The 111,019-nt window shown below is 36.2% G+C and overlaps 2 protein-coding genes across 3 annotated transcripts; both read left to right on the plus strand.

Moving 5' to 3' along the window:
- The first annotated feature begins 879 nt into the window (after nt 1-879).
- On the plus strand, nt 880-49,896 carry MS3_00001285 (uncharacterized protein). Its single transcript, XM_051208746.1, has 9 exons — nt 880-1,035; nt 10,742-11,419; nt 20,563-22,091; nt 34,405-35,050; nt 36,080-36,247; nt 38,785-39,395; nt 41,348-41,453; nt 44,625-45,176; nt 46,606-49,896. The coding sequence occupies exons 2-9, from the start codon at nt 10,834-10,836 to the stop codon at nt 46,959-46,961; spliced, it is 4,554 nt and encodes a 1,517-aa protein (XP_051072638.1). The 5' UTR covers nt 880-1,035; nt 10,742-10,833; the 3' UTR covers nt 46,962-49,896.
- Nucleotides 49,897-59,505: 9,609 nt separating this feature from the next.
- ACT1_1 (actin) lies at nt 59,506-63,724 on the plus strand (the record flags this gene model as incomplete). Of its 2 annotated transcripts, none has more annotated exons than XM_051212453.1 (2): nt 59,506-59,589; nt 62,324-63,724. In XM_051212453.1, one exon carries the CDS (start codon nt 62,330-62,332, stop codon nt 63,326-63,328), a length of 999 nt encoding a protein of 332 aa, XP_051072639.1. In that variant the 3' UTR covers nt 63,329-63,724. The 2 variants fall into 2 exon arrangements, with proteins under 2 accessions (XP_051072639.1, XP_035588447.1); XM_035732191.2 differs by lacking the exon at nt 59,506-59,589 and adding an exon at nt 61,851-61,976.
- Between the last annotated feature and the right edge of the window lie 47,295 nt (nt 63,725-111,019).

Consider the following 111,019-nt stretch of genomic DNA (forward strand, 5'->3'; position numbering starts at 1 on the left):
AATGATTTTGGACCTAACATATTCTCTCTTTTTCTTCTCACTAGACAGGGACATTTCAGTGGACATAGCAGGCAACTAGAAAAGCCAAGAACGGACAAAATACCCGTGGTATACAGGTTTTCATACCGAGTCATCAATACTTGTAACCTGTTTCCCGAAGCAGTGATGTCCGCATCTTCAATTGACTCATTCAGTAGAAGACTAGACACGCAAAGAAGCATACCGGAAAAGGAATAGCACAGACCGTGGGCCTTCTGTTCTTACTACACAAATCTGAAATCTGATTTCGCCGCGATAGATTGTATTCAATCAGCATTGATAGGTGTTTGATTAATTGGCTACATGACTATCTCATAGTTCGCTGTTATCAGACTTATCCAAATAAAGAGCCAGAATGTTCCATCCCTGAGCCACATCAACTTTGGCTGTTTACTGGTGATAATTCGAGAAATAATTGTTATCAGATTTTACTACACTAAGAACTTAAAATTTAGAATGAGATAAAACGTTTCGGAAATCTCTACGCTTCAAGAGAGCCTGAATACGATAAATAATCAACCCATCACTTCATTTTTGGGTAGTAATATAATAAGAAAAGAACCATATCTATGGAAATCCGGAAATTCCCCTGTTTCTCTAATAAAACATATCTCAAAGAACAGAACAGTTCCCCACATCCTCCCGACAGTGTAATATTTGGAAAGACGAAAACTTTGAATGCCCGCAGATGATGCTACAGATATAGATGTAACAAGCATTAGAAAGCCAAAATCCGAAGGTCAACCCTTCGCTTATCCATTATCTAGCCGTGTGAACCTATATGACAAATTTGTTTTATAGCACCAAGTTGTGAATCCAAGCTTACATTGCAAGCGGGCTCTTTGTTTTGGTGTGTAGTTTGGCGTTCGGTCTTGATTTATGCCGAATAATCGAGTTTTCGGAAATCAATCTGCTTCTAATACGACGTGGAATTATTCCGTGTTTCAGTTGGGGGTTCTCACGTAAAATGGTTTTGCAGATCGTATAGTAATACTCGTAAGCTGACTTTTATTACGTTGTGATTTATGCTCCCAAACTTTTAAGCCACATACAATTTTGTAGCAATTACTCATTGTGAGTCTAACCAAATTTATATATTCTTTCGGGGCTTACGATGTCCTCATGAGTATTTCTTGTTTCAAAACCAATGTGTAAGAGGTGATATATATATCATGCGTAGGTATACCTACACCTGTTAGCGAACATATGTGGCTAGTAGAGTATTTAAGCAGATTTTTCACTTTTTCAAGCAGTCTGAGTTAGAATCCCACTGTGCACCAGCTGAAAATTTAGGAACGTCATTGGCTCTGTCTCTAAGATACTGCTCTAGGACGAATATATTAATTGATTTCACCCACTTTAATAAAAAAAACCTGGTTAAGATCATCTGGGCTAATGGCAAAGGTTAGCAGTCTGAACGCCGTTATTTTCGTTCCTATGAAATTTCTTGATCAACAAATTGAAAACAACTATAGCACACATCAAAGATGTAGCTAGTAATACCATTTTATAGTGAGCTGGTCAGATGTAAAGTGTAAATACTACATATGACTTTCTACTTGTTAATTTCAAGGGGTTAAGCTTGTTGTTTCAGATTGTTTAGTGGGGAAATATATCAATGTGATAAGATCCAGTGTTTCAATCTATGTAGTGTGCTGTTTTGTAATAGTTTAAAATTCAAGTCATCTTTAGGTCCTCAGGTATTTGATTCGTTGTAGATTAGTACGTGTTTGTGCTTACAAGGATGAGGAAAAACTTTGAGGTGAACCTGTCGAAAGCGAAGTCTACTTATGTATTTGTACTCTCAAGAGTCTGAAGAACGTTGGGATCGCCAACATATGTACATTTTTTCATTCTGCCTTCTCAAATACACATTCTTTTTGTGAAACCAACCCAAACACAGCTAAGTTAGTCACATCTTACCTACTTCCTATTTAAACACATTTGGTAAGACTGGGTAGCAAGACTAAAATGTGTTACACAAATACAAGGATGATATCGCGAAAAAGGGATGGAAAGGGAATACGATCGAAGAGAAGAGACAAGCAGCGTGAGTATCATGTAATGAGAAAAGCGGTTCAGTTAACAATTCAACTGAGGGAGGCTTCTCTCAGGTAAGGAAGTTCCTCTCATCATATATGTTAAAGAAAACTACAGAATAACGGTTTTATGTTCTAAGCTATTTATGATAACGTATCATGTCACTAAGTGAGAAAATATTCAGGATCTTAACCAGAGTGATGAAACGAGATCCCAGTCTTACACAACTATCTTTCATACTACGGTTCCATGTCATAAGCTCGTTATCTCTCATCTTTTCCCACCCAGTCCCAACGCTGGCAGTTGACGTACAATGTTAAAGTTGCTAAAATGACATTTGTAGAACTTCCAAACCACTGGAATCGGTGTTTGAAAATGGTAGGATAAATCAAATTATCGTCACTATAACCAGTCAGTCAGTCAGTCAGTCATTAACAACGTAGAACTTCGTACATACGTACATCAGTTCGAGTTGCCACACCACATTAGCACAGAGATGCAGTTGTCGATTCAAATCTCGTAGTGGTAGAGGTAATAAGAGTATAAGCAGTAATCGGGAAGATTAGGGTTTGGAGATGTTATTTAAAGAATATAATCCAGTGAAATAAATTTGGAGAGAGGGAAAAAGGGACATGAAGAATTCAGAAGATTAGAATTTGGGAGAACACAGAGAGTGGATGCACCTGCGCCATTGCAAACGATTTTGAGCCATGTCATTCAGGGTCTTTAACCATCGGTTGCTATCATCTCGTGGTCCCCAGCCAGGTAGTCTACACCTACCAACATGACTCAGTCCACTTGTCAGTGACTTCATGGACTTGTGCCATGTTTTGGTTTGGCCGCCCCTAGCTTTCTTCCAACCTACTCCTATACCACTGAACATAGCACGTCGAGGTAGTCGGTCGTTGGGTATACGTAACACGTGTCCCAGCCATCTCAATTGATGAAGTTTCACTACTTCATCAATTGATTTGCCATCCTTACCTAGTACCCGTTTCCTAACAACTGTGTTACTTACTCGATGGTCCCATGATATACGAGCAATGTTTCGAAGACACCTATGATCGAATACTAGTAACCTACGAATATCCTCTACTCTTACCGGCCATGTTTCACTGCCATAAAGTAGGACGGAACGAACTGCTGAGCAGTAAACACGTCCTTTGGTTGATAGACGGATATCTCGCCTACGCTATAAATGACGCAAGTTGGCAAAAGCTAGTCGAGCCTTCTGTATCCGTGCTGAGATTTCGTCACACACCAAACCACAAGGGCTGATGAGACTTCCAAGATAAGTGAAGCGGTCGACACACTCAACTACTTCACTCCCTATCACTAGTTCGGGTGTCGATGTAACCCAATCCTGAAGCAACATTTTGCATTTCGAGGGAGAGAATCGCATCCCGAACATGTTTGCATTGTTGCTTACAGTGGCCAGAAGACTCTGCATTTTGTCAGCGTCTTCACCAAATAAAACTATGTCATCTGCATATTCTAAGTCAACAAGTGAACCTCCCGGTAGAAGTTTAACCCTTGGAAATTTAGACGAGGAAAGTGTTATCCCTAAAAGTACGTCGACCACAAAGTTGAACAAGAATGGGGAGAGTGGACAGCCCTGACGAACACCACTTGACGTAATCGATTCTGATGACAGTTCGCCATAAGCTCTCACTCTACCAGTTGTGTTCGAGTAGAGAGCCTTTATAAGGTTAATGTACTTCTTTGGTACTCCTTTCAGTGACAAACACTGCCATAGAACCTCACGATCAACAGAGTCGAATGCCGCCTTAAGGTCGAGAAATACTACGATTGTGGGGCGTCTGAATGTGTGTCTGTGTTCTAGAACCTGACGTAGTGTGAATATCTGATCTATACAACCACGTCCAGGTCGAAAACCGGCCTGGTTTTCTCTAATCTGCTCTTCACGAGCTTTGATTAGGCGTCGAAGTATTATTGAAGCTAATATTTTAGACACTATATTTGTCAAACTGATTCCTCTGTGATTGTCACAAGAGGACTTTTGTCCTTTCTTATAGACTGGCACAATCAGTGATTGAGACCAGTCAGATGGGATTACGTCCAGTTCCCAAATTCTACCTAAGACCTCGGTTAATCTCATTGTTAATACTGGACTACCATCCTTAAAAATCTCAGGAGTAAACCTGTCAGGGCCTGCTGCTCTCCCTCGTTTCAGATTTCTTATGGCTTTTTCAACTTCGTAAAGGGATGGAGGACCTACATTAACTTGCCATTCAGGTTGACTAGAGATCGTGGGAAACCGAAGTGTGGCTGAAGGCCAGTTGAACTGACCCTAAAGTGTTCTGCCCATCGATCCAATCTCCTGGATTGAGAATGAATAATATGTCCATCTTTCTCTGAGATTGTTTCGCTAACGGTCGGGTTCCTAATTACGGTTTCCTTAACGAGTCTGGACAATTGTCTGCTATTACCTATTACCGCTGCCTTTTCCATCTCTCTTGCTTTCGCTACCCACCACTGTTCGCGATCATTGCGTAGACTTCTTGTCAGCTTGCGCTTAAGCTGACTCCGCTCTTCGTTATGTTCAGAGCCAGGTGGAATGAGTTTCCGAGCATCTATCAGTGCGATAGATGCTGCTGAGATCCAGTGTTCTCCCTAACCTTCTGGTTTACCTTACTAGCAGATATCACTGCTGTTTCCACAGCTTTTCGGATATCATTCCATGCTGCATCGGGGTGGGCATCACATACATGGTTGCCTAACTGTTTTCCTAGTTGTTCCTGAAATATACTCTTAGCTTGACTATCATTAAGTAGGCCCCTAAGAGGTTTCCTTGCAGCGTCTTTATTTATTTATTTATTTGAACACATGAATATTGGTACAAGAGAGCGCCAATATATATGCGCCACACAAGACAATGAGAATTCGAAGAGAAATAGAAAAAAAACTAAGGAGCGCAAAAGAAAGAGAACAATAACGAAGAGATTGGTGTAAGGTAGTGTGGTAGTAACGAGGGAACGCAAAGTTACAATCGGAAGAAATCTTTCAGGTAAGGGAGACACAACCACTTTTTATGAAGAAAGTAAAAGAAGGTTACAGCAGGATCGCCACTGGCTTCTATTCTGAGCCATATCTGATAACGTCTCTAGCCACTGTGCAGCACCATCTCTCAGACCCCAACCAGGGAGTCGTGAACGACCGACAGAAGCCAGTCCTTTGCAGCTTTCTTTCATACCACGACACCATGTCATACACTGACCACCTCTCCGCTTCTTCCAACCAGTCCCAGAGTCGGCAAATAATGCACGACGTGGAATTCTCTGGGACGACATTCGTAGAACATGTCCAAGCCACCGAAGTCGGTGTTTCAAGATGTTGACACCAATTGAATTATCATCTCTGTGCCCGAACACACGATGCCGAACCTCTGCATTACTGACATGTTGTTGCCACTGAATGTCAGCAATCCTTCGGAGACAGCGATGATCGAACACAGAGAGTCGTCTAACGTCCTCAACTCGTAGAGGCCAGGTTTTACAAGCGTAGAGCAAAACTGCTCTCACCGACGCGTTGTAGATCCGACCTTTTACAGCCAGACTAACATCACGAAGGCGCCAAAGGTGGCCCAGATTGGCATAAGCCGCTCTGGCTTTCACTATTCGTGCATTGATCTCATCACTCACACCCCCACCAGCATTTATGCAGGTACCCAGATACACGAACTTCTCGACTACGTCTATCTGCTCACCATCCAGGGTGAGTACAGGATTGGAATCCTGCCAGTCTTGTCGAAGTACTTTGCACTTGGAAGGTGCAAAGCACATACCATACCTACAGACACTGATTGTCAACTGATTAAGTGCGGATTGCATGCCTTGGGCATTATCGCACAGTAAGACAATATCGTCCGCATACTCAAGGTCGAGAAGTCTTTCTCCAGGCAACAGATCCACACCACCATTACTTACATTCATCAGAGCTGTTTCCAGAATGTCATCGATGGCAAAGTTGAAGAGGAATGGTGAGATTGGGCAACCCTGTCTAACCCCACTGCTCGAATGGAACAATGGAGAGAGGTGGTTGTATGCCCTCACTCTGCCTGAAGTGTTTTTATATAGGGCTTTCAGGATGTTAATAAACTTCTCAGGCACACCCTTCCTCAATAGACAATCCCAGAGAACAGTCCTATCCAACGAATCGAAGCCAGCCCTGATGTCAAGAAACACTACGATTGTTGGCCTTTGATAAGTATGGCGATGTTCTAACATTTGGCGGAGGGTGAAGATATGATCAATACATCCTCGACCGGAACGAAACCCAGCCTGCTCCTCGCGAGTCAATCTTTCTGGGATTTTGAACAACCTACGAAGTATGACGGAAGCCAATAGCTTGGACGCAATCGGAAGTAGACTTATCCCTCGATAGTTGTTACAGGAACGGGGTGAACCCTTTTTAAAGATAGGGACAACTATCGACTCATTCCACGACGTTGGTACACTCTCTAGTTCCCAAACCTTTGTAAACAACGTCGTCAGTTGCCTAGTCAGAAAGTCACCACCATCTTTATAAAGAGCCGGAGGTAAGTCATCTGGGCCAGGTGATTTGTAACGCTTCAAGAGTTGGCGTTCCTTGCGGACTTCCGCCTCATTTGGTGGATCAGTCGTCACCGGCCATGGAGGGCAGGACAGTCTGACCGATGTTGCCGGAGCAGCAGGCCAGTTGAACTGTCCTTCGAAAAATTCTGCCCATCGTCCAAGACGTCAATGGATGTTAGTGATTGGCATCCCATCATCCTCGTAGATTGTTTCACTCACACTAGACTTCTTGCTGCCAGTGGCTCGGATGAGCTGGAAGAGCTTCCGGTAGTTACCAGATGCAGCTGCTGCTTCCAGCTCATTAGCACGCTCCGACCACCAGGCTTCTCGGTCCTTACGCAAGCTTTGCCCAATTTCCTTACGTAACATCCTTCGTTTGCGGTCAAACTCACGGTCACCCGGAGTAGACCGACGGGCTTCAATGAATTGTAAGGAACCAGAAGAAACCCAGTGCTTATAAGCGGGACGTTTCGCAAACCCACAACTGACTGTACCCGCCATTTTCATGGCGTCATGCAATTGCAACCAATGCTCATCTATACTTTTCGGTGGAGTGGTAGCTAGCCTAGAAGTTAGCTCGGTTCGATACTTACTTGCAACAGAAGTTGCAACCAGCTTGCTGATATCAATCCGTTGATGGCGGTCACTTCGTTGGCCACTGAAAAGTAAGGTAAGATTGGCGCAGACCAAGGCATGGTCAGAGTCCAGATAGGTACTCCAAAAGGAGCGGCAGTCTTGTACACAACCACGCCAGCGGTAGCTGATCGCGATGTGATCAATCTGAGTTCAGGCTTGAGATGCAGAGGGAGGACGCCAGGTGGCACATCGGCGATGACTGTGCCGAAAGTTAGTGCTAGCCAGAAACAGGTTGTGGTCTGTGCGCAGTTACAGTAGACGGTCCCCGTTATCTGACCTGCGACCAACGAGTCCCCATCGGCCACCTAAACGACTCTCTTCTGTGCCTAGACGCCCGACCTGAGCATTCAAGTCTCCGGCTAGTACTACAATATCTGTCGAACGCACTTTCTGGAGAAGAACAGATAACTGGTGGTAAAACTCATCCTTGATTGCATCCGGGCTGCAATCTGTCGGGGCATAGGCGGAGATGACGAAAAGACATCGTTTCTCACGCCGATTTCTTCTCACTTTGATGGAACTTTCCAATCCAACAGCACATAACCGACTGTTAATGGGGATCCAATCGATTAGTGCCGCCTCAGCTCTAGCGGTTAGTGCGACACCAACGCCAGCAAGACCAGTCGAAGATGCCACAGGGTCCCCGGATAAACGCACGTAAAACAAGCTTTTCGAAGCGACAGATGGAGATCGAATTTGTAGTACTTCACCAGAGTCTTGAATACGGGTCTCGGATAGACAACAAACATCAATATTAAGACTTTCCAAAGACATAGCCAGCCCTATCTGTTGTCCGACCTGCATAAATGTGCGAACGTTGAAAGCAGCCAGTTTGAATGGTGCACGTGGTTTCAGAAAAACTGCCTCAGTCCTCGTATTCGGTGGTAACATACAATTTTCAACCGGACAGTGACTCGAGAACGTTTAGATACAGTCGAATTTCCACCAAAGACGAGCCGCTGTATAAGTATAAAAGAGGGTGAGTAATGTGGAAAATAATAATAATAATAATAATAATAATAATAATAATAATAATAATAATGACAATAATTGCAGTGATAATAATTTGAATCAATTGATTGTTTTTCGAAGCGAGAAAAGTAATTTCCATAGACATAAAGAGTTCATCATTTGTGTGTGGGCTGTGATATTGCCCGGGTGCCCAAACCGAAGCAGGTGGTTATCTTAGGGGGCCACACCCCGAGCCTTTGACCTAAAGGTCTAACCCACAAGGCAGTGGAGCATCGTAAGGAGATGCAATCCCATGGTAGCCGGTGACCAACGATTGGTTCATACGCCATTTGTTCCCGCAGGATACTGGAGCCCATGTGCACCATTGGCTTGGAATCCGGTTAAAGCGCCGGATATTCGCCCCCGAATGCCCTGGTACGACCGAGAGTGGGGAGAGTCCGCTCTCCCTCTCGAAATACTCTCACACGGCCACGCGTATACAGCCTCTGCCAGGGAAGTCCTACTCATTGCCTTCTCGTGGCGGGGGTGTTGTTTACGAAAATGAGAGGACGAAAAGCGAAGCGAATGTCCAGCGTCTTTCCTACGTCCAGTAAGACGCAAGCAAATACGCGCTCGCACTAGAGCATGATCTGAATCTAGGCATGTGCTCCAGAATGAGCGACAGTCTTCTATCAAGCCCCTCCATCGGTGGCTAATAGCGATGTGATCTATTTGGGTCCAACGTTGGGACGAATTAGGGGGTCGCCATGTTAAAAGATGTTTTTCCTTATGCTTAAAGTTAGTATTTGCAAGGAACAGGCGGTTATCTGAGCATAGCTGCAGAATCAGGGCTTCCAGATACACGAAGCGTAGATCGAGTCGGTTCTTTATTTTGGCATGGTGAGGTCAAATGAATGACGCTACTTGGATCCTGTATGCGCGTTTCGGAGACGCAGCACACATCGATGGCGCGAGATTCTAAAGTTTTAGCTAAGGAAGCCTGCTGTCCTATTTGGCAAAGTGTTCGTACGTTAAAAGCTCCTACGTGTAGTTTAGAGCGTGGTTTCAGGAGACCAGGAATGGCGTTCCACGTACTCGAATCGTTTGCCCTAGCGGTGCGAGGTGATAAAGAGACGTGAGGAGGGTTAGTCATGGAGATAAGAGAGGTATTAGGAGGTGTAGGAAGGATTTGAATGTGACCACCTTGGTCTCTTGTGCTGTCACGGGTATGAGGGCTGATGTCACTTCCCGGCTGCCCACACCGTGGAAGGGTATTTCTTGAGGAACCTGAAAAGGAAATTGGATTAGTGTTGGTCTTGACGACCTGGGAGCGTGACCGCAGAGCCCAAGGGACAACTGCTTGAGGCCGGTCGCGCACGGCCTTTTTGTGGAAGGTTTTTGACGTGTTAGCTCCGTTCTTGAAAGGGCCTTACCTCGGGAGACGGAAATCCGTGAGGTAAGGTGAGGTGTGACATTTTTAGGGTCGACCTTTTCTAACCCCACCCCTCCTTGTGGGAAGGCAGCATCGCTGCAGATGCTGGTTGTCTGAGGGAAACACCTCACTGCTGTCATAGCCCTCTACAGTCAGCAGTACGACTTCGCCCTCAGACCTTGAGTTGCTGCTTTTAGTCTTACCGTTCACCAATCGATCTGCCTGGCATGGTAGAACCTACAGGAACATATGTTCCAGCCAATATAGCTCGGTTGGGTGATCACGATAGGCAAGCCCGACCACCGCGTCAAGGTAGCAGCTTCGGTCGGGCGGCACTATAACCAAACGCACATTGAAGAATCTCACCATTACTACATAGTGTTCTCACCGGTTGTGAGCAGTCATTTGGTGACGGCCATGGTGGAACACCGATAGTCGTCTGATATCCTCGTTTCAGAGAGGCCAGGTTCAGTAAGCATAGGACAAAACTGCTCTCACCGATGCGCCGTAAAACTGGCCTTTTACATCTAGACTGATATCACTATGGCGACAATAATGACTCGGATTGTCATAAGCCACTCTAGGGTCTGGCAGCTTGAATTGATGTACACATGTACCGGGTTTTATGTTGCGTATAGTTGACCCACTTTTACTTGACGTAGACTGACCTCATCGGTCATCCCTTCAGTACTATCCAAACACACGAACTTTTTGACTGCTACTAACGGTTTGCCACCAAGAGTAAGCTCATGCACAGGTTCCTGCTAGTTTTGCAGTTTTCTGTGTTTAGAAGGTGCCATACATACGGACACTGATCGCCGACTGATTCAATACGATTAGCATAATTTATTTATCATTGCGCTGTAAAACTATGCCCTCCTCATACTCAAGTTAACAAATCTTGAAGGAAAGCTGTTAGTCACGTCAATAAACATTAGGTATCTTAACTTATTTCAAGTAATCTGAATATCTCACTCCGCTGGTTTTTTTTATACACGTTTTACTCTTGGTATTTTTCGTTTTATTATGCCAGGTTTGTGTTTTTTTTTATTCTTATTCTTATCCCTAGGTAATATCAATTCAGAATGTTTATAAAATAATCCTGTTTTTTCTTACCATATTGCGTGCTACCCTAAAAATATAAGGCTTACGAAATACCATATGATACCGGTGAGTATTGTTACACCGCAGTCTGTGGGTTCAGTTGAGCAAATTGGTGAACATTCCTCGTCTCTGTCTCTACAAAATATTCCTGTTCAACAAGATTCCGTTTCTTACCTAAACTCTCACGCTACTGTACATATGAATGATGGCCAGAATGAGTCTAGTAGTATTTATCTTACAGACCAAGAGTTACATCTAGATTCATTCCTTCCTAACTCTCCACTGGGCATCACTAGAGATCCTCATTGTGACGATAATGGTGAAGAACAAAATCGTATATCTAGTTTCGAACTAATTAGCCGCTTAATCGATGCTGAGGGTCTAATTGAGTTGGGTTACATACCGTCAAGTTGTAATTCAGCTCCAGCGATTGATGTAGCCAGTTTATCAGATCTGGAAGAAGTGACGTCAAAGACATTGTTGTGGTCTTCAAATGGTGATGATGTCGATTCTTTCAATTTCGATGACCTAAGTAATAAAATCAATGAGAGTAACACCAACAATGCTGATACTAAATTAAGAAGTTGTGACAGCAAGACTTTGGACCACCGGCCAACTTTGACGTCTGAATATATATCTGTTGGTAAGTTATAGTTTTTATCCCAAATTCTAAAAAATTATATTTCATAAATTTTGGACTCATTTTCCAATCGACCGAGGCCTGAAAGTTAGGCTTAATTTTTGAACATTATAACACAATCAAACGTTTCATAGGCTGACTTCCTACCCGGAGACTCATTTTCCAATCACAGATTTCTTCGAAGCATTGATCGTAGAGTGCTCTGTAAAGACAAATAAATTGGTCGATGGAGTTGTGAATTTTCGCTGAATTAAGTAGTTGAGATGTATTTTTTATGTATCGAACCATCGACTACCTCGATACATTGTTGTAGCTAGCATGGAAGTAGATCACATGATGTGACTAACCCTATCGAGAAATCCAGTTAGTTAATGAAATCAGTAACTACCAATCAACGTTCTGTTATGAAATGTAGTCTTAATAACTGAGTTCCGTAAATTAACTGCAATCTATTATAAGATACTTGAGGTGTCATGGCTCAAAATCAGTTGCAGTTGTGCAGTTGCGTTCCTTTATTTTCCACCTAAGTCTTAAGCCAATTATTATGTCATGCTTCCTATCCATACATTTTCGAACTATTAATTTCTGTTCGTTTTTCTCATAATATTAGTATCGTTACTTTAACTCCTTCGCTTTTTATATTGCTAATTCACTCCGACTGTGTTAATGTAAATTATGATTACTTTGGTCGATCCATATTAGTGCAGTGTCCTATGCTGTTTCTGACTGATTGAATGAATGGGTTTCGGTGATTTTAAATTCATATCACATGACGTTCACAATTCATCTTCGATTGCTCAGCTGATCTCAATCAGAAAGCAAACATTTTGTTAACGGTCTAAATAACAGTCTCATCGACTGACTTTTCGGGCATTGATCTCCCATCAGGAGGTCCACTTATCGATTCAGAATACACAGATGATATAATCCTGTTTGGTGAAGACGCTGATTAAATACAGAGTCTTTTGATAGCACTGAGCAACAATGCCAGAATGTTTGGGATGCGCTTCTCCTCTAAATGCAAGTTGTTGCTTCAGGACTGGTCTGCGTCAACATCGGAACTAAGGATAGGGAGTGAAGTAGTCGAACGCGTTGACAACTCCACTTATCTTGGAAGTCTGATCAGCGCTAATGGGTTGGTATCGGACGAAATCTCAGCACGGATTCGAAAAGCTCGTTCGGCTTTTGCCAATTTACGTCACCTATGGCGAAGGCGAGACAGCTGTCTATCAATTAAGGGACGGGCATACTGCGCGGCAGTCCGTTCTGTTTTACTTTACGGCAGCGAAACATGGTCTTTAAGAGTAGAAGACACTCGTAAGCTACTAGTATTTGACCACAGATGCCTTAGAAATATTGCTGGCGTCTGCTGGGATCACCAGGTAAGTAATAGTGAGGTTAGACGCAGGGTATTAGGGAATGATGGTAAATCAGTTGATGAGATTGTGAATCTCCATCGACTGAGATGGTTGGGCCACGTGTTACGTATGCCTAAACACCGATTACCACGACGTGCAATGCTAACCGGTGTTAGAGATGGTTGGAAGAAAATAAGGGGCGGCCAAACCAAAACGTGGCATCAGTGCTTGAGGACACTAACTTCTAGTCTGAGCCATGTTGGTAGATGCAGACTACTTGGTTGGTGTCCGCGTGACTATCGTAACCAATGGTTAGAGACTCTTGGTGACATGACTCAGAATCGATCACAGTGGCGCCGATGTATACACTCTTTGTCTTCCCTTAAACTATGAGATTAAAGTCGCTTCATATCTTTCTTTCTACGAACTAATTCTTTCTTCCTGTACTATATCCTTATATGAAATCTTTCTTTTATATTTTACCACCACTGAATTAACCACTTCTATGAATCCGGTGTTCATCTTGTTGTGATAATGAGGTATGGCAACTTGGACCGATGCACATATGTGCCTGATCATGCGTTGTAGCTGACTGACTAACAAACAGTTTAAACTTACAGTCGACACCGTCACAGATTAGCTCCGGCCTAAATACCTTTTCATATTTCAAAACTACTTGCATACAATTCGGCATCTTTTGTTTAAACTAAATGGCAAACTAGCACACTTATCTCCTTTGGATAGAAAAGTGCCCATATCCAATTTCGGTGAATATGTTGTTCTGTCATATTCCTGTAGTAGTATGAAGCAAAGTAATCTAGACCTCTACATTTTTTTTCATGGTTTCATGTTAATAAATCTGTCTATTACTTCGAGGTACTTCATGGTAACTTAAGTTCTGGTGATACAGAAATAACATAGCCATCCTCATCTCAAGTAACATCCACTATAAACTTTTTTCATCATCTATTCCTCACTCTCCCCGATATGGATCCTTTCATGGAATTTCCAGTCCCTCGATCTTTTCAGCTACTACAAAGAATTTTAAGTTATAGAATATCATTCCTGTTGGTTGTTTGCTTTATTCGGTCTCATGGCAACTAGATTTTCAGGTGCATTATATAACAATAAATCCAAAGATGAGATAGTTATCTTTTTACTCTCTGCCTTGTGGGTCAGACCTTCAGGTCGAAGGCTCCGAATGTGGCCCCCTAAGAAAACCACCTGCTTCGGTTTGGGCACCCGGGCAGTATCACAGCCCTCACACATATCAAATGAAATCTGTGTGGCGCATATGTATTTGATGCCTCCTTGTACAAATATCTATGTGCTAAAATAAATAAACAAATAATAATTACTCTGTGTAACAGCCTGTTCATTGAAACAATCTAATTTTTATTTTTAAATTTGCTATTAAAAGTAGCTAGACTGTAGATTTCCTGCTTTTTCAAGCATATATTTAAATTCTGAACACGCGTTAAATCAAACACAGGTTTTTCTGCTCCCAAATGTTCTTGAAGACCTAAAATTTACCTGTAAGCTGGAAATTGAGGGTATATTTGGAAACTAGCTCAACACACATCATTCAATTATAAAAAACGACTTAGTAACAAATGAGAACCAGACCAGTATAACAGATTGATATAATGTCTAAAATGTTGGGCGAAATATATGAATTAGTCAGTAAAGTGATAAACATGTCACACAAGTTTGCTGTACATATTAAGTTACTGGTTACTTTAGTTTACTATGAAATGGAAACACGTTTATCCTCCTCTATAAATCCACTTTAGTGTTTGATTCCATAATACCAAAATTTATAGTTTAATAAACCCAAGAAAAGTATCCCTGTATATACAGCAAACCGTCTACAGCGATGGGCAGCTACACTGCTGGGCTATGATTTCAAGATAAAGTATCAACAGACAACGGATTTTGGACAGGCAGATGCCCTCTCAAGATTGATTGGTTCGCATGCAAAACAAGAAGTGGAAGTGCGTGTAGCTGCCATAGATGTTGAGGCTGAGGTTCACAAAGTATTGGCAGACGCAGTTTCCGGACTCCCGGTCACATTCGAAGCCATTAAAGAAGCTAGCAAGAAGGATAATGCATTGAAGATTGTTCGCCACTGCATACTCAACAAGTGGCCTTCATCTAGACTACATGGAGAAATCTTACAATATCTTCGTCGATGAGATCCCTTGACAGTTGTCGATTCGTGCATCATGTTTGGCCACCGTATCGTTATCCCCAGAAATCTTCGACACCAAGTCATTAAGCAGTTCCACAGCGGGCACCCGGGGATAAGTAAAACGAAATCGCTAGCTCGCAGCTGTGCATACTGGCCGTCGATGAACCATGATATAGAACAAAAATGTCGCAGTTGTTGGTCCTGTCTAGAAGCTGCGAAGAATTCAACGAAAGCTGAACCACAACCATGGCCAAAACCGGACGGGCCTTGGCAAAGAATACACGCTGATTTCGCCGGACCAATACAAGGCAGAAATTACTTAGTTGTTGTCGATGATTTCACAAAATGGCCAGAAGTATAGGACATGCCGAAAACGACATCAGAGTGTACAATAAGAAGATTGTCAGGATTGTTTGCTTGTTTCGGGGTTCCAGAGGTCTAAGTGATCGATAACGGTACTCAGTTTATGTCATCCGCTTTCAAACGCTTTTGCAGTGAAAATGGCATATCCCATCTACAATCTCCTTCGTACCATCCTCAGTCGAATGGCCAAGCAGAAAGATTCACGGGTACGATAAAAAGAGCTCTGGTCAAAGGGGGAGGTGAGGGTATCCCAGAACAAGTGATCAGTAAGTTCTTAATGTCTTACAGAGTTACCCCTAGTCAGGCAGTACCAGAAGAAAAGTCACCAGCCGAGTGTATGTTCGGAAGGAAAATCCAGACAGTCTTTAACAGTATGTTGCCACCCAGAAAGACAAATAACCCCACGAATGCGTATCGTACGGTCACTCGTAGCTTTCAGGTGGGTGAAAAGGTACTTGTCAAATCGTATCAAGGTAATAGGAAGTGGGGACCAGGTGTCATAGAACGTCAAATCGGAAATGTACTGTACCTAGTCCGGAAAGGTGTCGGAAAATGTATAACACACATAAATCGAATTCAAAGAGACGGCAGTACAGTGGTCCCAGAAAGCCGACTCCCATTTGAATTGCTCGTGGATTCATCTCAGGAAAGCCCTTAGGAGTGCAAACATAGAAGAGATAAACGACGCAAGGGCAAAGCAGTACAACCCTGGAGAGTGATGCACCGCAAGAGGAATGGAGCAACCAAGTTTCAGGTGGATCCGAGGAAAAAAGTCTTACACAACAGACTTTAAAGGAGGGAGGTGTGACGACGGACCACTGTTGAACTCGAGGAAGCTGTAGCAGGCTCAGAAGTAGCCGAAGATATTCCATCCAATTACCTTTTGGAAGAATATTCTAGAATTCCTACGTGTAGCTTCCCGACTGGACAATGCTAATAACCCCCTGTATGCGGATTGGTGGACTGTAATGATGATTTCGTTCTTACTAAAAACTATAAATACCTGACAATTTTGTATTATAATTGACACTGTCTGGAAGTAATATTCCTTTCATTAGTCTTCTGTCTTCTCATTGCGACTTGGAAGGGTTCTGGCGTTCTAGTGCTCACGTTATACGCAGTATATCAAGAAGAACCTTCTAGATATAACAAATAGGAAATGTTAAGGGTAAGGAGGTTATTTACGATGAATAAACTACAGTAAATTGATGAAAAAATAGATAAAGATCGTTAAGATAGATGTTATTTGTTAGTTGTCGTTTATTTCATATGACTCCGCTAATCGCCTTAAAAACATCTTCAAGCAGTATTTTTACTTCTAAAATTTGTTTATAATGAACCAAAACCCAATGGAATGAAGAGCTTTTGTTATAGTATAATTGTCACGAAATAAGAAAAAATAATACGGTTTCCCATTTATATTATCCTTAGCACAACTAACATGAAAGTAAGCATTTTGAAAAAGGAATTATTGCACAGTGGCATAGTTTTTATAAATCATCAGTTACCTTAGTACTGTTACATTACTTACTTACTTACGCCTGTTACTCCCAATGGAGCATAGGCCGCCGACCAGCATCCTCCAACCCACTCTGTCAGTTGCTTTGAGTTCCAGATGTTCCTCAGTTGTAAATATGCTGCTCTTGCTTTGTCGATCTGCGCCTTCACATCTGCATCAGATCCACTCTGTTCATCAATGATGCTGCCCAAATATGTAAAGGTTTTTACATCTTCCAAATCTCCGTCAATTGTGACTGGATTGGTGCATGCTGTGTTGTATCGGAGAATCTTGTTTTTCCCTTTGTGTATATTGAGACCTATTGCTGCTGAGGCTGCTGCCACACTCTTCGTCTTCTCCTGCATCTGTTGTTGCGTTTGAGATAGAAGGGCCAGATCATCTGCGAGGTCTAGATCATCCAACTGCATTTTAGATGTCCATTGTATCCCGCGCTTTCCTTCAGACGTTGACGTCTTCATGATCCAGTCAATCACCAGGAGAAAGAGAAAGGGTGAGAGTAAGCAACCTTGCCTAACACCGGTCTTCACTTCGAACGACTTTGTCAACTGTCCTCCATGCACGATTTTGCAGTGTAATCCATCATTTGAACACTATGATATTGACTATCTTCTGAGGCACGCCGTAGTGTCGAAGATGTTTCCATAGTGTTGTTCTGTCCACGTTATCAAATGCCTTTTCGTAGTCAATGAAGTTGATGTAGAGTGATGAATTCCATTCAATTGATTGTTCCACAATGATCCGTAGAGTTGCGATTTGGTCTGTACACGATCGATCCTTACGGAATCCCGCCTGTTGGTCTCGAAGTTGGTTAACTACGCAGTCCTTCATCCTGTTTAACAATACCCTGTTGAAGGCATTTCCCGGTATTGAGAGAAGAGTGATGCCCCTGTAGTTATCACAGTTGCTGAGATCGCCTTTCTTCGGTATTTTGATCAGGTGTCCTTCTTTCCAGTCTTTTGGTACTTGTTCCTCATCCCAAATCTTATTGAAGAGAATGTGGAGTATCCTTGCAGTTGCCGCTACGTCTGCTTTTAGTGCCTCTGCTGGAATGTTGTCTGGTCCTGCTGCTTTGCCACTCTTGGTTTGTCTGATGGCCATGCTGATTTCTTCAATTGTTGGTGGACCAACATTGATTGGGAGGTCCGTGGGTGCTTCTTCGATGTTGGGTGGGTTCAGTGGAGCTAGTCGATTCAAGAGTTCCTTGAAGTGTTCTACCCACCGGTGTCGTTGTTCTTCAATGTTGGTGATTATCTTGCCTTCCTTATTTTTCACTGGTCGTTCTGGTTTGCGGCGACTTCCAGAGAGTTTCTTTGTTATGTCATACAGTTGTCTCATGTTTCCTTCTCTTGCAGCCTTTTCCGCCGTCATTGCTAAATCTTCCACATACTTACGTTTGTCGGTTCTGATGCTCCTCTTCACTTGCTTGTTAACTTTTGTGTACTCAGCTTGTGCCTTGGTTTTTTCTGCTTTTGTTCAGTGGTATTGATTGCTGCCTTCTTGCTCCTCCTTTCCTGAATCTTATCCAGTGTATTAACAGTGATCCATCCCTTGTGATGATGCTTCTTGTGACCCAGAACCTCATGACATGTTGAAGTGATTGCCTATGTGATCCCCTTCCAGTTGCTCTCCACAGTAGTTCCTTCTCCATTGAGTAGATCATGAAAGGCCTGGAACTTGTTGCTGAGGGCTATCTTGAATTTGTTGAGTTTGTTAGTATCCTGGAGAAAGGCCGTATTGAACTTTTGTGATATTGTCCGCCCCATTGTCCAGTGCTTCTTGAATTTCAATTTCATCTTGGCGACCAGCAAGTGATGATCTGATGCTATATCAGCTCCTCTCTTGGTTCTCACGTCCTCTATAGTCCTCCTGAACGTTTTCTTGATGCAAATATGGTCGATTTGGTTTTGCGTTGTGTGATCCGGTGAAGTCCATGTGATTTTGTGAATGCGTTTATGTGGGAATATGGTGTCGCCTATGACCAGTTTATAGAAGGCACATAGGTTTGCAAATCTATCACCATTTTCGTTCCTTTCTCCCAGTCCGTGTCGTCCCACGATGTCTTCATATCCAGTGTTATCCGTTCCAACCTTGGCATTGAAATCTCCCATCGGAATGGTCAGGTGCTTTGTTGGGCACTTCTCGATGATTGACTGCAACCTATTGTAGAATTGGTCTTTAGCGTCTTCATTGTAATCGTTGGTAGGCGCATAGCATTGGATGATGTTCATTGAAATGCCCTCTTTCTTTGTTTTGAAGGAGGCTTTGATGATCCTTAGTCCATGAGATTCCTATCCTATAAGTGCCTTTTGTGTTTGTTTGGACAGCATCAATGCAACTCCTTGTGTATGTGGAGTATTTTCTTCTTCATGGCCGGAGTATAACAAAAGCTCCCCTGAAGCTAGTCGTTGTTTTCCAACTTGCGTCCAATGTGTTTCACTGATCCCAAGCACCTCTAGGTTGTATCTCCTCATTTATGCAGCGATTTAGAAGACTCTCCCGGTCTCCCATATTGTACGAGTATTCCATGTACCTAAACAAATGGTTGCTTCGGTTGTCAGAAGGGGCGTCGGCCTCGTAACTTCCGAAGGGATTCGGCTTTCATCATGAGGCGTCATAGTTCTTCTAAATGAAGACCTTCTGACTCCCAGGGCAGAGTTTAGAAGGTTTGAATAATTTTTTCTGGTTAGCGTTTTTTTAGCGAGTTAGTTTTCTACGGGATGGGGTCGCTAACCCCATGCCCAGCCCTCCTCCTTTATCCGGGCTTGGGACCGGCAGTAGCCTCCAGAGGGACTTCAGGCGGAGTTACTGTTACATAGTTTTGTTCAAAATAACTTATTTATCGTTAGACTTAATATTATGCCATTTCTGATCAATTTCCAGTATGATTAACGTCAACTTCGGAATAGGTATTGTTTACAAATTTACTTGAAATATGTATTGGATAGAATGTTATCTAACTGAGCTTATACTAGGATGATGATGCTGTGTTAACTGAGAAAATAGGGGGGAAATGTTAGCACACTGGTCAGTAAGTCTGCAATTATTAGCTTTTGCTAGTTAAAAAATGTCGTCTAGCACTCAGTACTGATTGGCAGTTTCGAAGTAAAATCTAGGAGTTACTTAATGGTTAGTTATCAAATATGTCATATCCAACGGAATCTCATGTTTTCATAAAAATGAAATATATTTGTACTGAATATTGCCCTACACTAATTTACCTATTAGTGAAAGCTTATTTTTTCATTAGTGAGTTTTTTCGTCTTCCAAAATTAGAAACCATAAACAAGTATTTTTTCTACTTGTGAAAGGAACTGAAAATCCCATCAAAGGATACGCCTCATTAGTCGTTTACTTATCTTGAGCAACAAATCTTGCTGGAACTTGCACTTCATCGAATTTTAGACAACTTGTGTTTAGATGAACGATGAATAGTGTGCTCGATAAATAATAAATTCTCATTTACTATATCTCAAGTAACAAGTAATTTGCCAGGTTTTGAGGTTATGAAGTATTGCTTCAAGCCGAGTACATAAAACCTGTACCTCATAATTGAGTTAGAATAATGGGGTTATGAAAAAGACAACTCTGACATTCACAAGAAACTAGAATTATATTCATTGATTTAATTAAATAGAGAGATGGATTTTAGTATTCAGAATAATGTTTTAATCTGTATTTCCTATTGCTTTTTTTTTTTCAAAAATCTTATTCACAGATTTCAACCCGCTAAACAGTACTAGCGCTTTAGTACCCATTATCTCATTACCATCCGATACAAATTTACAAACTGTACCGTCACTTGAATCAAGCGAATATGAAAATTTTCAAGCACACTATAAAACAAATACTCCTTTAGATAATGTTCAATCACTGCCTTCTAATATAGTACCTGATGATCTTGGACCACTTAACATTACTTCTTATTCAATGGGATTAGTTGGGGCAGATATACCTTCAATAACACGACCATCTATACATCAATCTCCTACTGATCATCATGCACCTCATCCAATAATAAAACCTAATCATATACCATATTCTTATTCGCCGTTAACTCCATTGTCTAGTGTACAAATTCGCAGAAGTATACATGAAAGTAGTTTTGTAATTGATAATCAGGTTTGTCCAATTGATAACATTTGTAATCAGCAATTACGGACTGACTCTTTCGTTAAAAATAAGTATTCATCAGATTATCAAGAATATCCAGGTGCTCCTAAGTGCTTTCCTACAGTTCAAACTCTAGAGTTATTCACTTCACATTCATCTGACTTACCCCATAGCTCACCATATTCTTTGAAGAATGTTGGGAAATCACCTAAACATATGTCAAATGACACAAAACCCATCAGATATCCTGAACTTCTACAAAAAGTTGGCGAAAATTGCAATTCTAACATTCCTGGTCCCAATCTTCCGTTCATTTCTCATTCTCCATATTCCAGTCGAACTCAGTCTTCATCTTGTTCGATTAGACAACAGTTTGCAACTGCTCCGAGTCATCCACAACTTCATGTAAGTATACCTCAGACTACTCAGTCCATATATTCTGTGTTCTCATGTTCACCAAATCAAAAGGTCGCAGTATCTAGTACTGTTAATTTGCCATCTAGTGATTCCGCTTCAACTACATTGATATTCAATGGAGATTTCCGATCACAGCCTGTTATAAACAGTACTGATAATTCATTTTGGTCCCATTCTTCAATCCCCAGTGGATCCGGAGTCAATACTCAAATGATTACAAATTGGGAACATTCAGTACCATATCCTGCCTATGTACCCAATTCTCAGATAACTGGTTTTCTTCCCGAGAATACTTCAGTCACTGATAAAGCAGCGATTTATGTTAAAGATGGAAATTCAACAGCGGTACAACCAGTCCTCGGAGGTGGATTGGTTGGCAGTTTCCAGTATTTGACACCAACTGCTGTTCTCTCAAAACCCAATTACACCATTCTAAACGATCAGTTAACATTTAATCATCCACAAGAAACACTAATCCAACCATTTCTATCACAGATGAGTGATCCCATAAAAACAACACAAAATCTTAGGATCCCATTTTGTCAGGGCACACAGTACCCCTTAACCCCAAGCATATCTATTCCTATTAATCCCGAACACTCGTTCGGTCGATTAGAAATGAATACTCATCGTTATTCCTCTGGATCGCCTAAAACAAATCCAGCCCCGACTTCTAGACTGTCATCGTCACGACCATTTAGTTCTCCCATGCGTCGTGTAAGTTAGTTTATAAAAGTTGTTATACTGTGATTCCTTTTTCTACCATAAAATTGCTTCCTGGTTTACGTTTTGATAACTAAACACAGGGTTTGTGTCGGTTTTTGAGGATGATAGGTGCCATACAAATTCAGTGTATTTTATTAATATGGAGTGATGGAAATCGTTGAGTTTTTTTATTGAGATCTCGAAATGGTTATTGTTAGACCACTTTTTAATACTGGAAACACTGAGTAGCCGTTTAGTGTTAGTATGGTACTCCTCAGCTGTGCGCATACACGATCCCATACGCGGGACTCAAATTTAGAACCTTCAGTCTCTCGCAAACGCCTAACCTCTATACCACTGAGCTGGAATCCGACGGTGTTTATGATCGCGCAGTATCGTGGATTGGTTGGAATCAATGCCTAACTTTAGTGTATTTTATTTATTGGGCGCAACGTGACCTCAAAACGATCAGCACTAAATATGCCATATATATATGTATATATACTAACTATTCAATCCTACTTTAAAATTTCAAAAGTACCTATCTATGACTTAAAAAGTCGAAAGTATCTTCTTGAATCACAGAGCTTAATTTATTATTATTTCTGACTCATTTGAGTATTTCTGTTGTCATTTATTCACCTAGTCAGCTTCTTCGGTTTGGGCACCCGGGCAGTATCATAGCCCATACACAAATCGAATGACTTGTATGGCGCATATATATTCGATGCCCCTTTGTACCAATATTTATGTGTTCAAATAAAATTAACCAGCTGTAAAAGCACTATATTTCGTTGTTGGGTAGTTGGATTTAGCCAACAGAAAATCTTGGGTCGAGGTTTCATACTAGTCGGCATTCACCAGCAAGGTACCTGCAATCCTCAATGAACCAGTGTTCTCAAATCGCTTTGAACTGTAATCACACAGTTTTACAGTAAGATGTCACTGAGTTATTCGGGTCGCAACTGACCTCCTTCAGGACTTAATCGATAGAAATCGATCAGAACTGTCTAATACTTTATGTCAGCTTGATCAGAAAGGAAACTAAAGATATGGACACCGAAAACAATCAACTTAACAATATCAACGTTACAGTTAAAAACTAAACAGGAATTACGATTGAAGAAAGCAATGCATAAAATTAGGAAGGGGAAAGTTTGGAATAAAACTGTTTAGTAGTCAAATAAATATATAGAAAAACACCTGTGTGATAGAATATGAACCTTGTCGCCTCAGGTCTCCAATTGTTTATTATTATCATTACATTCTCTCAAATCTATACCAGTGAAACAGGAAATCGTTCAATTTCCAAATCCCATTGTAACGGAATTCTTTACCAGTGAATGAAAAACACTCAATATTTTGGTAGATATCACCACATAGACCTCTACAAATTAGAAAACATATTGACAATTTCTTTCAGTAAAAAGGAGCAAGCATATAATTCAGTAAACCAGTTGGATTTATTGATTATAACTTTTATTCTCAGAACGTTAGTAGATTGGTGTAAAACACACTAATTTTATTGATTAATTAGTTAGTTGTAAGCTGACTAAATCACATAATTTATTCAAGTTCGAACTATTGTATTTGATGTATAATAAATCAATATGACAAATTAAGTGATGTATTTGAGATGTTATCGTTTAGTTTAGTTCCAGTTTATGAAGTTTTGTGAAATGTGTTTATCATCTGCCCATCATTGTTTCCGCTTTCTCTTTGCATTGTTCAGTTACATCAACAACACGATCAAAATGATTTATTATCAAATAGAGACCATATAGGAAAGTGTATACTTCCTAGTTGAAGATGTTAAATGATGATATAGATCGAAATCGATCTCAGTAACTTTAGTTGTGTCATTCAATTCTTTATCTTTCATTAAATAATTGAGCTTATGGTTGTTATTCCACACTTTTCATTCATTTCTTTATGAAATATAAATACTACTTTCGTTTTCCTGTAACATTTACATAGTTATTATTCCAATTTTTCACTATTCATCTTGTTAATTTTCTTTGTCTGTCGGTATGAAATATGGTAACTTGGATTGATTTATAGACATCCATACTGTGTAACCAATAAAAATGAATCAACTTATTAACCTTTCTTTAATAATGGAAGGATATTTTTGTATGTTGGCTCGAACACATTTCTTTAGATCTTACCATGAGTCAGGTCCGTTCGAGAACAGTAAGACTAAAACCAGGGACTTAAGATCCGGGGACTAGGTTGTACGACTAACTTTACTGAGTGTGATGTCAGTAAGGTGTTTCCCTCAGTCAATAGCATCTGTAGCGATGCTGCCTTCTCACAACAAAAAGAATTGTTTACAAAAGGTCGATACTCAAAATTTCAGATCTCACCTTACCTCGTGGGTTTCCGTTTTCGAAGGTAGGACCTCTTAAAATCGAAAGCTAGCACATTAAAAGTACTCAGAAAGATCCACGCCATTACTTCTTCATCATCTCTGCCCACACTCTCAGTGAGTGGAGTTCTGGTGAAGTTAAAGATAAATTTCATAGAAATGTTTTAGTCCTCAAAAGCTAAGCGCTCAGATTTAGTAATAGTGTGATGAACGAAACTCGCGCGGGGATAACCAATTTATTATTTAATAACAAGTTACGGAACCATACATTAAATACTTCATTTGCAGCTCTTTTAATAATTGTCCCTATCATTCTGTCTGATTCTTTCAGTTCACAATTCCTTTCTATTTTCCTTTCTGTTTTCTTTAATCCGATCTTCTTAACCTTTTGCTGCCAGCCATTCTTATTGGTGTTACATACTACTTATGTCTGTCGATATAAGTAGCACATACCACAATAGTATCAGGTGATTTTAATGCCCAAGTTGGTGGTATAAACGAAGCTATAAGGCATTTAAGTATCGCAGCTCAACAAACAGATAATGGCGACCAGCTACTGTAACTATGCTTAGATAATTTCTTATTTCTATCAAGCATAAACTTTAAGCATAATGAAAGACACTGTCTGTTATGGCGATCCTCGGGATTGACTGAACGATTGATGCAGATAAACCACATTGAAGTTAGTCGTCTTTGGAAGGTTCAACATAAGACTGTCACTCATTTTGAAGCACATGTTTAAACCCTAATCATGTTCTAGTGAGAGCACAATGCCATCTGTGTATACACTCTTTGTTTTCCCTTAAACCATGAGATTAAAATTACTTTATACCTTTCTAATTCTTTCTTCCTGTACTATATCCTTATACACAATTTTTCTTCTACATATTACCATCATTGAAGTAACTAGTTCTATGGATTCGGTGTTAATATTGTTGTGCTAACGAGGTGTGGCAGCTTTGACCGATGCATATGTGTGCCTGATCCTACGTTGTAGCTGACTGACTGACTGACTCTAATGAGAGCACGTGTTTGCCTGCGTCCTCCTGGGCACAGAAAAGTCATAGAAGGAAAACCCCTTACAGCTTATCTTGATGATGGAAAAGTCAAGAGTATATTTCAAGAACAACAAGAGATGCAACTAATCAACCATAAAAGTGACGTTTACCTTGACGTACCTTGCCGTGATATCCAAACAGCAGTGATATATACTAGTATCTTAAACCCACAGATTAAGAAACATCAGTGGATTTCAGTGGCGCATACTGAATTGATAGATGCTTAGCAACCTGTTTCGTCATGTTCAGAATACAATGAGGTGCAAAGGCAGTCTAAATTTAGACTAACAAAAAGCCTGCGTAGCGATCATGAGCAATGATGGTCAACAAAACCAGAAGAGATGGAAAGGGCAACAGCAACACGTAACAGTAGATAATTATTCCGATTCATCAAAGAAACCTGTATTAGAAATTCGGTTTTTAGTGAGATCATTTCGTAAAGAGACGGAACCACTATTCACTCTCATTCCAGGAGATTAGACCGATGGACAGTACATTATAGGAAACAGTTTAACTTGTCTCCAACTACCCCTTGATAACTTACTACTCCAAAACAAACGAAATTGGAGACTGAAGTAAACCTCTGAATGTTAATGAATTTGAAATATTATAGCTAACCTAAATTGAGGAATGGCAGCTGAACCTGATAGACTAATCCTGGAGATCTTTAGGGACGGTGATCTAGTATTAACAGTTAGATGGAATGAAATATTAAATAGAATCTAGAAACTCATCTGACTGGAACCAATCACTGATGATCCCAGTTTATTAGAAAGGACAAAAATTCTCTTATAGCAAACACAGAGGGATCAACTTAAACAATATAATATCAAAAATATTAGCTTCAGTAATCACCCGACTCTTAACTGGTGCTCGTGAAGAGCGAGCCCGAAAAACTAAGCTGGTTTTAGACCAGTTTGTGAATCACGTGTTCACTCTTCGTCAGGTGTTGGAACATAGATACATTTTCCGATGTCTTATTACAGCTGTATTCCTTGACCTTGGGGTAGTATCCAGCTTCATTGTTTGAGAGGTTTCATGGAAATGTTTTTTCTTTGAAAGACATACCGAACAAGTACATCAACCTCATTGTCTCCCTTCTTATTCAACCCCGCTATAGATATCCTTCTCGAAGTAACATTACATCCCTTAACTTTTCAGATGTTGCTCTACCAGAAGATTCACTTTTCCATTTAGAATACACTGGTGACACGGTTCTATTTGTTAAAGACGCTGACAAAATGTGGTCTTCTGATACCTCTCAGCGACAATCCAAGCATACTTGAAATGCGTTTGTCTCTCGAATGCGAAATCTTGCTTCGATGCTGGTCTTGGTCAATGCCTGGACCCATGATAAGAAGTTAATTAGTTGATCGGGTTGACCGATTCACTCATCTTAGAAGTCCCATTAGCCATGGAGGAGAAATGTTTGACAAAATCTGTTACTCATTCAAAATTCTCAGTTGGAGTTTGCCAACTTGTGTTATTCGTGACGTAGACAAGTTGTCTATCTGCCAACCAAAGAATGAGTTTATTATGCAGCGGCTGTCTCCGTTCTACTTTATGGATATGTAACACGACCATTGGGAATTATATTCGTAGGTTACTGGTATTTGATCACGCGTCTTCGAAGCATTGATCACTTATGGTGGGACTACCGAGTAAACAATCGTGAGGTTAGACAAAGGTAAATCAGCTGATGAGGTTGTAAATCTTCATCAACCGGTGGTTGGGACATGCATTATGTATGCTAAACCACAGCCTACCTCAACGGCATATTGTTATCTGGTGAAAGCTAAGAGCTCCCAAACCAAGATACGGCATCAGTTCATAAAGACACTGACTGTTAGTCTGAGGCTGCCTGGTTTAGGTCATCTCCATAACTTCAATCAGTGTTTAAAGATGTTGAGTGAATTGACTCAGAATCGTTCACAATGGTGTAGGTGCATTCATTGTTTGTCTACCCTTATGTTTTGATTATCAAAACCTTATACCTTTTTTAATCTATTATGCTGACACTGATATTGTTACTATCTCTGTTATCCCGAGATTTTTCTTGGTAATTTCAACTCGTACTAATGTGATACAGTATCGTTAACGAATATACATATATCCCATGTTCCTTGTCGCATATGACTGATTTTTTAACATAAAGATTATTGTACAAAATAAACTGTATTACATATGAACAGTTCATAGATTAAAATCACATCAAACGATATATCGGTTTAAATTTTTGACTATTATTTTATCATCATTCCAACCTTTCAACACTTTTGACACAACTTAGTTTTGTATACATTTGATTTTAAAATATTATTGTAACAAGATTTGTTCCTATTGTGCCGATTCTGTTAGTAATTAGCATGTGTAGCTGAAATTCATATACTCAAATCACATCATTATTAAGGGGATGATCACGCCCTACGCAAATGGGTCAGCATGTTTTCATCTTTCAGTTGTACCCTTTGTAACAAACTCATATGTTTCTCTCTAACATCACTGTCGTTATGTTGCCAGATGAGATTCATAATAAAGTAATGTACAATTTACTGGAATCAATTATCGCTTCATATTTTTGTCCCCACTCTCCCCCGTTTCTATGACTACCTAACCTCAAGAAACAGATATAGTGCTCCGTAAGTCTAAACTCATTTTATCTTATTGGACAAGTAGATACGATACCACATTGAATTCACGCTAATGATATTTCCCATTCACGATTGCTATTTCCAGCGACTTGAAGTGAATCTCTGTCACAATTAATCAATCTCATTTCACATCCGGGTTCCTGTTCATTGTGTATAAGAACTCAATCTCCAGGTCACTTGACGAAATACAGTCTTTAACTTTATTTAACATATAAAATATTTTCACACACAGTGAAATGCCTGGAGGCAGAAGGCTAAAAAAAAGAGGACGAGAACAGAGAATGATTGATGTGGAAACGAAAAAAAATGAAAAATCGTAACACAGATGACATTTTAATGTGAGGAAGTTCATCTCCTTACAATGAAACGCTTCTTTAATCCCTTGGTCACATCAACTGTTGATCTAACCTGCTTGTAGTAGGTCTTGATTCGTGAATTTGGTCCACAATATGGTGATGAAGCTAAACAACATGGTTAGAAATCGATCACCATTAAGCTAACACCTTTAAAATATATCTCACAGTAGTTTACAGATTCCAATTGTCACATTATACACCATACTATGTGGCATTTTTTCAACCTCCCTAGTATTCTATGGACGCAATATTTCACTCGATTGGTCAGAAATCGGAGTAAAAACTATGACTAAATAAAAAAGTATGCTCTAAAATCCAAACAGCAAAACTTATTATAGCAAAGACGTTAGCGTATGTATAGTATTTACACAGCAATATTCTAATATCTTCCCAATCTATCCACTAGAGCCGATTGGTTACAGAATGAGCCAGTCAGCTCTTCCTGACTCTGATCTTGATTCAATCACGCGCTAATTAAAATTCTATCCTATTAACAGCAGGGTCGTTAATTTTATTTGTATATTTGTCATATATCTATTTAAATCTGTTTTGTAGCTGTTCCCGGTAGCTTTACGTCAATTTTTTGTGGAGATATTTGTTATAGTCTTAACCGTTTCACCATAGCTCGAGTTAGTACATTCAGTATATCACACATACATCTGACAAATTCAGACTGGATTTACGATCAGTCTTCGCATAGCGAATGTAGTCCAAGTTTTGTATTTCAGTAACTTTTATTATTTCAGTCATTAACCCCGGTTATTCATTATTAATAATAAACCTATTAATTTTCGATCTTAAGTGTGTAAAGTAGTTCAGGCCTGGTGATTAGGATCCTATTTCATAGTAACAACGATCATGTGGAAAACCTGTGTTTAAAAGTGAGTACCACTAGATCATTCTGTCTACACTTTTGCTTAGTGTACTCACCAGTCAAACAATTATTCTAGTCTTTATTTTATGGCAATTTGTAATAATTTTCGTTATCATATAAACACAGTCTGTCTAATAAATATATGAAGTAAGCTACTGTTGTTAATTATCGACAGAACTAAGCCAATGACCAACTATATTGCAATTAAACGTTTACCACATTGAGTCGGTCTAACTTACAGTTTTAAAAGTAACATGTTTTCTGTGTAATTCGAAATCTTTAAAGTACTACTTATTATCAACTCATTTTTAGTCATTTTAATGCAAAAACTATTTAAACCATTACGGCTAAGTAATGTTCTTAAACAAATTCAACAATCATTTCCTGTAAGAAACTGTTTGCCCTATGACCCTAAACCAATGACACAACCAGTACTCGCAGCCCTCAGTCAACTCTGAATCCTTATTGGTCTCCGATATATTAGCTTCTCGTTTAGGTCAGTCCGTCCAGTCCAGAATACAAATATCAACATCCGCTATATGCATCATATACTTCAGACATTACTTACTTAGGCTTGTTACCTCTCGTGGAAGAGCATAGGCCTCCCACCAGCACTCCACCGAAATCTGTCCTGGGCAATCCTTTCCAATTGTGTTCGATTGTTATTCATTATTTTGATGTTTACCTCCAGTATGTTCTTTGGTCTGACTTCCTTTCACCTTGAGAATTCCAAGTTAGGGAGTGCCTTGTGATACAATGTGGTGATTTCTGCAGTGCGTGTCCTATCCACTTACAACGTCTTTTCCTAATTTTCTCTTCAACTGGAAGCTGAATTGTTCTCTGCCATAGTAAGTTGGTGTTGATAGTATCCGGCCAACAGATATTGGGTATCTTGCGTAGACAATTGTTTATAAATATTTGCACTTTTCGATGATAATTTTATTAGTTATCCACGTCCCAGCTCCATACAGTAGAATCGTCTTGGCGTTCGTATTGAAGATTCTGACTGTAGTGAGCGAGAACAGAAGTGGGGAAAATCGAATGTATTTGAACACAAAATTACAAAACTTTTTAGTAAAACCTGAGAATTATACAGTAAATACTTAATTTGTGAAATGTCAATTAACTGTCTCAAACCTCACTGTTCCTTCATTGGCACAACAATTACTCTCTGTTTCTGTTCTGTTCGATTCGATCATCTCAACCTTCTGCTGTCAGGTTTTCCACTTCCACTACTTATGCCGACAGACATAAGTAGCATACACTACACTCATCCCCCTTGTAAACACTCACTCTTGAGGTTGTTTTGTTCGCCATTCCATCTTCTTTGCTGCGATCTGTGCTACCCTCCATCGAAATGTCCAATCCACTGGCGCGCTGACCTTCTTATTTCTGCCTCTGGTAAAACTTGTCTTTATTGTCTTCGTTACTCTCGTTGGTGGGTGCCTAGCACTGGATAACATTCATTTTGACCCCTTCCTTCTTTGTTTGAAGGATGCTTTGATGATTGTGGATCCATGAAGAGTTACAGGCGTTGTTTTTCAGGTATACGTGATTTATATAGAAGCAGACCAGACCGCATCACACCATAAAATGAAAAAATAAAAATTATATAAGATCAAACCAAAAGTGGTTGTGAGTATAAGAGACCTTAACTAATAGACTAGAAATATATGTCGAAAACAGTAAATCGTATAACAGTAGTTCAGTCAGTAACAACGTAGAACTTCGTACGTACGTACATCAGTTCGAGTTGCCACACCACATTAGCACAGAGATGCAGTTGTCGATTCAAATCTCGTAGTGGTAGAGGTAATAAGAGTATAAGCAGTAATCGGGAAGATTAGGGTTTGGAGATGTTATTTAAAGAATATAATCCAGTGAAATAAATTTGGAGAGAGGGAAAAAGGGACATGAAGAATTCAGAAGATTAGAATTTGGGAGAACACAGAGAGTGGATGCACCTGCGCCATTGCAAACGATTTTGAGCCATGTCATTCAGGGTCTTTAACCATCGGTTGCTATCATCTCGTGGTCCCCAACCAGGTAGTCTACACCTACCAACATGACTCAGTCCACTTGTCAGTGACTTCATGGACTTGTGCCATGTTTTGGTTTGGCCGCCCCTAGCTTTCTTCCAACCTACTCCTATACCACTGAACATAGCACGTCGAGGTAGTCGGTCGTTGGGTATACGTAACACGTGTCCCAGCCATCTCAATTGATGAAGTTTCACTACTTCATCAATTGATTTGCCATCCTTACCTAGTACCCGTTTCCTAACAACTGTGTTACTTACTCGATGGTCCCATGATATACGAGCAATGTTTCGAAGACACCTATGATCGAATACTAGTAACCTACGAATATCCTCTACTCTTACCGGCCATGTTTCACTGCCATAAAGTAGGACGGAACGAACTGCTGAGCAGTAAACACGTCCTTTGGTTGATAGACGGATATCTCGCCTACGCCATAAATGACGCAAGTTGGCAAAAGCTAGTCGAGCCTTCTGTATCCGTGCTGAGATTTCGTCACACACCAAACCACAAGGGCTGATGAGACTTCCAAGATAAGTGAAGCGGTCGACACACTCAACTACTTCACTCCCTATCACTAGTTCGGGTGTCGATGTAACCCAATCCTGAAGCAACATTTTGCATTTCGAGGGAGAGAATCGCATCCCGAACATGTTTGCATTGTTGCTTACAGTGGTCAGAAGACTCTGCATTTTGTCAGCGTCTTCACCAAATAAAACTATGTCATCTGCATATTCTAAGTCAACAAGTGAACCTCCCGGTAGAAGTTTAACCCTTGGAAATTTAGACGAGGAAAGTGTTATCCCTAAAAGTACGTCGACGACAACGTTGAACAAGAATGGGGAGAGTGGACAGCCCTGACGAACACCACTTGACGTAATCGATTCCGATGACAGTTCGCCATAAGCTCTCACTCTACCAGTTGTGTTCGAGTAGAGAGCCTTTATAAGGTTAATGTACTTCTTTGGTACTCCTTTCAGTGACAAACACTGCCATAAAACCTCACGATCAACAGAGTCGAATGCCGCCTTAAGGTCGAGAAATACTACGATTGTGGGGCGTCTGAATGTGTGTCTGTGTTCTAGAACCTGACGTAGTGTGAATATCTGATCTATACAACCACGTCCAGGTCGAAAACCGGCCTGGTTTTCTCTAATCTGCTCTTCACGAGCTTTGATTAGGCGTCGAAGTATTATTGAAGCTAATATTTTAGACACTATATTTGTCAAACTGATTCCTCTGAATCCAAGCATGTGCTCCAGAATGAGCGACAGTCTTCTATCGAGCCCCTCCATCGGTGGCTGATAGCGATGTGATCTATTTGGGTCCAACGTTGGGACGAATTAGGGGGTCTCCATGTTCAAAGATGTTTTTCCTTATGCTTAAAGTTAGTATTTGCAAGGAACAGGCGGTTATCTGAGCATAGCTGCAACAGACGGTCGCCATTATCTGTTCTTTGAGCCACGACACCATAAGATCCACCTAGTTGTCTTTTCCTATCGCTTAGTTTACCTACTTGAGCATTAAAGTCACCGGCCACTATTACTACATCCGAGCGCTTTGCTTTTCGGAGAAGGTCCGAAAGCTTTCTGTAAAACTCATCTTTGACATCATCTGAGCTGCAGTCAGTGGGAGAATAGGCAGAGACGACGAAGAGGCAACGACGAGTGTCCCTATCTTTCCGGATTCTTACTGTTCCGTTTAGTCGGACAGCGCACAAACGACTGTCTACTGGGATCCACTCTAAGAGAGCTAGTTCTGCCCTAGGACTCAATGCTATACCTACGCCGGCGAGGCCACAGGAAGCAGAATCAGGGCTTCCAGATACACGAAGCGTAAATCGAGTCGGTTCTTTATTTTGGCATGGTGAGGTCAAATGAATGACGCTACTTGGATCCTGTATGCGCGTTTCGGAGACGCAGCACACATCGATGGCGCGAGATTCTAAAGTTTTAGCTAAGGAAGCCTGCTGTCCTATTTGGCACAGTGTTCGTACGTTAAAAGCTCCAACGTGTAGTTTAGAGCGTGGTTTCAGGAGACCAGGAATGGCGTTCCACGTACTCGAATCGTTTGCCCTAGCGGTGCGAGGTGATAAAGAGACGTGAGGAGGGTTAGTCATGGAGATAAGAGAGGTATTAGGAGGTGTAGGAAGGATTTGAATGTGACCACCTTGGTCTCTTGTGCTGTCACGGGTATGAGGGCTGATGTCACTTCCCGGCTGCCCACACCGTGGAAGGGTATTTCTTGAGGAACCTGAAAAGGAAATTGGATTAGTGTTGGTCTTGACGACCTGGGAGCGTGACCGCAGAGCCCAAGGGACAACTGCTTGAGGCCGGTCGCGCACGGCCTTTTTGTGGAAGGTTTTTGACGTGTTAGCTCCGTTCTTGAAAGGGCCTTACCTCGGGAGACGGAAATCCGTGAGGTAAGGTGAGGTGTGACATTTTTAGGGTCGACCTTTTCTAACCCCACCCCTCCTTGTGGGAAGGCAGCATCGCTGTCATGCTGGATGTCCGAGGGAATCACCTTACTGCTGTCACACCTCTCTACAGTCAGCAGTACGACTTCGCCCTCAGTTAGTGTCAAATGAAAGCTTTTGATTGGATACACATATATAAAAGATGTAAAGGACTTTTTAAAGCCAATAATTGTTTTGTTAGTAGCGCTTTAAAGTTAAATTATTAGTTTGATATTAATGTCTATTGAACCATTGATATTTGTTTTATACTTGTATCATTTGCTTAATTTTGGGTAGCTAACTGATAAGTGGTATCGTTAAATTCTATAATAGTCTATTCTAATAAAATAATCATTACAAAATGACTAAACGGAACAACATTTTTTGCTCTGCTACATCTATTATAATCACAATAATTAATAAGTTAATTTTCATGGTATACTAATGCATAATTCAAATTTTATTCTAAAAAAGAAAAAAAAACATTAGTTTATGTTTAACTCTTTTAAACTTATTTTCTACAGAATTCTGCTCCTTTTCAATCGACTTATCAGAATCGTATGAATTTTCCTGAAACAGCTGGTCATCAATCTGAATGTTCTATTGTTGTATCTCAATTGTCTACTAAGAAATTAACTACACCGGTTTTGTGTTGTATATCATCCAATTCAAATAATATCCCAATAATAAGTCAACGGTCACCCAATGGTAATAATAATGTTGTGTTCAAAACAGATAATACAAAGCAACATATTATTGATAAAAATATTCTATTAACTAAAACTACTACTGGTATTGTTCAACCATCAGAATTGTGTCATATTCAACCGATTTTAATTTCATCTCCGGTTAAAAATAATGATAGTAATACACATAATTTAGGTACTAGTTCTTATATTGATTCAAATTGTTTATCAAATCAATCAAATAATGATAGATCACACTCAGTAATATCCTCCTCTCCATTATTAACAAATTGTAATTCACCATCAACAACATTACAATCATCTACCATATGTTGTTTGTTACGGCCATCGGGACGTTCAACCAGTACAAGCAGTGGAAGTAGTTGTGGTAGTTCCTGTAGTGGTACTAGTGGTGGTGTGTCTGTTTCATCTGGACAGTATATTTGTTCAATATGTTCCGATCGTGCAAGTGGAAAACACTATGGTCAGTTTTTTTTCCTTGAAATTTTTATCCCTCTTAAATTGTTTTACCATTTTTTTTTTACTGCCTCTAGTTCATCCATACATGTTCTCTCTCTCTAATAGAAGCTTATAATACAAATTATTAGTTGTTTCAAAGTCAACTCATTCCATTTGAGTAAGTGGGGTTAATCAGTTGCATAATCTCACAGATGACATTCTAGAAATGGCTCTAAGGGATGCAGGTAACAGTAGGGTGTATCTGTTATCTGGAGAAATATTTTTCAATCTTAAGTGTGCTTATACTATTGTCTTATACTGTGCAATGATACTCGAGTCATGCAGTCCGCGCTTAATCAGTGGGCAGTTAGTGTCCGTAGATATGACATGTGCTTTGCACCTTTTAAGTGCGAAGTACTTTTACAAGACTGACAGGATTCAGTCAGTCGGCTACAACATAGGACCAGGCACATATATGCATCGGTCCAAGTTGCCATACCTCATTAGCACAGCAAGATGGACACTGGATTCATAGAAGTAGTTAATTCAATGCGGGCGATCTTTCTAAGACATCTGGGACCAAATACTAGTAACTTACGTGTATCCTTTACTCTTGATGACCTTGTTTTGCAGCCGTAAAGTAGAACAGAACGAACTGCTGCGCAGTATACACGTCATTTAATTGATAAACGGATATCTCACCTTCGCCATAGGTGACGTAAGTTGGCAAAAGCCAAATGAGCTTTCTGAATCCGTGCACAGATTTCACCAGACACCAACTCATTAGGGCTGATCAGACTTCCAAATGAAGTTGTCGACACGTTCGACTACTTTATTATGTGTTCATTTTGAACTCAAGATATGAATGCTATAAATATCTTTATATTTTGTTTTAATTTATAATATGAATTTCCTCTTTTGAGATCTTAATCAAAGAGGTATATTTTTAATTTATTAGTTAAATTAACAGATTAAAAGTTTTTACATTTGTGTAGGTGCGCGCACGCCAAATTAGCGTCAGTTTTATTGAAAATTTCTTGTCATGCTCTTATAGGTGTCTTTTCGTGTGAAGGGTGTAAAGGATTTTTCAAACGGACTGTACGTAAGGAACTCACTTATATTTGTCGAGATAATCAAGAATGTCAGATTGATAAGCGACTACGTAATCGTTGCCAATATTGCCGTTATCAAAAATGTTTACGGGCGGGAATGCGACGAGAAGGTCAGTTTATATATTAGTCCAAATTTTCTTTATTTATTTATATGCTAATTTTCATTCCCTGTCCAATATGAAATTGAATGTAATGATGATACATACATGCATACCTTGTAATTATTTTTACATTAGTCTTGTTTTTATCAGTTCCTTTTATCAAGAAGAATCTCGGGATAACAGAGGTAGTAACAATATCAGTGTCAGCATAATAAATTAAAAAAGGTATAAGGTTTTGATAATGCTTTTTCTTACCTGGTTCTTCTAATTGGCCACTGTGTTAGGAGCTGGAGAACCAATTAACTTTGATATGTTGAGTTGTTGTTTATTGATCCACGTGTCAGCGGTTATCTAGATCATATGTCGTACTAGTCATGTGGGTGGATTTATCGATAACCAGAATCCTGATTGGGCGGTATTAGACATGATATCGGCTGGTGATCTCAAGCCACCAAAAATCGTTTTAAAACGAATGTTTTGTCGTTATCCAACTGCTCTGCCTAGAATTATATTATCTAACTGAACAAGTTTTCCAGCCAATGTAACTTGATTGGGTCATCACGATGGGCAAGGTCAACCACCACGTCTGGGTATTTATGATTCAGTTGTTGTTTTCTGACTATCTATTTAAAGCTCATTATGTGAAGCTCATTGAGCAGCCTAAAGGCATCACAGTGTTCATGATGCTTAGCGTACCTTATCAACGGAGCGGAGTCGCTGAAAAGAATTGGTTGTCTTTAAGTCTCCTTATTTACGACCTAGTGTTCTCGGACTCTTCGCTTCACTCAACTGGTTCCCAAATCATGACACAATTCGGACTGAACATAAACATATTTTACTGACGAAAAGAGTATCAATATAGGTTTGTGGAGCTTCATTGAAACCATTAACCGATCAGTGTCATACTACCATTAAAAACCTGGAAGCACTAAAAGCCCGTTTTTCCCAAGTATGGGACTCCTCAGAAGTGCTCATCCATGACGCCACACGAGAGGAAATTCTTGATGTTCTAGTGAGAAAACGTGACCAGTAGAGTACAACCATGTCGGGTGAGAGGCAGTTACCGACCTAAAACAATAAAAGACGGTCGTGCGATACTATGGGTTGGTTAAAGTCAGACACTAACACCGTTAGATGCCGGGTTATGAGTCTAGAGCTTGAGCGTTCGCACGCGAGACCGAAGATCTTGTGTTCGATTCCCGCCTGTAATATCGTGAATGAGGACTGCTAAGAAGTCCCATACTTTGACGAAATGACCATCCATTGTTTTCAGATTTTCACTCGTGGTCTAACATTGGTTCACGATTCTATTGAAAAAAAATGAATATTGACATCTGTATTTATTGATAACAGAATTTTTGATACAATTGGGCATCGAAAAATGCTACACATAAGTGAGTTGGTAATCTTGCGAAGAACAGCTAATTAAGAGGGTCGTACAGTCTGAATAAATGAGCAGAAATTGTTTTTAATCAGCGAAGCAGTGACTTAGTCAGTGACAGGACTCATCGTTGATTCCATATGGGCTGCGATCCGTCGATATGTAGGCGAGGATTTCAAAAAACCTTATCACTCACCCAAGTTTCTTTTCATTTTTATGCAATCTCCTAATCGAACAGCTGATAAACGATTCCTAATGATAATTCAATCGATTAGTGCCACCTCATTGGCGCGTAGTACGACACCGACTTCACCGAATATGGAGGCCAATATTTCAGAGTCCCCCGAACAAGTGAACAAGGAAAAACTTTTCATATCGAGGGATTGAGGACTTCGCTAGAGCCCTGAATATAAATCACAAATACACAACTCACTTTTATGCTAAGACTGCAAAACCAAACTTATTTGCTGTCCGATCTAGATCAATGTGGAATGTTGAAGGAGACAAGTTTTAGCGGCAAACTTGGCTTCAGAAATGTCTTATCATATTCATAAAATCGTCCACTCGGCGACTTAATATTGTATAAACAATAGGGAACTTACAGCTTAGGCCAACTGCTACGTGAGTTACAGATTTATATTCTTGTGACAAAACGTATAAGTAACATCAAAATAAAGCGAAATAGGACGACAAAGTGAAGTAAAATAAATTTGACTATAATTAAATAATTAAGAAATCCATACCTGTTAAGCACTAGTGTACCAGATAAGGAAATCATAATCTCCCTCTTTCACGCCTATGTTCAAGGATCCTACTCTAGAACATCAGTCTGAAGCATATGCTTTTGCTAAGGGACCGCTCCCTATGCTTTAGACCTGAAGGTATTTTAAAATCAACATTTCCCTACTTTCCTAGGAAGACTATGAATGTCCACCTAAGCATTTTGATCACCGGACATCCGATTTTCATGGTCCATCTCTTTCATAAAACCATCATCTCCACTTAAAGACAGTAAGTAGAACTCTCTTGACAAAGGCTAAAATACTCTTGTCGTGTGAGAATGTTTCGAGAGCGTAAGTATACTCTCTTCACTTTCGACCATACCAGAGCAAACTATCCTGAACAGCTTTATCTTATTCGTTTTTTTCTTTATCTGCAATTCTAGCTGTTCAAGAAGAACGCCAACAACAACAGCTTCAGTCTGAAGTCCAAAGATCACCAACTCCACCTGGGCAAAATTGTGACTTATCAGTTAACTCGATGATTATGTCTGATACAAAAATAAGTCATACATTGAATCATTCTTGTTTAGTTGAAAACCAAGAAGCAATGTTAAAAACAACTAATTGTACATTATCATCATCATCTAGTCCTCACATACTTTCGAAATGCTCAGATAGTAGTATAAATTATTTGTACTCAGCATCAAACGAAAAATCTCAACAACTTCCAATAAATGATAATTTTAATCTCACTGTCAATGACGCTGCAACATATCCACCTCAAGAGTTGTCTTTAATCGTTAATAAAGATAGCAACAACGTAACATTACCTCTGGTAGACATTCATACATTGAAACTCCCAACAACAACACCCGCAGCCATTCCACCACCACCTGATGCCTTAGAATTTATCAGGACGGCTGAATCGACTATTTCAAATAGACGTAAACAATGGTTGAGTGCTTTCAATAAACAACAGTGTCATGCAGAGATTGCTAAATGTTTTCAAGACAGTATGGAAAATTTCAAGTGGTTAGAAAATAATTTTGAGAAGGTTAGTATTTTAGGCTTTTCTTGTCCCGAATATTCTTTGAGGTGTTGGTTTCTTTTTCAGCTAACTTGATATTTTGCCTTCTTTTTATCCTTCAATTTGCAAAGCATACCCTTTTTGTTTGTTATAAAATATGATCCCTGACTTTGTCCCATCCTATCCCAGTCACCTTTGTGTTATGGATTAGAATTTTGTGAAAGAAAATTCTGACCAACTGGAAATATCCAATCATTCCATGTGACTTAGTGATGGCTACTCATGAGACCACGCTATTGACTCAACGCCATGAATGATTTAAAATCAAATGCGAAACAACTATGCGGAAGGAAAGCGTTAAAGAAAGAATGACAAACTACTAACACAAAGTAACCATAATAAATTATCATGAGCGATTGGACGAGAATCAGCTCGTATTTTGCACACTCCTCTGTCCAATCAGTCAAGATATGATTTTTAAGCTTAATTCTTAGCGATCGTATCAAAACAATTATAAATTATTTCTTATTTGGTATGTTGGTTCACTTTTTGACGCACACTTTGACGCATTAAAATGTTTGAAAACTCAGCAACCAAGCATACATATGTGTGATGAATTTGTGCTATGGTGAAGAATATCACACATTTTGTTACTTTGCTTTGGTCAACTGTCTAAACCTTCATTGTTTACTTCGAGTATCTGAAGTTGATACAAACTCTCGTGAAGTACTAACAGATCTTCACAAGTCACTTAAGAGAATTGTAAAAAAAGAAATGATATTTCGCCATTATTTCTCAAAGCATCAGTTTACATTTTATTAAAATTTGAGTGATTTCGATTTACTGTTTTAATATTTTCAAATTCCCCATGAAAATCCGGGTTTGATTCTATCGGACTAGTAAACTGAATGGTATTGTTCATCGTGTTATACTCTGCAGTTTTGTTTTTCTTTTCTAAAAACAACAAGTTCATAAGAGTTACTAATCATTTTTTTGAATTTTTTGTTAGGTCAAACTGAAATGTTTAAATGATTATGTTTTTTTCAATCATTTCGTTTAGAATAATTGAGCTGTATTATTTTTCTAATAGGTTCTCATCAATATTCTTACTTTAGTCTTGATAGACTAACTGTCTATTTCTCCTATGATTAGTTATGATTTATCAAATGAAATGGTTGAAGACTCTGAGTAACATGGCTCAGAATCGATCACAATGGCGTAGATGTATATACTCTTTGTCTTCCCTTAAACTATGAGATTAAAATTATTTCATATCCTTCTTTCTACCAACTAATTTTTTTCTTTCTGTACTATATCCTTACATAAAATCTTTTCTTTGTATATTACCCCATTGAACTAACTGCTTCTATGAATCCGGTGTTCGTCTTGCTGTGGTAATGAGGTGTAGGAACTTGGACCGATGCATATGTGTGCCTGGTCCTACGTTGTAACTGACTGAATATTCAATTATTCTTATTTCTTCAAAATATATTAAAAGTAGTTAATATATGTAAACTGATTTGTTTTTAAACATTTTAGTTTATATTCTTTAACCATCTTTGACCTCTACTATCCTACTTGTTGTCAGTTGATGAAAGCTTACAACTTTCCATACAATTTGTATCAGTTAAAGATTTTGTGAACTAATTATACATAGAAATTTCTAGTCACTTTCAAATCTCTCGTTCGTGTACAAACCAACACATTTACAAGTGTAAGAGTAGCTACCTTGTCTGTGTTTGTTTAGCATTGTTATACTCGTTTATGGTTGTATTTTTCTTGTGTTATAAAACAGAAATTTTGTAAGAATAACATTCATAGAATATTAGAATCTCATCAGTATACTGATTTTATCTCGAATGTTAATTTGTTTTATCAACATTGTACATAGTTAAAGTATTATTTTCATTATTTGAAATTTTTTGATTATCAAACTATTTTCTTCATCAGTAATTCTATCTCTCTCTTCTCATTTACAGTGTACAACTAATCATTTACCACTGCTTGATTTAGTTATCTGGTCGTCAAAAATTCCATATATCTGTCAACTCTCTTGTGGTGTTCACTTAGACCTCCTTAAATCAGGTACGATTATGTCTACATACATTTTCATCTTTATTATATATATAACTAGTCTTTGCAGGCGGCCTACCCTGCGATCTATAATTGTTGCTAGATATTATCAGTGATACTCATCTTAACTACTTCTATCTAGTTTAATTTTTATTTAGAAATATTTCTCATCTTGGATTGACATCAGTTAAAAGAACCATTTAAAACTCGAACTAACACCAATTATCTTTTCATCGTAGTTCTGAGACAGTATCACTCACTAGCAATCCCATATAAATTATTAAGTTTCACAGTTTTCATCATAAACTGACCTTAAATTGTCATTGAGCACCAGGAATCACTGGACAATTGTTTTGTTTTAGCTTGTACCTGAACAATGCATCCACGACCTTAACGTCGGATAGAGCCTATGACCTTCAGTTCTTACAGAGAGAAATTAACCTTTAGACTACTGAGTAGACGTTCAATGATTTACATTTTTAACTTTAAGCTGTGATCAGTGGGGCTCAACCATGCGTCGTGTGTGAGAAAGTTATCCACCAAAATAATTTAGTCGCACAACAATGCGTATTGATGATTGAAGTTAAAAATATAGACCATTTTCTGTCTACTTAGTGGCCTAACATCTATGCGCTCTCCACGAAACCTGATGACCCTGGGTTCGATCCCCGTTGAGAGTATGAATGCTCACTGCCGAGTTCAATGCTGAAACCAAACAGCTGTGCAGTGTTTATTGGTTTTCACTAGTTATTTAACTATAATCGATCCGTGAAATAAACTATGAAATCCTATACCAAACCGAACCAAATATATTCCGTTCTGAAATTCAACTTATCACCAACTGAATGGTATCATTACTACCATGAAAGTTGAAGGTTCTAAATATTTCAGTTCGTGCGCCGTCGTTGTAAGTGGTTACCTTTAATTTATTCTAGGATAATTCAACTATTCAATTGTGCCCTTTAACCTTAAGGAATTCTCCAATAAATTTCATTCAGATGAAAATTATCTCCAATTTAACAAGTGCCCACAAACCCTAATTGGTCATTATTATTATTACAATCGTTTCTGAAATAAGTAATGTACATATTAATCGATACTCAAACTCTTTGTTAGGAATGTATTTTGAATATATATATGCTAGCCACTGCTGAGTTCCATTTATGAGATGAGATGAGAAAGCATTACCTCCGTTAATGTCATAGAAAAGTTAATTCATCATTGTAATTCCTGATAGTTTACAAAAATTTACATCAGAAATTCACAGCTACTAAGAAGAACAATGTTTGTTTGTTTTTTCTTAATGGGTTGAATTACTCGATTTTCAAACACTATTTCTTTTCCGGTGACTGAATGCTTACCTTCAAAACGATAAGTATATATGTTCAAGTTTGCTTGATAAGTTGTAATAAATTGATTAACTCGTTATCCGATTGATATTTGTTTATTTAACATGATTTTAATAACGGCTATCAGAATTACAACTAACCACTCAATTATAATTAACGTAAAGCCTGAGACAACTGTGTATATTGGTCCAAGTTCCCATACATAATTAGCACAACGTGATGAAATTAACCAAGTGAATGACAAAGAAATCGAAATGCTAAGTTGAAAAGACTAAGCGTTGACAATAACGATCAATTTAAAAAGAGGCCCTTTCAGCTAACTAACTGTCTGTCTATAGTTTCAAATCTTTACATCCATCTATCATAGTTTACAGTCAAGTTCAAATTCATGGTATTCATGATTGATTCAATTATTGTTGACCTAAAAATCAATTCACATCAACTATAATTTTAAATCAATGAGTTTATTATTTGTGTGTATCATCAATGCATTGTAATATCAAAATGTATGTTTATTCATTGAATTATATGGGTCAAATCTATACATCTCTCTATCATTGATTCATGCGTTCCACGTGTTGTAATTTATTCCAGATAATTTTGTTGTATACGCTATTTACTTGTTATTAATGATGGAATTGTTGAGAAAATGATCTTTAGGAAATTACGGGGTTCTTTTTACAACTTCGTGGATTGGTTGAAGTTAGACATTAACACCGTTGGATGCCGGCTCAGTGGTCTAGTGGTTAAGTGCTCGCGCGCGAAGCCAGTAGGTCCTGGGTTCGAGCCCCGCGTGGTGCGGGGTCGTGGATGCGCACTGCTGAGGAGTCCCATACTAGGACGAAACGGCCGTCCAGTGCTTCCAGGTTTTCAATGGTGGTCTAGCTTCAACTGACTCATGATTTCAATCTATGAAAATTTCTAAAATCTCCACAAACCCCTTCTGAAAATAATAAACTGTTTGTTTTTTTCGGTCGAGTTAAAAAAAACAGATCTCATTTTTATATCGGTTTGTAATCTCTTCATACATTAGTGTATGTTTGTTAATAAATATTTATAAGGATTTGTATTTACCGTCATTGATGTCAACGTCTTCACTTGATGATCAGTTTTTACTGACATTCGTGCATCCTGAAAGGAATGCCTTAATATTACTATTTCGTTATAAGTTGCGCATATACTATTAACGACTGATCAGTTGCAGTCTTTAACATCAGTAACGGGAAAATACCAACCCTTTCAAATAAAATTAACATTATATGACTGAATTATGATGAAATTCCACTGTACATTTACCGTGAATTCTTTATTTTAGTCCATGTCTTATGGAATTGTACTCAATTCAATTTATTATCCTACAATCGAAGTATCATATTAAGAACAGTTTATGTCACAGACTAACTTTAGCTAGACATCCACTTCGTTTCAGTATGTACACACCCAAAATCTCACGAACTATGGATCATCAAACATCGTAGCTGCCACGTTATCTTTTGTCACAATAGTCTGTCCTTCTCACTTCAGTCACTTAACGATATTGCATAACTATCATCCATTGCCTTCAGCGGTGCACCTTTCTCTAATCTTAGTGTTATTCAACTCTGCCAGTTATGTTAGTACCTGAACTTTTTATTTTTGGAAAGCATATTGGTCATTAGCATCATTCTGATCTTCAAAGTATTAGATTTGTGGATAATCCTATGTTGGTTATAACTGACTGTTTGTTAAACATCATGAGAAGCCTCCACAATATAAAGCCTCTCACCGTTTTTCTCAGTTACTATGTTCTTTGATATTCATAATAGTCCAATCGTCTTTTTCTCTTTTTCACCAGCATGCATGCAACTGATCATAGTGAATTTAGTTTATTGGTTAGCAAACGATCATAAACCTCGTTCATTACCAACATCAAACTCTACATCTAAACTTCCCGATACTACTACCACTATTACTACTGCTTCTACCGCTGCTGTTCCTCCTACTATTAATACTACTGATATTCCCAATATCACTAACGATCCCCCTGAAAATTCATTTTCATCAACAGTATCAGATATATCTAAAGACTGTACAGTACAAGTGAAAAAAATAAACAAATCTGTTCCATTGGATGAGAAAATGGATTATTATTATTCGAATTTCCCAGAATTTCATTTATTAAATAATTTAACAAAACCAATGGATAATAATAATAATAATAATAATAATAACGATTCAATTTCTTCAAAACCAACTAACATTAATGACGATAGTGTAGATGATATGATTCGAAAACGTAATACAAATGTTTACAAGCTAATTTATAATTTAGCTATAAAGCTCAGAATGTTAAACCTGGATCCAGTGGAACTGGGTTGTTTAAAATTGATTTTACTATTGAATCCAGGTAAGCTTTTTCATCGTATTTCGCTCCCGTTCTGTAATTTTTGGGGGAAGAGGACTGTTTATTTTGTTCAGAGTATTCTGGTAGCGGAGGGGGTGGGGTTCGTCAAACAAAATATAACTTGCTTGTTCAACATTGAGCATAAAAAATCGAATCCGAAGTAACGGTAAAAGTTATATGATACTAATAATTGCTTTATTCATATCATATGTTTAGCGCAATATAGGATCTTCAGCATGCGGTATTTAATCATGATTGCCAAGTACTGGAAGTTGGTTTGTTCTCTCATACAGTAGGCTGTTGCTGATGGTATCCGGCTAACAGACACTGTATATATATTCATTGCGTATTCCTAGCTGCGGACTGCCTTGATACTCGACGATGGCTGGTGTTGGAGTAGTTCGGAAAATATCTAGAGGCGGCCAAACCAAGACATAGCATCAGTCTATGAAGACACAAACCATTGGACTGATCCATGTAGTTAGATACCAGACTACCTAGTTAATTTGTTATCGCAACCAATTATTAGAGACATCGGGTCACAATCGTTTGTAATGACTCAGGTTTATTCACTTTTTTCCCTTAAACCTTAGGCTTCTAAATCTCTCGTAAAAATTTTTCATTTCACTAATTAAAATTTTCCCGAATCGTGTCTTCGATACCTAGTCTTTTCTATTAACATTAATACTGTTACTACATCTTCTACTCTTTGATTTCCACTAACAATTTCATCTCGCTGTACTTATAGGTTGTGGCAAAGGACCAATGTACAGATGTACCAGATTCCACGTTGTTTATGGCTGTAAAGCGAACTCCTCATTAACGAACTTTCGTATTGATTGATCCGATTAAGTGTAGATATAACAAGTTTAATTCATAAGGATTTGCTTATTTTTTTAGGTAGATGGTCCAAAATTTTAATCCGACTACCTATGCATTTATATATCGACGAAATATTGTTCGCATATTCATAAGAGATTACTGCATAGGTAATACCAGGTAAATTCATACTATTCACTTGTTGACAGTCAATGATTGGAAAGATGAACTCCTTTCTACTAATATAAAAATTACATTTTGCTTCTATATTGTCTCTGTGTGACTGAAATAACTTTCGATATGGGGTTGTGGAGATTGTTAAATTTCATTAAAATTATGGATCGATCTGAGTTAGGTTACTATTGACTACCTTCAAGCACTAGATGCTTTCATTCTTAAGTTGAACACTAACCATTAAACCATCACTCCAAATCTACATAAGTAATACTCTTGTTCAGACTATACCTCATTACATAATCATGCTTCATATAACATCGAAATTACTACTATGTCATTTTTTAGTAATAAATATACTTTTTATCATTCATAACATTTAAACATTATACTCTCACTTTTGTTTCTCTTTGTTTTATTCATTTACACTTGTATGCAGATTCTCTGACTTGTCTTAATAATATTCGTTCATCAATTGAATTGTTACGTGATCAAGTTTACGCTGGCCTAGAATATTATTGTAATCAAGTTTGGCCAAATGCTCCACATGGACGAATGGGACGTTTATTACTGAAATTATCCAATTTTCAATCAGTTGCTGCACATATTGAAAAGTTAACATGTTCTAATGAGTTAAATCATCTGTTAAATAATTTAGAATCTATATTTTCATATTTATCTGTGAAAAAAGTAGACTCTTCAAATTTTATCAGTACTACTACTACTACAACGACGATGACGACGTCGTCTACAACTACCAGTAGTAATAATAGTATTCATCTAGAATTTTCATAAAATAAATTTATATATAATAAAATAATCAAATCACCGAATTTTAACTGATTAGCCAATCTATCTGCCTATCTACCTTCACAGCTTGTATTCACGGAAAATTCTCTTCGTATGAATTATGTACAAAAGCATAAAACATGTGAAAACGACTGAATTAGCCTTGTTTATGAATTCATCATTGTTTTGTTCATTTTAATTTTTGCACATACACATATTCATATATATTTCAAGTGAATACTTAATTGGTCTTTATTATTATTATTATTATTATTATTATTATTATTATTTTAAAGAGTTTAGTTCCTGTTTGTTATTACCTGTGTTTTGTTTCTTCCTCTCTGTCTTGATTTTTTTTCTCTTCCCTGCTTAAATGTCATCATCTCACGCCTACCCTTGTGTATGATTATTTCTTAACTTCTCCTGCGAAAAGTAAACAAATTTTTAAGAAACAAAACTATTCCATTGTTTTTTTCCTGCATGACATAATTGAAATGAGTGAATGCTGTGTTTGTTTATGTATGCGTCTGTGTGTGTATGTGTACAGAATGATATTCCTTCAATTTTAAAGCTTCCTTGTATAACTTTATATCTTCAAAAAACAAAAGTTTTTAAGCGTTGGAACAAGAAAAATAAACATCTTTTGTGTATTTTGGCTGTGGTTTAACCTGTTTTTCTTTTATATGCGATTTTTACGCTTTTTTCTTATATGGGAAGGGGGCAGCAGCAAATTAGCTTATAATTCATTCAAGTATTCTAATATGTAGATTCAATTTTTTTCTATTATATATTTCAATAGTTATACCTTGCTATGATCATTCTCAGGTAATGATGAAACTTTCAATTGGGAAAATTTTTATAATTATTTACAGCTATTTTATTCCTTCATTGTTTGAATTTCTTTTTATTAATTATATTACTCTCTTAGGTATTTAACAATATTTGACAGATCAGGAGGGAAGGGGTTTGGTAGTTGTTTTTCTTATTGTATGTACTGTGTATATTGTTTTCCATGCCTTTACTTTGATGGCGAGGGGCATTATTACGCCACCACTTTTTCTCCCTCCACACTTTTAACTAATTCATATATATGTAACAATGTAGTGGTTTCCACTTACTTGCCTACCTCTTATAATTTACAGTATTTATTTTTCTTGCTATCCATATACCAATTATATGACTGGGATGTATGTGTACTAAATATTGTAAAGATTTGCGAAGAGGGGAGAGGCGGTATAAAAAATACCGGTGGTTTTGACAGTGATTCTTCAGTAAAAATGTTGTAAATTGTCGCTGCGTTAATGTTACATTGAAATCTGTCCCTATTTTTCTATACTAAATGTCTTAGTTATAAAATATATTATATCTGTTTATATTAAACAATTAGTGGTGGATTACTACACTTTTATGCTGCGATATATGTATATTTCTCAGGTATTCGGTTTAGTTGTTGTAACTTATTCTCTCCTCATCTTCCTCGTATTTTATTTATCTTACCATTTAACCGTCAATCCGTTGTATGTATTTTGATAAATACAACCGGTTCATTTAATATTCTGTTTTGTTTGTTTGTTTTTCTAGAAAAAATAAAAACAATAACGTTTCCCTGTGTCTTTTTCCTAGTTCTATATTGATTATTTAATTATTTACACACATTTTTTAAAAAAAAGAAAATCTATATACCTCATAGACAGTATTTCGTGTCAGGAGTATATACATGTGTGTATCTGACATAAATAGCCTCTTTTGCTTGTATTTTATGTAAAAGATTTAGGGTTTCTTTTTATCTCTATTTATATATAATAATGTATTACCCCAGTTTATTCATTCATCCCATTCACACACCCCAGCTTATGCTGTGTATATTTTATTTTTAAATTTGTTTTTTCTCCTTTTTTTCTATGCCTTTTTATGGTATTTTTTGGTGTTGGTGGTAGTGTTGACTCTTCAGATGTTTAGTGAATATGATTAAAAGAAATGTAAACTGTTCATTGATATGAAATGAATACATTGTGAAAAAAGAAGCTTGAATGACACATTCACAATAATTTTGTTTATTATTTACTAATTATCATTACTACTTAATAACAATGTTATTTCTGAGTTTTTGTTGTTATTGTTGTCTCTTTTTCGGATTTGAACTCTGAGTGATAACGACAGTTATAATATATAAATATACATATATATATATTATAGTAATTAATAATAACTATTTGTTCTTTTTTTTCGATTAATTTACGATCTGTATTTATCAGTCAATGTGTTTGTCTTAGATTATATTGATTGAAGTTTTATTTCTTTACTCTTGACGATAAGTTTTGTGAGTACAACCATAAATCCTAAAATGCTTATTGATTGGTTTAAGTATTATCAAAATAATATCCTCAATATATCTAGGTGGATACTTTTGTTTCTCCTAAATTTGTAAAGACATAGCAAGCTCAAAAACAAACTATATCGGTTTGTAATCACGTTCAATAGCTTGAATCTAAACTAGTGATAGCGTGATTACTAAAACTCATTGTTATTTGTGGAGAAGGCTCCGGGTTAACTGAGGGAAGCTCTGAAACAACCGAAGACATTTGCATAGAATATTCGTTTGGAGGAACATTGCGGAATCTCAACATGCAGCTTCCCGATTGGACGAGTGCTAAAAACCACTGCATGCAGATTGCATGGCTGTAATGATGATTTCGTTCTTACTGAAAACTATAAATACCTGAATGTTTTGTACTATATTTGACACTAATTAGAATAAGGTTTTTTCCCACCCGTCTTCTGTCTTCTAACATGCGACTTGGAGGGTTCAAGCGTCCGAGTGCTAAAGTTGTGCACTGTATCTCAAGAATCCGAGTTTTAGTTATAACATCATTGAAAAATTAATCACTACAAATGTTACTGACTCTTATTATCGATCAATCATAACAGACTATACGATTTCTCTTAATTAGCGGGCGACAGCTTTGAGGATGAGGAAGGTGTAAAAGGTCGTTTAATAACACGGGGGCGCGTTTGTATAATAAGTGTGAACAAGTTGTTTTAATGGTATTCGGTGTGTTTGTTTCACTCTTGTTAAAAAAAAAATGGAAATCAACCATCATTGTCAAGTGTTATAGGGGTTTTGCATTACTTGGTCATTTTATTGGCTAGTACTGATATAGCCTATTAAAGCAACGTTTTCCCTTCCTCAGTATTTATTTGTCTCAATCTTGGTGTTAGCATGCACTGCAGATGTTTTTTTGCGTTTATCCTTTGGTCAGTTGGTCATAAACAATGTTGAACCTGGTACATGTACATTGATTCAAGCTGTCATAGCATATCAACATAGCGAGACAAGTTTCTTAAGACAAGTCCCAAAGTATTAACAGTATCAGCGATAGTAGAAAAGACTATATGATTTAACAAGACAGAATGAATTCACGGGATTAAAAGTACAATATAATTTTAAAACTCGAAATGTAAGACAAAAATTAAGTGCATATATGCCATTGTGACTGAATATGAGCCATTTCATTCCATATCTCTAATCACTAGTTACAATAATCTCTTTGACCCCTGCTACTTAGTAAGCATTTGCCAACATAACTTAGGTAGACAATCAGTGACTTCATGAATTGATCATAACTTGACAATGCAATTGGAAAGCCATTATTAGTTGTCGTGGGAAACTGGAATGTTTTTTGTTCTAGTTTAAATCTCATCAGCAATCGCTCAGAAATTCACTATGCAATGAATTTAAAACCTGCAGCTCTCACAAAAAGCATAATTTGTTTTAGACCAATGGTTTACATTTCTGAAACCAGTCAATTTCCAACATAACGCACCCAGTGTCCATTCACACTGGTGATATGTTTCATTAGTGTAATGACTGAATATCACTTATTGTTTTTTGATTCAGAACTTTTTTGTACAAAGGCAAAAACAAATTAATACAGGATCGGTGTATACAAAAGTGGACTAGAATCCAACCTATCAAAGCATTGTATTGAATAAACGAAAGCTAGAAATACCATTTATAAGATTCAAAATTGATGCTATTTAATTAACTTAGTGTTACAGCTTGATTTCTGTTTAAGTTATTGAATGTCCATTTACGTGACTGTTTCATAGAATGCGTTGATTGATTTGAAATCTGGTTGAATAATTCTTGTTCTCAAAGTATCCTGATGGAGCATATGTACAATCAAGTTATGTATTATGATCAATAGAAAATTCGAATGGTTCAATATGACACTGATAATTTCGTCACAAGAAAAAAATATTGGTGTAATGAATAAGCAGAATTATTTATTTATTTCAACACACATAGATATTGGTTCAAAGAGGCACCAAATACATATGCGCCACACAAATCTCATTCGATATGTGTGCGGGCTGTGATACTGCCCGGGTGCCCAAACCGAAGCAGGTGGTTTTCTTAGGGGGCCACACCCCGAGCCTTCGCCTGAAGGTCTAATCCACAAGGCAGTGGAGCATCGTTAGGAGATGCAGTCCCATGGAAGCCAGTGACCAACAATTGGTTCATACGTCAGTTGCTCCCGCAGGATAGTGGAGCCCATGTGCTCCATTGGTTTGGAACCCGGTTAAAGCACCAGACATTCGCTTTTCGTCCTCTCATTTTCGTAAACGACACCCCCGCCACGAGAAGACAGTGAGTAGGACTTCCCTGGCAGAGGCTATATACGCGTGGCCATGTGAGAGCATTTGGAGAAGGAGAGCGGACTCTCCCCACTCTCGGCCGTACCAGGGCATTTGGGGGCAGTGAATATCAAGCGATACAACTCATAAGAACATGAATAAGATACATTTAATTCAATTAAGAGGTATATTCCACTCGTTATACAATTTGAAATTGATAAACATAACAAGATTACCATTGATTTTTATTCTGATTTATGTTTGATAACATCTCCAGCCGATAAATTGCACTACAGCGTGTTTATCTAGAGAGTTATGACGATCAAATTGATGCGAATCCGATTCAATGATCATTGATTATGAGGCACCATATAGTGAGCTAACCACTTCTCTGCTTTTCTTCATTCAATTCCAGAATCTACAAATAAAGGTTCTGGGATGATAGGCGTAAATGTAATAAAGCCATTGAATCTACCATTTATGGAGGATAATACTTCTTGGATTACCATCTCTACCATCACTTCATACAGCTTGTTAGATGTAAAAATTAATTGATCCATGTTATCACCGAAATCGAGAGTTTATCTGAACTGACCAGAGGAATTTTCCGAACTTTCATATGTTGGAAATGCAAGGTTGTAAAAGTACAACATAGTAGAACTTCTCGATAACTGAACTAACCTGACAGTATTAAAATTGTATTAGATTGACTTCATAGTTCTTATCCTACTTAAGTTGAATTCATTTGGTACGTCTGTACGAGTAGAGATTCACAGATTTTCCTAATATATTCAATGGCTTAATATATATGGAGTGAATCAATGAATAAACAACGATAAAAGTTTCTGGTGATATTATTAGAAATAGTTCATATTATGATAGTACTTAGTACTTGGAAAGTGAGTACGATTTAAGAATCTTGTATGTCTTCTCACATTAAGATCATATTACCGGCGTCATATAAGAAACCCATACAAATGAAGTTTTTTTATATACTATTGGTTATTCTTTCTTCATATCCAATAAACCTTATTTATGAATGTATTTATCAAATAAGAGTTTGTTAAGTTTAGTTGTTAACTATTTAAATACGATTTAGTTAAAAAAGAATAGGTCGCTATAACACGGTTTATTGAGGAAAACACCCAACTGTGTCACAAGATAAACCCTCACTTGGAATCCTCAAGACCAAAGAACACATTACGTCGAGAAATGGAGACAGACATAAGAAGAATGAATAACAATTGGATAGAACTAGAAAGTAAGGTTCAGGACAGAGTGAATTGGAGAATGGTGGTCGGAGGTCTATGCTCCATTGGGAGTAATATGCGCAAGTAAGTAAGTAACTAAGTAATAACACGGTTTGATACAGTATTTATCTGCTAAGTTGTAAATATCTAACTGTTGAATAATATTTTACTATCTTCAGAATGGGTTTTGTGGAGATTTTAGAAATTTCACAGATTGAAATCATGAGTCAGTTGAAGCTAGACCACCATTGGAAACCTGGAAGCACTGGACGGCCGTTTCGTCCTAGTATGGGACTCCTCAGCAGTGCGCATCCACGATCCCGCACCACGCGGGGCTCGAACCCAGGACCTACTGGCTTCGCGCGCGAGCACTTAACCACTAGACCACTGAGCCGGCATCCAACGGTGTTAATGTCTAACTTCAACCAATCCACGAAGTTGCGCCACCGTACACCATTGTCTTCAGTGAGTTCCTATCTCACAACAGACCTGGTTGAACTCCACTGGTAACGGCTTCTCACTAGAACTTCGGGAGTTTTTCCTGAAGTCAGTCACTAGTGAGCAGTTGATTATTATCAGAATGGGTTTTGTGGAGATTTTAGAAATTTCACAGATTGAAATCATGAGTCTAAAATCTCCACAAAACCCATTCTGATAATAATCAACTGCTCACTAGTGACTGACTTCAGGAAAAACTCCCGAAGTCCTAGTGAGAAGCCGTTACCAGTGGAGTTCAACCAGGTCTGTTGTGAGATTTTACTATCTATTTACTATGTCATTCATATGTATATATCAACTTTTCCATTTTTGTGATTCGTCATGAGTTTGTTCTTTTTTTTTTAAAAAAAAGAAACTTATTATCTTTTTCTTAATAGAGAATATTCATCAATTTAGATTCAATAATTACACTTATCTAAAACAATCAATTAAATGCTTATTAGTTTATGGAAGAATTTATATGGACACTGTTATATTCAAAACTAGAATTACAAAGAGCTAACACTGAACTCATTGATTGTAATGTTATGTAAATATTTGTCTTTTATATAACTTCATTAAGTGCTTTTGAAAAGAAAAGTAAAACAACAACAACAACAGCACATTTAAAGCAGATGAATGATTATCTACTTTACAGTTTAACTTAAGAGAATAATTTAAAACATGATGTCTATATTCTTTTTAATGATAAATATCATTTCAAATAAATATCTTAGTGCTTACTTACTTACTTACGCATGTTACTCCCAATAGAGCATAGGCCTCCGACCACCATTCTCCAATTCACTCTGTCCTGAACCTTACTTTCTAGTTCTATCCAATTGTTATTCATTCTTCTTATGTCTATTTCCATTTCTCGACGTAATGTGTTCTTTCATCGTCCTCTTCTCTTTTGGTCTTGAGGATTTCAAGTCAGGGTTTGTCTTGTGACGCAGTTGGAAATATTTTAGTAGATTTCCAAAATATTGATTTAAATAATCAGTGATGTTGTGGATGCGGAGGAATAGACCAATAATTATCATGTTAAGTCCAATGGTGTCCTTGGACTTTAAATGGACATTTCCTATTGGTCGGTATCTGTTCACTTGTTGAATATTGTACAAAATGTTGTTTTCTATTTTATGGTACGATGTGGTATGCTTGATTGGTATATAAACAAAGTATGTTTGAAATATAATGATTCATATCTCTGAGGCTGTGACTTGTGTTCTGGACTCAAGTGACTGGGCTAGACAGGGAAGCGAGACCAATGGAGACTCTAGGCCGTCCGTACGTGTTTACGTGTCACTGTAATCGGTCGATAAGTACGCTGCTCTCTAATTTTCCAGTCAAGGACACAACAACTAGCACAGGGTAAAAATCGACCGCAACTTAAAGTCATAACAAGTGATAACATGCATCATGAATTGGTTGCTTAAAAATACGAAAATTATGAACAACGGTATCGTATTTGCTTTCCAATCTTTATTAATAACCACTGTTGAACATGTGGAATTGAATACAAGATTCACAATAAACATTAATACTGAATTATCGAATATTAATTCGGATATTCAATTTTTCGCTCATACCCAGTGTCGATTATGTGTAGTTACCTAATACTTTCAAGGACTTGTAGGACAATCAGAGAAATTGCTGAAAATATGACTTGAAGATTTCTTAATATACCCTGATGCGACACGTTCACATCAATAATGTAGTCACTGTGTTCAGTATCCCGACCGAAGCTGCTACCTTGACGCGGTAGTCGGGCTTGCCTATCGTGATCACCCAACCGAGCTATATTGGCTGGAACACATGTTCCTGTAGGTTCTACCATGCGAGGCAGATCGATTGGTGAACGGTAAGACTAAAAGCAGCAACTCAAGGTCTGAGGGCGAAGTCGTACTGCTGACTGTAGAGGGCTGTGACAGCAGTGAGGTGTTTCCCTCAGACAACCAGCATCTGCAGCGATGCTGCCTTCCCACAAGGAGGGGTGGGGTTAGAAAAGGTCGACCCTAAAAATGTCACACCTCACCTTACCTCACGGATTTCCGTCTCCGGCGGTAAGGCCCTTTGAAGGACGGAGCTAACACGTCAAAAACCTTCCACAAAAAGGCCGTGCGCGACCGGCCTCAAGCAGTTGTCCCTTGGGCTCTGCGGTCACGCTCCCAGGTCGTCAAGACCAACACTAATCCAATTTCCTTTTCAGGTTCCTCAAGAAATACCCTTCCACGGTGTGGGCAGCCGGGAAGTGACACCAGCCCTCATACCCGTAACGGCACACGAGACCAAGTTGGTCACATTCAAATCCTTCCTACAACTCCTAATACATCTCTCATCTCCATGACTAACCCTCCTCATGTCTCTTTATCACCTCGCACCGCTAGGGCAAACGATTCGAGTACGCGGAACGCTATTCCTGGTCTCCTGAAACCACGCTCTAAACTACACGTTGGAGCTTTTAACGTACGAACACTGTGCCAAATAGGACAGCAGGCTTCCTTAGCTAGGACTTTAGAATCCTGTGCCATCGATGTGTGCTGCGTCTCCGAAACGCGCATACAGGATCTGAATAGCGTCATTCATTTGACCTCACCATGCCAAAATAAAGAACCGACTCGATTCACACTTCGTGTATCTGTTCCTTGCAAATACTAACGTTAAGCATAAGGAAAAACATCTTTTAACATGGCGCCCCCCTAATTCGTCCCAACGTTGGACCCAAATAGATCACATCGCTATCGGCTACCGATGGAGGGGCTCGATAGAAGACTGTCGCTCATTCTGGAGCACATGCTTAAATTCAGATCATGCTCTAGTACGAGCACGTATCTGTCTGCGTCTTACTGGATGTAGGAAAGACGCTGCAAGTAAACCTCTTAGGGGCCTACTTAATGATAGTCAAGCTAAGAGTATATTTCAGGTACAACTAGGAAAACAGTTAGGCAGCCATGTATGTGATGCCCACCCCGATGCAGCATGGAATGATATCCGAAAAGCTGTGGAAACAGCAGTGATATCTGCTAGTAAGGTAAACCAGAAGGTTAGGGAGAACACTGGATCTCAGCAGCATCTATCGCACTGATAGATGCTCGGAAACTCATTCCACCTGGCTCTGAACATAACGAAGAGCGGAGTCAGCTTAAGCGCAAGCTGACAAGAAGTCTACGCAATGATCGCGAACAGTGGTGGGTAGCGAAAGCAAGAGAGATGGAAAAGGCAGCGGTAATAGGTAATAGCAGACAATTGTCCAGACTCGTTAAGGAAACCGGTATTAGGAAACCGACTGTTAGCGAAACAATCTCAGAGAAAGATGGACATATTATTCATTCTCAATCCAGGAGATTGGATCGATGGGCAGAACACTTTAGGGTCAGTTCAACTGGCCTTCAGCCACACTTCGGTTTCCCACGATCTCTAGTCAACCTGAATGGCAAGTTAATGTAGGTCCTCCATCCCTTTACGAAGTTGAAAAAGCCATAAGAAATCTGAAACGAGGGAGAGCAGCAGGCCCTGACAGGTTTACTCCTGAGATTTTTAAGGATGGTAGTCCAGTATTAACAATGAGATTAACCGAGGTCTTAGGTAGAATTTGGGAACTGGACGTAATCCCATCTGACTGGTCTCAATCACTGATTGTGCCAGTCTATAAGAAAGGACAAAAGTCCTCTTGTGACAATCACAGAGGAATCAGTTTGACAAATATAGTGTCTAAAATATTAGCTTCAATAATACTTCGACGCCTAATCAAAGCTCGTGAAGAGCAGATTAGAGAAAACCAGGCCGGTTTTCGACCTGGACGTGGTTGTATAGATCAGATATTCACACTACGTCAGGTTCTAGAACACAGACACACATTCAGACGCCCCACAATCGTAGTATTTCTCGACCTTAAGGCGGCATTCGACTCTGTTGATCGTGAGGTTCTATGGCAGTGTTTGTCACTGAAAGGAGTACCAAAGAAGTACATTAACCTTATAAAGGCTCTCTACTCGAACACAACTGGTAGAGTGAGAGCTTATGGCGAACTGTCATCAGAATCGATTACGTCAAGTGGTGTTCGTCAGGGCTGTCCACTCTCCCCATTCTTGTTCAACTTTGTGGTCGACGTACTTTTAGAGATAACACTCTCCTCATCTAAATTTACAGGGGTTGAACTTCTACCGGGAGGTTCACTTGTTGACTTAGAATATGCAGATGACATAGTTTTATTTGGTGAAGACGCTGACAAAATGCAGAGTCTTCTGGCCACTGTAAGCAACAATGCAAACATGTTCGGGATGCGATTCTCTCCCTCGAAATGCAAAATGTTGCTTCAGGATTGGGTTACATCGACACCCGAACTAGTGATAGGGAGTGAAGTAGTTGAGTGTGTCGACCGCTTCACTTATCTTGGAAGTCTCATCAGCCCTTGTGGTTTGGTGTGTGACGAAATCTCAGCACGGATACAGAAGGCTCGACTAGCTTTTGCCAACTTGCGTCATTTATGGCGTAGGCGAGATATCCGTCTATCAACCAAAGGACGTGTTTACTGCTCAGCAGTTCGTTCCGTCCTACTTTATGGCAGTGAAACATGGCCGGTAAGAGTAGAGGATATTCGTAGGTTACTAGTATTCGATCATAGGTGTCTTCGAAACATTGCTCGTATATCATGGGACCATCGAGTAAGTAACACAGTTGTTAGGAAACGGGTACTAGGTAAGGATGGCAAATCAATTGATGAAGTAGTGAAACTTCATCAATTGAGATGGCTGGGACACGTGTTACGTATACCCAACGACCGACTACCTCGACGTGCTATGTTCAGTGGTATAGGAGTAGGTTGGAAGAAAGCTAGGGGCGGCCAGACCAAAACATGGCACGAGTCCATGAAGTCACTGACAAGTGGACTGAGTCATGTTGGTAGGTGTAGACTACCTGGTTGGGGACCGCGAGATGATAGCAACCGATGGTTAAAGACCCTGAATGACATGACTCAAAATCGTTTGCAATGGCGCAGGTGCATACACTCTTTGTGTTCTCCCAAATTTTGATCTCCTTATTCCTCCTTGTCTTTTTTTTCTCTTTCCAAATTTATTTCACTGTATTGTACTCTTTAAATAACATCTCCAAACACTAATTTTCCTGATTACTGCTTATACTCTTATTACCTCTATCCTTACGGGATTTGAATCGACCACTACATCTGTGTGCTAATGTGGTGTGGCAACTCGAACTGATGTACGTACGCACGAAGCTCTATGTTGTTACTGACTGACTGATTGACTGACTGACTGACTGTGTTCAGTATACCAAGAGAAGTGATTTTTCTATGGAGTAATCCCACAATATTCTCAAGAATCATCAGTATTTCAGTATCCTCTATCTTTTACTTTGCTTAAAAGAATTTAAACCCAAGCTGGCAAGTAAATTTCAGGAATTATACTGGTGCTGTTTGAAAATACGGATAAATTTTATTAAAACGATTAGCAAGTTGCTGTTGAAGTCCATAAATAATGTAGTACAGATTTTCGTCTTGGATAATAAGGTTACTTATAAGTAGTGTAAATGAAATTCAGACATTTTCAAGAGCCTTCAACATTACGAGTGTAATTGAAGCTGAACTAATTGATTAGGTTTTAGAACTAGGAAGCATCACACGTCTGTTTAACCATACTATGCAACCGATTACCAGTGCGAAAGCTCTAGGGAACGAACCTAGTATATTCAATTCCTCCAGGAATTTCATGAGCTAGAATACAGTTGCCCAAATACTGTGAAACAAGTCGATCAAATTTAGACGAAAGTTCTTATACAGTTACCCATATATTTCTAATTTAGTTAATTCGCGATATATCGTCACTATAATCCAATACCATTGGTGACGATAGTCTTAGTTATAACATGATTAGTCTCTATCAGTTACAACTTCTTACTAGAATCTCGAAATGACATCTGTAATAGACACTGTTGTGAGATCAAGGATAACGCACTCACTTTCCAGAGTATCTACACTCCTACATGTGAACTGTAACAAAGTATCACTCGCTGTATGTCCGAAGAGAGAACATCAGTTTCGAAAGTTTTTCATAGATTAGTCTAATTCCGAGCATTCATCAATATATTTATTAGTGCTCTTAAACTACTTATGAGTAGTGTGAAATTTATCTAATATTTTAAAGTGCGAAGAAATGATTCTCTGCATAAGTCGATATAACGAGATCACATTAGGTATAGTAATTCCTTTATAAGCTCCAGACTGTCTTCATGTTTCGGGCGAAAATCAGGTAGATAAGTTTGTTTGATTTTTTACTGTTTATTATTGCCAGTTGTTAGCAAAACTAATCGAAGAAGTCGTAGCAAACATCTAATCAATAGTCCATTTTATTTTCTCGGAAGAGCATTGAATAACTGTTTCCTTCTAGTTTGAGAATTTTCATCAGTACACACCATTTTTCCTAACCAAGCTACTCTTTTAAGCATCGTAGTTAACAAAATAATATTAAAACCATCGAGTCACAATCCTATAATTAATTTTATTTTTATTAAGGTAATTCTATCAGTTACGGCTTCTCTAGGAAATCACTTTCATCTAATGCTACTAATGAACACAGAACTATTAATTACTAAGGTGATTTTAAAGATTATTCGTACAGTGTGACTTAATATTCACTAAAAATAGATATTGGATAGTTTTGTGTCATAAAATGACTGAAACTTTAAAAAAACCCAGTGGGTCTTTCCTAACTTCCTAACTAGAAAGTATCTTGATAACTGTAATGCAACTGAAGTTCCTTGCTTCGACACCTTGTCAGATTATAAATGCTCATTGTTTGAAGCTTATTGATTAAGGTGGTTCTAGAACCTGAATGAAACATTTTTCCTATGTTCCTCATTCGTCACTTCATTGATGAAAATCATCATCGTACAGGAATGCTCTATCTCTTGACCACCGAGCCGCGATGCCAAAGATCCTGGGTTTATTTCTCGCGTGGAGAGTTGTCGAGTTGCGCCGCTAACTAGTCCAATACTGGGAATGGACGGTCGTCTAGAGCTTCTAAGTCTAACCTTGAACGGTTCGTGATTTCAATGAAATTCAACAATCTCCAGAACCCTACACCGAACTGGTAATCTATAAAGTCATTACAAAATGATTCTTAAATATTTAGTAATATTGTGTTCCCTAAGTTATATAGTTTAACTAAGAAACTTTCATGAATAACATCTTAAGCTCCTACTTCATGTAGAAATGAGGTTTTCAGTTATTTCACGAATGCTATATCAGTTTATTTAATGCTTTTGATGGTCACCACCTGTCTATGCATATTTTATTGTTTTCATTTGTTCTTGGATTCTTTTTGACTGTCTTTTCCCATTAAACTCCAACCTTATGACCAATTGACCTCTTCCGTGTGAGTCCATAGACTGAGTCTATGCTGATCTGCCTATTGATTGCTAACTGATCTGATTCTCACACATCTAGAGATTCTCTACTCTTTCTATAGTTCTCCCGATCTGAAATTTAGACATTAATCCAGTCAAATTCACGTCCACGGTTATCTCCGTATATTGGTAACATTGATAGCATGTCATTTAGTGTCACTGTTAAACCATTTCTACTTATACTTAGATGAAATGGCCATCCACGTTATCCAAAGTAGTATTTATTTCATTTGGTACGATTTATTTTGTAGATGACATTGAATTTGTCTTATTCTGCTTTTGCATTTCTTGATCTGTATTGAGTAGAATGAAGTGATTGTGTTGGTTTATGAGTAACATTAATTCTAAAGGGCATCAAAATTCCTTTAATGAAATATTTCTCATAAATGGTAAGGCAATCTGTTTCCTGGTTTCCAGCATTCGTTTTAAAACTATTTTAATACACTTAAATTGAAATCACCTTCAAATTGTCGACTTGTTATATCAACGCATTGTAATGGCCCTTTATCTGACTCCAATTAGATCGTTTACTGATTTCTATTAAAATATACATGCCACCGATCTTCGTATATAATTATCGACTTAGTGAATAACGGAATTAAATGAGCCAAATACAAGAATCCAAACAAAAAAGAACATAAGCCGATATTTTAGAAAGAAATTGATATGTACCTTATAAAAAGGTTTATTGCCTATCATTCAGTTTGTGTCCAGAAAAGTTCTAATTTTAAGAATGTTTTATTGATTGAATTAATGAAGTGAGGTTAACACAAATAATAACCTTTCATTCAAGTTTGCATCTCTTTATTGTGCACAACTAGGATAAATCAATAAATGTGTTTTTAATGCAATCTACAAATATAGTCACTTAATGACGAAGGATAGAGAGGAAGATAATAATCTCTTTAATCTACGATTCTATTGGTTGTTTGAAGTAAAAACTATCTTCCCATATACTAAAAAATTAAAGCCATATATGGACATCAATTGTGCAAACATGATGACATATATAAATAAGAGATTATCTAGGGTTAATCCACTGAATTCCTAAGTTTATCACACTCAAGTTAATTGCCCTTCATCAAATTCAACAAACTAAGTTAACATGGCCGACGAAGAAGTTCAAGCCCTTGTTGTTGACAATGGATCAGGGATGTGCAAAGCTGGATTCGCTGGTGATGACGCACCAAGAGCAGTGTTCCCCTCCATCGTTGGACGACCTCGACATCAAGTAAGCATAGTCATAACATTCAATCAACAAATCAACTTCTCATTTTATTGTATTAATCTATTACCATATTACAGTCATATTATCATTTTAAGTTGATGGGATTGTATTTAACAATGTCTCGGTTAGAATAGTTGTGATACCTACAACACAGTGATAAGATATCGAGATATCCATCCGTGTTACTTCACTGTGAAACACTTATCACAATCACTCTAATCATACATTGTTGTTGTTGTTGTTGGTATATGTCAACTGTATTCGACAATGAAATATAATTTGAAGCTTGATTTGAATGCTTATTTCTCTCTATTTCTCTCTCTCTCTCTTTATCTGTCCTTATATCTCAGGGTGTGATGGTCGGTATGGGTCAAAAAGACAGCTACGTTGGTGACGAAGCACAATCGAAACGTGGTATTCTCACACTGAAATACCCAATCGAACACGGCATTGTGACGAACTGGGATGACATGGAGAAGATCTGGCATCACACATTCTACAATGAATTGCGTGTGGCTCCAGAAGAACACCCGGTCCTGTTGACCGAGGCTCCATTGAATCCGAAAGCCAATCGTGAGAAGATGACCCAAATCATGTTTGAGACATTCAACACACCAGCCATGTACGTGGGCATTCAAGCTGTACTGTCACTGTACGCATCGGGTCGTACAACTGGTATTGTGTTGGATTCTGGTGATGGTGTGACACACACTGTTCCGATCTACGAAGGTTATGCCCTACCACATGCTATCCTGCGTCTGGATCTAGCTGGTCGTGACTTGACTGACTACTTGATGAAGATTTTGACGGAACGTGGTTACAGCTTCACGACCACAGCCGAGCGAGAAATCGTGCGTGACATCAAGGAGAAACTGTGCTATGTGGCTCTTGACTTTGAACAGGAGATGGCCACTGCCGCGTCCAGCTCATCTCTGGAGAAGAGTTACGAACTGCCTGATGGTCAGGTGATCACGATCGGTAACGAACGATTCCGTTGTCCTGAGGCGTTGTTCCAACCAAGTTTCTTGGGTATGGAATCTGCTGGTGTTCATGAGACCACATTCAACTCAATAATGAAATGTGATGTGGACATCCGTAAAGATCTGTACGCGAACACTGTGTTGTCAGGTGGTACGACAATGTTCCCAGGTATTGCTGATCGTATGCAGAAAGAGATCACTGCATTGGCGCCGAGCACAATGAAGATCAAGATAGTTGCTCCACCTGAGCGAAAATATTCCGTTTGGATTGGTGGTTCTATTTTGGCCTCATTGTCTACGTTCCAACAGATGTGGATTTCCAAACAAGAATATGATGAATCTGGTCCTGGTATTGTTCACCGTAAATGCTTCTAAAACTATTTACTAAAAGTGCTTATCCAATTAATTATATTCTTGTCATGTCTATTATTATTATTATGAGGATATTTCTGTGCTGAATCATCTAGTCAACTAAAACAATTTTCTTCCATATTTCACCTATTTGTCTAACTAGTCCTATACATGACATCAACAACAAACCAAGTTCATTTATTTATTATTACCAAGAATATGAATTAATAAATATACCCAACCTAATCTTACCTTCAAACTTTTTTCTTTGTTTCTCTCTGAAGATTTACATCTTTACTCCATTTGTTTTCAAGCCTAAAATAAGAAACAAGAATAGGTGGTTTTGTTTTTCTCTTTTTTTTTTTGAAAAAAAGGAAGATAATCTTAGCTACTAATAATAAATGCAAATACTTACTAAAATTGTATAATTATTTTCTGTATTGGTCTTATCGTAAGTAATTAATGTAGCACTTCACGGTAGTAGCAGTAGTAGTAGTAATAATAATAATAGTAGTAGTAGATTGAATCTAATCAAGTTTTCGTACTCCTCAATACATATGTAGGTAATCAGTTCAGGTATAAGGATGATGATTATTAGTTGTCATGATTTATGTAAATGTTGATCAGTCTTTTGGATGTAGATTTATTAAAGAGTTGTTACAATAATATATATATGTAGTCGGTAGATATAAGTATATGTTGCTCTTAGAAATTACCTAACAGTATAATCCTAGAAAACTCATGTTGTCCTATTTGGGATTCGTTAATTGAATATATTTGTATCCTATTGTTGATCCGCTGGTATCTCTGTCACTAATAAGACATTGTTCATTAAGCCATTAACTCACTTTAGTTAGAGATTTGTTCAGTAAATATGAAGAATTTAAGTTAAAAGATTAACAAGGAAGCAACTTGTTTCATTCTATAAAATAGGAAAGAAATACATTCATGGATTAAAATGCTAGGTTGTAAAAGAACCAACTTGTAGAATGAAGTCAGTCAGGAAAAAACTTGTTGGAAATAGAGACATTTTAACGTAGATTCGTATGAATTTCTGGGTTTAAATGGAATTTAAGTCGGACAAGAACTGTTGAGTTAAGATTATAATGTAGGTCAGATGCATATATGAAGATAGCTAAAATGAGTGACTGAATTAATTATCGAGTCAAAGGAATCGCTAGTATATTCATAGTCTGTATCACTCTGATAATCTACAAATGCATATACTCCTATGTCGACTGTCATCTTTGACATAGGTATATGACTAAGTTATATGTTAGAACCTTGCATTGAACAACAGTTAAAATCAAAGTCCAAACATTAATAACATTCAAACTAGTTTTTTTAAGAAGTAACCTATCTGAATGTTTGCTGACTAAGCCAAGTAAATCAAATATCACCTTTATATTACTCAATTAGTGTTTATTATATCAAGTCTGTATAAATTCAACTTAGCAAAGTAAACACGGAATTATTTTGTTTTATACGATAACTGAATATAAGCGGAAACGAGACATGTGTTATAATATTTTTACTAGTAGGCTGTTGGAGGTACTTATTAGGAAACCATGAACCTAGTTTTTGTACTAATCTCGCTTTAAAATGATTAACCTATAATCTTAAGGGAATTAATGCTTCCTGTGAAATTTGAACCTTAGTCTTCCTGTGTCGCAGTCTGGGAAGTTATTACGGAACTGTTCAGGCAGCAATATATCGTCTGTAGGACTGTTATTTACAAAGATTGATCTTGGTAGTGATCATTGTCATGTGTACTTAGTCCTTGATACTAATTGGACTCGATTGATTTAGTTTCAATATGGTCACCGATCTATGTGACTTGATATAAAGTGCATTTGATTGAGATTTTGTTCGTACATATATATGACTATCATCGAACGTTAAAACAACTGATTGAAAATCATAAGAAAGAAAATAGTATTAATTATTCAGTATAACTAAGCATAAATATGACTGATTATATAATATCAGATAATAATCATCATATGCTCAGTAGTGACTGGCTTCAAGATGTATTTCCTGGAGTTCAAGTGAGAAGTTGTGACCAGTGGAGTTCAACAGGGTCTGTTGTAAGGCAGTTACTCACTGGAGACAATGATGGACGGTCACGTAATATCGTGGATTGGTTGAAGTTACACATTGACACCGTTGGATGCTGGCTCAATGGTCTACAGCTTAAGTGTTCATGCGCGGGACCTATAGGTTTTGGGTTGGAGTCCTGCGTGTGGGATCGTGGATGCGCATGGCTGAGGAGTCCCACACTCAGAGGAAACGGCCCTTCAGTACTTTCAGGTTTTCCATGGTGGTCTAGCTTCAATCGACTCATGAACTCAACCATTAAATTACTATAATATCCACAAAACCCCTTTCTGATTACATAATAGTTTAGATAGGTAAAAATAAACTTACTTATAAATCAGAGGTCAGATTATGTTTGCTGATATCGTATTGTGATAGATTTTGTTTAAGATAAATTAGTTATGCAACATGCACAGTGAGTTTTTTCCTATTCATAATCTCAATTCTGTGCTTGTGCTTACACTGTTAGGAATGAATCTACTTACCCTTGTCACAAAATCGATAGTACATGAAATTTCTTCGAAACTCCAATCAGAAATTCAGATTATCTGCCATAGATCTTGAGATTATGAATAAATGGCATGTGTAGTTGTAACACACTACAGTTTATCAATTCTGATAGGTATAGAACTAAGACATTTCAATACGATACCGAGCAATAAGCTTTATAAGTATGGGAGACTACTGGGATTTTCGGTTTGCATCAATAACTGACCTTGGTTAGACAACCATTGAAACCCATTGATAAACCACGAACTCTGTTTTTTGAGGGACACTGATCTTTACTGCGTCGTATGTTTTACTCACAACAGCTTTGAGTCTTTGTTTCAACACACTCCTGTGTTGACTCACCTCTGAGTGATACAGTAATGTAGACAAGCTCTTATGATGCCAGATGTATAGTAGGTCTCACCATACTGTAACCTTTCCATCGACTTGTGAATCTTAGAAGATAACCATTCTCCATTGGTGTTTTAATAATAGCCTCACTTCGTCTTCAACAGTAGCATCTGTACAAATACGGTCAATCCAATTAAATAGGCTGTCTATCAATCTCAATTTGCATCGTACTAGGTAATAACTATAAAGACTTAGACAATGGCCCGTCCAAGTTGGCTTTCCGAAAACGTTTAGCTCGGTTGAGCCATCGTTTCTACATATATTTAGAAAATGAAACTAGTTGTTCTTCTCTTCGCATGAAAGGTTGATGTAATTTAATTGAGCGTTATGTTTATTTCATAAACAATTCATATCCTCCGTTTTGTCATAGATCACTACGACGTCATCCAAATATCGCTTATAGAGCATATATGTGTGATCAGATTGTTCAAAATGTGTTGTGGTAGTTGCACCAGGTTGCCTCTCAGTTTTTTTTAATTTCCAATAGAAGTTCAGAATATAGCATTTTTGAGTATATTTCCATTCATTTAGTAGGCGAGTACTGGAATGTAAGAGTAGAGTATTCATTGGGGATTTCATTTAAAGCATCTGAAGCCACTTACATTTATTTTCTACGAACATGCGCATCACAATTTACTGTATAAAAAAATCAAACAGAGTGAAAATTAGAGCTTGAATTGAAGTTCTTAGTAAAAATGTGTGCTCTTATATGTAGCAGTCACCCAGTAAATGAACAGAAATATGCCCGAAAACGCTTGATATCCCACACATATTGAACATCGAAAAACGGATATTAAACGTCGCCCAGCTAATGTACCACATAATTCTGACAACCTTCGTCTTCTTATTACGTTATCCAGATTTATGAAAGGAACAGATTATTGCTTGTTTTTTTTTAATGACTGCTTGGTAAGTAGCCAATCAACCGATCTATCTAAGAATATTTCCCATTTCAAATAACCTCTTCTTAACGTAGTCTACAATAGACAAATGAGTAAAAAGGTGGTGTCAAGTACACAATTCGGAAAAAAATTAGTATTTATTGGTTGTTTTACCGTAGTATTTTAGAATCAAAACCACATATAACTTGGCAACCATATTTTATTCGATCTTAGAGAATTCACCAATACTTCCGATAATCCATGTATTGATCATAAACAATCAATTCATGTAAATAATTTATTCATATGGGGGGAAAAAACAGACAGGTCAGTTATTCTAGTAAAGGTGTGTCGTCAAGCGAATCGGATGGGAACCTTAAAATTGTATCTGTTCCACGACTCTAAGAGTTAAAAATCTTATTATATCTGTTTATCTATCTATCTATCTATCTATCTATCTATCTATCTATCTATCTATCTATCTATCTATCTATCTATCTATCTATCTATCTATCTATCTATCTATCTATCTATTTATCTATCTATCTATCTATCTATCTATCTATCTATCTATCTATCTATCTATCTATCTATCTATCTATCTATCTATCTATCTATCTATCTATCTATCTATCTATCTATCTATCTATCTATCTATCTATCTATCTATCTATCTATCTATCTATCTATCTATCTATCTATCTATCTATCTATCTATCTATCTATTTATCTATCTATCTATCTATCTATCTATCTATCTATCTATCTATCTATCTATCTATCTATCTATCTATCTATCTATCTATCTATCTATCTATCTATCTATCTATCTATCTATCTATCTATCTATCTATCTATCTATCTATCTATCTATCTATCTATCTATCTATCTATCTATCTATCTATCTATCTATCTATCTATCTATCTATCTATCTATCTATCTATCTATCTATCTATCTAAATCCATTTTGTATTGTTTGTTTGGATCTTCCCATTGACGTTTAGAACTGAAATTGATCGGTCTCTTACTGGCATATTTGCATCCTGTGCTTTAAGTCACAAGCATTATTAGCCAATATAAGCCACCAAATATGCGCATATTGTTTGTGCAATACAGGCCCTATCCTGTATCTGATTTATCATTTTCTCTTTCTTACATATACTTAATGTGTTCCCTTTCTCGTTGATTCATTAATGTTAAGTTAATTCTTTACTTTTAAACTAGTTAATCTTGTAATTGACTCTCCTCCACTCTTTGACCTAGACATAATAACATTTAGCCATGGTTATTTAGTCTTTTGTGTTCTAACTAACAGGTGCCCTTTGCTCCAGGTGTTCATTTTACCTTGTTTAGCCTTTTTTGTAATTTCCGGATTATTTCCAATCCTGCATTTAATAAACCTTTTGGTAAGAAACGCCATAGTTGAAGGCTGTTGATTTATTACTTTGTATTTATTGTCATAGTGCCTCATTTGTAAAACTTGGATCACATTTGTCACAACTGCAAAACTGCTGACTTGGATTAATCTTGAATAAATATCGATTTGGTGCATTTTACACATTTGTGCTTTACTTCTCTTCGCCAAGATTTCACCTAATGCATTTAACAATGCCTGACTAGTGTCTTTTTTTCCAAACAATAAACATGTAAATAATTTTCAAAAAGCGGATTGCTAACTTTAAAATTGAATGAATCAATGAAAATTAGACAGAATAAGAAAACGGTCCAGTCGTAGTTTTGGACTCTCTCAATAATGCTGACATTCATAACTCCACAATGTGATATTTGTGCTATAAAATGAGTTGGAATTTATTATTTATAGGTAAAAGGATAAGTTAACGTTGGGGATATTGGAAATTCGAAATGTGATGACGGATAGTTTGAACTCTGTTAAGAGCTAAGTGTAACTCTTATAACTGATAAAATAGGGATCATAATTAACGATCATTGAGGTTTAAAATAAAAGAACAGAAGTATAGGAGAGCTACATTATCACTGATATGCTTATTTTTCTGCAGATTCTCTTAGTGCTTTCTCAAATTTAATTACTGGTGTATATAATTATTCATCCATATGGCTACAAAGCATTCTTTCACTCCAATAATCTTAATTTTAAGCTTGAATACTGAAGTCAACTATCAACCGTAAATTTGACACAAAAGTCCGACTCTAAATACTGAACTTTAACTTATATTGTGTTTTTATTCCATGAATTACTCATTTATATAACTAACTGATAATCGGGATTATTTCTGCAGAGCCATTTCAAGAATCACTGAAGGTTTTCAGTCATTTTTACTTCCATTTCTCCATACATTTCCAACTTTAATTCATTCGCGATATGGTGTAATGAAGGATAAGGTCTTCACATCGACTTTATTTAGTTAGTCAAATTATTCAAAATAACAATCAACATAAAGTGTTAGTAAATTAGATTGTCATAGAGACTTTTCGGTCAGAGTAGATGACATAATATTGATCTTAGATCAGTTTTACTTCATATCATTATTATCCCTTACTAATTAACTCCTGTTTATCATAATATCAACGATTGTATCGACTGAACAGATTGACGGCTATTTGAATTCACTAGTCAAGTGAATAACGTTTTAAGAGTTTGAAGATCAATGTACTGAATTCAAGTCTTAGTCTGAATAATGACATTATTATGTGAAAAACATTCAGCTGACGATTCCCCAATAGAATGAGATGCTCATTCTGGATTCTAGAGTTTATTACGATCGATATATTCTGTAAAAACAGTCGTAATTGTTCAGAAATATTTATAATTTCTCTCTTTTTAGCTTTTAAGCCTCAATAGTGTACGCAGCTGAAACTTGCAGAACTACTACAACCATCATCAAGAAGGTACAAGTATTTATAAACAGTTGTTTACGCGAGATACTCAATAGACATTGGCCGGATACCATCAGCAACAGCCTTCTGTGGGAGAGAACAAACTAGCTTCCAGTTGAAGAGGAAATTAGGAAAAGATGATGGAAATGGATAGGAAATACATTACGCAAATCATCAAACTGCATCATGAGGCAAGCCCTAAATTGGAATCGTGAAGGGAAACGTAGAAGAGGAAGACCAAAGTACACATCACGTCGAGAATTGGGAGCAGAAATGAAGAGGATGAGTAACAACTGGAAAGAACTGGAAAGGATTGTCCAGTACAGAGTTAAATGGAGAATGCTGGTGGGCGGCCTATGCTCCTCCACAAGGGGTAACAGACGTAAGTAAGCAAGTAAGATTATTTATTCTTTAATTAAATCAATTCGCTATTAAACATTTACTTAAAAATAATTTCTACTTAGTCTAACGTTAAACTTAAATCACAATCAAACAGTGAGTTTATAATTATTTACACAACATGGTTTCGGAATTAATCAATAGTCAACCTAATTTTATGTCTCTGTATAAATAAACACATACTGTAGACATTTAAAAGATATATATATGTACATAACTTAGCTAATCTACTGTGCGGTACGTTACATTTATTCAATGTTCAATTATGTAATCAAAGAAATTTTACTTTGAATGAGTTTATGCACATTTATGATCAGGTTAACATATGAACTTAGTTACTGAATAACTAAACAATGCTAAATATATACACTAGTGCACATACACACCTATTTATGGTTGTATATTTGATTGACTGCTTGTAAATGCTTATTTTATCAACATTTGTTTTATTATCATTATTAAGATCAGAATAAAACTATGCGAATTAGTAATCAAATGAACTTTGAATTGAAAACGCTATACAATTTGATTTGGTTAGCCTCTAATTCTTATATAAGTATGGTGTCTGAAATTGTTAATTGTTTATTGACAAAATAAACTACTATACAAATCAATTGTACAAATGTGAAGATACTAGAAACTATAGTGGGCAACTTGAATGAATGATTATAACAGCCCTAGGGGTAAATGTACATCTCGGTTAGCGTCTAGCCTGCAAGCAGATTGTATCGTGGCAAGGAGTGTGTAACGTGTGAGGAAATCTGGAAAAGTAAAGAACAAGGGCAATATTAAGTAAATCACCGAGGTAGTACTTAAATTTAATGATGAAAACGATTGATAGTAACAATTTAATCAGAACTATATATGATATATATTTATGCTCGTTAATTAAGAGTACTTTAAAGTCAGTAGTGCGGTATTTTCTCCTGGTATCCCTTCAGCTCTGGTGCACTTGGGTTTTTGCTATCTGTGTAGTTGCGCTACAGGATTGGGCTGTGCAGTTCAGATAGTGTAGAATCCTAGACGATATTGAGTTCTCCTGAAAATCAATGTAAAATTGTGCTATTTGTAGGGTATATTTATAATTTTGAATTCCTAGTGACTTCCATCACGTGACAACCTAACTAGCTTCAAACCACTAGGTTGGGATACACTAGTTGGCAGCTCCGAATTTGGCTGGCAGCTCATCATAGCTGAGCTATACTAATAGTTCACAGAAGTTGGATTTGCACAGCCATTTTTCTGAAATCTTGATATTCGATGGGAGTCCAATGTAGTTATAAACGTCTGTGTCCACAAATTTCGCCACCACTATGGAACAACTTAAAGTGGATTTTCGGAAATGTGAACAAACTATTCGAAATTAGTCTAAAATGACATTGTCATTCTTGACAATAATATCTCCTCTCATCATAATGTTAATACCTACCTGATCAAGCTTCTCTTCCATAGAGAGCTGTTTGAAAGACAACACATTCAAACTCCTACTTTCTAAAAAATTCAAGTAAAACAAATTACAAGATTATACCGGTCACTAGAGTAGGTGCAGGATGATCGTAGCTACATGAGCCAAACTCAGGACTTAACAATGCAGATAAAACTGTGCCTAATGAGTTAGAGTCTATATTCGGATCGTCTTATAGAGGCTTCTTGTTCACAATCGAACTGCGTTTACTCATAAACTCATTTTCCAACCTCTTCAATCTTCTAAAAATAGGTCAACTGATGACACCTCATTAAGTTGAACATTATGCTTTGCTGATGCTTATCTTTCATCTCTCTCTCTCTTTATTTCAGCGTTACCTTTCTATAAAATTTTTTAAGTTTGGATAAACTTGACTAATGAAGGAAATGAAGATAATCACCGAACCAAAGTTCATCTGTACAATATTAACTTGTAAAAGTTGAATAAGACAAAGATTTCTTTTTCTGATGCCAGGATGACACAGTAAAGCAAAGCCATGAATCGATTAGCAGATTATACATTTAATCGTACTATGTTACTTAAAAATAATACAAACTGTTCTAATTTTACTTCGAAAAGCTGAGATGATACCGTGCCTAACAGTGTGATATTTTATCAACTGGGCTATTTTCGTTTTGTGATATTTATCCGAAATAACCAGTCTCTGGGGAAACAGTGATTTTTCCTCGAAATCTCCAGACCTTGGAGAAACATAAATATTTCCAGATTTAGGAGGTTGGGTACACACAGTAAATGCAGAAAAACTAGAATACTACGCATTAATCATTAATCAGTGCAGAATTCATCTTGCTTGGTGACTTATCCAACATATTTTCGAGTAATATTGTATGGATTCCCAGATTATCGTTTATTAGTCCAAGTTAGTAGGTGGACATTCTGAAGGTCACTTTAGCGTCGCTCAAAGGTCGTCCATAAATTATGGTCTCACCCATAACAAGATTTTATTTCGTATATTTTCCGTTAAAAAATTTCATGAGTTTAGAAAACTATACAAATCAACCTGAACTAGATATCAATAACAAATAGAAGTAGAGAGAGTGAGTAGATCACGGTCTGATTACATAAGATAGACCGAATAACTTTCTATTTACTGTCTAGGTCATTTTATAAAAGTGTTGGAATTTAGAGCGGCTGAATGAACACAGATATTAGTGAATATTCAAAAAGAAAATCAATTTTCGTTGACTGTTTTGTCTACATATGATTATGTCATTTATTATAGGAGCAGATAATTGTCGTACCAACTTATTGATTATCTCGTCTGCATTTCCTGTAGGATCGATGACCTAATCCATTAACGACACTGAGATCAACTAACAACGATCTAGGCCTTCATCCTTATTTGTTCTACAGCTCTTCTAAACTAGTGCCCAATCACAACACGATGTTAGCTAGCAGATATCTTTTCTATTGTTTAGTATTTCGTTGTCTGGCTCAACCCATCCAATAATCTGGAGTAATGTCCTGACCATACATTAAAAAATGAGCTTACAGTAAAAATGAACAACAGATCATGATATATTCAGAACTACTATATAAATGAGAGAGAGAGCTAAATCAGTAATTCGTAATTAACTAACAATAATTCAAGAAAGGTAAACCTAATCTCAATCTTTAACCCTTATGCAAGACCCTAAGCTCAACACCCTAAGCCTTAACTCTACATTATAATCTGAATCTTAAGTATCTAATAATATTTTTTATGATTAAAACACTAATTCCCATTTCGACATTTGGTAAATAAAGAAGGAACGAATTGAGCGAAGAAATTTCTTTTCGGTTAGTTTTTGAAAAGAAGTTTCTTCGCCCACTTCGTTCCTTCTTTATTTACCAAAAACACTAATCATTTACGTTCGACAGACAACACTCTGTTTTGAAGATGCACTGTAATTTTGAAGTCATATTCGTTTCCGTTTGTTAGTCAGCATAGTATAATTACGCCGATCCCAGTTGTTGTAACTCAAATTAATTTAAACACATATTTATCCGTGTTCTTTGGTGTCCTTATGATAATATCAGTATTTCCTTTTGGCTTGCTTTTCTCAGCATCTGTAAACGGGTTTCCTTTCACCACAGTTAAAGCATTTGTGACTTTTAAATTTGATACAATTAATCATAACCCTAGTAATAATATTCGAAAATTTAGATAATAGAGATTTTAAGAGAGTTTAAATGTCTTGATGTATTTGATTCTTGTACTGGAATCACAATATTCCTACTGCTCATCTAATAAGTTTCAGTAGTATCTATGTATATCTCATTTAAGCGGAAAATTGAAGTAATTAGATCATCTATTAGATCAGTTTTAGTGTTATGATAGAATACTTTGTAGTCGGTTTTCAATGATTAAATAAAACATGGATAACTTGTCATGTGACACATTTAGTTCATATTTGTTTACTCGGCTTTAAGTAACACTTTAAGTGTTAGACTTGCTGATAAAACCCGGCTGTCTACAAGGATGCATGTGGGACGGGGCTTGAATCTTCTACTCAGTGATTCAATTCAGAATCATTTAAGCATTAAGTCACTGATTTTCGCCATACATATTCAATAACGTTTTAATATTGTTACAGATTAATGAAATCAACTGATAGGAAACTGTACACCAAAGTCACTGACTAGTCGACAATTAATACTAGAACGAGTTCGCTATCTTGATATAATTATCACTTCACTATACCTGTGGTGTATGCTACTTATGTTGACAGATATAAATAGTATGTAATATCAATCAGAAGTGAAATGCCTGGTCGTAGAAGACTGAGAAGATCGAACAGAAAGGGCAACAGAGACAAATTGCTATAGAAACAAAATTCGAAGAATCATGAATCATATAAAGGACAACTGACGGAACATGTACAAATTATGTATTTAATGTATGGTTTTCTCATTTTACCAAACCATTCAGTGATTTTGCATTCAAGCAATAATTTAGTCTTCCTCACTTAGGTATTCACTCACTACTCATCTACCCTTACTCAAAGATTTCATTCCACATCATCCTAAGATGTACTTCGAAACATTACTACTAAGTTGTTAAATCGTATAAATGACAGAAAATAATCAACATTTACGTCTTGTTAATATATTATTTGAAATACGAACTGAGCGGAGAAATATTTCATTAACTTTCTTGACAATTATCAATCTGTAATGTTGAAATAATTAATCATTATTTTCTTGCCATTAAACCATTCATTTTGTCGAATAATGTCATATATATATATATATATATATATATATATATATATATATATATATATATATATACAAAAGTTGGTTCTCGTTTCAACCATTAAAAAAAACGACTCATTCTTTGATTACCTTCTAACAATAGAATGAGTTAAATTTTTCTTAGTGATTAATTAATTTTGGCAAATATTAATATGAATAAAATCTTTACAAGAATTTAAGTAATATGTCAACTTATTAGAAAGATAAAAGAGGATTTCAGTAAAGCACCTTTCTCTTTTGTTAAGAAATTTTGTTACCGTATATATATACATAGTTACAAACTAGAGACAAGGTGTTACACTTTAATAAAGTTAAAAAGAATTCTTGAAAATCAATAATACGTAGAAAAGATTGATTTTCTATGTATATATGAATGAATACCTTTACATATATGTATGTCTCTGTATCTATGTTGATATGTATTACATATATGAAAGTAATTATGATAACTAATGGAATTCAGTGTATACACTTTATGTAAATGTAAGTCATATTATTTTTTTTTAAAAAAGTGAACAAAAGGGATTCTCAATACAGACCTATAGATGTATGTAACCAAACGATGGTATATACATATATCTACAAAAAACCTTAGAAATCTTATAATAAAACATTCACTTTACAAATATGTTTTAAATCATGAATCTGAACAACTGAACACCTCCTAAATGTTATTAGAATAAAATCACTCCGACTAATAGTCACAGATGTAGACTCCTAAGAGATCGTATACTAAGGTGAAACAATTGTTTTGTGCTTTCTGATTTTCAATGGTTAATTAACTAAAGTAAACAATATAAAAAAAAACCCCCAGATCTGTTGATTTCACTTAAAAGTTAAAGTTTTATTATTCAACAATTTAACCCTTGTTCCGTTCATTTAAATATCATACATTAGTAACTGTATAATTAAGGATTTCATAATTATGAAAAGTCACTTGGTATTGTTTGGCTTGGATCTTCCCATTGAGGTTTAAGACTGCAAATGATCAGTCTGTTATTGGCATATGTGCATACTGTGAGTATACCAAAATATCTAAACTACTTAAACATTTTTAAGATAATCAATTAGATTATCATTATTACTACCGACTGACTAACTGAATGGATTATTAATTTCTTAATTGAAGTTCATATTTTTGAAATTGTGTTAATATGTGAACACATCATAATATTTTGATAAATTAGTTCTTTTCTCTGAAATACTTCGCTTTCAATTAGCACAGTTTTATACTATCCTATTGTTCATATTCAACATTGAATGACAATCAATCAGTCTTTTTTGGTATATAATTGTGTTAGTTGAAAACTGTCTTGATATAACCATTTTGTAACAATTTTTTCTATGATTATCAACAGAGATCTAACTAAAACTCTTTTGAATCAATTTCATACCAATTAAATTGGTTACAAGCCTTGTGATTTAATAAATAACCTGTTTCCATTTATATTGAAAGATAGTAGATTTATGTTCCAATGTGAAGATTAAAACTGAGAGGCAGAAAAATCTAACTGACGAGTCCTGCATTTCACTGTTAGCTTAAATTCATACCTTGACTTTTTGTTTTCTTAAACTGGAAAGAATATTTAAAATAACTAACGATACTACTCAATAAAATAAGTAGCGTAATCATTTTACATAGCTGTGCATTCTTATAAGTTTGCAGTTTTATTTCTCTCTCAGTTAAATGTCATTTATACTAACGTCATAATATTAGCTTATGATGATTGTTTTTTTTTGTTACAGAACAAAAATGAAGTCATTTCGTGAATGATACTGATGAAGACGATGATTAAGTTTTCATTTAACTAAAACAGTTTGACATGACTCAAACCATTAATTAATAAAATTGGTTAAAACATTTTTCGATTATGAATGATTGATTATGTACATAATAAGTCATTTTATCTGCACAGTGGTAGGTTTTATAAAACTATGTTAATATCGAGTGTAAAGTGTAGTTCCGATGGTGGTTGGAGGTAATCAATAGGAAACCCTGCATCCGTGCTTCGTACTACTTGACACTCGTCATCAAGGTGTACTCGTAATCTTGAGGGAACTAGTGTCCCCTCGCGGATACGATCCCGTGTCATTCAGCTTCACCTAGACTGATGGCCACGTTGCAACTTGGTCGATAGCATTCCATCTCCACTAAGAAGGACCTGACATACATGACATTGTTCACAACCCAGTGATCAATCAATTGTGAACGTGCAGTTCATTGTTTTTTTGGATTACTAGCAGAAATTATATTTATTTAGACTAACTCAATTGTTTCTTATTTTCTTCAGTTAATTTGAAATGTCTAGGTTTATATAGATTTACATGCATTTAATATGAAAGTAATTTGGCTTGATTGTTGATGTCGTTACATTCTTAGGAGTATTTGTTAAATAAATGAACTGTATACTCAAAAGTGTCAGTTCACTTATCTGACATGAGAGTCTAAAAAGAGAGATGAATAGAAGATTATTTAAATGAATGATTCAGTAAACACAGAGAATAAGTGTGTTCACTCTCAGTGAAAAAAGCAGATTTTTGTAACGGAATGAATTAAACTTTTTAAGCTATTTCATAAAATACTATCGTTTACATGTTGATTATATAATTAATAGGTAATTAGATTATTGTGTTTCTATGTATTCGCTGTATTGTAAGCTTTGTTTTAACATACCAACCACTGTTATTCGTCTAATTATTCTTCATTTATCATATTTCATTTTCTTCATTTTCTGTAACCTATGGTATTACTTATTTACGCCTGTTACTCCTCGTGAAAGAGCAAAGGCCGCCTACCAGCATTCTCCATCCAACTCTGTCCTGGGCAATCCTTTCCAGCTCTTTCCAGTTGTTACTCATCCTTTTTATATCTGTTTCTATTCCCCGACTTAATGTGTTCTACGGCCTTCCTCTTCTCCGTTTCTCTTCACGATTCCAAGTTAACGATGGCCATATGATGTAGTTTGGTGATTTTGTGATTGCCATAATTTGTGTCCTATCCACATTCAACGTCGTTTCCTAATTTCATCTTCAACTGGAAGCTGATTTGTTCTCTCCCACACAAGGCTGTTGCTGATGGTATCTGGCCAATGGATGTTGAGTATCTTGTGTAGACAACTATTTATAAATACTTGTACGTTCTTGATGATGGTTGTAGTAGATCTCGAAGTTTCAACTGCGTACAGTAGAACTGACTGTGTTGATGTTCGTATTGAAGATTGTGACTTTGATGTTGGTTGTCAGACAGTTGTTTTGAGTTCTATATGTTGTTCAATTGTAGGAGTGAGGCCCTTGCTTTTCCAATCGTCGCCTCTACGTTTGCATTAGATCCTCATTGTTCATCGATGATACTTCCCAGGCATGTGAAGGATTCTACATCTTCCAGAGTTTCGCCATCAAGTGTGATTGGATATTCGAACTCATTACCAAGGGATCAAAAAAGACGTTTGTATTGACAGGTCAATGGAAGTTAAGATTGTTTTGCCTGAATCCAAGGTCAGCCTTGGCGGTCAAAGTGCATAATTTGTCAAAGCTAATGATTCTAGAAGTAGCTGAAGTAGTATCTTCATAGTTAGAGAAATGAAAACTAGGATTATAACTGACGAATCCTCTCTAAACATTGATTAATACTGTATACATAGCATAAGTGACCACTATTAACAATATACAAATGAGAATTCAAAGAATATCTGGTAATCGAAACATTAAAATTAGAAGATTCTCAGTGCCCAAATAAATTGATAAATTGATGTGTCTAATAAATCGAACATCTGGAGCATTGGTTTCTTAGCTAATTCTTTGCCTTGATATAGAATTATTTCACAATATTACGAAATTATAAAACATTGCCGAAGTGAACACAGACTTGGTGGGAATAATCAATTTATTGTCCAATGCAAGATTATAGAGTGCTTTGGTAATATATGAAAACCATACATTAAACACATTATTTCCACTTCTTCGTTCAGTTATCCTTTTCATGTTTCATCATTCATCCAATTCTGTCGTTATTACAGTTACTCACCGATTTCCTTTCTGCTCACTCCAATCTAACCTCCTCAATATTTTGCTGCCAGGTATTCCACTTCTGACTGATGTTGCATACTACTTATATCTGTCAACATAAGTAGCATTCACCGAGTTACTAATTACCAATCTGGTAGTACTACTGGGAATAATTCATTAAATTCTCTACATATTAAGTGAATAAGAACGCAATTACACAAATGTAAACTAATAAAATGATAATAACTAAATATATAGTTAGTATAAACTATCATTTATTAGAAAGAACATGATGTAAATCAGTGAGAGAATTGAAATGAACCTGTTTAGTAGGTTAAGCTATCTGCTTCTAGTTTCAATACAAAAATTGTCTAAATTTTAGGCCTCTGTTATTTCTGATTCTAAATGTAAATGCATTTTATACATTTGCTAGTTCATCAGCTCATATTTTTCTTTAGTTTTTCTCTTAACCATCTCTTCACTCATGAGACTCTGAATGTTATCCTACCTAGTACACAAAGTACTTTCTGGTGAGATGTGAACCGCGACACCTGTAAATACCATTATTTCACATTTGTAATGTTTCAATTTATGCTCAACTCAACTGTAAGAACATGAATTTATGTTTTCGCCAAAAAGAACGAAATCCTTGATCTTTGAAATGAGTTGTATTGATAGATGGGGACGTTTTAGGTAGAGTCGATGAAATCACACCTGTTGTTGATAATTCTTGTTGTTATAATTCTTTCCAACATCCATGTCAATTGTTCCACATTATATCTTACCGTAATGTTATGTTTCAATACATATATGATTGTAAGCCTCTAATGAGAAATCACGAAATATAATAAATTCATATGTTAGACACTATCACCATTAGGTGCTGGCTCAGTGGTCCAGTAGGTTAATCGTTTGCGCGCGAGACCGAAAGCCCTGGGTTTGAATCCCACGAGCGGAATCGTGGATGCGCACTGCTTAGGTGTCCCACAATAGGACGAAACGGCCGTCTAGTGCTTCCAGGTTTCCAAAGGTGGTCTAACATCAATCGGTTCATGATCTCAATCAGAAACGTAATAATCTCCACGACCCCTATACTAGAATTTCATACTATTTTACCCAATTCTTGTTTTGGCTTTATTCAAATTCATAAAGAAAACTAATTGCATGATACAGAATGAATTTTGAAAAAGCTAGAACTCTCAGAGTTCCAGATTGTTGTTACTATTTATATCTTTATTGTATAATTAGTAAAGGACTTTATTGTTATATTTCTATATCCCTCTTATTGTAAACTTCTAGTGAACCTATTAACTGTTGTTATATATTTTACTATTTCTTAATAATTGCCAATTGATTGTGTATTGTTAGCTTCGCTCTCTATCACTTGTAGTACAATTGTGCTTAAAGTGTGAAATTTGATATGGGCTAGAAAGAGGCTTGATGACCAACTAGCGTTTCGACCCCGGTCGTCGTTAATCGATCGGTGTGTAAATTCGTGGAATAGGTCACCAGTAGGTGATATAGACTAGAAATTCTCAAGCCTCGATAAGTCCGTGCCAACTATTACTCAAGATACAACATAAATGATATTGAATAAAAATAGGTTGTACTTCATATCATTATTATCCCTTACTGATTAACGCCTGCTTATCATCCAGCTGACGGTTCCCTAACAGAATGAAACGCTCACATTGGATTCCACAGTTTATTTCAATTTATCTATTCTGTAAAACAGTTGAAGTTGTTCAGATGCACTCAATAATTATCTTTTAACTTTCAAGTTTTTGTAGTGTTTAATATATTCGACCGCATTTAGATGGAGTAAAGTAATCCACAGAACTTTTAAAAACACAAGTAGAGTTAACATTTATTCTAGATAAAACCAAAACCAGACAAATAAGACAAAATATTACAATTATTTCCCAAATTTTACAACTGAGGTACTTTGAAAATATTTACAATTAGAGTAATAAATCAATCACCTTCAATTATGAAACTTCTTACTACAAAATTTGCTGAACACAAGCGATTTAAGGTGATCCAACGATTACGATGAAGATTGGCAAACCCGCATAGTAGACCCAACAAAGAGGAATAATTGACTAGAAAAATGGTTCATCATATTACAATATAAGGGAATAAACTACCATGTCTAAATCCCATGAAGTTTAGGTTACTTGAGAGGAGTAGAAAATAATCAATCATTAAACAGATCAAATGCAATATTAAAGGAATAGAGGATGACCAACAATAATAACCAAGTGACCATTAGTGGTTAGCTTCGAGATGTCATTCCTCCAGTTCTAGTGAGAAGTCATGATCAATAAAGTTCAAACACATGTGATGTAAGACAGTGATACACGACAGGCAATGAATTAAGATTACACAGTATTATAAGTTGATGTAAGTGAGAACTATACACCACTGGATACCACTCATTGATGTAGTGGTTAATTGTTCGTTTGCGAGGCCGAAGTTTATGAGTTTGATTCCCGATTGCGCGGTCGTTGATGCGCAGTGGTGTTCTATAAAAACCTCTTCACTAATTTCATTTCTATTTTGTCTCAATAAATAATATTCTTTATGCTTAGTTTTCAATGTCAATGATACTATTATTATTATTATTATTATTATTATTATTCCAGTTAGGTTTATTTCATTGTGCTTATTTTTTGTTTCTTTATCTCTCTATTTCTGTCTTCCTCTGTTTTTCGATGTACTGATATAGAGTGCGTTAACCTGAGCAGATGGACATGTATTTCAAGTTGCGCTCTACTTATGATTGATGAAGTGACCTATAGAGAGAGAAGTAATAAGCGTTAACTTATTACTTACTTAATCAAGTCTCTTCATTGGTATTTATGTTTGGTTCTATTGATGTATACACCTCAGAAGATTCAAAAAGCTGAAGAAAGTATAAAGCACTATACTGGATTAAGTTAGCTATACAAAACTTTTGGAAAATAAACGATACTCCACTAATAACAGACAAGGTTGATGGAAAAAGTTATACAAAGTAAGCAGTAAAAAAAGGTAAAATAAGATTGAATGTCCTAAAAAGTATGAAGGGATAGGACTAGTGTAATGATTCTAGACATTAATCAACTTACCAAGCAATTTGTAACTATGCGATGTATGCTACTTATTCTGACAAATATAAATAGTATGTAACACCAGTTGGAAGTGGAATGGTTGACAGCAGTAGATTGAATTGAAGAGAATAGGAAGGAAATCGGAGAGTAGTCAAATGTATTATGTAAGGAACAACGTGAAGACGATGTGTAAATAATGTATTTAATGTATAATTTTCATATCCCCCTACTATGTAGTTTTCAACCAAACAATAAACTTAGTTTCCGTTGAATACAGCGATAAAATACTCAGTGATTAGATTGATCAAAGCAACTTGTGTTTAAGGTCAATCATACTTGTAGACGAATTTTCCAACCTTGGTTTTAAAAACGTTCTGAGTTTAAAATTTGTCAGACTGATGAATTCAAAATTGATTTTTTTGTTTGTTTTACATTGCTTTAATTAGATGGATTAATGCTAAAACATTCATTAACATGTAGAATAATATTGTCAGTATCTTTATTATTTTCTATTTCTTGATTGAATAATAATCATGTGGTCACTAGCTGGTTTCTTCATGATGGTTGATTTTTTGAAACTCCTATGAAAAGTTATTATCAGTATGGGGTTGCGGAGATTGTTAAGATTTCGATTGAGATCATAAATCGATAAAGATGGATTTTAGACCATCATTCAAAATCTGGAAGCACTGGACGGCCGCTTCGTCCTAATATGAGACTCCTCAGTAGTGCGCATCCACAATCCCGCACGTGGGATTCGAACTCAGGACCTTCAGTCTCTCAATTCATGATCTCAATCGAAAAGCTATTATCTATAGAGTCAATGAAGTCGAAAGTGATGTAATAAAATCATGTATGGCATTAAATCTATGGGATATTATTTGGTGAACTGAAATACATTTGTAAATAGATATCACTGAATAAATAATGTGATGATAAGCATGACACATTTAATAACCCAGGCACTATCAGTTCAACTTATTTCAGGTAGTATAACATCAAAAAGGTTCATGAAACAGTTTATTTAGTACAACTAATCACACTTGGAATAATAACCAGGCCATGATACAGAGTACAATTCAAAGCAGAAAGAATATCCAAAATTATTCAATCACTAGAGAAACAAACAAGCAAAAATACATTCTTCAGCAGTTAAGTTATATGTTCACGAGTACAAAAGTAAGAATACTTCAAGACTAATAATCATTCTAACAAAAATTCTTTGTTCCGGAGTGACACAGCAACTCTGGAATTCAGGGATATCCAGCTGACGAGCCCTTAACGGGACGAAACGTGCGTTCTGGATTCCATTGCTAGCCACCATTCATCTTTGCTTATAATATTTGTGACTTAAAGCAATATTGAGGCAATTCGTGCACGATGCATAAATGCCAATAAGTGACTAATCAGTTGTAGTCCTAAACATCGACGGTAAGATACGAACAAACAATACAAAATGAATTTAACTCTCTCTCTTTAACTCTCTTGACACCAAACATTACAAAAAATATACATTTTTAGGGTTCTTACAAATAGATCAGTTTTACAACTGGATAATCTATTTGTTATACTACATTATCTTGTATTATAGCTTATGAGTTACTGTTGGAAAACTAAGTTTTTTTTCAATATCAAAACTTCCCTTTATCAAGGTTTATGTTAGAGAAAAGAAACGCTTGTAATGAATTCAACCCTAATGTCAATTACCATTTCTTTCATTCACAGAAAGATATAATCTAAAATTATGATTCACGTTTTTAAATGCTTAAGTTTTATTCATCATACTGTATACGTGATTATGTCAGTATTTCTTAGATCATATTACTAACTATGCGAAACAAATACAAAAATCCAAGTATTTTACAGTTATTATTTTTGGAAATAACTTCAGTATATCGACTATGTTTTCTAGCATTCATTCGGATATTTTTGACCTTTGATAAGTAAACTATTTTGTGTTTAAATTATGGCAGAAATTCATTTTAAAACAATTTCTCGAATTCTGCATATATGGATAGATGCGTAGTCATGTCTCCCCACTAGATACGCACATACAAATCAATGAAAAGGGCACAAAATACTGCTAGTAATAACCGAAATGAATCTGACTAGAATGGAATTAGAGATGAACATACATATACATACATACATACATACACACACACACAGGAACTTTCATATATAACAATGGTGATAATTGTAAAATTGGGTATGCACCAATAAAAAGTCTTATTCGGTAGTATATGGCCTCAATGACCATAAATGGATATAAGTTAAAAATAAAAATGAATATATTGTAGTAGATTATTGTAAAGTTATCATACTGAATTGTTCATTTGCGCGACAGTTGAAGTTGGGATATAATCATGGCCGACGAAGAAGTTCAAGCCCTTGTTGTTGACAATGGATCAGGGATGTGCAAAGCTGGATTCGCTGGTGATGACGCACCAAGAGCAGTGTTCCCCTCCATCGTTGGACGACCTCGACATCAAGTAAGCATAGTCATAACATTCAATCAACAAATCAATTTCTCATTTTATTGTATTAATCTATTACCATATTACAGTCATATTATCATTTTAAGTTGATGGGATTGTATTTAACAATGTCTCGGTTAGAATAGTTGTGATACCTACAACACAGTGATAAGATATCGAGATATCCATCCGTGTTACTTCACTGTGAAACACTTATCACAATCACTCTAATCATACATTGTTGTTGTTGTTGTTGGTATATGTCAACTGTATTCGACAATGAAATATAATTTGAAGCTTGATTTGAATGCTTATTTCTCTCTATTTCTCTCTCTCTCTCTCTTTATCTGTCCTTATATCTCAGGGTGTGATGGTCGGTATGGGTCAAAAAGACAGCTACGTTGGTGACGAAGCACAATCGAAACGTGGTATTCTCACACTGAAATACCCAATCGAACACGGCATTGTGACGAACTGGGATGACATGGAGAAGATCTGGCATCACACATTCTACAATGAATTGCGTGTGGCTCCAGAAGAACACCCGGTCCTGTTGACCGAGGCTCCATTGAATCCGAAAGCCAATCGTGAGAAGATGACCCAAATCATGTTTGAGACATTCAACACACCAGCCATGTACGTGGGCATTCAAGCTGTACTGTCATTGTACGCATCGGGTCGTACAACTGGTATTGTGTTGGATTCTGGTGATGGTGTGACACACACTGTTCCGATCTACGAAGGTTATGCCCTACCACATGCTATCCTGCGTCTGGATCTAGCTGGTCGTGACTTGACTGACTACTTGATGAAGATTTTGACGGAACGTGGTTACAGCTTCACGACCACAGCCGAGCGAGAAATCGTGCGTGACATCAAGGAGAAACTGTGCTATGTGGCTCTTGACTTTGAACAGGAGATGGCCACTGCCGCGTCCAGCTCATCTCTGGAGAAGAGTTACGAACTGCCTGATGGTCAGGTGATCACGATCGGTAACGAACGATTCCGTTGTCCTGAGGCGTTGTTCCAACCAAGTTTCTTGGGTATGGAATCTGCTGGTGTTCATGAGACCACATTCAACTCAATAATGAAATGTGATGTGGACATCCGTAAAGATCTGTACGCGAACACTGTGTTGTCAGGTGGTACGACAATGTTCCCAGGTATTGCTGATCGTATGCAGAAAGAGATCACTGCATTGGCGCCGAGCACAATGAAGATCAAGATAGTTGCTCCACCTGAGCGAAAATATTCCGTTTGGATTGGTGGTTCTATTTTGGCCTCATTGTCTACGTTCCAACAGATGTGGATTTCCAAACAAGAATATGATGAATCTGGTCCTGGTATTGTTCACCGTAAATGCTTCTAAGTTATATTATGAACTAAATAATGTAATATTTATTCTCGATCTTGTCGTGCAATAAAACCCTGAAATAAATTTGCCTTTGACCCACCTTTTTACTTGTTCTCCATGTTTTTTGCGTTTCTTGAGTTAAGCTTCATGAAATAGGAGACCATGTTTTTGTAATTTAGAGCTGAATACCTTAAAGATCTTAGGTGATCTCTATTTGATGCATTTACATCGGTTTTTTTGTCTTTGACAATAAGGACGATAGTGAAATTTATAGAAATATATATAGTGCTTAAGCACTAGTCGCTGTTCGTTATTCATTTCGTCGACTTCTGTGTTTGTGATGTGTGCTTTTCAAAGCTGGTCGGTATTACGTTGTAGGTGATTAGAGTTGACTGAAGAGTTGTTCACATATTTTGCAGCCAGTAAGTCATGTTTTGCAACTCTACATTTTGGCTGTGTAAAAAATTTACGCGATAAACTTTACGACTGAGTTATTTATGGTAGGTGGTCACTCAAAAAACTAACACCGTTGGTGACCATAAATAGATGGATCTCATTAGACTTTCAAGGTAATCTTAATCACAGGTTAGTTAGCTTAGAGGTCATCCTCCATAATTTGAGTGGTGGTGTTAGCGAAACAGTAAGAAACAAAATGTAATGTATATTAATAACCCATGAATTAACTTATCTATAGTTTAGGCTGTAGTGAATTAAATCGACAGTAATAATGAAACCAGATCAGACTTGATAACAATCCTCATGACTTTTAATAATGTGAGGATACAGTCTATCGCAACATCATAATGGAAAGTCTTTAAAACCGTTCTAATCTTTCCCTGCTGGAATAGAAACCCTCCAAGTTAATTTTGTTATTCTGGAAATGAGATTTTACTTGGAGTGAGTTTCTCCACAAAAACATTTAGATTTTATCGCGTATGCATTCCCCGATTTGAGTTTTTGTAAGGATTTACACATAAATTTGATCTGCTACTCCTATATTTGGCATGTCTGTTTTTTGGTCTACAATCGAGTCTGCCAATGAAGAATTTCACAGTGTTAATTAAAAGTAACGTTTAGGATTATTCTCTTTCTGACGAAAACTTTTAGATTTAAGGATCGCATCTCATTTATCAATTAATAAAAATTCAATAAGCATTCAAAATTTACATGATTTACAGATTTATGATCCAGTAAACTATTTTGAGTGGATAAACTGGTAATATTTATCTACAGTGAATTAAAAGTAGATTTACATTTTGTCGGCTGTTTTAGAATCGAATTGTTGCGATCTATGATTTATTTTATTAGTAAATATCAGAATTTAAATGTGACTAAATGATGTCATGTTTATTGCTGTTACTTCTGTCATATTTACCCAATCACTGGAGCATAGGTCGCCGAACAGAGATCTCAGTCCAATCCCGTCCTCTGATCTCCTTTCCTAAATGTTACTATCTTTTGATATCTGTCACCGATTCCTGACCCAATGTGTTCCCTGGTCTGCTTCTCTTCCTTTCACCTTGACGATTCCAATTTAGGGTTTATCTTCGGTGTAGTTTGATAATTTCCGCAATATTGTACTATCCACTTCCAGAGTCTTTTCATAATTTCCTCCTCAGCTGGGAGCTAATTTGATTTCTGCCACATTAAGTTATAGTTGATGACTTCAAATGAAGCTACTAACTCTGCTGCTGCACTTTTTTCACATAATAACTGATAAACTCACTTTTGCAAACACCTATGTAACAAAGAGAAAGCTTTGAAGGGTGGTTATATAAATTGTCATTTTGCTCGAGTTCATAGTTCACGTAACTACTATATATATACCACTTCATTCTCGGCTTAAAGATTTGTTATCAGAATGGGGGTTTAAGGAGATTGTAGTAATTTTAATAGTTGAATTCATGAGTCGGTTTAAGCTAGACCACCGTTGGAAACATGGAAGCAGTGGACGACCGTTCCGTCCTATATGAGACTCCTCAGCAGTGAGCATCCACGATCCTCATGAGGGACTCGAACTCAACACCTTCGGTCTCGCGCACGAACGCTTAGCCTCTAGACCACTGAGCCGGCATCCAACGGTGTTAATATCTAGCTTCAATCGATCCATGATCTTGCGCGACCCTTCATTCATTGTCTGAGGTAGATACATGTTTCTACCCAACACGGATTGGACTCCACTGATCACAGCTTCTCACTATGACTCCAAGAAATACATTTGAAGCTGGTCACTAATATACATCTGATGATTATTATTCGGATGGGGGGTTTATGGAAAATGCAGTAATTTTGATAGTTTTATTGAGATTACTACAATCTACGGAAACCCCCCGATTCTGATAATAAATAAATAAATAAATTCGCAGTACAAATGTACAAACTTGATTATCAATCTATGCCATAGGGTTTCATATTTTCAGCTTGTCGGGCTACTTTCAACAGCCTACGCAATATTCATTCATTTCTACCAGTTAGCGTGTATCACATGCCATGTGACTAGATTCAACTTTTAATCTTGTTTTTAGCTGAAATGTTCTATCAGTGTTAATTTTATGAACTCATAATTAATTGTGGATCGATTTTAAAGTAACTTTAGATGGTACCAAAAGATCTAGAAATAGTAAGCATATAAATAGTTTTACATATTAGATCTGTTGTATCCATGTCAATCAATTAGAACTTATGTACGTTCCAATGTTATTGCACAACTTCTCAGACCGATTTAGACAATATTTAATAAGTTTAAGTCATTCTTAAGTAGACATCATGGTCTTGATGAAAGTAAAACGATTCCGAAAACATAGTCAGATATTTCGTTGTAGTACCTAAACATTCTCAGACTTTCTATTCAATAGTGTTAAATCAGAAACGATTGGAGACGCTTAATAAATTATATTTAGTTTTAGAGTTACATATAAATTTAAAAGCGAACAGTTCTCTTTTAAGTGGTAGTCAAGCATACCATTCACAAGGTCACTTAAAAATGTTAAATATACAATATATTAGATATTCATAGGTATCAGTGCCATGGTTGGACTTGATAGTTTTAAATAAATTGACCATTGGGTGGAAAATTAATAATAAATATATTTTTTTTTACATCCCAATGAGTAGAAAAATCGTATTTCTGACGTTTCGTCACTTAATGTAAGCCACTTCTTCAGAGTAAATAGATAACCGAGCTAAGTTGACACAAGTGTAACTGGTACAAAGGAAACAATGCAGAATATTTTTGGTTCAATCAAAATCATAATAGGTCCGAATATGTTAATGTCAAGTTATTCTTGGTCAAGGTGAATTCGTATGACCTGTCACTGTAATAATTTGTATGTCAGAGTGTGGGTATGAAAAATGTATGCATTTGTAAAATTAAGTAATGTGGTTGAAACTGGGTGTGTGTATGTATGTATGGATTGTGTAAAAAATAAGATCAGATGTTGTTGTTTGGACAAATAGTTCAGCTTGGATTAATATTCTGGCCTTCTTTCTTATTATGTGCAAGAGGATGCCGGTTCAGTGGTCTAGTTGGTTAAGCGCCCGGAGCGAGACAGATAGGTCCCGGGTTCGGATCTCGCGGGGAGGGGTTGTGGATGCTCACTGCTGAGGAGTCCCACAATAGAACGAAACGACCGTCGAGTGCTTCCAGGTTTTCCATGGTGGTCTAGCTTCAATTGACTCATGATCTCAACTGTTGAAATAATATGGAATGTTTCGGCTACTCTCCTCACTTTATAGTTTATTATTATTTTGATATTTTTATTGTAAAAGATATTTGCTATATGTTATTGCTTTAGATATGTACCCGTTAGCCAAAGAATTAAGATTTACTATGATCACTTATTTAATCTAAAAACTACTAATTTAGACGAACTTGTTAGTATCCTGTTTATAGTTTTCTGAATAATGCCAAATGTAGGAGAGTACATTATTAGCGAAATTTATGAGTGCTGACTATCAATAATTCTCAACCACCTATCTGGAATTCAACTTGAATAGTTGCATTTTTCTGGTAAATGTGAATAAAATATTTTTTCTAGATTACGGTAAACAATTAAAAAAGCTGTAACTAGTGAAGTTCAACAGAGTGTGTTGTGAGATAGCAACTCACTGAAGATAATGGTAGACGGTCGCGCAATATCGTGGATTGATTGAGGTTAAACATTAACACAATTCGACGCCTGCTCAGTGGTCTAGAGGCTAAGCGTTTACGCGCTAGACCGAAGTTCCTGGGTTTGAGTCCCGCGTGTGGGACCGTGGATGAGCACTGTTTAAGAGTCACACACTGGGAGGAAACGACTGTCCAGTGCTTCTTCCATGTTTTCAATGGTAGTCTAACGTTGATCTATACATGATATCAATCTAAATAATTATAACCTATTGAGAAATCTCCACTTATTTTTCTTCTGATCACTACTATAAAAGTAGTTCATATAGAGAGTATTTTATTGACCGAAAGATAGTAAATGCTTTAAAGATTTCCAGTTTATGATTACCTTTTGGTCACCCTCCATATTACTGAGCCACAAACCTTAATGGAATAGTGTTTTTCAGCTAGTTGGTAATGAGTTAACTGTGTTCATTTGTTCTTGATTAGATATGAAGTATTTTGTCTTCAGGAGTAAATTCCTTCTGTCAAAATTTTCTAAGAATACCTAGACTTTATTAGAAGTCTTTCATAAGTGATGATATAGGTAACTTGACTCTAATAGTTGGTTAAGCTATATTTGGGCACTGATATAGAGGGCCTCGAAGTGTATACACATGGCTTTGAGTGTCGAGCAAAGTAATTTTGTCATCGTTTGCTTCCAAAACCCTACTGTCCTCAGTGAACGCAAGTTTATTTGCTGAGACAACAAACATACGCAATAACGAAGCTGAATTAAATCAGGAAGGACTTAGGTAAGCTGGGGAACAACAAATACATGTACATACATTCGTACCTTCTTGCCTACAATAAGTATTTAGACATACACATAGAGATACATAAATATTTGAATAAATAAAAAGTGTTTTTATATCAGCATATGAATACATATCAATCTCAATATAAGCACTGGTGTACATGGATACATAAAATAAACAATAAGTGACATACGTGCAAATGAACTTCCGTTATGAAAAAATCGGTAAAAGTTATTGACATAATTATCAAAGATATCTTTCATAGAAAAGAAACGTATCTTATTATAGTTATTATTACTACTGTAGTGAACAGAACACCGGCGGGGACAATCGAATGTATTTAACACAAAATTACAGGACTTGTTAATAAAATCTAACACTCATAAAGTACTAGTATGGGGGTTGTGCTTAATTTGTAAAATGTCCACCAATTGTCTCAAAATGACTCAGACTTCATCGTTCTTGCATTTTCATACAAATTGCATCCTCTTGTCTCTTTGCTGCCAGACCTTCTGTTCACGACTAACATATACTACATATGTCAATATAAGTAGCACACACCATACTACTACTAATATTATTAATAGCATCACGTACTGATATTATTCAAGCAACTATGGAAAAACGAAAACCACTACACATCTGTTGCTTCCAGTATGGGACACCTCAATAATGCACATCCACGATCTTAACTAGAGTCGGACTCAGAACATCCAGGTCACCTGTGAGAACGCTTAACCTGTAGACCACTAAACCATTATCCAGTGATGTACATGTTTAACTTTAATCAATTCGTAATATCACGTAACCATGTTCGGATGACTGAACTCCAATGATCACAGGTTCTCAGTATCACTACCGAATCACCTTTTGAAACTAATCACTTTATTTATTATTAGATATTTGAACATATAAACATTGGTACAAGGGGGCAGCAAATACATATGCGCCACACAATAACAATGAGGCCAGTAGCAGTTATCATTGATTTGTTTGAGGGCTATGATACTACCCGGGTGCCCAAACCGAAGCAGGTGGTTTTTGGGGGGAGCACACCCGGCGCCTTTAACCAGAAGGTCTAATCCGCAAGTCAGTGGAGCAACGTGAGGAGATGCAGTTCCATGGTAGTCGGTGACAAATAATTGGCACATACGCTTTTTATTCCCTCAGGATCCCTGAACCCATGCTCACCATTGATTTGAAATTAAGGTTTTCCAACTCCCATAGGTGGATCCCCCGTGTCTACCAACCGGGTTAAAGCGCCGGACATTCGCTTTCCACCCTCTCACTTTCGTAAACAAAACCCCCGCCACGAGAAGGCAGTGAGTTTGACTTCCTGGTTGTGGTTATATGCACGTTACCATGTGTGAGCATTTCGAAAGGAAGAGCGGACTCTCCTTACCCTCGGCCGTACTAAGGCATTTGGGGGTCATTATTATTATTAGTAGTAGTAGTATTACTATTTTTCGCTATAGGGATAATTGTGGGATACTTTTGGATCATTGGAAGATGATTGTTTACTCCAAGAGGTTTGGTCATTGGTTGTTTATATTCCTAAGTCAACCACGGCCACAACACGGATCAAATCCATGACTTTCAGGTTTTTTAGGTATCACGTTATAAAGGAGTCCCTAATATTGATCTGACTTCCAAGAGCTGCCGTTCATTACCACTTCTCAATAACTAATGAACTGAAAACTATTAATCCACACAGGACAACTGAATCCAGTACAAAGATTTATAGAATAGTATAGTTTATGAAAATTGGAGAGGAAAAAGTAAGTCAACATAACATCACAGAATTTGAAAAAAATAAAGAATTAGTTCAATCCACAAACATATATATAGTATACATTAGTCAAAAGTTAAAATTAACTATTTAATAGTACAAAATTTTTAAGCCACTTTAATATCACTTTTAGATGGTTCTATTGGTATTCTTTTGTTTACAAATCCAAATTCAGTTTTTAAAATGAATAATTAACGTGTGTGTGTGTGCTACTGATATCGACAGATATAAGTAGTATTCAAATACATTTGATTGCCACCACTTGTGTTCTCGTTTACTACAGTAGTAACATTCCTAATATTCTATAAGTTTGTTGTTATCAGGATTTTGAGTCAAATTATGTTCGTTTAGTCTGTGAGTATTGAATACTTGTATAAGTCTCATCAGAGATATTATTTCAAACACTAAATTTAACTATTTTCATGTTTTTCATTCAAAATGTTAGACTTCACTACATTGACATATTCATAATAGACAACTGATTATAACTCTACGCATGTGAAATAGAATCATTTAGTAAAAATCTCACACCAATGTGTAACACTAACCGAATAAACGTTATGAAATAAGGTGGTTGTAAGTACTGAGGACACCATACATATTGAGCATTGTAAACTTTGTGGATAACCTTAGCTTGATAATGATGAAATTGCCAGTATCGTAAACAATAAATTTTTTTGAATTTTCACGGTTTTATACAGTGAATTTTTGCATGTTCTCGATGTACTAAACATTTTTTAAAATTTTAATTTAGGTCACGAACCGATCAATGTTAGACCCCATTAAAAATCTGGAAGTACTGAACGGCAATTTCGTCCTACTCTGGGACTCCTCGATTAAAACTTAACAATCTCCACAATCCTATACTGATAATAGTCTATTTATTTATTTAAATGGGTGCAGCTTATTGTTCAACTAATTAGCATTTTCAACAGATAGTTTACAGATAAAGTTAAGAGCCATCTTACTCTTGTATTTTGTTGTCATCACAGAACAGAAAACTCATACGGTTTGACGTACATGAGAGGGTAAATATGACAAATGGGGCTTTATTATATACGGCGGTTCTAGAAAACAATAAACTTTAAACGACTACTGACAATTCGCACTTGTATAAAAGATATGTTAATAATTTCTTTATCATTTGTGACAACACATATGATTTGAATCATCCTCGACAGACATTTAATAAATTTCACACTATGAGTTAAAAACAAAAAAGCATTCTTTTTCTTGACGTCTAAATGACAAGAAGACAGTATGGGTCTTTAGGAAGATCTATCTAGAGGAAATCATCTTGATCGGCTACCAAGCTTTCACAGATCAGTCTCCACTAGTCGAAAAAGAAATTCGATTATATCCCTCGCTACATAGATACGAATAATTTGTTGTCATAGATAACGAACTGAACGTCCTTAAGAAAGTACTTATCGAGAATGGGAATCAATTAACATTTGTCGACGAGAACATAAAGCTCAAACTTCCTAATGCACAAATAACCTTCATACCAAAGAAAACTCTTTAGATGAATGTTGATTTAAAAGATGGTATAGCTACAGATATCTTGAATAAGAGATTTTTGGACTCTCTGAACAGAACATTCTTCGAAGCAACTTGTTATTAGAGATCGTCAGACTAACAATGTTCAGTAATAATCCAAAAGATACATTATCTCATTTGGGGAGTTCCATGTGAGCATATCAAGTTACCTGTTCATGTGGGGTCAGGTAAATAGATCGTTTTATCCAAAAGAATTCGAGAACATTACTCGACTTGTCTGAAAAAAGGCGGAAATCGCTCAATAGTTAAATAACTTGTGTACACAGGTCATTCGATTGAAACGGACTCTGCGTTCGAATTCATCTACAAGGTAATTATTTGGCTGACGTAAGCAGTTATCTTCCATCTGCTTATCCTTGCTCAACACTGGCTATATGTTTGGAAAAACCAGAATCATATACGTATAACAACACTTCTACAACCTCTTCTTCTACCATGATTTTAATCTCGTAATTTTTTCTTCTTTCTTTTCTTCTCTCAAAGCCATATACTTTTTTTCTATCTTCTTCTCCATAGACGTTTTACTCCCAACTAATTTGTTTCTGCTTCTATGATCTTCCTAATCACAGCTCATCTCAATTTCAACAATTTATCTAATCTCACTAAACCTTACCTTCTCAAGTATAATTTATCTATTTATCTTCATGATGAATATCCAAGATCCCAACAACAACATTATTATTATTAAATTCACTTGATATTGTTTACTTGAACCTGCCCATTGATGATTAGGACCGAAATTGATCAGTCTCTCATTGGCATATGTGCATACTGTGCGTTTTGTCTCGATATTGCCTTAATTCACAAGCATTATAAGCAAAGATGGATAGTGGCTAGCATTGAAATCCAGGATGAGCATTGGATGTACCTGCATCTCAGTGTTGATGTTCACCATGGGACTCGAACCCAGTACCGTTCACTTCAAACGCCATCGCATTGGGATAGTGCCACTATTCATCTTTGATTAACATTATTAGTTTTTGTAACAAAAGAAACACTTTACGCCTTTATTCATTTTATCTCACCATTACCATGTTTAGCAAGAAAGAAATAGAATTATCACTGTTATTGTAATTACTATCATCTCTGAAAAATAAGTATATTTATTTGTGATTGTCAGCTTTGAAAATGAATTCACCAAAAAGGGGAGAACTCTTCACTGAACCAATTTTTCTTTTATTTTGCGATCTGATACCATCAAAAATAAATAAAAAACAATATAATAGACTACATTAAGATGGTGGAGATTTGTAGCTCAGGTGGATGATTTTGATGGAGTTTTGTTCTCTGAGCTAGATGGATGGACCAAACGATCCAGCTTAGAGAACAAAACTCCATCAAAAGACTACGTTAAGTTGACTATGTTTCATTGATACTGATCAACAATTAAATTCTGAATACTTAGGACTAGACAATACATGGTACTAATGAATTGATAAAAATAATGTGTGTATACAATTTAGAATATCATAAGGAGGGAGACCGTCATAACTAGCAAATCTGCTTAATTTACTGAGTTATATAATCACTAACAGCGTGTTTTATCATTTGATAGTTTATTTTCCGAAAACTGATTTCATTATAAGTAATAGTTACATTGTAGAACTAAGAAAAAATTGAGCGGTTAAATTTAGTGATTGTAACATTCTTGATCTGTCTACCCAAAAATATATACTAAAGCAAAACTGTCTCAATCTAGATTAAGGTCCGGACACGATAGACTATCTGGTTTAACCTTGAGTCTGGAAATGTGTGAGTCCGAATTGGGACTGAAGATCATAGGTAGAGAGACGAAAACTATTCTGTTACCCGAACAGTTGACAAGCAAGATAGAAGACAAGTCAACTGGAACAATACTCGGTTTACTTTTTATTCCAAATTCAGATCAGTGCAAAAACATGAATAAATAGATGTTTAACGTGGCCACAACGCCAAACAATTAGAAAAATATAATTATGTCGAAACTGGGCATTAGGGTAGAAAAAATAGAGTACTAAATGTTACGTTTAAATTACAATAGCTTTGGAACAGAAATGGGTATGTCAGTGAATCATGCATCAAACTGAAGCTTATGGTTTATAGAATAACGTGGAGACGAAACTAAATGTTAGTATCTTACAATTCTTGAATTAAGTGAGATAGTGTCTACCAAGTTAACTTTCGTTGTTTGTCGAAGCTTCTTTGTTTCGTTGTTTACATTACTGATAAATATAAAGCATAACTGTCATACAATCTCGTCGTAGTGAATATAATTTTTTGCTCTCCTAAATCAGTTAATATATTGTAAATTATTATCAGAAAACTTGACCAACACTGATCTCAAATCAAGCCACAGACATTGAACATTGAATTGTCAATTGTTCAAGTACTCCTTCTGAATAAATACAAAACTTGGAAAACTATTAATATCACTTATTTATGTTATTTGAGAATATGTAATCTAGGGTAGAAGATTTATAGACTTTTTAACATGATAAATGTAAACTATTAAGTAAACACTTAAAAAAGCTCATATTTTCATTTGAACTATGTTACAATTCCAGTCAGAGAAATTAACACATCGATAAGTATGACATTATTTCTAGTTTATTAATCACTAATAATCGTAATGGTATATGAATACGAACGAAATTATCGAATATACGTACTTTAGCTAGAAGTAAAAACCAGCATGTTCATTTCGTCCCATTTTCGGACGCGTCAACTGGAAATGCCTGCACCTCATTATTGATATTCACATTAAGGGTCGGGGACAATGTCTTTTGCTCAATCTGGTTATTCATTATCCATTGAGCTACAAAGTTCAGATAGCTACTAACTTATTTAACTGGTATAATGTTTACGTTGTTATTGGAAAAGATTTTAATTATTCCATAATAGACATTCCAGATGAAATGGCACATGATTCATATATCAACAAAGAGAGATCCGAATTCAGTCCTGATTAACACCAATGAGATAATTAAAATAACCCATAATGTCATTGTATAAGAAAAAGACAATTCAGCAAAGAAAATTTCCTTCTCGACGAAATCATTTATTTCAGCTGTACATTCGTATATATAGTTATATATGGAAAATATATGTCTATAAGAGGATAGAAAAGATTGAATCACAAAAATGGATTCGAGAATAAATAACAAATGAGGTTATGTACTAATCGAGATAATTTAATCGCTTATCAATCATGACAAAACTGAAATTATCAAAAGGGGTTTTGTGGAGATTTTTTTAGAAATTTCACTGATTGAAATCATGAGTCAGTTGGAGCTAGACCACCATGGAAAACTTTGAAGCACTGGACGGCCGTTTCGTCCTAGTATGGGACTCCTTAGCAGTGCTCATCTACGATCGCGCACCCCGCGAGATTCAGACCCGGGACTTATCAATCTCGCGCCAGGCGCTCAACCAACTAGACCACTGAGCCGGCATCCAATCGAGTTAATGTCTAACTTCGTGGTTGAAGTTAGACATTAACACCGTCTAAACATGTATTTCTATTTTGTATCTTCGAAATGTTATACAAAAAAACAACAATCAAGTTGAAAGAATTAATTGACATTTGAAGAAAGCAAGCAGAAGAAAGCTACTGTTAATTTAAATTTAATGTTGAAATGAAACAAATAATTCGGTTAACAATACTTGGATTTCTTATTTGAAAAAATCATTTATATGGTAAAATGATTTACATTAGTTAGTGAACTATGTCAAATCAAATAGAGCTAGATAGCTTTACATGTTTTATTTTCCGGATTCAATGATGTGTACACTTGTATACACACTCACATCCGATTGAACATGAACAACAGCCTCTATATCTTTCATCCTGAAGAAAAGTTTAAATTTAGTGGTTTGCACATCTAGTGTCGATTAATGATGAAAAATTTCTCCATTGTATTTGCATTAATTAAAATTTATTCATATCTGTGGAGCGGTTTGTAGAGATTATGGAATTTCCATAGCTCAACTCATGAACTGTTGATTTGATCACCATCGAGAACCATGAAGCATTGAATAGCCGCTTCGTTCTAGTATGCGACTCTTCAATAGCGTGCATCCAGAATCTTGTCACATATATCATACACGATACAATAAATATAGATTACAGAAAAGACGAACGTTATTTTAGTAATAAGATGTAAGTATGCATGATTCATACAAACGACAATTCACATGACCTAAAAACACCCACCGGGCATTGTCTTAGGACTTCAATATCATCTAAATGGTGCCTACGTGTATTTTTCATAATTTTTGAAGAGTCATGATCTCAGTAGTATATTTAATATTAAATTGATGATTTTCACAAGTTTTCTTAATCACTTCTACTGCTAATCTAAGATAATCTAAAAAAGACAAGATTATTTAAATGTTCATTCCACGTTTTAAATTCAGTTAATCACCTTAATAGTTTCACCGTACAGTTCTGTTCGTTTCCTTATTTGACCTGAATTTATTATTGTGAAATGTTTATGTTACAACGGGATGAATATCGAGAAAGTCGTAACTTTTGGGATTATCTTATAGAGATTTAGAGTTTATATTTTTATTGTGTAGTTAAAAGATAGTTGAATTATTGCATCATTATGTTCTAAGGATTGTAATCTTTTGTTTCTTACATAAACTATTGTTGTATTTTCTTTTGCCTTTCTCAAATTATTGTCAATTAATTACGAGCCTATCAGTCAGTTTATCTTTCACTTATGCTGTGGTCATACTCATGGTGTAACTTAGCATTGATGATGGCGTATAGTCAGCATATTACTGCATTATTGTATGGGTTTGATGATTACACAATAAGGATATTGTCTACTTCGTAATTACGTCTTCTGATTGAACACTGGGTTGGAAGTAGCTAGAGTACCAATAAGAGAGGTCGTTTTTAATTGGTCAATGCATTGTTGATTAAGTAGAAGTTTATAGGTCCGACAGACAAAGCAGTTATTAATCAGTAATTAAACAAGTTACCACTTCTGGTAAAAGGTGGTGGTTGAGGGTAGGTGATAAGAAAAGTTGAACCCAAGTTTCGTTCCAGTTAGGTCTTGTCAGTAAGATGTACCTGAAACCTTTAGAAAACTGACATTATCTGCCAGATTCGATTCCGCACCACCCAGCTTCACAGTCCTATCGACTCCCTCTAACCATCACCTTACATTTCAACATAGTTCATGTGATATGAAGTCACTTAGACAGGGGAACAGATTACAACTTATTCGATAGAGTTCGATCAACACGTAAAAGGACTTGACATACATAAAATAAGTCATTACCAACGATCAATCAATTGTACATACTACTAACCGTACTAATACAACCTAAGAACCTGTTCTGTTTGAGGATATAACAGTTTATTTTCATTCTGGAAGTTATTATTAATGCATACTTTAGGATTCCTATCCAAGTACATCCAATTTCTTTCTCACATGTGAAAATTTTGTATATCCACTGTAACAATATGAGGTCCATTAACAATATAATTTATTTTTTACTCGTTGAATCAAACACTTTAAATTAAACCTTATGCTAAAATGTACATTAAATTTCATTAACAGTTTGAAGTTCTTAATAAATACGGGTAAACTGTTTCGTTCTAATTTGACTGACATTTGTTAATAGTTCATTTAGAGGAGATGAACCTAAAATTGTTCATGGAGTTTTGTTCTTTGATCTCGAACAAAATTATTCACCTAAGCTACAAATCTTCTTCATCATCTCAAAAGATGAATTAAAATACTAATCTAATAATTAGTTGATGAAAGTTGAAGATCAACAATAGAACAACATCAACTCTGAGATTCAGGTACATCCAGCTGACGAGTCAAAAATAGGAGGAAACGCGCGTCCTGGATTCCACTGCTAGCCACTATCCATCATTGCTTACAAAAAGCTTGTGAATTAAGGCAATATCGAGGCATACGCACAGTATGCACATATGCCGATAACGGACTGATCAGTTACAGTCTTAAACCTCAATGGGGAGATACAAGCCAAACAATACCAAGTGAATTCAAATCCACTCCATTGCACAAGCAAGTGGCTATCAGGACTCAGTAGCTGAGTGGACAACGCGATGGCGTTTGAAGCGAATGGTACTGGGTCCGAGTCCCAGAGTGAACAACAACTCTGAGATGAAGGTACATCCAGTTGACGAGTCCCGAATACGACGAGACACGCGTCCTGGATTCCACTGCTAGCCACCATCCATCATTGCTTACAATAGATGTTTGTTTTGAATTTAATTTCTCAATGTGCATAGTATTCTCAAAATAGATCATTAATTTGTTGGTGGTGCTCAGTAATTTTTTTTAATAGAAAAGTCTAAACAGTCCTTATTGAATGTTAATTAAAAGTGGTATTTTCAATCTTTTCCAAGCTTCTGATGAGTTCTTGAAAAACGATAAATTATGTAGTATATCAGAATGGGTTTTGTGGAGATTTTAGAAATTTCACTGGTTGAAATCATGAGTCAAGTGAAGCTTTTCCATGGTGGTCTAGCTTCAATAGACTCATGATTTCAACCATATGTAGTATATTTAATTGGATAATTAGCAATTTCATTACAGAGAAACATTTAAATGAACAAATTAATTTATTAACTTATAAATTTCCATGTTTTCTATAACTTGGAAATAAAACTTGATTTTTATACTTCCCTCCTCTTTGTTTTCCAGTCACTTTTCAAAATCAAATTCGAATCAAACATTCAAATACTATGCATATCATAGTTTCATATAATTTTTATTATCATAAAAATATAAACCCATGAAACAAGAATACGGAGCTGAAACTTGGAGAACTACTATAACTATCATCAAGAATGTATAAGTACTTGTAAATAGTCGTCTACACAAGATACTCAACATCCATCGGCCGGGTACCATCGGCAACAGCTTTCTGTGGGAAGGAACAAACCAGCTTCCAGTTGAAGAGGAAATTAGGGAAAGATGGTGTAAATGAATAAGACACACATTACGCAAATCATCAAACTGCATCACGAGGGAATCCCTAACTTGGAATCCTGAAGGAAAACGTAGAAGAGGAAAACCAAAGAACACACTACGTTGAGAATTGGAAGCAGAAATGAAGAGGATGAATAGGAACTGGAAGGAGCTGGAAAGGATTGCCCAGTGCAGGGTTGGATGGAGAATGCCGGTGAGCGGCCTATGCTCCTCGATGAGGAGTGACAGGCGTAAGTAAGTAAGTAAGTATGAAACAAGAATGCTGATTATTGCAAACTAATTTTTTTGGACTGATACATCCAAACAAGATTCAAAATTTCCAAAGTAGATAAGTAGGAGAAAAATATTTACATTCAGTTTTAGTCATTGTATTGTACACGAGTTACATTAATGAGAGTATAAAAAGTGATCACTTAGTCTGTAAATGGTTAAACTGTTACTTGAGTTGGTACTGAATAAGTTGATAAATAATTCATCACTCATCTTCAGGTGTATTTTTCTTCTTACAACATTGAATTTGAAATTTGAAGGCCTTTGAATAAACGTTTCATAATTGAGTTAATTATTGAAGAACAGTAGAACAATGTTAACCAGTGAAATGAATTTATACTAACGGCTAGTATCAAGATGAATTCTGTTAATGTTCTAATAGGAAGTTATGACCTGTAAAGTCAATCAAGTAAATGGTGAAACTGTAATGAATTCAACTTTTTCATGTATTCACTGAATCGGATCACTTAATTATACAGCTCACTTATGACTAGTGTGCTTTAAGCCGATTAGAGTAATAACCTTCACTTAGGACAATAAAGTGAATACCTATCTGAATTCCTAACTTCTATTAGTTCACGTAGCTACTTCTATTCGTGGCAACCTATTAGAAGTAGAAAATGGTAAATAGACTAATCTTTAATAGTTATATTGTTATTTTGCTTTAAAAACTTGAAAAGCTATGCTGATAGATTGAACGATCGCAATGCATTAAAAATAAAAATTACAATCTTTACATATCTAAGTCATATATGGTATAAAACTGCGTAATATGTGTATAGTTAATCAACGGTAATATAGAGATGATGAAACATATGACAATAGTTACTGATTAAAATGAAAGTTTACAAGAAGAACGTGAAAATACCTTTATCCAAGAAAACCAGTAACTCGATGACGATATTGTCTTAAGATCAAACTATATTACAAGCTAATTCAATTCAATACACAATTTAATAACACACTGTGACCATAAAATGGTGGTTGGAGGTAGTCAGTAGGAAACCATGGACCTAGATGGGATCGAATCTGTCAAGGAGCATCAGTTCCCTCAAGATAACAGGTACACTTTGCTGACGAGTGTCATGTAGCACGAAACCTAGGTCCAGAGTTTCCCGTTGGCTATCTCCAACTACCATCTTATCTCAACCTAGTGCACGCAATGCCGAGTCACCTAGACTAGTGGTCACATTGCAACTTGATTGACAGGATTCAATCTGCACTAAGAAGAACCTGACACACATGAAAATGATCACCACCCAGTGGTCAATCAATTGTAAGTATACTGTGATCATGCACATTTCGGTGCCCTGAGAATTGTAACTAGATTTGATTTCGTACAGGAAGAAATTCCGAACTAAACGTTTTTTCAATCTTTGATATCATTTAAGACAGATATTACCTGTTTAGAAACGTTTAAAAGTTATGGCAATTTGTTGATATGAATGTCGAGAATTTCCTGGACAAAATGACTATCGGAAGTCTGTTTCGTATTTGAAATTATCCATTTTCAATAAATTATCTTAGATAATTATTCAGCCAGTTTTTTGGATTGATAGAACTCTTGACAAATTCATTCCGTGTATTGATCTGAAGGATGAATTAGTTATTTTATGTATAGATTCCGACTACCCTAGAACTAAGCATTTTGTTACAGTTTGACTTTTTGACAATAAAGTTTGTAGAGAAGGTATTTGTAAAAAGTAATTCCCCATACTATTGAATACTGGGCGTTAGCAGGGCTATAGTCAAAACACATAATTACGTATATTATCAACAACCATAAATTGTTTCTAAAATGTAAATTGATACACCTAGTATGCAAACCCAAAATAGTATTTAGTTACAAAGAGGACAATAAAGACACGCATACCAAACAGTAGCAGGGGCATAAAAAAACAAATCAATAACAAGGATAATCAGTAGCTTAATGAGTAAAGTGATGGCGTTTGAGACGAAAGGTGCTTGGTTCGAATCCTGGAAGGAACATCAACTCTGGAATACCGGTGCATCCAGCTGACGTGTCCCAAGTGGTACGAACCGCACCTTCCTGATTCCACTCTTGGCCCCCATCCATCTGCTTGAAAAGATTAATCGTGTTTATATAACTCATAGATTTTTATGATTAGTAGTTAAATAAAAAGGGTCAGAGTAATAATCAGTCTGAAATTAAATGAGTTTTAAGCAGTGCGCGTTCAACTCAAATCTTATAGATTAATTCAATCTTATCGGTAGAGATCATCAACAAAACACTGTATATTTTGCCAGACATCATTTATAAGGCTGTTACACAAAGAACTGTTACTGTTTTTTTCATCTTATCAATAACAGAAGCTCATATTTTGATAATAAGTTAGTCAGAAATTAAAAGACTGAGGAAAGAGAGACGTACAACATAATGCAATCTAGTGTTAGTGGTGTTTTCAGAGCATAAATCATTTACAGATAGATGTTAAAATCAATAAAAAGAACAACAGAAAACTGCAAAATACAAAGCAAATGATTGTGTATTATTCGGCTAGGTTTTATTGCGTACAAGATGTTTGAATATTGATTCTTGATATAATGATTTATTGATTAAATTTACGTTGGGATTAAGAAGATTTCTCATACAGGTTACATGAGTATTTTAGTTATATTTTAGAACCGACATAGTCCGCGTTTGCGTTGTAGTCCAAGATCAAATTGGAATATATACATATGAGTTTTCAGGAGTTTATAAATTTAAATAAAGCCAGAACAAACATGGAAGCAGAATAATATGAATTCATTATATTTCGTGGTTTCTCATCAGCTACTTACAACCATATATGCATTGAAAGTTTACATTTAGGTAAGATACAGTGTGAAACAATTGACATAAGTGAACGAAAAGAATCGGAATGACAATGGTTATCAATAATAACTATATATATATGTGCAAGAACAGGTCCGAGGTCATTTAGTGTTACAAATTAAGGAAAAAATAATCATATTTAAAGCTACCACATATTCTATGTAATCGGTTGTGGTTCGATTGATAACGTTTGACTAGATATATAATCCAATCGCTCATTACATATTATCCACGTCTTTACATTTGAACTTGATTTAAACCTAGGTTTGTTACATCATGTCATTTTGCATACTTTAATTCACTCGTCGTATCAGACTATATTAAAATGTATTTTATGCAGTCATCTCATCGTATCCTGATATTTGTACTGTAATGTTTTGACAAATTGGTTCACATGAGTTATACTTATGTTGTTGGGCTGTTAATTGTTATGTTGTCAGTAGTAATTTACTTAGTATAGAGATGAATGATTTTATTTATTCATTTATAATGTAAGAATTTACTTTGAAAGTTTACAGCTTGTTTGAATCACATTACCATGTAATAATGCCATGAATCTAGAAATTTTGTTTAGATGTATTTAGAATAAACATTAGAATTGGAGATAATATCTGTCTTGGATAGATCATGTCATATAATTTATTAAAAGCTTTAACCAAACACATGTTTTTATGATATATTTTAGATTGTGGCTTACAGTGGAATCCAGGAAACGTTTTTATTATCAGTTTAGGGGTTGTGGAGATTGTTAAGTTTTCGATTGAGATCGTTAATCGATTGATGTTAGAACACCGTTGAAAACCTGGAAGCACTGGACGGCTGTTTCGTCCTAGTGTGGGGCTCCTCAGCAGTGCACATCCACGATCCCGCCTGCGGGATTCGAGTCCAGGGCATTTGGTCTTGCGCGCGAACGCTTGATCTACTGGACCACTGAGCCGGCATCCAATGGTGTTAATGTCTAACTTCAACCATTCCACGAAGTTGCGCGACCATCTTCCATTGTACTGAGGTAGACACCTGTTTCTACCCGACACGGATTAGCTCCACTGGTCACGGCCTCGCACTAGAACTCAGGGGGTTTTCTCACGAAGCTAGTCACTAGCGAGCACATGGTAATTATCAGTTTAGGGGTTGTGGAGATTGTTAAGTTTTTGATTGAAATCATGAACCGATTCCAGGTTGTCAATGGTGGTCTAACATCAATCAAAAACGTTCCTATTGTTGTTTCGGACTCATCAGTTAGATGTAACTTCATTTCAGTGTTGATTTTGATCAAAATTCATTCTCAAATATCAACAGTAGTATAATTAAGACCCTTGAAAATAAATATTTAACGGTTTAGTAGCTCTCTATATTTAATTACTCCGTGGATAATGGCGTAGGTATTTAAAGTAAAAAGTGATAGGTTTGAGTTTTACTGTGAATATCAACACTGAAATCTAGGCATATGAAGCTAATGAGTTTTTAATAATACAATCCAATGAACTACAGAAATAAAATGTACCTCTGAATCTAGTTACAAACCTGATTATTATTTTTAACTCAATATTAACATCTCATAGCTAGTAGTAAGCCGATCATTGGAATTTATAGTTGACCTATTTTACTGTTATCACTCTTTCTATAAACTGTCAACTATTTAAGTATAATTATTGTCATTAAATTAAGATATTCTATCTGTTTACCTACCTACCTACTTACCAAGCCAACTTATATATTCAATTTATTACATGAAGGATTCATTTATATATCACTACTTTATAATTTCTCATTTGAATGTAGATCATTGTCTATTCTGTGTACCTTACAATGATATCGTCTTTTATTACTATTCTCATACAAGATTTGGTAATAATAATAATAGTAATATTGATTTATTATGTGTTCATGACTTATATATATATATATATATATATATATATATATATATATATATATATATATCAAAAAAGGCCAGTAACCAATGTTACCACTGTTGCTACCATTAATATTAATAATAATAATAATAAGTATTAGTATTATTGTGACTATTTTACTAAACTGTAATATTCTACTATTTCTGTTTAGAATTTTAATAATTTTAATGTACTTTCACAGAATGTGCATTATCAAAAATAGATTTTAATTAGGTCCTATAATCGGATATTTTGAATGAATTTATCGAAATATCTTTGATACTTATCAATAGTTGTTTAAAGTTAGGTCATGTATATGAAGTTGATCGACTTTTAATATGTTAGCTTAATGATACCAAAACTTAAAAGTTATCGTTTTACAGTGGGGAGACGAAAAAAAATTAAATAATAAAATGAAACATTTGTGTTTATAAGCATCCAAACTTTCAATTGTTGACTAGGACAGGACGGTCTCGAATCTCACGAGGTGGAATCGTGAATGTGCACCGCTGAGGAGTTTCACAATAAGACGAAACGGCTGTCCAGTGATTCAAGGTTTTTCATGGTGGTCTAGCTTCAATTAACTTATGATCTCAACTATTAAAATTTACTATAATATCCACAAAACCCTTTTTGAGATTAAATTATTGTTCATTTTGGAACAAAATCAATTATTGTTTAACTGAGTTTAGTTTATGATGCAAAGTCTAGAAATTGAAGCTTGAATCATTATCGCCAAAATGTATTAAATATTTAAGTTTCTTTCAGCTATTTGGAACATTATTCACTTTTCATATACAAATCATGGGCTTAAAATGTGATTTGATACAGTTTGGAAGAAATTTGTGGGAAGATATAGATATATTGAAAAGTAAACATACAGTTCAAATTATAATTCATTTTATTGATATTAATAGATGGTTTACTAGTCAGATTGGTGAGACTATAATTTATGGACGAACTTTGAGCGACCATTAAAGAGACTTTAAGAATGTCCACCTACAAACTACGGCTAAATGAGGATCATAAACCAGTGTGAAGAATTAAGATTATTGTTGACAGTTGATAGTTAGGGTTAGGAATCAGATATAGGGTTTTCATGACGAACTGACATCAGCTATAATACCAAAACTCTATTTAGCCAAATGAATTAATCAATTTCGCACCAAAATTCAGGACATGTTATCGTAAATCTGATTGGTTCGTCCATAAATTATAGTCCCACCGTCAGATTGTGAATAAACTCTAATTCAATAGAACTGAGTATTTACTAATTATTCAATTCCTTATCGTATGGGATCAAATTAATAATATCGTAACAGTACATTAATGAACACGTCATTTTGTTGAAGTTGTACACATCTGATAGAGTGTAACACAGCAAATACAACTATCCACTAGAGCAATAGAAGTCATTTAAATCATCCTATATAGTTAGCAAATGATTTAATCCTTTAGGAATGTAATTATTCACAAATGAACATATAGCTCGATATTGTGTATGAAAAACAAGTATATAGTGATAGTTTGCACTATAGATAAAATCTTTAAAGAAAACACACTGTAATAAGTAATACTTACCCACTAAATCAAAGGAAAAAACTAACCGAAACTACTGTGTATACCACATTTAGTGTGTATGAAAAAAAAGTTTTGAATGCCCATAACCATCTTTGTCAACGTAATTTATATTGAAATATATTTCAGATGGTTGTATAAAATAACCGACATATTGTCTTTACTGTAGTTTCCATTTCAACAGTATACTTTTCTACATCACACTTTGTTTTAATTGATTCATACATTTTTCATCATTGTGAATAAACTTGTTCAATGTTACAGTTCCTTTAACTGACATTTAAACATACCCATACCTACACATATAAATATACATATACATGAATTTAGAGATGGCAATGCAGGTATTCATGTATAACTCTGGAATGTGAGTGCATTTTTTTCTACATTAAAGTTTAATGATGAGTCAAACTTTTTATTGTTTATACAAAAAAAAAACCGTTTTACCTTTATCGACTTATGAATACCTTTCTTTTAAAAATAGATTTTACATCCTGATAAATTTAATTACATTATTTATACGTCAGTTTACTTACTTACTCACTTAAGCCTGTTACTCCTCGTGAAGGAGCATAGGCCGCTCACCAGCATTCCCCATCCAACCCTGTCCTGGACAATCATTTCAAGCTCTTTCGAGTTTTTATTCATCCTTTTCATATCTACTTCTATTTCCCGATTTAATGTGTTCTATGGCCTTCCTCTTTTCCACTTCTCATCAGGATTCCAAGTTAGGGATTCCCTCGTGATGCAGTTTGATGATTTGCGTAATGTGTGTCTTATTCATTTCCATCATCTTTCTCTAATTTCCTCTTCAACTCGAAGCTGATTTGTTCTCTCCCACAGAAGGCTGTTGCCGATGGTATCCGGCCGATGGATGTTGAGTATCTTGTGTAGACAACTATTTATAAATACTTGTACATTCTTGATGATGGTTGTAGTAGTTCTCCAAGTTTCAGCTGCGTACAGAAGTTATTCATCAGTAACCTTATACAAATGCTATCTTGGTTTATTTATATTTACTGATGACCACTTTTATTATCATTGATCTCTTTTTATTATTTTACCGTTTAAATAGATTAAATTTGTGTATATATAGATTGATCTTAAAATAGTAACTAATATCGTAATTTCCTAGTCTTTTGAGATGGTGTAGAAGATGTGTAAATCAGGTGGAGTTTTGTTCTCTAAGTTGGATGGTTTGGTCATGGAGCTTTCATTGTTCTTCTGAACGATATCATCAGTACAAACTTCAGGTAGAAGTAAACTTGAGTTATTTAAATTGGGGTATATATGCTGTAAAATGAAAACTTTTCGGTCAAGAATATTTATCAGTTTCTGCAGGTCACAACAAAAATGTTTTGGAACATTGAGGTTTTATTTTTCATGATTGTGATAAGTATGTACGAACTATTTACCAGTGATTTTTATTGAATTAAGTCTGATAGAACGAGGTCTGCTAAAAGTGTACTTTAAGGACAAAACGATCAGAATCAAGAACGCAATTATAAGGTTTTTGCAGGAAACTCAAATGTCATTTACAACGAGCAGTATACCTTCGCATACTGTTCAAAACGTTTAAAATAATAGTAGAAATTTACATTTTGTCATTACACAGTAAAAATGATAGTGTCCAACGTATGAAACACCTAACCCTGTCTCCCTAGATTGTATATAACTGGTAAATTGTCTCTGTTCCTAAATATGTAACCTAAATTCTTAATTCTGAAAAAAATTTAACCTGATGAAACCATATTTTATGAACAAACCAAACAGATAGTGCCTCGTGTGTTTCCGGACGAAATCCATTCATCCATAGAGTATTTTTACATCATAGTCGATGTCAATTCATGATTAATACTTCAACCCTAAACACTTACTCTTTAGTCTAAATACTTAACCCTTGTTAGGAACAATATAAGGACACTTCAAGATTGATTTAGGTTCTTATAAATATTAGAAAGGTTAGATGTTCTATATCCGTAAAGGAGAGTTTCTGTTTAGTTGTTTTTTCAATTTACTGACTGAGAAACCTGTGGAAGATATTATTAGATTTATTAATTACATAGAAATCAGTCCACACCTTGCAACATTATTGATTCCTTTTTTATAAACCATCCATTTATAAAAACTGTTTTTTGATTGGTTGGAAATTCATCGTGGTCGTTTTAAGCTCGTTCCCAAAATATACTTTTACTGGAAATTTTATGCAGCATATTCGATAAATATTCCGAAATAATATCATTAAAACTGTATTTTGCAAATTTTGGATGCACATCAACCTCAATGTTTTAATCATACTCTTATTTGTATGTAAGGAAACTTATCTTGTGGTGTGTGCTACTGATGTCTATAGATATAAGTAGTATGTATCATCAATCGAAAGTGAAATGTCTGGAGGCAGAAGGTTAAGGAGATAGAAGAAAAGAAAACGAAAACAAATAATGATTGGTGTGAGAACGAAAGAACAACGAAGTCTGAGCCAAGTGATGAACATTTTGTAAATGAAGAATTTACTATATGATTCACAGATTTTACTAAGAGATTCTGTAATTTTGTGTTCATTTACATTCGACTGTCCCCACTTGTTTTGTCGTTCACTAAAATCTTATCTTTCCATTATTCAAATATTTCTCAAAGTCTTCAGCTATCTAGTTGTTTTCTTCTCACATGTTTGTTAGATGTTGGCAAATTCAAACGATATTCATAAATAATTTCCTCTAATTTAGTAAATCGATTTATGTACTAACTGAACAGTTCATGTTATACTTATTTATTAATTTCATAGATTTAGTTCTGAAAAAAAGTTGTAGAATAATTGTAATGAGTACAGTAGTAACTTTTATTTATTTTAGTAGTTGAGATCATTGAAGCTAGACCACCATAGAAAACCTGGAATCACTTGACAGTCGTTTCGTGCTATTGCGAGACTCCTCAGAAGTGCGCATCCACTATTGATTTATCTTCTTATCTTAACTGAGCACATTTATCATTACTGGAAAACTGACTAAACATACATATTTATGGTTTTTAACAATTTACTACTGCTTTTTCAACATCAAAATTTCACGTACATTGGTCAATGTTTGATAGAAAAAAAAATACATAAACTTAGGTCACTTGATATTGTTTTATTTGAATCC

This window comes from Schistosoma haematobium, chromosome ZW (genome assembly GCF_000699445.3).
Source record: "Schistosoma haematobium chromosome ZW, whole genome shotgun sequence".
NCBI lineage: Eukaryota > Metazoa > Platyhelminthes > Trematoda > Strigeidida > Schistosomatidae > Schistosoma > Schistosoma haematobium.

Excerpts from the sequence above, each read along its gene's own strand:
- MS3_00001285 (XM_051208746.1), top strand. The coding sequence starts at position 10,834 with ATGATACCGGTGAGTATTGTTACACCGCAGTCTGTGGGTTCAGTTGAG. Across the intron at positions 11,420-20,562 it reads GTCTGAATATATATCTGTTG|ATTTCAACCCGCTAAACAGT; the intron begins GTAAGTTATAGT and ends TCTTATTCACAG. Across the intron at positions 45,177-46,605 it reads GATTTTACTATTGAATCCAG|ATTCTCTGACTTGTCTTAAT; the intron begins GTAAGCTTTTTC and ends ACTTGTATGCAG.